Genomic DNA, 115,833 nt, shown 5'->3' with positions numbered 1-115,833 from the left:
CTCTACATCAGGGTACTTTACATTTGTTGCAGGAAATCTTGTGACTTGGAGGAGCAAGAAACAGAATGTGGTGGCAAGGTCTACGGCAGAGGCTGAATACCGTGGGATGGCACATGGGATTTGTGAGCTATTATGGCTAAGGATTCTTCTTACAGAGATTGGGTTCAAGCCACATGGAACGATGCTTTTATATTGTGATAATCAAGCTGCGCGAGAGATAGCTAATAATCCAGTTCAGCATGATCGTACAAAACATGTTGAGGTGGATAGACACTTTATTAAAGAAAAGTTGGATGTTAAGCTAATTGACATTCCATATGTGAGATCCGAAGACCAGCTAGCTGATGTGTTAACGCATGCAGTGACGACAAGAGTGTTTCAGAACTCACTTGACAAGTTGGGCCTAGGAGATATCTACGCACCAACTTGAGGGGGAGTGTTGCGTGAGGAAATCTTAGGGAATAAGGAATGAAGAGATATTTTTGGTATAAAATTATGTAATTGGTATCCTAGTGGTTTTGGGATACTTGTTTCCTAGTTTGTAGGAGATTGTATATGTTTATATATTCCTCTATGTGAGAAGAATAAAGATAAGAAAAATATTCATCTAAAACCTAGAATTTAACTTACCCAACTATCTCCCACTTTCCATATATATGGTCTGGCAAAAATTCTTGGATGCTCTTGTCCGGTGTTCTTGATGTTTTAACTGTTAGCATTTAATTTTATTTTATTTTTTGTGTTTTTAAACAAAAATCTAATAGTTAAAACACCCACAATACTGGTTCTCTTGAGCACCCAAGAAAATCCTTATGTTTGGGTTGAATAATCTTAATATGTAGGGAATACAGAACATGGTAATCAATCCATTTTTAAGGCTTAATTGTAGCAGTGGTCTCTGTACTTTACCCTAGTTTAATTTTAGTCCCTGAATTCTCATAATTAGCTTCTTTTGTCTTTGAATTTAACAATGTGATGCAACATCGATCCTTTTCACTAACGCCGTCTTTTCCCCCATTAAATCTAGGGGTATATTAGGAACTTCAACTTAAAACTTCAAAAAACAATAAAAGAAGATAAAAGAACAAATGAAAATTTATAAATTAATATCTAAAACTTGAAACAAATGAAATTTAAACTATAAAAATACAAAATGAAAATAGTTGGACTTTAGCAACTTGTAAATATTAGGCAATGCGATTTCAAAGTTGATAGGAGATCGAACTGTAGTTGGACTTAAACAACCTAACAAATGACATATTTAACTAGAAAAAAAATTCCTTTGTATTCAATTTTCTTACACAAAAAAATCTGATATTTTTAGATTTTTTTTTCTCTCTCATTTCTCATTTTAAATTCATTTGTAGCCATGTGAGATGAAATTCCTAATATACCCCGAAATTTAAAGAAAATATAGACAACATTAGTGAAAAAGCTAACGGTACAACACATTGCTAAGTTGAAGAACTAGAGAAACTACTATGAAAGTTTAAGAACTAAAACTAAACTAAGATTAAAGTTTAAAGACTATTGCTATAATTTGGTCTCATTTTTAATTTTACATTGGGGATTCTTAGGTGGCATTTTGTATTATTTGATCCCTTAACAATAGAGAGGTAGTAATCACAACAAATCTTTCAAAATTACCCTTTCGTCCTACCATTTCCCCTCATCCATATTCAACATCCACGGCTAATCAAGTCATTTTGACTCACTAATCAGTATCACCATTGTAGGACCCCCAAACTTTACTAGGAACCCAGCAAATCCAACATTGCCACGTGTCCCGGTAGATGACAGTTTCCCAAGTAGCTGACGGCATTAGGGCTCCAAGTGCATTGTAATTTCTATATCATTACAGGTCCCCCACAATATATGAAGGGATCAGAGAGTCAAAGAGAAAGAGAGACGGTTAGTTGGACGTACCACCACCTCCCTCTGGGGCTTCTTCTTCAACCCAACAACAACACTGCTCCCTCACTTTTATTTTTGAGTTCTACAAGAATAAAACAAATAAATTAGGAATAAAAATAAATAAAAAAAAAGAACCCAATTTTCAGTTTTCATTTTTGTTCACAGTAGAACCCATTTTCGCATTTGCTAAATACCAGATTTTGAAACCCAAAGACTCAAACTTTATTACAAAAATATTAAAATATAGGTGAAAAAACTATTGGTTTATCCTCAACTTTCATTTTTCGTGTCAAAGTGGTGGAATTCTGCTGCAGAAGTCTCTCTCTCTCTCTCTCTCTCTCTCTCTCTCTCTCTCTCTCTCTGTCTCCCCATAACACTGTTCAAAAAACTCTTGGGAAGTCCAGCACCAGTGAAAACGCTGCGTTTTGGTGCATATGCAGCAGCAGTTCGTACTTGGCTTCTAAAAAGACAGACGCAGCACTCCTTTTGCAGGATTAATCCTGATTTTTGTTTTCATAAGCTGTTTCTGCTTTCTCTGTCTCTGTCTCGATCTCGATCTCCATTCTCCAAGGTAAAAGCTCTGGTTTTCACGTCACGTTTTTTATAATTTATAATTTTTTGTATTTTTCGAGCTCATTTTTTTTATAAATATTTTTAATTATTCTATTTTTGGAGCTGAAATTTTTATTTGTTTTCTTTTCTTTTCTTACAAATTTTGGTGGTTGTGCAATGCAGGCTGAGCCAAGTGTTATATAAACTTGGCTTATTTAAGATTCAGTGGACCCAACAGATTTCAGGGTTTGTGAGTTGAAGCCATTCAGGTCAGTTGCTGCTTTTGTTCTGCAAAGAGTTTTAGTTCTTAGAGTTTCTGGAATTTGTTGACTAGTTTTAATTTTTTTCAATTTTACTTTTACCTTACCTCTGAAGGTCAGTGCTAATCTGCATCTTATATTATTTTCTTCAAAATCTGTGGCTTAAACTTTTTATATTGAGATTAATTTCTTGTTCTTTTACGTTTGTTGGAAGAAAATTTGTTGGTTTTCAATTCTGTGTTTCTGCAATTTCTTCGATAATTTGGAGAATTTGATGCGTGTGTTTATTAGATTTATTTTTGTTTTGATGTTTTTAATTCATTCAACTTTCTCTTGGAAAGAAAGAAAGAAATTATTTCCGACTTGTGGAAAGGTTATATGATTGGGAAAGTAAGATTACAATATTGTCCACATATGGTTGCCCTTGTCACTAGTAGGGTACTGAACATGTCATGGTTTGATATGTGTGGTTCAATATACGATCTTTGAAGAGAGAGGATTATAATTGCTTCAAGTTTTAATGTCGAGTTCGAGAGATTTCATATATAAAATTAAGTGGTGAGTTGAGATATTACCGATCTTGTTAGTTCGAAGAGGAAGATGTGAACTTGGATAATATGCTTATCTTTTGATAAACTGTTTCATGGATAGTGAAAAAAACAGTCTCAAACAACGATTTTTACGAAATCAAATACATTATGTTTTCAACCGTGGCCGTAGAAAACATGAAAATGACATGTCAGAGACCACAGTGTTCAGGAGCTGTGTTTGGTACTGCCAATTCTATTCAGTGTTCCATCTTCGCTGTTTGTTTTTTTATATGATGTGAATGCTCTCGTGTTCTAGCAGGTTGTTTGTTAGCGCATAATCTGTTTTTGATAAGTTATAAGTGGACTAGATTGTACAATTGTTCCTCGACTTCAATGTGCAACCTTCGTCGGTTATATCACTAAGTTGATGGAAAGAATTCCTAATCCCGGTCAGCTAGTGAACACATGTGTTAGGAAAATCGAAATCTGTATGCTTCCCTTTCCTACTCAAATTATGCATCTTTGAAATGGCAATGAGAATCTGAGAGTACAGGGACTCTTCTGCAATTATTTCCCAATTCCCCAACTCCAAATCCCAAATGCTCTGTCTTGCTTGATAATAAATGCATTAAGCCAAGGTTTTACCTTTCAATTTCTGTGATTTAGTAGAATGATATACTCCTGTAAACTCCTTTGACTCTTCGTCTTGTTACTTTGTTATTTATCTTAGTATTTCTATATAATCCCGGTCTCATGCAGGTTTGAAGTCGATTGAACTTTGCACATCTTGAGCCAACATGGGCAGTAGCAGCTCCTCAAGTGTCGGTTAATTACTATTCTTTGTATTGCTTTCTGGAGAAAGATATACAGAGTATTCCAGGCATAAGATGATGGGACTTCCATGTTTTCATTTAGCTCATGCTAGTACGTCACACATAAAAAATACCTAGTTGGAACATAACATAATCATTGGAAAAAATGGATATTAAGGAAGCAGAGCGTGTAGTTATAGCTAAACCAGTTGCTTCAAGGCCTACATGTTCCACCTTTAGGTCCTTCACAGAGCTTCTTGCAGGAGCTATTGATGCCTCTCCCTCTAATGTATCTTCTGAAACTGCTGTTTCTGCCATCAGACCAAAGACCGTGAGGTTCAAGCCATTGGTGAATCATGCTGTTGATGGATTGGTTTCTTCCCAGGTGATCTTAATTCTACTAAAAAATGATTGTTCCTTTTGAAAAATTCCTTAGCTCTGACTGTTTGTGCGAAAAAATTTCAGGCGGATATCTCTGGTGGAGCACATAGACATTCATTGGAGAAGGTTTCGAAACCAGATAGCAGATCAACTGTGGTATATAAACCATTGGCGAAAGTTGTTTCAAGGGCAACCGTTTCTGTCTTGGCAAATATGGTCAGTAGCTAGATATTGTGTGTTTGCAATTTAATCGAACATTTCTTTTTCTAGTAACATGTATGTGTTTCCTCAGTACTATCTTTGGTATACTGAATAAACGTGTAAAGACATGGACTTCCGAAAATGTGGTGAAACTTTTGAACTCGAATTTTGAAACTAAAATTCCTTTTTGTTCATTCTTACCAGGGAAACTTCAATACCCGCCACCAATCTACACAATCATCAGTTAATGCGGATGTTCTACATCCAAATCAAGATAAAAGCTTTAGATCCCAAAGTGTAAATCTGCGCCATAATAATCCATCATGTGCCGAGACAAATCAGACAACAGAGCCTCCGAAAATAGTCTCACAAAACATGGAAGAGGATCAAAAAATTATACCATCCACAGCCAATACTGATAGGCCTTCTTATGATGGGTATAATTGGAGAAAATATGGACAGAAGCAAGTCAAGGGAAGCGAGTACCCCCGAAGTTACTATAAATGCACGCATCCAAATTGTCCTGTGAAAAAGAAGGTAGAACGATCTCTGGATGGACAGATCGCTGAGATTGTCTACAAGGGTGAACACAACCATTCGAAGCCTCAACCTCCAAAGCGTAGCTCATCAGGGACGCAAGGGTTAGGCGTAGCCTCTGATGGAACTGGTCAAGATACCAACAACAGGTTATGTAATAGTCATCTTAATGAAAGAAATGAAGGTTCGGAAGGTAGATTAGAAGATCAGAATGAAGTTGGACTGCCGGTGCATTTTTACCAAAGCAAAGCTCTACTACGTTATGATCCCCTGGCAAGTGGAGGAATAAATGCTGGTGGTGCAGCTCCTGATAATTCTTGTGGTCTTAGTGGAGAATGCGAGGAAGGAAGCAAGGGGCTTGAAGCAGAGGATTGTGAGCCTAGAAGTAAAAGAAGGTAAGATGTATCATTAAACGAAAATCAGAATCCTATACTTTGGATTAGCTATGCAAGCTTTACTCTGAAAAGGTGGTGCACTTTACTACAACAACAACAAAGTCTTGTCCCACAAAGTGGGGTCAACTATATGAATCCTAGAACGCCACTATGCTCGGTTTTGTGCCAAGTCTTCTATTAGATCTAAGTACTCCAAGTCTTTTCTTAGAGTCTATTTTCAAGTCTTCCTAGGTTTTCCTCTACCCCTTTGGCCCTGAGCCTTAGTCTCGTAATCGCATCTTTTAACCGGAATGTTTGTAGGTCTTCATTTTACATGTCCAAACCACCTTAACCGATTTTCTTTCATCTTATCTTCAATGTTAGCTACTCCTACTTTACCTCGTATATCCTCATTCCTAATCTTATCCTTTCTCGTGTGCTCACACATTCAACGAAGTATTCTCATCTCCGCTATATTCATTTTGTTTACGTGTTGATGCTTGACCGCCCAACATTCCATGCCATAAAACATTGTTGGCCTTGTTGCCGTCCTATAAAATTTTCCCTTGAGCTTTAGTGGCATACAACGGGCACACAACACACTCGATCCACTCTTCCGTTTCATCCATCCAGCTTGTATTCTATGGTTTAGGTCTTCATCAAATTCTCCGTTCTTTTGCAAGATAGATCTAAGATAGCGAAACCGTTCGCTCTTTAGTACTTCCTGATCTCCAATACTCACCCTAACTCATCTAAACCTCCGTTCCCACTGAATTTGCACTTTATATATTGTCTTTGAAAAAAATAATTACTTATCATCGTTTGTTATCTGCTGGTTTGTATCCATTTTCTTGCCTCTTCCCTTCTCCGTAGTTGACCTTGACTGTTTGGATTAAAATGCGATCAAAATATCTTGATTCTTGATGAGCTTTTCTATCATAATACTCTCTGTTCCAGGTTAATGTTATTGACTATGTTTAACTATGATTTTCCTTCAGAAAAAGTGAGAATCAATCCAATGAAGCAGGGATATCAGGGGAAGGTGTCCAAGATCCCCGTGTTGTGGTGCAAAGTTCAGTTGAATCTGATATGACGGGTGATGGCTTCCGCTGGAGGAAGTACGGGCAGAAGGTTGTTAAGGGGAATCCATATCCCAGGTTAGAAAGAATGAATAATTCTTCTTCTTTCTTTTTTTTAGTAAATGTATCCACACCTCTTAGAGCCATTGGCTAATATTCCTCTTGCATACGTGCTCACCTGTCTCATATGTCTACCTCAAGCTCTTAGTCTAGTGATTTTTTTTTTTTTTTTGTGTTGTCGGATGAGGTTTCAAATCTGAATCCCCCATTTTCGTTGATTAAAAAAAAATAGGTAGGGAATTATCCTGGTATTCCGAACTCAAGACATTACTTTTTAGAATGAGGTCCTAATCAAATATATAACCAACCTTTATGGATTATGTTAAGATTCAGTTGATTACGTTGTTCATCGACTGCTGTTTGCATTCATGACATCTGCAATGGGACACTAGGTTCTTTGTGGCTAGCTGGTGCTTACTCCATAACTTTTTCGATCTTGCAGAAGTTACTACAGATGTACCAGTCTCAAATGCAATGTGCGTAAGCATGTCGAAAGAGTCTCGGATGATCCCAAAGCTTTCATCACAACGTACGAGGGAAAGCACAACCACGACATGCCACTGAGGAACGCAAACACAGGAGCATCTGAAAAGGATACAACTAAAGAAAAGCCATGAATGAGTGATAACATCGAACTCAAACCTTGGCATTAAACTGTTTCAACCTCATGTTTTGTCTGACAGAAATGTCAGACGGGCTCCGAGAAAAAATCAGACACCAAAAATAATTTGCTGCAGTGATTCTGATTCCCACCTTGGATGGTCTGATCTGCAATGCTAATAATTTCACATGGGAATCTCTTTGATGGCTGCTTGATGGATTTGGAGACATAAAATGGTGAAAATATTTTTGCTAATTTTCCCTCCTGTTGCTGCTTCCTTCAATTAGCACATCAGAGTATTACATTTTTTTTCTTTTCTTTTCTATTAATTGTAATCCACTGGGAAATTTCACATAACAAAACTTTGTTAGAAATGTTAATGGCGATGATTAGGTTGATGACTCGATAATACTCCTCCCAATAAGCACAAGGATGATAGAGAATAAAGTTCAAGGATCATTCAATTCCCAGTGGGTAATACTTGTGTGTTATATTTGTTATTAGATTATGTTGTAAACTATAGCTTTGAAATTTTGGATACTTTTAAGCAATATTGGGGATGGGGGATTTAACTCAAACCTTGGTGTCTGAGTGAATGTTTCTAATCACTTGAGCGGCAAACCCTTTACGAATCCAAGTCCATTCTCTCTTCCGATCCACTATTTTCTCTCTCTTACCTCTATCACTGCCCTTTTTTCCTTTTTAATTGTGTATACTTAAAATAATTTTGAATTTATACTAGACAAGTTTTGAAGTGTATTTAAAAATTGTTCTCAAGAATGTTCTTAAGAAATATATTTGAAAAAAAAGTTGAAATTTTTTTTGTAGGATACCAAGCGGGCCTTAAGTTTCATATCATCCAAAGCTATTAACTCTACGATATGAACTAGGATCATCTTGTAGAATCATAGATCATGTCTCAAACAGAAATTAGGCCAATAGTACTTAGGGACTCCATTTTCTATCAGTAGTAAGGTAATGATTTTCACCCTCTTATTTGATCAATTTGCACTCCATTGGTAGTGAACACTGCTTAGCACCTGAGTTAAACCTCCTTGATTGTCAATCTACACTTCGCCGAATACACATAAATGACTCATTTAAAAGCATAAAAGCAAAGAGACTCCTCAAAACTCCTTTCCATAATCAAAATACTTAAAAAAACACCATTTTGATGAAGAAAGAACTCAGAATCCAACTGTTATTGCACTAAATATTAACCCTTGATAAGAAATGACCTTTCCTGCACAATTCAATTTTGAAGTGTTTCTCACTTATATTTGTAGAGATATAAATTAACCAAATCCAATAGAAGAATGACACGTGGACAATATGCTCAATATGATAATTTTTTCCTTAACGTTATGAGTAGACCATAAAATTGCTCTAAAGAAATAAGACGTAATCTACTCTAAAGTAATGAGATTTTATGCCACTAACGAACCATGGGCTCTCTGGGAGCAACCAACCCCCTTCAACATCTCATAATGTGTTCTACGTTGTTGAAAGCTAGATCCATAGAACAACTTTCCTTATCTGAGACATCTCATGTGAATGAGTTACATGAGCATGTCGCCCATGACATGCCTTATGGGCTCTCTAGAGTGCCAATAATACGTACTGTCAGTGGGCCATACACAGTCAATGGTGTCAGGGCACCGACTCTTCAGAGTCTTCCTTTGGGTGTCATGCACATCTGTGCTCTTACCGACAGGGACCTTCAAAACTATTAGCCAGCAGGAATGCAGAGACTGGCCTACATAGGGACCTTTAGAACTATTAGCTAGCAGGAATGTAGTGACTGGCCTACATATCAAGGAATGCTTAGTATGCTCTGCAGTTTCCCTTTGCAACTGCCTGCTAGGGTTTTTCCTATAAATAGTCAAGTCAAAAGAACGAAACGGTAACTGCCACTTACTACTTAGATATTTATCAAGTTTTATTTTTCTCTCTATTACTTTCTGACTTGAGCATTATAGGCTCTTTGGCAAACACTCTCCCCTTTTTTTCAAAATGTTCGTAAATTAAGCCAACTATATTTGTTCTTTTGTAAGTAAATTTTTGTCAAATCAATCGTGTACAAAAATTTTATCCACAATATTATAGTTGTTATTAAATGGTTAACAAAAGTTTTTTTTAACACGCACCAAACTCTAATTTGTGTACAAATAGTTAGATTGATTTTTCAGCTGAACCACAGGAAATGTGACACTTCAAGTCTTCAAGCTTGCTGATTGATCTAAAATAAGCTTAGATATTTGGCCCATCGCCCATCTTGGATATTGTAACGTAGAATTCAAACCGACATTTGACCACCACACTACTTTTCATGTGTCACCTTTTTCCACCACTTAATTTTAATCACTCTTTGGAAGTTTTCTGTTGTCCTAACCGTAACTCACGCATCCTTTGCCTTTGCTGGTATGTTACGGGTTCATATTAAATTGTCAATTCATTATTCTTCTAAAATTCTTTGATGTTTTGGAGTATGGAATATTCAAAATGTTGTAATTTTTAAATTTTGATTTTTGTATTTCCAAATAAACATCTAACAGTGAAAACATTAGGAGTATCCCATACTTTGGAGTATTGTAAAAAATTTCATTTTTTTTGGTCATTCCATCACTTCATGAAGAGTCATTTTTTCATTCCTGTAAATCATTGTCTGACCATATAGAGAGAGAGAGTTCATAAAAAAACCGCAAATAGAAATTGTTTTTACCTGCATATTAAACTGTGATTAACATGAATGCAGAAACACCTACTTCTATGACAACGAGTTAGGTAATATCCTTTTTTACGTTGCAGGCTTGACTTATTAACATGATTCTGCAGCGAACATGGGATCAGAGGTATTCTTTGTACTCTTCAAAAAGTTATAAGAAGCGTCTGCGAAGCCATAATTTGTGGGAGGAGTATGGACGGTGACCCACCAAGGTCAAAGGTTTATGAATTTGTGGCATAAATAACTTCATTGAGAAGACCAATATTTGCATTAGCACTACACGCCACACCATGCCATCTGGAACTTCTTGCGTGACTTGGTCCATAAAGTCAATAGTCCCTAAGAACAAAGAGATATAATCTAATTTATGAAGACTATATATTCTAATAAGATGAGTGGTTAACTTATTTCTTTCTCGCATGGTTTTGTAGTTATACAGATCATCGAAGTATTTGATTCACGGTATATGTGTTATGTTTTTGGAGTTTCGTAATTGTCTAATATGATATCAGAGTTTTGATTTTGTGGTTATAACTCATCTCGATATTTGATTTATGATTTGTGAAGTTTTTTTTTTATTAGTGGTTGTTTAGCATGACGTCAAAGTTCCTATTTTTAGAGATCTTTGATTTTTCATATACATGCACGCGAGAAAGGATTTTAGCTTTATATACCTTGTTGACCTATCCTTCCAATTTAAATTTTGGAGTTTGGCTATCTCACCATATATAAGCATAAAGTTATTCTTTACTAGGTACTTAGTATTACGGTCTAATGATATTCCTTTTTACTTGTAATTAAGAGTTCTTAAATTTGATTCTCACTAAAAGTGAATTTAAATCACATTATTATGATTTCCCCACTCTAGTCCTTATCCTACTTCATAGTATGATTTATTTTTATTTTTATATAAGTGTTATTGTACATTAAATTATCTCATTACGGGACAAAAGATTCAAACTGTTACAGAAACTGTTTAAACCAAATCAACTTGACTAATTGAATTATAATATCCAACTTGACTAAATTCAAACCTATCTCTATAATATGTTCGTTTATTACTATTTCTCTCCTTCAATGACAAAAAGAAGAAGAAAGTTTATTCTTTGTCAAAGTTTTTGAAAGGAGGTATTTTTTTTTCTTTCTATAATTTATAGGAATACTTTGAATATATTAAAAGGAAAATTAATGCAAAGTGTTTGAAAATTTTAAGTTTTAACGATAAAGATAAAATAAAGGGTAAAGTGAATAATATCATGATTGACTTCTTAGTATAAAAATATAGTTTTTCGTTAAAATAAACAGCACTAAAAACTTTTCGTTAAAATTTTCATTATTAAACCCTTGAACATTGAGGAAAATATCACATAAATCAAAGAGCACCTCCAAACATCAATGGAAGCCACATATCAAATGATATACAGTCTTTGTGCTTTCTACGATGAAAACAATACTGTTGGTCAAATCTTTTACTATTGTGGAAATGTTGACTTAACTTTAGCATAATTTAAGGAGCAATATCTTAACTAAAAATTTGTAAGTATTGATCTCTTAACTCATCAAAACGTGCCGTTATAGTTATTTTCGTAATGGTCTTTCAATTTTAACCTAATTAGAAAAATGGTCCTTCAACTTTAACACAATTAAAGTAATGGTCCTTTAATTTTAATCCAATTATAGAAATAGTCTTTCTAACATGACTCAATTTAATGAAATTCTAAAGGAGTTGATGAAAAAAACTATAATTGGATGTTTTGATGAGTTAAGAGATCAATAATCATAAATTTTTAGTTTAGAAACCATCACTCTAATAGGATTAAAATTAAAGAACCGTTGTTATAATGTTCACTTTACCTAAATTTAGTGTTAGATTTTCAAATATATCTCATACCACCAAAGCCAAAGCCAAAAACAAAAAAAAAAAAAAAGCCAAAAATCAGAGTTAGTGGAATCGAACGAACGTGACCAACACCATCAAATCAAAGTCACATAAACAAAATGCAATTCTATAGATTTTATATTGAGCATGCAGTGTGTGCCGAATGGAGGGTCGTAAATTAGCCATTTGTGACCGGCTATGAGCTTTTGACTGTGACTAAAAATTGAAAGGAAAAGTTAAATAAACTCCACAGAAAGTTTCCACACACTTAACACAGAAAGTCTTTTGTTTGATCTAAGTACTTCAAATATTTTCTTAGAGTCTATTTTCAAGTCTTCGTAGGTTTTTCTCTACCCTTTTGGCCTTGAGCTTTAGTCTCATAATCGCATCTTTTAACCGGAATGTCTGTAGGTCTTCATTTCACATCCAAATCACCTTAACCGATTTTCTGTCATCTTATCTTCAATATCGGCTACTCCTACTTTACCTCGGATATCCTCGTTCCTAATCTTATCCTTTCTTGTGTGCCCACACATCCAACGAAGCATTCTCATCTCTGCTACATTCATTTTGTGTACGTGTTGATGCTTGACTGTTCAACATTCCATACCATAAAACATTGTTGGCATTATTGCAGTCCTATAAAAAATTTCCTTAACCTTTAGTGGCATACAACGGGCACACAACACACCCGATGCACTCTTCCACTTCATCCACCCAGTTTGTATTCTATGATTTAGGTCTTCATCCAATTCTCCGTTCTTTTGCAATATAGATCTAAGATAGCGAAACCATTTGTATCCATTTTCTTGCCTCTTCCCTTCTCCGTGGTTGACCTTGACCGTTTGGATTAAAATGCGATCAAAATATCTTGATTCTTGATGAGCTTTCTATCATAATACTCTCTGTTCAAGGTTAATGTTATTGACTATGTTTAACTATGATTTTCCTTCAGAAAATGTGAGAATCAATCCAATGAAGCAGGGATATCAGGGGAAGATGTCCAAGATCCCCGTGTTGTGGTGCAAATTTCAGTTGAATCTGACATGACGGGTGATGGCTTCCGCTGGAGGAAGTACGGGCAGAAGGTTGTTAAGGGGAATCCATATCCCAGGTTAGAAAGAATGAAAAACTCTTCTTTCTTTTTTTAGAAAGTGTTCCCACACCTCTTAGAGCAATTGGCTAATATTCCTCTTGCATATGCGCTCACCTGTCTCATATGTCTACATCAAGCTCTTATAGCGCATTTATTAATTCGTAATCAAATTGAAGAGAATTGAATTGATGAGGAATTGAAATAAGGTGGAATCAGAATCAGATTCCTGTTGAAGTTGTTTACTAAAATTGTCCGGAATCGGAATACAATTCCATAAAGCTATTTACTAATTCAGCATAATTGAAATATAAAATAGTATGATTACTAAAATGTCCTTGTCTCAAATCAAATATTTTACATACTTTTTTTAATAAAATTTGATATAGTATATAATAGTAAGAAACTATTAAATTGCTTTTTTATTTCATAGACATACTAAAATGATTTTGTTTATTTTTTTTTATAAATTTAAGTATTGACTTTAATATCTAAATTTTCTCGCTCAAGTTGTAGTTTTTTCTCTTCGGCATATGTATGGAGTTGTACATAATGTGAATGAGTATAGAATTATGCTTAATGAGCTAGAAGGACATGGAAAGAAATTGTTAGGAGCATTTTCAGAAAAATAAGTCTAGGGTTAAAAGGATAATTTTGGAAATAATGAAAGTAAGTGAGGGCATAAAGGAAAAAAACTATCATTCCGGTTCCTTGGGCAATCTGGAATCCAAATACCTTGTATATGTTGGGAATCCAAATTCTCAAATTTCAGGAATTGGATTCCATATTTTGTGTGGGCCCCACGCACTTTTGATTCCTCCCAATTTTAGTAAACACAAGTATAATCCGTAATCGGAATTGGATTTCTTATTCTCATTTCGATTACGGGTTAGTAAACGCGCTATTAGTCTAGTGATTTTTTTGTGTTGTCGGATGAGGTTCCAAATCTAAATCCCCCATTTTTGTTGATTAAAAAAAACAAGGTAGCGATTTATCCTGGTATTCCGAACTCAAGACATTACTTTTTAGAATGAGGTCCTAATCAAATATATAACCAACCTCTATGGATTGTATTAAGATTCAGTTGATTACGTTGTTCATCAACTGTCGTTTGCATTCATGACATCTGCAATGGGACACAAGGTTCTTTGTGGCTAGCTGGTGCTTACTCCATAACTTTTTCGATCTTGCAGAAGTTACTACAGATGTACCAGTCTCAAATGCAATGTGCGTAAGCATGTCGAAAGAGTCTCGGATGATCCCAAAGCTTTCATCACAACGTACGAGGGAAAGCACAACCACGACATGCCACTGAGAAAGGCAAACACAGGAGCATCCAAAAACGATACAACTAAAGAAAAGCCATAAATGAGTGATAACATCGAACTCAAACTTCGGCATCAAACTGTTTCAACCTCATGTTTTGTCTGACAGAAATGTCAGACGGGCTCAGAGGAAAAATCAGACACCAAAAATAATTTGCTGCGGTGATTCTGATTCCCACCTTGGATGGTCTGCTCTGCAATGCTAATAATTTCACTTGGGAATCTCTTTGATGGCTACTTGATGGATTTGGAGACATAAAATGGTGAAAATATTTTTGCTAATTTTCCCTCCTCTTGCTGCTTCCTTCAATTAGCACATCAGAGTATTACATTTTTTTTCCTTTTCTATTAATTGTAATCCACTGGGAAATTTCACATAACAAAACTTTGTTAGAAATGTTAATGGCGGTGATTAGGTTGATGACTTGATAATGCTCCTCCCAATAAGCACAAGGATGATAGAGAATAAAGTTTAAGGATCATTCAATTCCCAGTGGGTAATACTTGTGTGTTATATTTGTTATTAGATTATGTTGTAAACTATAACTTTGAAATTTTGGAAACTTTTAAGCAATATTGGGGACGGGGGATTGAATTAAAACCTTGGTGTCCGATTGAATGTTTCTAATCACTTAAGTTGCAAACCCTTTACGAATCCAAATTAGGCCAGTAGTACTTAGAGACTCCAGATTAGGCCAGTAGTACTTAGAGACTCCATTTTCTACCAGTAGTAAGGTAACGATTTTCGCCCTCTCATTTGATCAGTTTGCACTCCATTTTATTTTGTGCTTCGATAATTGAGCAAATAAAGGAGCATCAAAGCATAAAAATAAGGAGAGGGTGCAAATGGATAGATTTAGAACGTCAAGAATCGCTATTCTTACTCCTTAGTAGTGAACACTACTTGGCTCCTGAGTTAAACCTCCTTGATTGTCAATCTACACTTGCCGAATACACATAAGTGACTCATTTAAAAGCATGAAAGCAAAGAGACTCCTCAAAACTCCTTTCCGTAATCAAAATACTTAAAAAAACACCATTTTGATGAAGAAAGAACTCAGAATCCAACTGTTATTGCACTAAATATTAACCCTTGATAAGAAATGACCTTTCCTGCACAATTCAATTTTGAAGTGTTTCTCACTTATATTTATGGAGATATAAATTAACCAAATCCAATGGAAGAATGATACGTGGACAATATGCTCAGTATGACAATTTTTTCCTTTAACGTTGTAAGTAGACCATAAAATTTCTCTAAATAAATAAGACGTAGTCTACTCTAAAGTAATGAGATTTTTTGCCACTAACGAACCATGGGCTCTCTGGGAGCAACCAACCCCCTTCAACATCTCATAATGTGTTCTACGCTGTTGAAAGCTAGATCCATAGAACAACTTTCCTTGTTCAAGACATCTCATGTGAATGAGTTACATGAGCATGTCGCCCATGACATACATTATGGGCTCTCTGGACGTACTGTCAGTGGGCCATACATAGTCAATGATGTTAGGGCACCGCCTCTTCGGAGTCTCCCTTTAAGTGTCTTGTGCATCTGTGCTCTTACCGACAAGGACCTTCAGAACTGTTAACTAGCAGAAATGCAAAGATTGGCCTACATATCAAGGAATGTTTAGTATGCTCTACAGTTTCCCTTCGCAGTTACTTGCTAGGGTTTTTCCTACAAATAGTCAAGTCAAAAGGACGAAACGGTAACAGCCACTTACTACTCAGATATCTCTCAAGTTTTATTTTTCTCTCTGTTACTTTTCTAACTTGAGCATTATTGGCTCTTTGGCAGACACCCTTCCCCTTTTTTCAAAGTGTACGTCAATTAAGCTAACGATATTTGTTCTCTTGTAAGTAAACTTTTGTTAAATCAGTCATGTACAAAATTTTTATCCTCAATATTGTAATTGTTATTAAGGGGTTAACAAAGTGTTTTTTTAACACGTACCAAACTCTAATTTGTGTACAAATAGTTAGATTGATTTTTCAACTGTACCACAGGAAATGTGACGCTTCAAGTCCTCAAGCTTGCTGATTGATCTAAAATAAGCTCAGATAATTGACCCATCGCCCATCTTCGATATTGTAAATGTAGAATTCAAACCGACATTTGACCACCACACTACTTTTCATGTGTCATCTTTTTCCACTTCTTAATTTTAATCACTCTTTGGAAGTTTTCTTTTGTCCTAACAGTAACTCACGCATCCTTTGCCCCGGGTTCATATTAAATTGTCAATTCATTATTCTTCTAAAATTTTTTGATGTTTTGGAGTATGAGATATTCGAGGTGTTGTAATTTTTAAATTTTGATTTTTGTATTTTCAAATAAACATCTAATAGCAAAAACATTAGGAGTACAGTAAAAAGTCTCTTTTTTGTTTTTTTTTTCAGTCATTCCATCACTTCATGAAGAGTCATTTTTTTTGTTCTTGTTAATAAGATTAAAATTAAGGGACCGTTATTATAATGTTTTCTTTACCTAAATTTAGCGTTAGATTCTCAAATATATCTCATACCACTAAAGCAATAAAAAAAAAAAAAAAAAAAAAAAACCAGAGTTGGTGGAATCGAAAATGTGCTTACTTCTAAGTTCCCAAACAAGGAATTTATATAATATAAACGAACGTGACCAACACCATCAAATGAAAGTCACATAAACAAAATGCAATTCTATAGATTTTATATTGAGCATATGTAGTGTGTACCAAATGGAGGGGCCTAAATTAGCCATTTATGACCGGCTGTGAGCTTTTGACTGTGACTAAAAATTGAAAGGAAAAGTTAAATAAACTCCAGGGAAAGCTTCCCCACACGTAACACTATTGCAAACTGCTACACCGTTGGATAGATGAGCCCTATAGTTGAACTTGCACACACCTCTCTCGGATTATATATATTTTCTTTTTATTATAACTGGTATTCCATACCAATACATAAGAAGAGAAGAAGTGAGAAGTTTAACTTAGAGACGTAACGCGTTGAAGATATTTTAACTATCAGCGTAATTTATCATTGATTAGTATGTAAATGATCGACATCGTTACTCATATAAGTTCTTCCGATTAAGATTATAAATATCTCAACGTCAGTGTTAGACTACTATTAAAACTGTATCAGATTTGTAATTATTTTGTATATCTAAACAACATTATTACCTATATTATTAAATCTAAAACGCGACGGTGATACACGTATTCCCTCTCCTAAAAATCAAAGAAAGGTTCAATCTTCTCCGTCCATTTGGCCCCCACATTTTTCAGCTAATTGAAAACAGTATCCCTAAGCGAGGACTTTCGGAAAGGAGACAAGATGATTTTTATTTATTTATTTATTTATTTATTTTTATTTTAGAGAGAGAGAGAGAGAGAGAGAGAGAGAGAGAGAGAGAGAGAGAGAGAGAGAGAGAGAGAGAGAGAGAGAGAGAGAGAGAGAGAGAGAGAGAGAGAGAGAGAATATGTTGTAAAGTTTCAAGCTTTTCAATATACAAGTTTACAAGCTCTCGCTATCTGAGTGAGTAGCTCGTGCTGGGTTTTGCTTTTTGGGGAGTTGGGGGGAAGTTTGATTCTTTTTATCTTTCGAAGAGTCTCCGCGGATAGTGCTTTTTCTAACTGCTGCTTTTCTCTTTTGAGTCTCTTTGGCTTCTCAAACATTAGATATAAAAACATGGGTTGGATGATGATTCCCTGTTCTGGTAATTCCAACAGTAAAGCAAAAACCAAGAAGAAAAGGAAGAACAAGATTGAGTTGCAGGAAAAGCCACTTGATCAGATCAAACCCACTTCAGGTACTTGCTGGTTAATCAAAATTTACCTCAATCTGTGCTGCTGGTGATTAGCAGATGAATTTACTGGCTTGGTAATTGTTTTTACCCATCTGGGTTTCTTTTAATTTAGTGGTAGAAGCTTTTAGATATTTCGTATGAAGTTTAAGGTCCAAGGGGGGAAAATTGATGATTTGATTGCTTGAATAATTGTTTTATTCAGTTTTTAGTATGCAGATTAGTGCCTTCGAGTAGAATTTTTCAAATTTTGAGATTTCTTAGGGATTGAATTTGATACAGGATGAACTGTTGTTGTAGTTAAATTTGATGAATAAATTTGAATTATGATGTCGTATCATACAATGCACTGGTATAGAAGGCATCTTTGTAGCATTGTATTGCTGTTTTCTTGTCAGAAATGCAGCTTATACTCCTGGTAATGCATATAGGATTGTTTTCGGTTAGCTTGGCATCATCCGTAAAATCCCGCTCAATCTTTGTTACAATTAAATTGCTAATTTTGTTGATAAGTTTACAGGTCTGGTTGTTTTCTCCAGAAATCCCTAACACTTTTTATCTATTAAAGGTCTCACTTTGTTTTCTGTGTTTGATTAGGTTTTTCAAAGACTAATTCCATCTTGAGTGTCAAGGAGGATCCGAAAGATGGGGGGTCTGATCACATTGCAGCACAGACTTTTGCATTCCGTGAATTGGCAGCCGCAACTAGAAATTTCAGGTCAGAATGTCTATTGGGTGAGGGTGGATTTGGTCGAGTATACAAAGGACGTTTGGAAAGTACCAATCAGGTTAGTCATGGTTATCTTTTTATTTCATCAAAACATGAAAAGCAACCGGAAGGGTTTTGTATGTGCTTTTGCACATACGTTTGTGTAGATATTTTCAAGGCTGGTTTTTTTCCCTTTCGGGTGGGAGTGGATTGGGGGAAGATTATTTTGAAATCAATTTCTTCATAAAGACTACTGTTTGCAAACTATGTGATGAAGATTCTAGCTTAATGGGAGATTGAACTTCTAATATGCATCTGATGTAGTTGGTCGTGGAATGTGAAACTTATTGTTGTGTTTGGTGTAGGTAGTAGCTATCAAACAACTTGATCGTGATGGATTACAAGGGAACAGGGAATTCCTTGTTGAAGTGTTGATGTTGAGTCTTCTTCACCATCCCAATCTTGTTAATCTTACTGGTTATTGTGCGGATGGAGATCAAAGGCTTCTCGTTTATGAATATATGCCCCTAGGGTCTTTGGACGACCATTTACATGGTATCTGTTATCTTTTGCATTAACTTCCAAATTTCAAATGCTTCTTAACCTTTAATGATTCTTTAGTTAGCTTTTCGGTGGAACTGTTCATAATCTTGATTTGCAGATGTGTCACCTGGTAAGAGACGACTTGATTGGAATACACGAATGAAAATAGCCGCTGGAGCAGCAAAGGGATTGGAGTATCTACATGACAAAGCAAGTCCTCCTGTTATATACAGAGATTTGAAATGCTCCAACATATTACTCGGTGAAGGATATCATCCAAAGCTGTCTGATTTTGGTTTAGCCAAACTTGGACCTGTTGGGGATAACACCCATGTATCTACAAGGGTTATGGGAACGTATGGATATTGTGCTCCAGAGTATGCAATGACAGGGCAGTTGACTCTTAAATCAGACGTTTATAGCTTTGGCGTAGTTCTTTTGGAAATTATAACAGGCAGGAGAGCGATTGACAATACCAGAGGTACAGGAGAACAAAATTTGGTTGCATGGGTAAGAAATTCCATTCTATTCTGGAGTTCATATTCTTTTAAGTAACGAAGCCTTTTGAGCTCTTTCATATTCTTAATAATATGACTGACCATCAATAACGAATTCTGCAAAATCAAAACTTATTCTGATATTTAACATTCATATGTTACTACTTTGTTTTGCAGGCAAGACCCTTGTTTAAAGACCGAAAGAAATTTTCACAAATGGCAGACCCAACGCTCCAGGGTCAGTATCCCCCAAGGGGCTTGTACCAAGCTCTTGCAGTTGCAGCAATGTGTGTTCAGGAGCAGCCTAATATGCGGCCAGTTATAGCTGATGTCGTCACAGCTTTGACTTACCTTGCTTCACAGAAGTATGACCCTGAAACGCAGCCAGTCCAAAGCTCACGTCTTGCCCCTTGTACCCCCCCTAGAACCAAGAGGGATACTGAAAGGAAAGCTCAATTGTGGTAATGGACACGCCAACTATCACAAGGTTATGATAATACCTGATAGATGCTCATAAGGGTATGGAGTCTGAGCTAATATTTTTTTTGCTGATGATAACATGCCCTCAGACCCTAATTCTGAAAGTTTCTTCCCATCTCCACGTCGTGTCTCATCATCAGAAAATAGTTTTCCTCTTCGTTTTTTTTTCTTGAATATATAGTCAGAATGCTGTATTATATCTTTGTGTGCCTTCGTGCGGTGATTTTTCGTTTGTATTTTTACATTTTTATTCTTCAAATATCTCTATAGATCCCGTAGGTTTCGTTTCATACCACCCTCTTTTTAAGTTTTTCGGGGCTATAGTTCTGCTTTGTTGTGTAACATGTAATTTTCAATTTTCAAACCCTGGCAATATTGCTTTGTATTAATTTTTTGTCTTTTGTTGATATGGAAAGCCTGTGAATGCTTGGAATGAGAAATGTATGTAAAATGTAAATGGATGTATGAACTTGGCTTAGAGTGCAATCCAAGTTTTACAAATAATACGCAAGATTTACATTTCGATTGACTGTAAACTTGCCTCTGTCGCATACGATTATGCTTATCATTTGGAACTCGAAAACTTGAGTAAGAGTTTCAACCTGAATCAGTTTCCGAAAACTATTTATATTACTTCAGAAAACTCGAGTAGGAGTTTCAACCTAAATTTATCTCTGTCGGAATGCTGTTTTCTGGACTATGGGAGCTGCACTTTGGTGGTCATGAGGCTCCTGAAAATGCTTTTCTAATTTGACGAAAATTATATGGTGTTCTGGAGTATTTTAACATTTAGGTCTTCTTCTGTGGCCAAGAATTTAACTGTAAAAAATCCGAAGTACACTAAAAATCTCCAAATCTTGTTAGAAAAAACATAAACGGCTACCAAAAAACAATTTTGCAGGTGATTTTGGGTTATTCTTTCCTTTTTTTGGTAGCAAGAAAATAATCTTTTCATAGTAAATTAGTAAGGGAACTGTTATTAGCATTCCAAAAATCTCATTCTACACTCATCGCAAGTGTATTTTTCTTTCTAATTATAGAAAGTTTGGAGTGCCAAATGAGATTTTTGAAGTGCTAATAACAATTCCCAGTAGTAATACTGATACGTCCAATCCAATCCAATCCAATCCAGTGCTTTTACTCCCAAGCCAAAGACTTAAGGGCTAGGCAAAATGACTGAGGTACCATCACCACCACCATCAGTTGGGTGCACCAGAAATCTACGGAGTTTCGTAGTTTTAGTGGCCAAAAGCCAATGGTTCTCCGTTTTCGCTTCGTTGATGGTGATGGCTGGTTCAGGTGCAGTTTATCTGTTTGGAACCTATTCCAAAGAGCTCAAAACCACTTTTGGCTATGACCAAGAAACCCTCAACTTGCGGGGAGTTTTCAAAGACCTTGGGGCCAACATCGGCATTTTCGCAGACTTAATAGCCGAGGTTACACCAATATGGTTTGTGCTCCTCATTGGAGCGGCCATGAACTTCTTCGGCTACTTCATGATGTGGTTAGGCGTCACGGGAAGGATCGCCAAGCCGGAAATCTGGCAAATGTGTGTCTACGTTTACGTCGCAGCAAATTCTTTAAGCTTTGTGAACACAGGAGGAATGGTTACTTGTGTGAAAAACTTCCCACAAAGCCGTGGTATTTTGATCGGCCTCCTCAAAGGTTATATCGGGCGCAGTGGGGCTATCATCACCCAAATTTCCCTAGCTTCGTTTGGATTTCAGGACAGGAAAGCTCTGATTCTTCTCATCGGTTGGCTCCCAGCTGCATTCTCAGTTGTGTTTCTGTGTACGATTCACCCGATAAAGATCACAGCAACTGCTGAAAATGGACAACTCAAAAGTGTTTTTCCGCTTTCTGTATGTGTCGATTGTTCTTGCCTTGTTTCTCATGGCAATGACTCTGACCCAGAAATCGGTTGTCTTCCCCCGGGCAGCCCTAGCTGCGACTGCCACGGTGGTTTGCGTCCTGCTTTTGTTTCCTCTCTTGATTACCGTCAGAGAGGAGTTAGTCAACTGGACATTAACGAATCAATAACCTTGTCAAATAACCTTAGAGGAACCACAAGAACAAGGGCAACAAGAACTAGAGTTGGATCGAGAGATGAAACCAAAAGGTACGTCTTTCTTCTCAAACATTTTCAAGAAACCACCAACAGAAGATACATCATTTTACACGCACTCTTGAGCATTGACATGCTACTCATATTCATTGCAACGTTATTCGGACTTGGCTCGAGCTTGACTGCTACAAACAACCTCGGCCAAATAACGAAACGTTGGGTTACAAACCTCAGACCATAAACACATTTGTGTCACTCATCAGCATATGGAACTTCTTCCGCCGAATCTTTTCTGGTTACGTCTCCGAAATCCTACTCATGAGGTATAATATCCCAAGATCCCTTATGCTCACTATTTTTCTTACACTAGAATGCCTTGCCTACCTTCTTGTTGCTCTTCCATTCCCTGGTTCCTTGTACATTGCTTCAGTCGTCATGGGGTTTACCCTCAGAGCTCAGTTTCCACTGGCGTTGGCAATCATTTCTGAACTTTTCGGGTTGAAGTACTACTCCACCCTCTTCAATTGTGGACAGTTGGCAAGTCCTCTCGGGACTTATTTACTCAATGTGAGGGTCACTGGAATGCTCTATGACAAAGAGGCACAGAAGGAGCTTGCTAGGCTTGGTCTGCACAGGATCAAGGGCCAGGATCTAACATGTATTGGAACTCGATGTTATAGGTTGTCGTTTACAGTTTTGACTGCAACGACACTCAGTTGCAGCTCTTGCTTCACTTATTTTGCTGATGAGAACGCTTCAATTCTACAGAAGGGACACATACAAAAAGTTTAGAGGGAATAATAGAATGTAGTCGAGATTGATGAGACTGGAATGGCTTCATCATCTCCGACCCATTAACGGAGAAGAGCTGGAACTAGAGTTCTTATTCGGTTTTCTGAATCCAATAAACAAAATAAAGAATGTTCCAGCTTGCTGATAACGTCGATGATATCATTAACAGAGGCCAAAACTGATTTTAAACGTCACTATTGTAAACAAATGACTCTTAAACAGGAGAACTAATATGCTTTACATTTTGACTGTCTAGGGGTGAACCGAACCCACTACTGAAAATTGACAAGTTTACAGATCGATGGCTTTCCTCAGTCACCATTATATAAATACAAAGACGAAAGCAAACGAAGATGTACATAGGCAGCAGCAGTTTCAATCTCTATTTCATGGCAATGAAAGTGGCATCCATCACTTTTCCACTAACTGGTCTTTCCCTTCTTCGCCGGTTTAATCCCTGGGACTTCTCAGTCTCTCTGTTGATTCGGTGATTTCAGATCACTGGATCCCTGTAAAAAAAGGGAGTGGGGGGTTACACACAGAAATCAAAACAGGGTTTAGAAGCATGCATCGGGTTAAGACTAGAAGAACCTTGGATCAACTAGGTCGTGGTATGAAAATAACGGGCACCTAGCGATCAATACAGAAAATGTAGAACTATATACCTTATTTCTGTCACCCCAACCAAGTCCAAATGGTAGAATGCCCATCTTTTTTGTGGAGTTTCCCTGTGTGTTAGCTGCCCTGCAAACCACTTTAGCTTGATAAGCTACTGCCAGAGAAATATATGGCCCAGTAGCGCAACCAATGAATATGACAGACATTATGCGTATACAGCCCCAATAGTGTACTAAGAGTCTTAAGAGTAACGGGAGAGATGACAGACTGCAAATTTTCATTGTTAAACCGAAAGAGATGATGGATTGTGAGTTTTCATTGTTAAACCGTAAAAGGGATTATGAATGAACATATACAACAACTGTATTGAAAGTCCTCTGGGTATATTGTATATTATCTGTGTAATAGGGTTTGTGTCAACCCTAGTAGTGCTTTATCTAGTTGTATAAGTGTCTTATCTGGTTGGCAGCTCCTTAATTCAAGGAGCTTAATTATGTATAAGAGTCTTATCTTGTTGGCAGCTGGTTGGCAGCTCCTTAATTCAAGGAGCTTAATTATATTTCCTATGCCGACTTCTCAGCTTGATTCAAGGAAGTTCTAGGTTAGAGTCTTGAGTGTTGAGTGTAGTTTGCAACTCACTCAAACTCCTCTATATATTTGTATCATGTTTCTGGTCCTGGAAGACAACAAAATACAAAATACACAAACTTCAAAAGTTAACATGGTATCAGAGCAGGCATCCCTCTGAAGCCTGTCTTTGAATATCTTACGTTGTGATTTCTCTTCAGCAAAACTATGGCTGATGAGCATTCGGAGGAAGAGAGCATCATTGCTTCTCCTTCCACTCACATCTCTGAAATGGATATCAATCCAAATCAACGACTTAGTTCAGTGTTACTGAATGAGTTCAACTATTTACCGTGGGCAAGAGCGGTTAGTCTCGCACTAGGTGGAAGATCCAAATTGGGTTTCATCGATGGCAGTTTTCCTGCTCCTGGAGTCACTTCTCCTGAATATGGAGGGTGGCTTTGCAAAGATCAGCTGGTCATGTCATGGCTGCTTAATTCCATGGAAAGGAAGATTGCTGAGATCTTCAGCTATTCCGAGTCGTCACTCACTCTCTGGACAACAGTGAAGGAGATGTATGGTAATCAAAATAATTCTGCCCGCATTTTTCAACTCAAGAAGGATATCTCCAGCGTTCAACAAGAAGGTAAAACCTTTGTTCAACATCTTGGCTCTCTAAGAAGCATGTGGAATGAGCTGGATGTCTATAGACCTCACACCACTGATCCCACGGTGCTTCTTAAAAGAACTGAAGAAGATAAGATATTTCAATTGCTGTCTAGTCTGAGCTTAGACTATGGGGATTTGAGAAGCCATATCCTCATGAATCCTGAGCTACCATCCTTCACTAGCATTTGTGCAACCATCCAACGTGAGGAAGTAAGAAGAAAAGTCATGAACAATGGTACAAAAACCATTGTGACTGAAGCTAGGGCGTATCTGACAAATGAAAAAAGATACAAAGGAAAAAACCCCCATCTAAAGTGCCTACACTGTGACAACATCGGGCATGTGAGAGATAAGTGCTGGATTCTCCATCCAAAACTTAAGCCAGATTTCATGAAGGACAAAACCACGCAGAAGACAAGTCGAGCACATCCTCGTGCCAACACCTCATCATCTTCATCTTTCAACAGTTCTAATCCATACAAACAGTTCACTGCAAATCCTGTTACTCTTATAAATGAATTCGCAGCCTATCTCCATCAAAAGAAGGGTAGGGAAGATCGTGCTGCTGAACATGAAGATGGAAGTACCTCGGCATTGCTTGGCAAGTTTGCTGGTTTCCTGGCTGATGCTGATCGCTTACCTCAACAAGGCATGAAAGGTATCATGAATGCTTTCAAAACTGCTCTTAAAATGAATGAGTTGCATGATTTTTGGGTTGTAGATTCAGGTGCCACAGATCACATGACTAATCAAGTGTCAAAATTGCATAAATTCGAGAAACTTCATAAACCATCACATGTGTCTGTAGCTAATGGTGAAGGTGCTAGGATTGTAGGCAAGGGAAAAATTCACTTGATATTTGATCAAATAGAGTCCATGGCCTTATACGTGCCTTCGTTTCCATTCCAACTTCTCTCAGTAGGAAAAATCACAAATTCCTTAAACTGCTTAGCCATTTTTTCACCAGAAAATGTCATTTTTCAGGATCTTGTCACCAAGAGGAAGATTGGTGAGGGATTTTACCTAGATGGTCTCTATTACATCTCGAAAAGCTCTCCCAGTGGATTACAAGCAAAGTCTATACCCGTACATGTCTCCATTCAAGACCAGTTTTTGTGGCACCAGCGATTAGCACACCCATCTCAACATGTTTTGTCCACATTGTTTCCAGATTTAGACAAAGAACAAATTCATTGTGAAACTTGCCACATGTCAAAGGTAACAAAGCTACCCCTTCGTTCATCTTTGTCTAGAGTTTTTCATCTTTTTGAACTTGTACACTCGGATGTATGGGGACCAACTAGTGAGTCTTTTGATGGTTACAAATATTTCATAACCTTTGTTGATGACTATGCAAGAGCAACTTGGTTATATTTGTTAAAATCAAAGAGTGAAGTGATGGAAGTGTTTAAAAGACTTTCATAGTCTTGTTAAAAATCATTTTTCCTCTCAAATCAAAACTCTAAGGTCTGATAATGGCACCGAATACATGTCCCAAGTCATGACTCAATATTTGAGCAACAATGGCATCATGCATCAAACTAGTTGTGTTGGCACACCTCAACAAAATGGTATTGCCGAGAGAAAAAATCGAGATCTCCTTGAAAAAACTAGGTCATTGATGTTTCAAATGAATGTACCTAAACGTTTTTGGTCTCAAAGTGTTATGGCAGCCACTTACCTAATCAACAGGTTACCTAGCAGGGTTTTGGGGTTCAAATCACCAATGGAAATTGTAAAGAACAGAAAAATAGACCTGTCACACCTTAAAGTCTTTGGATGCATTTGTTTTGTCCATGTTCAGTCCTTGCATCGAGACAAACTTGACCTGAGAGCAACCAAATGCATTTTCCTTGGTTACTCATCCACAGAAAAGGGATACAAATGTTACAATCCACAACTTAAGAGGTTAATTGTTTCCAAGGATGTCAGATTTCATGAAACTAACCCTTATTACAGCCAAGCTCTGGATAGTTCAAGTGAGGGGGAGAATTACTTGGATTTGTTTCCATTGCCAAGAACTGAAATCCTTGCCATTGAAGTACCTGATGCAATGGGGCCTGTTCATCACACAAATATCCCTACTGAAAATGACAACCAAGCCTCAAGTAATGATACCAACAATTCTGAATCAATCCACAGTATTGCTCCTGAGGAATCATCCTACGAGTTGCAATCGACTGCACCTCGACGCAATCCTACTCGTGAAAGACATCCTCCAACAAGACTGCAAGACTTTGTCACTTACAAACCAAGACATCCACTGTCCCACTACGTATCCTATCACAAAATGTCTCCTAAACACACTGCTTTCCTGTGTACTATATCTGAGCATGTTGAGCCTCAGTCATTCCAAGAAGCAAATCAATCACCAGTTTGGCAGCAAGCCATGCAAGATGAACTGCATGCCCTTGATCAACACAAAACCTGGAGCATTGAGACACTGCCTAAGGGAAAGAAGACAGTAGGTTGCAGGTGGATATACAAGGTTAAATTCAACTCAGATGGATCCATAGAAAGACACAAGGCAAGATTAGTGGCTCGTGGCTTTACTCAAACATTTGATGTGGACTACAAAGAAACATTTGCCCCTGTTGCAAAGATGAAATCTGTAAGAGTACTCCTTTCAGTTGCTGTTAACAAAGGATGGCCTATGTTTCAAATGGACGTAAAGAACGCCTTCTTACATGGTGAGCTTGAAGAAGAAGTCTTCATGAGGTTACCCCCAGGCCATCCTCAAAGTCATGAACCTGATCTTGTGTGCAGATTGCACAAATCAATTTATGGTCTTAAACAGTCACCAAGAGCTTGGTATGCCAAGCTAAGTTCAGTCCTCACAACGGTTGGTTTTAAAAGAAGCAATGCAGACTCTTCATTGTTCGTACGCACGGGCACTGCTGGGAAACTGGTCGTTCTTGTCTATGTCGATGATTTAATCATCACAGGAGACAACATGGATGAAATAACTAAGCTCAAGCATTCACTGCAACAACGTTTTGCCATCAAAGATCTTGGCATACTTAGATATTTTCTTGGCATCGAAATGGCTACCTCTCCCAAGGGTTTCTTTCTCAGCCAACGGAAATATGTTCTGGACCTTCTCAAGGAAGCAAACATGAGTGATGCTAAACCTGTCAATACACCCCTTGACACGAAACTCAAACTTAGCTTGGAAGGGCAACCACTGCCCAACATCAGCTATTATCAGCGTCTTGTGGGTAAGCTGATCTACTTGACTATTACAAGGCCTGACATAGCCTATTCAGTAAGCATTGCTAGCCAATTTATGCACTCTCCCACCATGGAGCATTTTAATCTTGTCAAGAGACTACTTCGGTATCTCAAAGGTTCAATAGGTCGTGGCATCATCATGAAAAAGAATGAGAGCACTGAGATCACAGGTTATTGTGATGCTGATTGGGTTGGCAACTCTATTGATCGTAAGTCTACAACGGGGTATTGCACATTTGTGGGAGGCAATCTTGTTACCTGGAAAAGTAAAAAGCAAGCCGTAGTTGCTCGATCCAGCACTGAGGCTGAATATCGCGCCATGGCATCTACTGCCTGTGAACTAATATGGCTGAAAGGTTTGCTGTGCGACTTAGGTGTCTCTACTACTCAGTCCATGTCTCTTTTCTGTGATAACCAAGCGGCAATGCACATTGCGTCCAACCCCGTCTTCCACGAGAGAACCAATCACATCGAAGTTGATTGCCACTATGTCCGTGCACAGGTACAATCACAGGTCATCAAAACTCATTTTGTCAAGAGCTACGATCAACTCGCAGACCTATTCACTAAACCTTTAGCATCACCTCAGTTTCAGCGGCTTCTCGGCAAGCTTGGATCCATCAACCTCCTGGATCCAGCTTGAGGGGGAGTATTGAAAGTCCTCTGGGTATATTGTATATTATCTGTGTAATAGGGTTTGTGTCAACCCTAGTAGTGCTTTATCTAGTTGTATAAGTGTCTTATCTGGTTGGCAGCTCCTTAATTCAAGGAGCTTAATTATGTATAAGAGTCTTATCTTGTTGGCAGCTGGTTGGCAGCTCCTTAATTCAAGGAGCTTAATTATATTTCCTATGCCGACTTCTCAGCTTGATTCAAGGAAGTTCTAGGTTAGAGTCTTGAGTGTTGAGTGTAGTTTGCAACTCACTCAAACTCCTCTATATATTTGTATCATGTTTCTGTTCCTGGAGGACAACAAAATACAAAATACACAAACTGGGACTGTATAACATACCGAAAAACAAATATTTTCACGTACCTTGGAGAAAGCGCTTTGGCTTGACCAGATTCATATTGCAATGTAGCCTCCAACATTGATTCCGCCACTTTTACTTTCTTTTCCATCTCAGTAAGTGAAGACATGGCTTTCTCATATTTTTCCTGCATATACGGCATTCCATTGAGAAATAGATATGTTCATGTTTTGCGAAGATGGAAAAATGCAACATCCAGATTGTGAACTCTGGAGTTTGCCAAGAAACGAAAGTAACACTTAGCTGTCTCACTCAGGCATTTTTCACTGTCATGCACTTTACAGAAATATATGGGTTTCTTAGAAAACTAAAATGATAATGATCCGACAATCTTTTTCCCAACAAAGAGCAAGAAAACCTCCACAATGAAAGGAGATGGCTTCAAGATATAAGATGCTACCCATATGCACACTAATATCAGGATATCATGGAAAAATAAAGGCACCTGAAGCACATTAACTGCACTTTTCTGAGCAGCTGCTTCTTGCTCGGCACTCACTCGGGCATCTTCAGTTACCTTTTGCTCTTGTTCCAACCACATCAAGACCTGGACAGGAAAAAATAAAATAAAAACAAGTGATCTTCCCTCTGCTCTCCTCCACGCCAAATTAGAAAACAAGTAAATTTAAACCTTAAGCATTGCAGTCTCTTGCTCTGTCTTATCCGCAAGGGCTTGCCGTAGCTCAGCCACCTCTTGCTCCAACTGCTCAACCTGCAGGACCATGAGGATATGCTAAATACCATCTCAAGATGTAGATGAAAGCAAATATTTTGTAGTTAAAATTTTTAAAGCATTTTCACTTGGGATCCAGATCTCCCCCCTTTCTTTTCTGACAATCTTGAGGTTCTGGATGCAATCAATTCTACGGTTAGGATTGAAATAGCGTCGTTTGAGGTGGATAAAATAAATTACAACTCCTTATTCACTTCCATGTTTATGATGAGCATACACAAGGTTGTTTAAGGTGAGGTAATGAAAACACAAAATGCAACCTCTCTCTCACCTGGTAACCGAAAGGCTAAACACCGCAATTCATCATTACTGTCGAACCTATTTCGAATAATGTAAATTCAGAAGATTGAAGATAACCCAACTATTTATCCGTTGCTCCAGAACATAATCCGTAGAAACTAGCATAGACGTCACACCTATATATTAGAGTACATGATTGATCCTAAATGCTTATTCATCAATAAGTTTTGTACTGCTGGATAAGGGGTTTAACTAAAGATACTGTAAAACATCACCATATTTAGGCAAATAATTGTACAGATTTCTTCAACATGAAACAATAGGCAAACATAACAGATTTCTTCGAAATGGAACATCAGGAAAACATAATACTAGAAGAAAGTCAGCTACATCAACAGCAGAATTACCCTTGTGGTTAACTCTCGTCGATTATCGAGCTTGACCATCTCCATAAGTGCTGTCTCCAACTCCTCAGCCCTGGAAAGAACATGAATCACGAACAGAGCCTTAATCGTTATTTCGAAAGGCATACAATCACAATAATCCGGGCAAAAGGGCGATTGAAAATGAAAATTGATGGCCATCTATGGATGTTTATGGGTGCCTTTTGATCTTTGAGTCAAAGACTAATTGTCAATTATAAAACTCGTAATTTAGAGAGCTAGGCATGAGAGTAATCCTTTGAAGTTTCACATTGAAGATGGCAAAAGGAAAGAAATGCAATTAGTGAAAGAAAACAACGGCAACAAAAAAATCAAACACGATATGAGATTCTAGAAATGACTAGAAAAACCACCTAAAAATGTAGAACTTTAAACTCGTAAACTAAGTAGCAGGTCACCTGAGTACAGCAGATCTTTTCTCCTCCAGCACCCTGCATACCTCAACCTTCAACCAATCGACCTGCACAAGAGCTGTTAATCATTGAAATTTAAACAAGAAATAGCAGAGGAGTAGCTTATATCTTTCAAAAAATTAAAAGTGAAGAACCACTACGATAACCTATAGCCAAAAAGTTCAGTCAGGTCATTTAGGTTGTAAAATGGAAAGGATGAGACGCCTCCAATGAGAAAAACTATGAGGGGTCTAAAAAGCAACCATCACAACCACATCTCAACATAGAGTTTACATAGCACAGCCAGGGGTGGAGCCACTAAGGGACCAGAGTGGTCCTGCGGTGTAAGAAATTTCCCGGTGGCTCCAAGCCTGCAATTGTCATGAGACATGAGGAAGACGGATTGTTCCTCATGAAGAAGTTGAGTGGAACCACATTGTTGTCTTCTCATTCTAGCAATTTTTTTGTTTTTCATTGTAGTTTAATGAACAGTGATTTTGTAGATGGGGTAAAAAAATGGAAGTTTTAACGAAAAGCCCGCAGTACTGTTCACTTTAACGAAAAACCACATTTTTACACTAAAAAGTCAATCCTGGTACTATTCACTTTACCCTTTATTTTGTCCTTATCGTTAAAACTCAAAGTTTTCAAGCCCTTTTCATTAATTTTCCTTAAAATATAATGCACATCAAGAAATATGTTAGGCAAAGGTGCGAAGCGAAAACAACCTGATCATGAAGATCCGGTAAAGAATCTCCTTCTGATACAGATAGGCCACTAACACTAAGGAATTCATCCAGATTAGAAGAGCCAGATTTCGAGCGAGATACATCTCCATCTGTACTTCCTTCAGTAGGACTTTTCTCTTCTATTATACTCGGATCTTGCTTAAAACTATACAGCTTAGATGCAAGCCCTTTGGAATCTTTCCAAGCCTGACCCTTTTTAGATCTTTCCCCGACAATTGCTAACACAGATGGTCGATGCTTCTGTCTCAACTCTTGCAATCTACTTTCAGTTATAGCCAAAAAACCCATGCAAGCAGTCAAAACGAGCTGGCTGCTATCGAATGTTGAGCCAACAAGGGACTGCAACAAAGTAATAGCATCTCCTGCATCCTTAGTGGTAACTATCGCCGGCCCTGCACGAGCATATAAACAATAAAATGGCATTTCTAGTGATAAATTGCAAAGACAATAAAATCATATCTACTATGAATTTATGCATTAGTAGAACTGCATCAAGGTACCATATAACTCCATCAGTGCTAGTGCCGTTCGAAATAGCATAACACGATTTCCTTCAAACAGAAGCACATCCCAAACTCGAATAACTGAGGATCAAAGGAAGCAACAAGAAGGTAGATATTTTAGAAAAATATGATTTCAGACTGGTTCTTGAAACTGAGAACTAAAGAGACCGATTATTTAAAGTTTTTAAACAACTCCGAACACATGCCACACAAATCTCACCACTTTCCCATGGAATCATATTTACAAATATGGAAAGGAACCAAGGTCCAATGATCCATCCCACTTGGACTCCTAAGAAATCCAGATGATTCACTGCCACAAGCATAGCGGGAGCGGGATGAGAACCACACTGCTTCGTGTATGGTAAAGAACCAAAAGTTAGGATTATTAAGATGATTATTAGAAGTATACAAACCCAATTTTGGAAATCTTTCTCGCACCAAATCCTCAAATACTAGTTGGTCCACCTGACAAAACAGAATAATTAATTTTCATGAAGATTAGTTATAACTGAATCCTCCATGAGTATTACAACTGTTGGAAGTGTGATAAAATAAATTGGTGAATCAGAATGGAATCATATATAATTTTTCCCAAGAACTCTAAACCGTGAAATCACACCTGAGCTTCTATCATTTCCTCGGTATAGTAGCCATCAAAGTAGTCGTCAATTATACCAACCAAAGCCCTTAAAGAAACAAAAGAAACAGTTTAAAAGTGAGCCGGCTTATCATAGAACATCTGTATACAAATTGGTAAAGAATTGAGATGATGTAGTGTTCACAGTTCACCGAGACTATTGCCTTCAGCAAATATCGACAACTCTTTCAACACATTTTTGCGTAATCAAAACAGAAATAAAAACATGCTATGTTCCATAGGTCACCAATGCACAATGCAGAAGTTACTAGAGAGCATCGATTTCATTAGAATTAGAAGAAAAACATACAGTCGGCAGAGATCGGGGATATGAGCTCGGAAAACCTACCAAAAGGCATTTTCCTCAGGCATCAGAAGTAACAACAACCCTGCAAAAAAATTCATTGCCTGCACATATTTTAGTACCAAAGTAATAATACAAATACAGTAATAACTAAGACACTTATCATTTTTGACAAAAAGTCATTGCAAAGAAACAAGGAACCATTGGGATTTAGAAGGTAATTTTTCCCTTGGGTGTGGGGGCTCCAGGCCAAAACACAAAAGGACTTTCCATGCGAAGATAAAATGAGAAATCCATTCAAACAAATGCACAATAGAATGTTAAAAGAATTGGACCAATTACCTGGCAATACCCAACAGAGGGGTTATGACGAGCATAAGCTAAAAGCAAACGCCTCAGTGAATTACGACCATTCTCATTCAATGCAGGATGTCCTGGAAATGTACGAGGTATGTCCTGCAATAAAATGAAACATTTAGTTCAGGGAGAAACCCAGATTGCAGTACAAAGCAAAAGAAGTAGCACCTACGAATTAAAACGATAAAGTCCAAGGCACATGCATCTATTGACCTTCTCAATCTGCCTTCTCCATTTTCTGGGAATACCAGATGAGTTGTCATTATCCATGCTTTCACTAGTATTTGCTTCTTGAGCCAGCAAGTTATGGTAATATTTCTCCACCCGGCGAGCCTTGACACCTACAAAAGCTTGCCATACCTTCAATGGAAAGATTTAGAAAACATTGCACTTCATCTCAAACAAGTAATTTGGTAAATCAATCAAGTTGAAAGTATCGGTTTCACCTCTCCCCTGAGATCCCTTGGCACTCCACCATGAACAAGAGACTCGAGTTCTAGTTTCCAAGGAAAGAAAGGCTCTGGAGGGTTCCCATTAACCTTAGTTTCCTCTGTCCCAGCATCAACAGCCTCTTCTGTCCCAACGACTTTCACACTGTCGGATTGTCCATCACTTACAGAATTTTCTGCACTTAAGGCGTTCTTACTTTCATTAAAAGCATCGTCAAGACAAATTTTATCCTCACAGTCATCCTCAGAAGCCACTCCTGAAGAAGCTGCTTCTTCTATGGATGGAAGATGGTCTTTATTCCCAATTATCTGCTCATCTTTCATATTTCTTCCCTTCCTGACACGAACACTCATCATATTTTCAATAGAACTAAGAGATGATCTAATGAGAATCCACGTTTGGACCTTAGATTTCTCTGTTTCTTCTGAAAGTTTAAGCTCCTTTTCTGGATGTCTTTCTAATGAACTATTAGAAACAGATTTCTTACTAATTGTATCATTCCCTTCCTCACCACTCTCAGACACTGTCCCTGCTTTCTGCTCAGTAGCTTTAGCCTGCAATTCGTCTTTACTTGCCTCAGGAGAGCACGATTGAGAAGACTTCTCTATATTTTCAAGGAAGTACTTCCATGTATTTGATCTTTCCTCTTCCTCTTCCTGATACCATAAATATATCACTAAACTGAACAGTCAATATTTCCTTCTTTTAGCCCTTTGGGTATGTTCATTTCGACGAAAATACTATTTCAACAGAAAAAGATGTCCTCGAAAAATAAATTGTGAAGCCCCCATGTTTGTCATGTCACTCTAGTTCTCTATGAAGTGTAAAGTTGATCTAAAATCATATCTTCCTCCGAATTTTAGTAAATAATCCCATAACAATCACAGATGATATCAGTTTAAAGTCAAAACAATGTCCTTTTTCCACATCTCTACATATTGAATGTTAAAACAGTTACAAAGTCATTTCAATACCACAAGATGCGCACAAAGAAAACAAATTTACCTTGTAGATGTTCGAGTACTCTCTATATTTTTGTACATGTTGAGGTCTCAAAGCAAATCCATAGGAGTCCCTGTCGACATCAAATTCTCTATGAATGTCTTCAATACAAAATATAACAACAATTTAACAGGTCTAATATCTAAGATTCCATGACAAAACCAACAAATACGCCATGCATTTAACATCTACAAGCATTAAACCATAGAGAGGAGGGAAAAGGTGGTTTGGGGGGTGGTGGAGAGAGATCATAAAGGTTGAATTTTCCCAGCATTGAGAATAAACTTAGACTGGTTAACAACCGAATATGGAATAAGTTTCTAGAAATTCTACGGACCTGGAATCAGCCTCCAACGATCGCTTACTCAACAAGGACAATAACATGCTTCACAATGAGTTAAAATTCTACTGCCCATAGCTTTCATTTTCTTTACAACCAAACTCGGAAATTCTAAACGTTCCCGCTACATTACACACTCGAAGAAAAACAAAAATCAAATATCCACATTACACATTATGTATTCGCACAAACCCTAACACCCCTTGAACACCACCGGTTACCACACAAACTCATCAAAATTCAAGATCAGCCAATCCTGCACCTCGTCAAATTCAATGCCAACCAATCCTCCAGCAGAATCGAAAACTTTCAACAGAAAAAAAAAAATGTTGAATTAAATTCTACAGCTGAAATTCGAGAAATAAAAACAAAAGATTGTCGATCCACAATTGCAACGAAACAGAAGAATATGGTTGTCAAATGACTCGGTCACCCTGTGTTTCGAAGTATCAGCAAGAAGAAGGATTTAGAGATTAAGCCTAATACATATAATTAGTTACAGAAATGCGGAAAATTAGGGTTATATAACACGTTGAGAAACGAGAAAATTCAAGAGCGCGTAGCATTTACCACCTGGGCTTTGGAGCGTGGAGGCCGTTGGACCTCTGTTCCGCCATTGTAGTTCGGAGAGATAAGAGAGAGACATTCGAGTTCAGGCGTTTGATTCGGAGAGATATAAATAAGAGAGCCGGTTCGTTTGATTACTCTGAAACGGAAACTTGGGCAAACGTTTCTCTGTGTCTCTCTCGTGTCAGTGAGTCAGTGAGGGTGTGGAAGCTAAGCGCTCCTGCATGGACATGGAGACGTTGAAACTGCAAGTTTGTTGGTCACGTGAGCTTTTAGCGGGACTTGGAGGGAAGATGAAGTAAACTACTGCCTACTCCAAGTCGGATGCAGCTCCTCTTTGCTTTTTTTTTTTTTTTAATACCATGATTTATTTTACTAAATTAATATTCAAATGCAGCTCCTCTTTGCTTTTTTTTTTTTTTAATACCATGATTTATTTTACTAAATTAATATTCAACTCGTCATCCATGAGATTCAAATTTAAAATGTCTCTTAGTTTTACGTGTATTCACATAAAAGTAAAAATTAACAGTCGTGCACCTCCTCCTCTGTAGATTTAGGGTTAGGGTTTTGGTAGTTATATATGTTGAATTGTAAGTATATAGCTAATTAGGAAATAAGTTGTGTATCAATGTGTATTCATTTGAGTTAAAATACCAAGTGTGCAGCTCTATTGTAGTAAGGCAAATAATGTCAGGTGTAATAATCCTAGCAACTAGCTAGATGAAGGGCTGAGATTGTTTTTGTAATGAGAGAGAATCCACCTTGGATTCTAACAGTTATGTAAGCACTGAATGTGTGAATTGAAGTGAGAAAGATGAAATGAATATGTTTTGCTAGTTTTTTTTGCAGAGAGTGAGAATCCTTTTGAAAATTCTTCCATTGTTATCTTTCTCATTCTTTGTTCTTCGATTGTTCATCTCATAACCAGATTTTAAAACCAAATCTCAACATGGCCTTATAGCCATGTTCGATCATTTGAATTTGGGCGTAAAATTGTGAATTTTCAAAGCTAAATTGAACCTCACTCAAAGCTTGATGAAGGTCACCTGAACTCCGTTACCATCTAAGAAGAGTATTCAACTTATTCGGACTAAAGATGTCTGAATCTAGAGGCTCGGAAGTGAGAACTCCAATTTTCTCAGGTGAGAACTACCAGTTCTAGATAATCAAGATGGTGTTGATCTTCAAATCACATGGGTTGTGGAATCTGGTTGAAAAGGGAGTTATAACTCTCAATTCGAAGAAGAAAAAAAAAGAAGGTTGACGGATCATCGGAGGATGAGGGAGATGATGAAATGGCTGCTGAGTTGATGAAATATGCAAAGGCTTTAGGAATTATTCAGAATGCAGCCTCCGATCAAATTTTTTCCTCGAATTGCCAATGCTGAATCGGCTAAGATGGCATAAGATCTAATATATAGAGAGTATCATGGTGGTGATCACGTGAGGTCTGTAACATTGCAAAATCTTAGACTTGAGTTTGAATATGCGAAAATGCGTGATGATGAAACTCTATATGGATACCTTACTAGACTAAATGATTTGATTAATCAAATGAAAACATTTGGTGAAGTTCTTTCTAATGAGAGACTTGTGCATAAGGTTTTGATTAGTCTTAGTAAGCCATATGATCCTATATGCCTGGTTATTAAGAATACAAAATGTTTGGAAACTGTAGAATTGCAGGAGGTTATTGCAATTTTGAAGAGCCAAGAACAACGGTTCGATTTGCACAATGTTGACACAAATGAGAGAGCTTTTGCCTTACTCTTTGTGTATCCAAAAGAACAAAACAAAAGTGGTGCTCATTCTGGTTCATCCAGATTTCAGAAAAATTGGAATCCTAAGGGCAAGAAATGGGAATCAAAACCAAGTTTCAACAGAGATTTTCTGTGAATAATTACCAGAATGTGAATTCATCTCAATCAATGAGCAAAGAGGTTACAAAGTCTCAGTGCAAGGTGTGTTCTAAGTACCACTTTGGTGAGTGCAAACACAAAGGGAAACTCAAATGCTTCAATTGTGATAAGTTTGGGCATTGGGCTAGAGAGTGTACTACAACAAAGGCAGTGCAAAAGGAAAATCATGCAAACCAAGTGGAAGTGTTTGGAAATCTGTTCTATGCCAACAATGCAACTACTGAGACTAAAGTAAATGGAGAATGGTACATTGACAGTGGTTGTAGCTACCATATGATAAGGAATTTGGAGCTTCTTGTTGATGTGAGAACCAACATTGCAGGCAAGGTTCAAATGCCAACTGGAGATCTTGTAAATGTTGCCAGAAGGAGATATTTTGTTATTGACACAAACAAGGGTAGAAAGTATGTTAGAGAAGTAATGTATCTTCCTGGTTTAAAAGAAAATTTGCTCACTGTTGGTCAAATGGATGAACATGGATATTTCTTGGTATTTGGTGGTGGAATGTGTAGTGTGTTTGATGGTCCATTATTGGATTGCTTAGTCATTAAAGTGAGGAAGAAAGTGAACAGATGTTATCCACTGACTCTATTACCTAAGAATCAAATTGCATTGAAAGCAAATGTCACTCATTCTACTGAGATTTGGCACAGGAGACTCGGAAATCTACATTGTGGTGGTCTCAAGCAATTGAGAGACAAAGACATGGTTCATAGATTACCCCAACTTGAAGATCATAATGGTGTCTATGAAGGCTGTCAATATGGGAAGCAACCTAGAGAAGAGTTTCCAAGAAATAAAGTGCAGAGGGCTAATGCTCCACTTGAACTCATTCATGTTGATCAATGTGGACCTGGGAAAAATGATTCAATTGTTGGAAATAAGTATTTCATGCTCTTGATAGATGATCTTACCAAATTGACTTGGGTTTATTTTCTAAGATACAAATTTGAAGCATTCAATTGTTTTAGAAAGTTCAAAGCTATGGAAAAATTGCAGAGTGGATTCAAGATTAAGTGTTTGAGAAGGGCAACATGTGAAAAGGGGTATAGGGTGTTTGATCCAATATCCAAGAAATTTGTCTTGTCAAGAGACATTGTCTTTGATGAAGAAGCTGCTTGGAATTGGGAGGAGAATTCAGATCAATTTTCTCCCACTGCTAGAAAATTTTCTTATGATGATGCTAGTGCTGAAAGAAATGAAAGTCTGGTGTTGTCTCCTGCATCACCTACATCACCTTCACCTAGAAGGGCTCTTGGTATTGGGGATTCTGGAACTCAGCCTAAGTCACTCACTTTAGGTGAATCTACAAGTACTTCAAGTCTGAATGAGAAGTATACTCAAGCATTTGATCATACACCATTGAAATGGAGAAAACTAGATGAGGTACTGGCTCAGTGTAATCTGTGTATCATGGATTCAGAGAAATATGAAGATGTTAAACAAGATGAGTCTTGATTGAAAGCAATGAAGGACGGGTTGTTCATGATTAAGAAGAATGGTACCTGGAAGCTTATTGATAGACCAACTAAAAAACCTGTCATAGGGGTTAAACGGGTCTACAAAACCAAGCTAAATCTTGATGGTTCATGTTGAAAAATAAAGCAAGATTGGTTGCAAAGGGTTATGCACAAAAGCTTGTATTGGATTACAATGAAACCTATGCTTCAGTTGCTAGGTCGGATACTATTAGGACTCTAATAGCTTTGTCTACACAAAAGAGCTGGAAATTGTACCAGTTAGATGTAAAGTCAGCTTTCTTGAATAAAGTATTACAAGAAGAAGTCCATGTTGAGCAGCCTGAAGGATTTGTAGTCAAAGATAAGGAAGACAAGGTTTACAAACTACATAAAGCCTTTTATGGTCTAAAACAGGCACCAAGGGCCTGGTATAGAGAAATAGACACTTATTTCTCACAGTGTGGTTTTGAGAAAAGGTTGAGTGAACCAACATTGTACATAAAGGCAAAAGGGAGTAGACATTTTGATTGTCTCTATATATGTGGATGATATAGTCTACACTGGCAGTTATAAGTCAATGTTAGAAAAGTTGAAGGAAGACGTGAAGAAGAAGTATGAGATGACAGATTTGGGACTCCTTCATCATTTTCTTAGGATGGGAGTAATTTAAACTGACTTAAGTGTCTTCATTCAACAAAAGAAATATGCAAGTTCCTTGTTAAGCAAGTTTAGATTAAGTGAAGGAAAGTCTATGACAACTCAGCTTGTAGCAATTGAGAAGCTAACCAAAGATGATGGAAGTGGACCTGCAAGTGAAAAAATGTATAGAAGCATTGTGGGAAGCCTTTTGTATCTCACTGCCACAAGGCCAGACATAATGTATGCAACAATTTTATTAGCTAGGTTTATGCATTGTCCTACTAATATACATTATGGAATTGCAAAGAGGGTGCTCAGATACATCAAGGGGACCCTAGACTATGGTCTGGAATATGTGAAGGGAAGAAAAGCTTGCTTAATTGGCTATTATGATAGTGATTGGAGTGGTTCATTGAAGGACAGCAAATTAGGGTATGCTTTCTCTTTTGGCAGTGATGTGTTCTTTTGGGCTTCAGTTAAGCAAAGTTGTGTTGCACTTTCAATTGCAGAGGCTGAATACATAAGTGCATCTAAAGCCACAGCTCAAGCAATATGATGAGGTTTGTTATGAAGGATTTTGAAAAATTGCAAACTGATGCAACCCCTCTTCACTATGACAACACTTCTGCCATTGCTATTACCAAGAATGATGTGTTTTATCAAAAGACCAAGCACATTGATAGGAGATATGACTTTATCAAAGATGCATTGCAGGAAGGCATTATTGACTTGGTGTACTATCCCACAGAAGAGCAATTGGCAGACATCTTCACAAAGCCACTCGCAAAGGATCGATTCAATTTTCTCAGAAGTATGCTTGGAGTGAAATCAGCATTAGACTAAAAGGGGAGTGTTGAATTGTAAGTCTATAGCTGATTAGGAAATAAGTTGTGTATCAATGTGTGTATTCTCTTGAGTTAAAATACCGAGTGTGCAGCTCTATTGTAGTAAGGCAAATAATGCCAAGTGTAATCATCCTAGCAACTAGCTAGATGAAGGGCTGTGATTGTTTTTGTAATGAGAGAATCCACCTTGGATTCTAACGGTTATGTAAGTGAGAGAGATGAAATGAATATGCTCTGCTAGTTTTTTGTAGAGAGTGAGAATCCTTTTGAAATTTTTTCCCTTGTTATCCTTTTCATTCTTTTTTCTTCGATTGTTCATCTCATAACCAGATTTTAAAACCAAGTCTCAACAAAATAGATCGCACTAATGGTGTTGCTATCTCCTCTTCCACACGTTAAGGGTTAGGGTTGGTAGATCACAACATTTAGTAAACCTCTCCGCAAAAATCTCTCGGAGTGTATTTGTTGTCTTTGTGTCTTATATGCATGCAGCTTCAGTTTCTGCTCCATTCTTTTTCAGTGAATTAGTGATGCAATTTGTTTCGAATTCCAGGTAGTCAAATTTGGCCTCATCCAAATGCCCAAACAAAAGCCTCAAATACATAAATAAACCGTACGTAGTACAAACCAAAGCAATCCCCAAATGTGTTTTCCACCAGATTCAACGATAAAAAACTATTGAAGTTTGTGGGAACGTTGTGCTGGGGAGAATGACTATTCTCTGTGTGTTTCACTCACCAAAGTGATTACTTCTAAAGTTTTGAGCTTGTACAAATGACCATTTACCACAATGGTAGAAAAATGTGCTCTTGCATGACCTTATCAGTGGCTAATCTAATGTCAAACTTACTAGCACCATTGCTCGACTCAAAAAAGAGAAAGAAGTAAGTTTTGAGCTTGCGCGGGTGTTGTTCCTCGAGAAAATATATGGTGGGTTGTTCTTCTGTACATGTTTAATTTCTCCTTGCTACGGTGGCAAGATACAAGCCATAAGACACTTGTAGATGAAATAGAACTTATAACATTCATTTGTGGGTTAAACAGTTTTATCTTTTATGAGAAATTACTAAATCGATTTTAGTAATTGAAATAGGTTTAACATATATGATACTTGTAGATGACACATAGCAACGGAAAACAATAATAAGTTTATTTTCATTCCTTACTAGCATATGGGCACACACAAATGTGTGAGAAATTTTTTTATTTTTGTTTTTGAAATAGAAGGAGAGAGGAAGAGAGTGATAGAGAATGTGGGAGTGGGAAGGTTTTTATTTTTTATTTTTTTATAATTAGAGATATGTTAGGATTTGAGGCTTTGAAAAAAAAAAATGGTTGTGTGACATTACATTTTTACCCCATATTTCTTATTCATGTTCTATTTTAACTAGAGGATTAAACTGACAATTTCATAGAATTTTAGTTGATAATGAGTGTTTTATTAATTAGTATAGATTATTTAGGGAAACTAACTAGTAAATCACTAACTCGAATTTACTAGTTAGTTTTTCTAAATAATAAGGAAAACTAGTTAACCCACGCTAGTAAATTCCGAGTTAGTAATTTTCGTAAAAGATAAAAAGTTAGTTCCCCTAAACAATAAGAAAAGCATTTAGTCCACACTAGTAAATTACTTGAAGAATTTTTGTGTACTCAAAACACTTGCAAGTGTTCTACTGCTTCACATGTTAATATGATGGCGTCGAGTTTTCCAACTTTTATAATACATTAAAAAAATTTGTTTAGAATATTACACAATGGTGATTTTTTTTTTTTTTTTTATCACACTAACCTCCGAACTTAGGACACAAAAAAATGAAACTGGATCCAATAAAACTGAGTTTGCTGAGCAGATGATTGGGGCCGTTAAAATTTTGATCCAACGGCTACAAACGGGGGGCTCTTTAAAAGTTATAATAGTTGTAACCGTTTGATTAAATTTCAATGGCCTGATCACCTGCTCAGCATACTTAGTATATATGGATTCTGAGAGGATCCGATTCCTAAAAAAATTGCTCAATCACATACACTAACTCCGAACTCAGGACACGTGGCCATTGATTCTTTTATAGTATATATGGATTCGGAGAGGATCCGATTCCTAAAAAAATTGCTCAATCACATACACTAACTCCGAACTCAGGACATGTGGCCATTGATTCTTTTCCTTCACATAACTATATATTTTGGTATAACATGTAACCTGTTGAACTCCTCCATCTCATATATATTTTTCGTTACGACATGATATTAGAAACATTTTGCCTTGTTTTATTTGGACGGTAGTATAAAAATATAGAGAACTTCCTAGTTCCAACTCAAAAAATACATATAGGAAAACAATAATATTTTAAGAGAAGAGATTTCCAATTTTTTTTTAAATTAGAATAATTGTAGCGCCACATTATATCGAATTTCAATAATCTGGTTACTTTTTAAATTGCACCAAATATATCATCCTTCCAAGATATTAGCCAAATTATAAATATTTAAGACATCTAATTGAGTTCAAAGAAATTAACGAACACTTTGCTCTATAGAAAACAGGAAAATTTCATCGTAATAATTAAATAGACAAATAATTTTATATTAAATTGAATTTTTGTAAAAATGACTTATGAATCGATACTTACAATGATTCGAAACATTGAAGTTAGATGTGGTGAAGTTAGATGTGCAATGACCCCACCACTAATCCTCCTTTTTTTTGGAAAAAAAAAGAAATAGATGGTTCATTGAAGTTAGATGTGGAGTGACCCCACAACTAACCCTTATTTCCTGAAAAAGAAAATGAGAATCCCTTTGCTTGAAGGCTGTAGGAAAACAATTTGGCCAACGTGGCTTAGACTTTATTCTTTGGTAATTGTTCTTTCATTTGCAAAAGAAATGCCTCTTCTGAAGAAATAGTTGATAGATTACGAGAGAATCCGCATTACCAATGATCTGAATTTTATTGATGTAACAATGATACTTACACACATCCATATCCAGACAAGTCCATGTCTATAACAGACAACATAATCTGCATATATAATTAGGCCGGCGAGCGGCGAACAATCTGTGCGTGGCCTGAGCCACTTATTTATACCACGTCCAAAGCAGAATAGCTCACAAGTTTACTGCTGCTCCTGTAACAAAAAGTATTTCGCGGAAGTTAGCAAACCAGCATAACGAATGAAAAAGAACGACTGAGCATGAATTTCGTATTCAGGTCAGCAAAAGAGAATGTACCAGGAAGCGTTTCTTGTAGAATGCAACAAGCTCCTTTGGATCAGTTTTGGTTACCTTGTATGCCTCAATCTTATTGATTTCCTGCACAAGGATATATAATAACCAGAGCAATCACCATCTGTTACCAAAAATCCTATGTTATACAGGAACTCGTCACTTATTCAAATCTGAATTTAAGATAATGGTTTACAGAGTGCTTTTAGCTTAAGAGTGCTTGCTCGGAAACTACGTGATCAGCCAGCTCGGTCTGTTTTTAGCATAGAGTTCTTGTTTGGAAACTACCTGACCATCTAGCTAGCTTAGTCTCATGAAATGTTTAAGTTCGTTTTTTCAACAGACGAGAGACAATTAACCATACATGGAGTACAGCTCATAACTTTCTATGTGCAATTCTATGGTCTGTTAATGTACCTCGAACCATGCTGCTAGTTTGGGCCTCCCTGCTGTGATGTCATACTTGAATACGTCTGATAAGAAGACTTGGAATCGCTCAATAAACGGGATATAGGCTATGTCCACCTGCAGAACACATGTTTCTATCCATTACTTAACCATTCTGTGTTGCTGTATTGCTTACAAAAGGACATTTTGCTAGCTCATTTTATTAGATATACATACATAGTTGAACATTCAACTTACCAAACTGAAATGACCCAGAAAATATGGCCCGTCATCAAATTTCTTAAGAGCATTTTCCAAGTAATCAAACTGCTCATCTGGTGCAGATAACCAAATTCAGTCAGTGTAAATTCATCAACAAAATCGGTCACCTGATGGGAGAACCTCACAAGTCTTACCAGCTGCTTTTACCGCGTCTCCTTTGAATGAGCGAAACAAGGACCCTGTGAAGGTATCGACGTAAGTTAACAATTCTTCACCGAACTTTTTTCTCTCAGGATCGTCCTACAAATAGAATCACTCTGGTCAAATTTCTGATAGACAAAGACACGTTACTTGAGGCACAATCCAATTCTGGATATCCTACCTTGGGGAAAAGTGAAGGCCCTTCGAAGTTGCTATCGACGTATTTGATCAGATCAAGACTTTCTCCAATGACGTTTCCATTGTGCTCCAGAGCTGGCACCTATAAAAAGAACCGATCAACAGATTTATCCGGCTTCACCAAATTTCCCATAGATAATCAATGACAGCAAAGAAGAAAGAACCCTAATTTTTGTTCAAAATTTTACCTTGTTTCCAGGGTAGACCTTTTCCTTGTACCAATCAGGCCTGTTTTGAAGATTTATAGGGACTAGCTTAATCTTGTCTTGCAAACCCTGCAACTCAAAAATTTCAACAAAAACAAACAATAAGACAAAATAATCGATATGGATTCTATTAATTTGCAATTTACCAAATCAAGAAAACAAACATGGCGGGAGTGAGGATTTAACAAATCCCCCAATTGATGTAATGATTAAAATCAAATAACGACGACATATCAACGACAAAATCTTCAAAAATTAATTTCAGCAATCGGGGTTTGTATTTTCATCATTTCTCAAAGAAACAAATTGAATTATCAATTTGCCAGAAGCTCCAAAACCAGAAAATACGGCTGAAAAAAGAGAGTAGCCAAACAAACCTTATAGTTCCTAGTGATCCAAACCCGCTGTGCAAATGGACATGCGTAATTTACGTACAACCTTCAAAACACAAGCAACCAATACACATCAAAACTTGGTAATCAGTGACCAAAACTGAAATTCCGACGAGACAGACGGCGAAAACAGTCACAAAAAGTACATTATCTTCGGAAAATTGGCTGAAATGATCAAATTACAAAATTTGAATTGCTGAAATGATAGTATTTCACAGTACGGCTGATCGATATATCATATCAGAACAAAAATGTAGAGGAAAGAGGTAAACCTTGTAGTGCCGTCAAAGAGAGGAGGTGGGGAGGAAGTGGAATCCAACGGTGGAGGAAGTTCCTCATGCCTGCAACACCCAGAAGATAAAAATCAGAAATTCATTAGGTGTCTGTGTAAGCCAGAAATATCTTTCATTAGCCAGAAAGATGAGAAATCGTACTTGTAAGCCATTTTTGGAGCTCTGCAGAAATAAGCTTTTTTTTTTTTTTTTTTTTTTTTGGCAATCAGAATTGGGCGCAGAATGCTGTCTGTGTACAAACCGGGTGGTCCATTTATAGGGGAGTGTGAGTCGGTGGTGGAGTCGCCAGCAGTGACGAAATTGAGTTACTGTTCACTATTCGTGTGCGCGAGCTTTGGCGGTGCATGATAGGGTATCGTGGACTTGATTTGTCATCCGTTGGATTTGAGTATCTTCGTATGATCTGGGTTTTGGTGTTGGTCGGAGGGTTAGAGAGGAGGGTTGAGCATGGCGACTTTATCCGAGTTTTTAATAGAATCCAAATCCTCGTAGGATTCTCTTTGTCAGGTTCTCGAAAATCAGTGAATCATATCTGTTCATTATATATCGTGCAGTTAGAAATCATTTTATATGCTTTTATTTAAAATTAAATACAAAAGTACCTGATAAAAACTGATTGCACGATATACGATGAACATAAATGATTTACAGATCTCCACGATCTACACCAAAAGAATTCGGAGAGGTTCCTATTGGTTTTTAATATTGTGAACTAATCATTTTGGTAGCCACTAGTCAGTCGGTATGGCAAAAAGAAGTCGGAAGGAGTCTAGAATCTTGGGTTAGGTGGAGTAGTGTTTCCTTTTATTCGTATTAATGGGGAATTTCGTTATTTAGTATTATAATCTAGTGATATTCTTCTTCATTTGTAAATGAGGTCTTAGGTTCGATTTTCGTTAAAAGTAAATTTGAATTTCATTATTGCTATTATAGTGTGAGGCTATGTTGATAATATCGTTTGTTAAAAAATTAATAAAAAAAAAACACATGAACTTGTAAGTGAGAGGTCTTAGGCTCGATTTTCGCTAAAAGTAAATTTGAATCTCATTATTGCTATTATAGTATGAGGCTAAGTCGACAATATCGTTTGTTAAAAAATTAAAAAAAAAACACATGAACTTGTGTTGCATGAAATCAAAAAATAAAAAATATAATAGAGTTTCGTGTTTTTGTGAAAAGTGTCTGTAGACATCGAAATTTCGATGAAATGAATGTTGATGAATAATTAAAATTTCAACGCTCACATGTCACATAAATTTTACACGTAGCGTAAGACTCAACGAAAAAATCAAAATAAATCGGAAAAGTCATCAAATAGGACACGTGTCAATACCTGGCAGAAATGATTTATTTTATCTGATTATTTAAATCAAAAAATCAAGTTTTGGAATTCTATAAATAGGAAGCCAAGACATTCATTTTGGGAGGAATGGATATCACACCAAAATCTTGAAGCTTTGAAACTCTAAAGCTCTCACGCAAATCCCGAAGAATTAAGAAAGCTCTATTCGTTTATTCGTCAGATCCTCCTTCAAGATCAAGCATCGACGACCCTTGAAGAACTTCCACCAACTCAAGATCAAGCCCCGATGGCTCCTGAAGAAAGTATTCATCGTTCATTATCAGTTCATCCCAAGATCAAGCCCCAACGGTTTTTTGGATTAACAATATCAACAAATCCACACATCCAACCGTTCTTCAAGATCAAGCCCAAAAGCCCTTGAAGAAATCTGCACAACCATTCTTTAAGATCAAGCCCTGCGGCCCTTGAAGAAAGTGTTCATCGTTCATCATTCGTTCATCCCAAGATCAAGCTCCAACGACCATTTGAATCATTAACATCAACAAATCCATACATCCAACGGTTCTTCAAGATTAAGCCCAAAAGCCCTTGAAGATCCGCTCATCCATCAACCTTCAAGATCAAGCCCAAAAGCCCTTGAAAAAATCCACACAACCATTCTTCAAGATCAAGCCCCGACGGCCCTTGAAGAAAGTGTTCATCGTTCATTATCCGTTCATCCCAAGATCAAGCCCCAACGACCCTTTGGATCAACAACATCAACAAATCCACACATCCAACCGTTCTTCAAGATCAAGCCCAAAAGTCTTTGAAGATCCGCTCATCCATCAACCTTCAAGATCAAGCCCAACAGCCTTTGAAGAAATGCGCACAACCTTTATTCAAAGATCAAGCCTTAAAGGCCCTTGAAGAAGCTCCCACATGTTCATCCTAAAATCAAGCCCCAACGACCCTCTGGATCAACTTCAAGATCAAGTCCAAAAGCCCTCGAAGATTTGTTCATCCCTGTTCTTCACGGCCTTTGAAGAAACTTCCAACTGTTCATCCAAGATCAAGCCTCGACAGCCCTTGGATCAACAACACGTCAACAAACCAACATCATATGGAGATCGAATCAGATGACCAAATTACAAAGAAATTGTAACCCCAAAATCATTAATACAAAATATTATTTTGTACACGTGTTCTTGTTTCAAGAAATTTTCGTGTTTACAAATTTGGCACGCCCAGTGGGACAATTTCTACCTCTAATCTCTTTCTCTGTTCAAGAAAACCAAAGAACACCTCCAAAATCAATGGCATCAAGCAAGGGACAAGCCGTTCTTGCATTCACCAAGGAAAGAAGCCTGAGCACTTCCGCCACGAATAGAGCATCCATTGGCGCCACAACCACTCCTCAACATGCCACTTCAAAATTGGTACCACTAAGTGAGCAAGGGGAGCATCAAAGGCGCAAGTCTGTCATCAACCTGACCTTGCTGGGGGCATCGAAGCATGCTGTTGAGGCGCACAAGATGACATCTCAAAATGGCCAATAGGGTTCTTCGTCAGCACCCTGGATGTCTGAAGGAAAGTCATGCTTATTGGTTGCACAAGTCATGGCCATCGACGTTACCTCTATTAAAGAACAACTAGCTTAAATGAGTGAAGCAATTGCAAGGCTCACAAGGATCACGGAGGAGAAAGACTTGCAAATCACCGTACTCATTAATCGATTGGAGGCGCAGCATGACAAAAAAGTTGACCGCGACCCGAAAGTTGATCCACTAAAGAGAGAAACCGACGAAAAAGATGAGCCTCTGGTGGAGAAAGACGTAGAGAAGCCAGAGCCAGACCAAGCAATGACGCTCATAAGATCTCTTTCCATCCAGCAGCTTCAGGACATGATTGCCAACACCATCAGAGAGCACAGGTGGGAAGCATTTTGCAAGATGCACTGTTATACTCAAAGCCATACACCAAGAGTATTGATAGCTTGCATATGCCGTCAGGATATCAACCACCAAAGTTTATGTCGTTTGACGGAAAGGGAAACCCAAAGCAACATGTCGCCCATTTCATTGAAACTTCCAACAATGCTGGGACGAAATGAGACTACCTCGTCAAGCAGTTCGTGCGCTTGCTAAAAGGTAACGCCTTTGACTGGTACACCAACCTCGAGCCTGAGTCTATCAACAGTTGGGACCAGCTAGAAAAGGAATTCCTCAATCATTTCTACAACACTCGCCGCACTGTGAGCATGCTGGAGCTGACCAGTACGAAACAATGGAATGATAAACCTGTCGTCGACTACATCGATAGATGGCGTTCATTAAGTCTGGATTGCAAAGATCAGCTTTCTGAAACCTTCTCCATTGAGATGTGCGTTCAAGGCATGCAGTGGGGACTACACTACATCCTTCAAGGCATCAAACCACGAACCTTTGAGGAGTTAGCCACCCGCACCCATGATATGAAGTTAAGCATCGCCCATCATGGGAAGAAAGAACCGATCGCCGACTACAAGAATGACAAAGTTTTGGGGCCAAAAGTGAATAAGGCTACGTGGAAACCCATCAAGGAAGCAATGACGGTCAACAAAACTCCAGTCAAAATCTCTACACGAGGCAAGGCAATTCAAACAGAAGCTTTTCGTGATCAAGAGATGCGTTGACGCACTTTGAAGGAGCTTGAGGAGAAAACTTATCCATTCCCCAATTTTGATGTGGTTGCCATGTTGAAAGACTTGCTTGACAAGTAGGTGATCGACCTACCTGAGTGCAGACGGCCAGAAGAGATGAATCGTACTGACAATCCAAGGTATTGTAAATTCCACCGCTTCATCAGTCATCCGACGAAAAAATGCTTCGTGCTGAAAGATCTCATCATGAAGCTGGCTCAAAAAGGAATCATCGAGCTAGATCTTGACGATGTGGTAAAGTCAAACTATACCATCATCATTTCTGGCTCTTTCGACTCAAAATCTTCACCTCAACCGTTGGGGGCATGCTCCAAAACCATGTCAGTCAAGTCAAGTGAAGTTGAAGGATGGACTCATGTCACTCCAAAGAAAATGCACAAAAAGCATACGTCTCCTTCACAAGTTCACCAATCGGAAAAGGGGCAAAACAGCTCTCGTCAACCTCCAAAGCTACATGAAAGTGTTGAGGATGATGAAATTGTGACATGTAGATCGTCCGTTGCCATCACAATGCGCAATTTCTTCCCCAAAGACTTCTTCAATCACTCGGTCAAGACTTTTTGCTATGAAGATTGCAAGGAATGCCTCTCCAAGATCATTTGACAAATTCACAAAGCTCCTCGTTCGCACGAGCCTAAAATGCGACAACAAATGCTCATTGCCTGCACGAGCTGAAACTGCAAACGACACCAAAAGCTCCTTGTCCGCACGAGCGTAAAAGGCGACAACACTCGTGGCCCGCAAGAGCATAAACTGTGTACGGCAAAATCATCATCAAAATCATCACCATTAAAACCATGAAAAGCAGTTCATCGCTCATTTGAACTACGTTATGACTTGATCCCTCCTCAACCGAGGGTACGTAGGCAACTTGAAACTTCAAAACTTCAATTACAGTCGCATCATTAACAAAAAACACAAACACTTCCAAGAATAAAGAGCAAATTCAAAATGTGAATACTTTATTTCTTTAAAAGAAGAATTTCGTTACAAAGCCTTATTAACCAAAAAAAAAAAAAAAAAGGCTTGTACAAAAAATGGAAAACACCATTTGAAAGTTGTGTCTCTAAAAATACGGCGACAATCTTCAAGCAAGCCTTCCAAAGTCTTCAAAGCCTCCATATCGGTGTGAGACAAGGTAGGCACTTCTATAGCCGCACATTTCCCTTGCTCTAGGCGTAAAATCTCCTCTTGATGCTGAGAAAGTGTAGCTTCCTGCTCTGAGAGAACACCTTGAAGTCGTGATGCTTTCATCTCCTATCCCACTTCCTCACGGACCACATCGTGCTCCACAGTATAGATGACAGCAACAGCTTTTACAAAACCTCGCTGCAGTCTTTTTGCACAGCCCCACACGACAACGTCACCACTAAGGAAAGTTGTGACCAAAAGGCACTACACAGCATAAACTCGCTGCAGTTTTTTGCACAACCACACACTGTAAAAGTAACACACTGCAACAAGCTCCAAACAGCGGCAAGAGGCACAGCAACGTCACCACCGAGGAAAGTTATGACCAAAAGGCAATACACAGCATAAACTCGTTGCAGTCTTTTGCATAACCCCACACGGTAAAAGTGACGCACTGCAACAAGCTCCAAGCAACGGCAAGAGGCACGACAACATCATAACCGAGGAAAGTTGTGACCAAAAGGCACTACACAGCATAAACTCGCTGCAGTCTTTTGCACAACCCCACACAGTCTTTTGTACAACCCCACACGGTAAAAGTGACGCATTGCAACAAGTTCCAAGCAGCGGCAAGAGGCACGGTAACGTCACCACCGAGGAAAATTGTGACCAAAAGGCACTACACAACATAAACTCTTTGCAGTCTTTTGCACAACCCCACACGGTAAAAGTGACGTAGTGCAACAAGCTCTAAGCAGCGGCAAGAGGTACAGCAACGTCACCACCGAGGAAAGTTATGACCAAAAGGCACTACATAACATAAATTATCTGCAGTCTTTTGCACAACCCCACACTGTAAAAGTGATGCACTGTAACAAGCACTATGACTCACGGCGGCGGCAGCAAGAACAATATGCATGGCAAGAGAAAGATAAATGTAGAAGATGTACACTTCCTCATACATTTGGTCTTTCTTATATAGGAAAATGAAGATGCAAAATGACAAATCAAAAACCACCACTTACTTCACCTACAACCTCCATTCATTTCACCTACAACATCCACTCATTTCACCTACATCATCCACTTACTTCACCTACAACATCCACTCATTTCACCTACAACATCCACTTACTTCACCTACAATCTCCACTCATTTCACCTACATCATCCATTTACTTCACCTACAACCTCCACTCATTTCACCTACAACATTCACTCATTTCACCTACAATATCCACTCATTTCACCTACATCATCCATTTACTTTACCTACAACCTCCACTTATTTTACCTACAACATCAACTTACTTTACCTACAATCTTCACTCATTTCACCTACAACATCCACTTACTTCACCTACAATCTCCACTCATTTCACCTACATCATCCACTCACTTCACCTATAACCTCCAACCTCCACTCATTTCACCTACAACATTCACTTACTTCACCTACATCATCCACCCATATCACCTACATCATCCACTTACTTCACCTACAATCTCCACTCATTTCACCTACATCATCCACTTACTTCACCTACAACATCCACTACATAGTGAGCATTCATTTACCATCCATTCACCATCCATTTTCACAACAAATCTAGATTTTACATAACCAAAAATAAAATAAAATAAAATAAAATAAAATAAAATAAATAAATAAAGAAAAAAATGTACACTGAGTGAAATAAAGCTTATTTATTAATATCTCTGAGAAATTACAGATATATGCATACACAAAATAATAATAATAATAATAATACTAATCATAATAATAATAATAATAATAATAATAATAATAATAATAATAATAATAATAATAATAATAATAAAAAAAAATAAAATAAAGGAAAGAAAAGGGCCGGAGGTTGATTGTTGGGAGCCTCAACACTTGGTAAAACTCCAGAGGACGAAGGCAATAGGTGCCTCTGGAGTAAACCCACAAACATCTGATGGTCACTTTGAATCCGACTTTCGGATTCCTGAAGCTGGTTAAGCTTTCTCTTCATGCTTGTTGAGTAACTATTAGCAAGCATGTGCAATTCTCTATTCTCGTGCCAGAGCCTTCTAATCTCTTGCTTAAGGCTTGCCACCTCAGCCATCAAGGATTCAACCTGGCGAGTTCGAGCAATACGGCGTTGGTCTGTGTTCGATACAGAGCTCGCACACTGAACACTGAAAGCCAAAAAGTCTTGAACAGTCATCTCATCGTACCGCTTGGAAATGATCATGTTATCTTTTGGGGTGAGAAGATTTCTAGCTGTGGCGGTTATGTCGTTCTTCATCACAGAGTCCCCAACTGTAAGAGAACCGTTAGGGGATAAGAAGGATATGTGTCATATGTTGTCTTGAGAAGACATGTCAGCGTCTTCCTCAACATTCAAATCAAGACGACGGTCAGATGGGCAAACCATTTGCAGGAATGATAAGGGAAGAAGAGGTCGTGTAAATCAATTTCTTAGAAATACAAGAGGAGGGAAATTCCTACAAGCAGCAACTCTTTAAGTGTGTTTTTGGAACACGATTAATGTCTATAAAAAGAAGAGGCAACATGGCCTGTTCAGAAATCGAGAAGGCAACATGGTCATTCAAAAATCAAAGAGACACCTCTCCAAAAGCCGGGCCGCTTGTTCAGAAATCGAAGAGGCAACAAGGCCACTTATTCGGATATCGAAGAGGCACCGCTCTTCGAATTTCAAAACTTTTCGGATTTGTCATCACCTTTCATACGCAACCTCAACTTTGCAGAAATCACGAGCAACTTTGTCAAAGATTTCTGACAAAGTTGAAAACGCGTGAATCTTACTGTTTCAATTACCCAACGGTTGCCGACAAGAGTAAAAGAATAGTGCCACTACTGGCTGTTGGGAAATTCCTATATATGTCGACCTTCGTTTTCCATAGTAAGGTCGACCGGCACCAAATGCCTAACCCTTCCTCACCTCCGAGAGTGCACTCCCAACAAAGCCTCTCAAAATACTCAGGTTTTCTTCTTCCCCGGGAATACCTCCGCAAACAAGTCATACCAGAGCAAAAGTATCTCATATCACCAGGGTCGAAAGCAAGAGTATCTCATATCATGCTTTCACCCAGTCCTTTTCTTTGTCCTTGTTTTTCCCTGCAAGACAAGGAGAAAGAGAGTAATCAGCCGGCACATGGAATCAACCTTCCAATCTAGAATTGACTGCCTGGACCTTCCCTGATTGCTTACTTAGCCTTGCTCTCGAGTACTCATCTTCAACTGTTGATGTACTTCCTACGAAGATACGAAATCTGCCTAGAGAACAGATAAGGTAAGTGAAAATGATGCATCGAAGCATGTGGAGACAAACGCAAAAAAAAAAAAAAAAACACGTGCCGGTTCATCAGTTACTTCTTCAAATGCAAAAGTATCTCATATCATCAGAGTCAAATGTACTTTAGATTTCATAGACTTGTTTTGACCCTCAAATTCTTGAGTCGACTCGCTAAAGCATAGTGAACTACAAATGTCGATTCATCCCCGACGGAGCCAAATATCACTTGCCTTGTGAAGCTGCTCGTGGTCCCATTCCATTCAAGAATAAGCCTCAATGGCCCTTGAAGAAATCACAAGTCTGATTCAAGATCAAGTGTCCACCACCCTTGAATCAAGTTCAGCTCCAGATAAAAGGAGTAAATTCAGACATTTAGTGCAACTCTGGTAGAAGAAACCCCCCAGCCCAGTTCAAGATTAAACCTGTGGAAAACTACTTCTTTAAAAGTAAAAGTATCTCATATCATTAGGGTTGAAAGCAAAGATATCTCATGGCATGCTTTTTCCCTATCTTTTCCTTTACCCTTACTTTTACCTGCAGGACAAGGAGAAAGAAAGCAATCAGTTGGAACCTGAAATCAAACTTCCGATCTGGAACTGATTCCCCGGAACCTTTGCTTGGTTGCTTACCTAGCCTTGCTCTCGAGTGCTTGTCTTCAATTGTTAATAAGTCTCGAGTTTCCCCAAAAAATACTTCAGAACAGTTGATATGATGCTGGCTTTTTACGCCGAAGCTGCCAAGCATGGATGAGTCGCTGAGAAGTGATGCTCCAAAGGACCATGTAAAGGCAAAAGGTTGAGCACCACTTCGGCCATGCAAAAAAAAAAACAAAAAACAAGCAGAGAAGAATGCGGCATGGTGAGCTGTAACAGATCACTATAGCGTGACACCCTTCCCTGCAAAATCGCATGATCCAGATGAAGGTGTCTGAGTCAAATCCAAGCTCGGCATTATTGTTGTAATCAAAGAGCTTGAGAAACTTCAACAACCTTTCAATGGCACCGTTACCGAAAGGCAAAGCCTTATCGTGTAACGCCATCAAATCACCACCACCACCACCAGGGAACTCTCTTCTTACTTGCTCAAATCCTCCAACCCCGTTCAAGATCAAAGCTGTGGAAAGTCAACAAGCGCAAAGATCTACCACATGAAGCTCTTTGTGGTCCAATTTCACTTAAGATCAAGTCTCGACGGCCCTCGAAGAAATTTCAAACAAAATTCAAGAACAAGCCTCAACGACACTTGAAGAAAACTTTCAATCCAATTCAAGATCAAGCTTCAGTGACCCTTGAAGAAATTTCCAGTCCATTTCAAGATAGAGCCTTGATGGCCCTTGGATCGACATCTACATTAAGGGACTTCAAAACGCATCTCCTACACGTGACAAGCACATGTATGCAACGCACCTTGAAGTGGGGGCATTTGTAGACATCAAAATTTTGATGAAATGAATGTTGACCAATAATTAAAATTTCAACGCTCACATGTCACATAAATTTTACACGTAGCGTGTGACTCAACGAAAAATTGAAATAAATCAGAAAGGTCATCAAATAGAACACGTGTCAATACCTGTCAGAAATGATTTATTTCATCTGATTATTTAAATAAAAAAATCAAGTTTTGGAATTCTATAAATAGGAAGCCAAGACATTCATTTTGGGAGGAATGGATATCACACCAAAATCTTGAAGCTTTGAAACTATAAAGCTCTCAAGCAAATCCCGAATGATCAAGAAAGCTCTCTTCGTTTCTTTGTCAAATCCTCCTTCAAGATCAAGCCCCAACAACCTTTGAAGAACTTCCACCAACTCAAGATTAAGCCCCAACGGCTTTTGAAGAAAGTGTTCATGGTTCATCATCCGTTTATCCCAAGATCAAGCCTCAACGGCCATTTGGAACAACAACATCAACAAATCCACACATCCAACCGTTCTTCAAAATCAAGCCCAAAAACCCTTGAAGATCCGCTCATCCATCAACCTTCAAGATCAAGCCCAAAAGCCCTTGAAGAAATCCGCACAACCATTTTTCAAGATCAAGCCCCGACGGCCCTTGAAGAAAGTGTTCATGGTTCATCATCTGTTCATCCCAAGATAAAGCCCCAACGGCCCTTTGGATAAACATCAACAAATCCACACATCTTACTGTTCTTCAAGATCAAGCCCAAAAGCCCTTAAAGAAATCCACACAACCATTCTTCAAGATCAAGCCCCGACGGCCCTTGAAGAAAGTGTTCATCGTTCATCATCCATTCATCCCAAGATCAAGCCCCAACGGCCCTTGAAAAAATCCACACATCCAACCGTTCTTTAAGATCAAGCCCAAAAGCCCTTGAAGAAATCCACACAACCATTCTTCAAGATCAAGCCTCGACGGCCCTCGAAGAAAGTGTTCATCGTTCATCATCCGTTCATTTCAAGATCAAGCCCTAACGACCATTTGGATCAACAACATCAACAAATTCACACATCCAACCGTTCTTCAAGATCAAGCCCAAAAGCCCTTGAAGATCCGCTAATCCATCAACCTTCAAGATCAAGCTCGACGGCCCTTGAAGAAATCCGCACAACCATTATTCAAAGATCAAGCCCTGAAGGCCCTTGAAGAAGTTCCCACATGTTCATCCTAAGATCAAGCTCCAACGGCCCTTTGGATCAACTTCAAGATCAAGTCCAAAAGGCCTCGAAGATCTGTTCATCCCTGTTCTTCAAGATCAAGCCTCGACGGCCCTTGAAGAAACTTCCAACTGTTCATCCAAGATCAAGCCTCAACAACCATTGGATCAACAACACGTCAACAAACCAATATCTTACGGAGATCGAATCAGAGAACCAAATTACAAAGAGATTGTAACCCCAAAATCATTAATACAAAATATTATTTTGTACACGTGTTCTTGTTTCAAGAAATTTTCGTGTTTAGAGTGTCCGTTGAGGGTGCCTAAGTTGAGCATCTCTCAAATCATGTAGAATCTCATGGAATTAAGAGTTGAATAAGGTAGGCAACCTTTTTGGATTCGTTCCTCTATTTCTATAAGTAAATTATTTATCTCTGTTCATAGCTGCTAAAACCTGTGTGTGGAGCTTCGACCCTCTCGGCTTCTGCCAAAATAGATGGTAGAAATTCTCTTATCCCATTCGGAAATATATCATCTCATAATTATCTATGGTTGTTTATGTCTCTAGGACGACCACTTGATAAAATGTGAAGGAAAGTAGGACAAATGGCTGATACTACTGGAAGGATTCCTCTTTGGGTAATAGGTACTGTAGCCGGAATTCCTATGATCGGTTTAATCGATATTTGCTTTTTTGGTCCATATTCCGGATTAGAACGGGCTATGTAATGTACTTTATCTGTTGGATTATGGGTGGACATTTTACCAGAAGTTTCTATTGTATCAATCTACCCTTGTGTGATTCATGTTGAAGCATAGACTCAGAGCAAGCCAATACATACGATAGGAGGAAAGACCCATATTTCATAGCGCCTAGGGAACACAAGTTTGATCGAGGATTGGTTAGGAGAGGTGCTATTACTACGAAAAAACGTACTGCCCTTCGCTGCTAGGAGAGTCAGCAACTTCAATTAGCCCCTAGTTGAAAGTGAAAAAGTATAGTCTAGAGGAGTTGAGGGATGGGAATAGCCAAAGTTCATTTCAGATACAGTACAAATAGTTGAGGAAAGAAATTCTTTAGGTTTTGTTTGCGCCTGAACTAGTTGAATATGACCATCATGCCACCAAATTGTGTTACTGATTCACATTATAATACGAGTAAATGACATCTGTGTACTTTAAGCTACAAAATTGAATTATTCCATCCATCTGCTTCTCATTACAACCAAAAGAAAGCTGCTACTTACATGATTTACCCAAACATACATCGCATCGTCGATGAAATTGCGACGCCTTTGCCGGTCCATCGTTGTTGGACTAAGAGAAACTTAACTCTTCACATAACTCATGGCCAAACTCTTTGCGAAACATGACCACGAAAGAAAAATCTTCTTCCTTCAACCTTGCAAGATTTCCGCCATTTCTTTCCTCACTATTACTAGAACAAAAGCATTCACATCTCATGCGTGAGTTCATGAATCACAAACCATAGGGAAGAAGAATAAGAAAGGCAAATCACTTTCTCGTCCACAAAGTTTCTACTAATGGTTTCTGATATGTGTATTATATAATCGCCACCATTTTCTGGTTATATCCGACATTGACTTTCAACTCAAACTGCGTTTTCCCCTCTTGTTGATGGTTTCTCAGTACACATTTTGTGCCCAAAGAGTTATCTGAAAATTTTCTTTTTACTGAATTTGAATGGTTGTTATTGCATAACTGTTAACAGCTATTGTTGATAGAAAAAAGGCAAGATTAGATGCCAAAAATATAATAAAAACGAAGAACTAAAGAAAAATAGTTCAAGCGAGAATAAAAATAAAAAAAGTTCAGATTTTTCACCTGCCCTGAGCTCGAATGGTTTCCTTAAACTAGTCAGACTTCTTCATTAGACTTAACAGCACCCCAGCACTAAGACCTGTAGCTACAAGGCCAAGAGACACCTCGGTTGATACATGGAACCCTGTCGAGGAGTTGAGAAAAGGTGAATTTAGGATGGATTGAAGATTTTTTACAAATACAATAGTACTTGAAATACCCACCAAAAAAAATCCAGGATCATCTTACACCCGATAAAGCCCAGAACAACAGCAATTGATGGCTGAAATGAGAGAATCGGAACAATAAGTAACCTTATTGGATTTTAACTTTTAAAAGGAAGCAAAGAACCTTAAATTAGGAATTAACAGTTTAATCGAGTGAGTCCCTGTGCTGATGGTTATCTATGGGTAGATGATCACTAGTTCATTGTGCAGAAAGAGCTAGAAATTCAAGTAGAGAGGGTCAAATTTGTACCTGTAAATACTCCAAGTCTGACATACCCTGAGAAATAAGTGTGTAAAGCGACCTTAAACCTGCACTCATTGGGAAAGGGTTAACTATCATCTGCTGCAGAAATGCGCACGCATTTAGAAATAAGATTGTAACTGTATAGCAACTTGGACGTAATTCACAGAAATATGGTCAATTGAATCCTACATCTAACAAGAATTACCTACGATGGCAAAAAGATTAGAACTGAAAACTATAAAAGGATCCCGTAATGCCGAAAACTGCCGGTATATAGTCGACCTATAGAAAAATGTAGCATCACATCATTATTTCAATTACAACATTAACTGGAAAAGCAACGTGTATCGTATATAATAATGTCTCACATTATTGGTAGGTGGGGAAACCTACAGCAAATGCTATGTCACTGAGCTCAATAACTGCTACTGTGACAAGTAAAGGTGTGGCCTGCCCAAAATGTTTGACACCTGTTAGAGATCAAGTAGCCATTAATTTAACACAAATATTGATTAATTTGGATTCAGCAAATGTTGCATCTTGATCCAGAGGAAGTTGTAAATTACATCTGTGCAGTTTAAGATTTTTATATCTCCATAACTGTGCAATAAAATATTGTAACCTAAGAAGATCCCATCAACAACTTACCTTCCGGACACCATCTTGAAATGTAAAGAATCGATTCCCATCATAATTAGCTGCAAGAATTCACCAGAAAAAAAGGTATGGATTAGATAATATACCAGAAAGAAGCTAGTGCAAAGTGCGTGTTTGCAAGATAGCTGATCAACAGGTGGCAAAATGGTTAAAAGGATGTAAATTTGCAGGACAAAGTAATCTACACAATCCCTTTTTTCTTATTAGGATGTAGTGTAAAATTCAAGTATGCAAAGTCTCGCCAAACTGAAAGATTCCGCCCTAAAGATGGTCTACTAAGCCTTTCTATATTCAAAGGTCATGCTCAAGGTTATTTACTAAAAGTGAGTTCAAAATTCAAATGAGATAAAAAAGACAAGGATCAGATCATCCCCTATAAATTTAGAATTTTCAATTTTGATCCAAGCTTGAATTACAAAGAATCAACAATCGACACTTTGACTAGAAGTAGGAAGAAAATAAATACACAGGAAAACATTACATGTGACTGGGATGAATCTCTGGCATGTCTTCACAATAAAATTGTTGGATAGATCAGTGTCATCTTCCCCACTGGAAAATAGCTAGAACAATAACAAAGATATTTTGAGTCATCTGATGGCAAGAAGTCAATAAGTGCAGAAACACAGGTTTAATTTAAGGAGTAAATTCAGTCAACAATCCATTGAGAAAATATATAAGAAAAAAAATATAGTTATCACACCATTTTCAGAATAGAAGATTCACCTTGAAAGATGAGTAAAGGAGTATTGCGGCCAGGAAAAGATTTACCACTTCAAACCTCTAAAACAACACATCCCGAAAATTACAAAATGAACATGTAAAAGCAAGAAGTGTAGGATCACAAGCACACATATGCACAGAGAACTATAAGTTTACCTGAAGTGTAGCTGTTCCAAGGAGAATTAATGTCAAATGAAAGACCACTGCTCCGGCAATACCATATGAAAGTACCCGATTCTGTAGTTCAGGGAGCAAAGCTTTCGTAACCATGAATTACAGACAGCTTTATTCAAAAACAACCTTTTACATAAAAATTGAGAACCTATCGAACATAAATTTGAGTGCTAAAAGGTTTACAAAATACCTGATACATAACTGGCACTTTGAAGTACTTGAAAACTAGAACAAAGACGAACAGATTGTCTACTGACAAGCTTTGTTCCAGTAAATACCTGATACATCCTAACATTCAGAATCCAGCACAAAAATATACGCATAAAGGAAAAAAACCAAATCATATATAAACCATCCAGTCAGATGAACAATATCACCAAATTAAAAGTATGTGTTGCCCATTTTATCAAGACTCCGGAAAATAACCAATGCTTCGAAGAAACAAGGAGTTTAACTTCATATCCACTGTTAGAAAGCTTTCACAGTGGAAATCTCTGCATACCCGGCAAAGAATTCCGTTGCCTTGCCAACTCCTTTAAATCCCACACCAATGCCAAATGCTACCGCGGCAAAAACCTAAAGGAATTAATAGCTACATTTATCAGCATTGTAGAAGTAGAGAGTTCAAATTAAGCTGAGAGGTGCTCACCCACAAGGCTACAGTTCTTACGGAAGCAGCATATGCTTCGCGTCCCTTAATTTTCTTCGGAGATTCATCGGGAGAGCTTTCCACTTTACTAATGCCATCACGTGGCGTAGAATTGCCCCTCATTTCTTCTGCAGATTCAAGCGGAAAGTTCATATAAACTACAGAAAATATCCACAATTTGACATAATTTGCGCAAAATTCTCACAAAAGCCAGTCCTTTTGGATCTAAAGTCGTTAGACTCAAGTTACATGAACTCATTAAAGTAACATATGGTTGCTTTAGATTGAACCCTTAAAAAAGGTTTTTTTTTTTTTTTTTTTTCACAAGAATCCTCTAATAACATTACATTTTAGAGAAAAGTATTTCAAGCCCAATACTTTGAAAAAATACCATCCTGAATTTCAATTGAAGAAGGGCACAAAAGGGTATTAGCAACTAAAAACCAATTAGAACATTACACTTGGTTACCTGAGGTTCTTTTTTTTTTTTTTTTTTTCTTCTCCGTTGAACTCTTGAAGTGTATTTTTATGAAACTTTTATAGTTTGTGAGGGTATTTTTTTGGAATTTACCAATGTCGAAAATATATACAAAATTAAAATGGGCAACTACATTTTTGCTCATGAATCTCAATTTTACATCCAATGAGTATTAGAAAACAGTCACCTGTGGTAGAAAACAGTTGCTCTAGACCGTGCAATCGGCGCAGATTGGCCGCCTGCAATCCAAATTCCAACAATACAAATATGTAAATCAGATATGGCAACTGCACATATGAAACTGAAGCAAGGAAGAGTGAGTGAGAGACCTGTACGGACGGAAACGATGTGATGGTGAAAGAAGTGGGGCCTACTCCAATTTGGGGATGGATATGGCGATGAAAGCCTAGGCAGCCGGGAATTGAGCTTCAGATGGATGTGGACGCCGTTATGGATGACGGAAGCCGTGCCCATGGCGGTCATGAGAAGGATATTTGGTGTCAAATTTTTTTTATTTTTTTAAATGCTAAGATTGGTGCCAAATTCAAACGAGGGAAGGGAAAGAAGCTGTGTGGTGTGCAGTGGTGGTGGTAGTAAATGTGTGGTGGGTGTCTTATCTTTTTTGAATAAATTGGCCACAAATTAAAATTACAATAATATATAAGCATGAGAATAAATACTTAATTTATTACTCACAAGTTCGAGGGACTATGAAAAAAAAAAAAAAGCGTTTTTTTGTCAAAATTATGGGCAAAAAAAAAAAAAGCTCAAAGCAGAAACCTTGTTAGATTAGTTATTGACGGAGTTCAAACTCACACCGTTATGCAAAGGCACAACACATTTCCACCACTATGGTAAAGGATCACTTGCACAATAAATAAATTAAAATTTTAATTTAACTTACAAAGGTCAATTGCCACCAATATGCAAAGATAAATTTTTAATCTTAATTCAATAACATATTTAATTTTCTTAACATTTTGCATATATAAATAAAACAACCGTGTAATTCGTGACAAAAAAAAAGAAGAGAAAAGGAAAACCCGGTAATTTCATAAATTTAGTTGTTTGACTTTGACCAATCAGATTTACCACGCTGGGATATTTTTTATTTATTTTTGTTGCACCACGCCGACGCGCGGGGCATAATAAACAGGCAAAATATCCTCCCAAAAAAAAAAGAGAGGCCAAATATCCCCCAAAAAAGGTCACACGTTTCTTGTTTGCACATTCACTTATTCGACTCTTCGCATTCACAACCTAACCTACACCCAAACACCTCTCTCTCTCTCTCTCTCTAACCTTCTTTGCCGCACTTCTTACGAAGTCTCCGATTCCAATTCCCCGACCTCCATTTCTCCAATGGCCACCGACACACAGAAGCCCAGCGACCCCATCACCGCCTTAGAAGCCCCTAAGAAAACCCTAGAATCCTCCCCGGCCCCACCCACCGCCACAATTCCGGATCGACCCGATAACCCGTCCGCTGACACTCCCTCTGATCCACCTCCGTCGTCCGAGGTTGCCTCCAAAGAAAACGGGTCCAAGGCTGACTCTGAGGATCCCAAGACTGACTCTGCCACCGGTGACGCGGCTGCTCCGGCTACCGCCATTGAGAAGAAGATGCGCCGTGCCGAGCGGTTTGGGATATCCGTGCAGCTCACAGAAAAAGAGAAGCGCAACTCTCGCGCTGAGAGGTAATTCGGATTTGTTCTTTTGGGTCAATTTCTAGGGTTAGGGTTGTTTTTACGCTTTCTGGTTTTGTTTATATTTGGTTAATTGAAAGAGTAGAAAATCACAGAATGCATAAATAGGCCCTTATAAGAAGTGTTAAATATTAGTTCATGATATTATAGATTGTGATTTTATTAATTAGGTTGCAAATAGTTTAATTACAATCTGATAAAACAAATTGAAGGATGATATACTAAAATTAAATCTAAATTAGGATCTTAACTTCACTAAATATAATTTATTTGTTTGAATTAGATGAGGATTGGACTTAATTTAGTTGCAGTGACAGTACATTCGTATATTATCCGCTGAGAAGAATTGCGTTTCTAAAGGAGGTGTTTGATATTATGTCAGGTTTGGTACTGTTACTACATCACACGGATCCGAAGCATCTAAAAAATCAGAGGACTTGAAGAGGAAGGCTAGAGCAGAGAGGTTTGCCTTTTTACATTACAGAATTCTTCAATTTGAATTTTAGCAAATGTCGGGTTATTTGTTTTTTTTTTTGTGATAAAGATCATCATTAGTTTCTTTCTTGTTATCAGGTTTGGGCTTCCTGGCCCTGCTGTGGTGGGTGATGAGGATGCAAAGAAGAAGGCTCGTCTTGCTCGGTTTGCTCCTAATGCCAAACCAGATGCTAAAACTGATCCTCAGGAAGAAGAAAAAAGAAAGGCGAGGGCTCTCAGGTATGTAGCACCGCAAGCTATTTATGCATTATTTTAATAGATCGTTAAATGTTTTAGTAGCTACTGAAGCCCTGATGGTTATATTTTCTTTATTTTCTCCATTGAGGTTTCTTTTTTCGTGTTTTAATTCTCATAAGACCATTTATATTGTCTCTAGGTTTTCAAACACCTCAAAAGGTTCTCTCACTCAAGTGAATGATAAGGGTAATGTTGAGCAGGTAAAGAAGCTCTTGATTTAATTTTTTTTTTTTTTTTTTTTTTTTTTTTTAAGAACATTTTGAATGACTTTTTTCCCCTTCTTCATTCTGCTTCTTGCAGCTGATTTTTGTATTGTTTTTTATTTTTTTATTTTTTAAATTAGAAGGCAGCCATAGCAGGCAGCGCTGGTGGAGAGGTTTGAAGAGAAGCTTCATTTCTTAGTAGTAAGTTAAATTTATGAAATTTGGGAGATAGGTAACCAGTTTTAATGTACTTTCGATTCTGCTCCCTGTCTTGTTTGGCATACAAGTGTTTTATGATTTTGTTATTTGAGGTGCTTCAGTTTTTCTTATACTTCTGTTTCTTTTGCAGGTATAGGATTCTAACATTTTGTGGTTCCCTCAGAGCCGTCTGTACCCATAGATATCTCTGATTGCATGGATTATCAGGTGGAGTATTTTTCCAATGGTCAATAGGTATCTTCGACAAGTTGTTGAACTCAATTTGGCAGTGTAGGGGAGTGTTATTTCATGCTTGGTTTGGGCTCCTTTCTCAAATTTCCTGGTGAGGCTTTCAATAATCAACAATTACCTACTTAGTGTTAACCTACCCTGCAATTTTACCAAGAATGTCAGAAATTCAGTATTTACAATCTAGGGAAATTTAGTACTAGAGGATGCTTTAGTGGCAACTTTTGGTTGGTCACTCATCCAATGATGTATGACACAAAGATAATATCTCGTAATTGTTTAGCTTGCATAAGCATGATGCAGTGTTGAACAGCAGTAATATGAGTTTGGTTTGCTAAGTCTACACCTTCTGAGCTGTTAGTACCTGTGCTGATAACCAACTTAATCCATTAATGTGGGGTCCAGGTCTTAGTTTTCTAATCAATCGATCCTTGTAATATTAGTTATTGTGGTGTGTTGAATGGTAAAAACATCTTAATTAAGAATTAAAAGAGTCGAGCTCATGCACAGTTGAAGATGGCTGCATTAATGGAGTTTCGTTAGGGTGCTAGATATCTAGTTTGTTACAGGACCTGTATAATTTTTTGACTTGTGTGCTAGCTTAAGTGAAGTGGGTTTTTTTTTTTTTTTTTTTTTTTTTTGGGTGGGGGGGTGGGGCTGTCATGATTTATTATTGACTATATTACATGACAACTCATCTTCTCACCATCGTGGTTCCGATTCTATTAGTTCATATTTCTTAATGCCACTGTGTCGGATCAGATTAGTTGAGGTGTATAGGCAAATCCGACCAAGTACTGCTGTCCAACACTGCCATGAAAAACATGTATAAGATGGATATAACTGACCTGAAGCTAACTTTTGTTAGATGGAAATCTTAATATGTATTAGTTATTCATATTTGCTGAACAGAGGATTTCTCGAGATTGTAGTGTTAGAATTTCTGATATTCTTGGTCGGTGATTTTGGGGCAAGTAAACAATTTGGAGGTGGTTGTTGGTTTTCTTAAGCCTTGCTGGGTGAGTTCTGCAATCTACAGGTAGGATACCAGGAACGGATTGAACTCGTTAATACTCCGTCAGTTATTGCTGTGTAATTTTTAAATTTTGCATAGGTAGGTTCCATTGGAAAAACATGTAGAAACATCCACCTCATGTGGAAAATCATGTTTTGTATTAGCATATTGTGGATGGAAGGACCTGTTAACTTAATTTTGAAGGGAATCATAAAATGTTAGTTTATATTCTTCGTCTTTTAAGTTGTCAAATTGCTAATTTATATCTCTGTTATTGTCGTGTTGATGGGTGCTTACTCCTGATGAGTTATTTTTTTTCGGATATCTAGTAGGAGTTTTTTTATCTGATATCTAGTCGGAGTTGCGTATGTATGGTGATTTCTGCTCGCCCCTTTCTTCCACATGCACTCTCCTGTCATTGTCTCCGTCCCTAAACCGAACTTATAACGTGTGAAGTGTGAACAAATCAAAGGGCGGAAACGATGAGGGAGGGGTGTTCAGAAGGGGAAAAGAGGAGTGTCGAAATTCTTACCCGATTCACTGTTCCGCCGGTGGTTGTGCATGTGAACAAGGGAAGCTGGTATTTCGAAAACGACAATTATAGTTTTAGGTGTAGTTTAATTATTGGGTTTTCTTTTTTTTGTTTGAAAAAAAAAAAATGATTAATGACATGCAAGTTAGATGCGAGTTAGTGCATGTTTGTCGGAAGAAGAACATGGTGGTAGATGACATTGCCAATTGGAGATATAATATGGGCCTTGGGTACTATTATTTTAAGAATTCTTCTAATTGGATTTGAACTCGATTATTTGATGATATGATGGGAGTATTTAGGACTCGAATTATCTGTGATAACTTTTTGAGTCAGTTTTTGGGAGGATCCACCCCCTCATTTTACCAAAAAAGAAAAGAAAAAAAAAAAGAGACTAACCAGTGGTTTTGTCATTGCAGTCTACCATTGTGGGGGTTGATATTGATAGAGGCATTTTAGTCTTTTTATTGGCTACCATTGTGGTAATCATTTGGGTTAGGACTCGATCTCAGGACGTGCTGTTTGAAACATTGACTTGAAATTTATCGCCAATGTTTAAATTACCTTTTAGTCTCAAATCTCAAATTTGCACTCTGATTTCATGGTTTGATTTTAGATGGTGCCGGAACCCTCCTTTGTTGCGGTGTTGTAATCCTTTCCAAATATTGTACGTTGCCCCCTGTTATTAATGAAATTGCTCTCAATAAAATACTTTTTCCGGTTCCTACGTCTGTCTAGATTTTTATTTGGAAATTCGAATCTGGTCTGTCTAGACTTTCATTTGGAAATACGAACCCATCTTGAGTGTAAATGTGAATGTTTTTAATCTCATGTCATTTGAGCCTCTTTGTGCTGAGAAATTTTTCATCATGACTACGTGTTTTAATGGAAGTGACGGGAAATTTTATTTTTTAAGTTATTAACTTTTTAGCACACATATCCCACCATTTATATAATAACACATGATGTATCATCTCGTGTACTGATCACGAAAAATATCTCCTTTGTGCCTGTTGGAAATCTGACAATTCAAAGTGTCAAATCAAAGTTACTAAAACACGTATTTTTTCGAATCCGACAAATAGTGTGTCAAATCTGAAGGCTGAAGTGCATACTGGGGTTTTAAATTTGTTATCTACCTTAGCATAACCATGAATATGATTACATATAACCCCATGTAATTGGTTATGGGGTTTTAAAATCCGAGATGGGGAAGTATGATGCGAAGACTGGAAAGTTTTTTTTCGAGTGATATTCTAACTTAATTTAAATAACGGGACACAAATTTGAGCTTCGGTACAAAGTGGGGAATATACTACTCTTACCTCACTTAGCTACGCCCAAATATGTAATCCGATGTTAAAACTATAGATTGCAATTTACAAGAAGGAACCGAGTTACAGAAATATTTTTGGTACCCAAAACAGGATAGCATTATAGCAAAACGCCGATCTAGAAACTAGAAGCTGGGTTTTAATGAAAACTGAGACTTGCGGGGGGAGCTTCCATTTTTTAACAGGCTTGGATTTAGAAACAACACCACCACTGTGATGTCGTCGTGAAAATGTCGTCGCACTCCGGGCTCGATAATCCTCAAGTCTGTGTACCTCACTTCCCTTTTCTTGGCTGCTGCTTGTAGTGCAGCTTCAATCAGCTTCCTTGCTATTCCCTGCACAACATAGTAGAAAATGTTCACCATTAAGCTCATCTTGCAAGTGATGATACAGTGGAATCTAGCCCTTTTTCGGCTTTTTTTTTTCTTTCGATTTTTACTCTCGGTTTCTTCTTCTGCACTTGTCTCATTGTTTCGGTCCTTTAATTTGTTCTTTGAAAAGAGGAGTGTGAAAATCACTCTCAGGAAAAAAAGTGTTATACAGATGGTGGAAAATGACCTTGCGGGGGTAATTGTTGACAATGTCGACGGCGTCATGGTTGCTAAGATGCTCCCACAGACCATCAGAAGCAAATATGAGAAACTGATCTTCCGGTCGGAGTTTAATTACTGATACTTCTGGTTCCGGGATTAGAATTGGCTTGAGAAAAGGTTCAGGTAGCCTATATTTTAGAGGTAGAGGCTCTCTGTTGAACTCTGCGTTCTTTAAGTACGCGTCACCAATTGATCTCGAAACCTGCAAAGTTAGGATTTACTTTTAGTACTTAAGCTCAAAGCTCATGGACGACAATTTTGTTGGATAAAAAAGGAAAGACGGATACCTGAATGAGGCCCTTCACGCGCCAAACTTGGTGCCTTAAAACGACAATCTTTGAATCGTGTGGATGCAACGACCGCAGCTCCTCTCTCACTGATTCTATGCTTGCATTGTGCTCTGCAGATAATTGAATAGCCATGACTTCTTTAGTTTCCCTTTCTAGTTTTCCTAGAACCACTCTAGAGTCCCCAACATTTGCTGTGTAAAGCAGTCCATTGCATATTATCCCCACCAAACAACATGTTCCTGCAGATGCAATTTGTGGCTTGCTTTGCCACTGCTTCTTCACCACCGATAGAAAACTCTCCTCCGTTGCCAAGTACGCCTTCTTGATCACGTTTTCCGACATGCATCGATGCTCAGCTGCAATCCCTGCTTTTCCAATTAGTGTCAGAAACCGGTTAGTGATTTTAATGTTCATCTTTTAGCCTCTACAAGCGCAAAAAAAATACTAAAATATTCAGTTTGGAGTGCAAACGGCTAAAAGATGGGTCATGAGGGAAATTAAAAAAGAGGAACACTTTGAACATACTTTTTAGATTGCGGAAGAGATTTTCATTGACATATCTTGAAGCTTCAGGCCCTCCATGTCCATCATAAACTCCAACGAAAGTTCCCAGACCAGATTTTGTTCCACACAAAGGACCGGATTCGAGCTGGCTTTGATCCTCGATAACAGAATTGGCCTGAACGGCAGCCATTGAGAATTTTCCCCAAGCATGCTGCCCAAAGTCCTTGTACCACAACAACCCATCAACCTGGCCGCTGGTTTCCCCACCACGTCGAGGTCCATCATTCACTGCAGATGGCCTCCAACATGACCTAACCATTTTTCCAAGCAACCACTTTATAACACACAACAAAACTTTTGTATCATATCATTGTCCAATCGAGCCGGCAATAAAAAAATTGACCAAATCGATATCGAGAGGAACGAGAGCAAGAATCAGACTTAACCCCAGCTCAAGTTTCTGTTTATGTTCCAAGCCCGAAACCCCATTCTCAAGATTCTTATACCCTTCAAAACCAACAAAAATTTAAGAAAAATGCCAAAGGGGTATGGGGGGCGAAGGTCAAGTCACAAATGTGTCTTGGGACCAGAAGGCAAATAGTTTAAATGTTTGTTCAGAGAATATGGAGGCATGCTGGTTCTGTGTATCTTGAATTAGGGTTAAATACTTCCGGTTTTTCGATATGGGCCATTGTTGAGGAGCAAACTTAGCTGTAAAAGCACATACAGATATGGAAATTGCAGAGGTTGGTCTGAAATCAGAGTGATCAGAGGGAACACTGGATAAGAAAAGGGTTTGGAGTTTTTTGACAGGAGATCTTCAAATTGTGGTCAGATGAGATGTAAGATGGGAAATAATAAGAGATTTTGAGATACAAAGCTCTGACATTGTTTTTCTTCTTGTTTTTTGATGTTTATTTTGGGTTTGTAAGAGAGCTTCCAATTCCATGGTGGAGGTTTTCAGTTCTGTGTGACCTTTATTAGTAAGTAACCCAAAATTTTAGGCAACATTTTGGGCAATGAAGATAGTTAAACTTTAAGGTAAACTGTGGATACGCGTAAATAATTACCATAAATTTAAACGCGTTTGGTATTTTTATTTGGGGTTATTTCTAGTTTAGTCGAAGCACCTAACTTTTAAGTAGTTATTTGTGACCTTCGCCCTAGTGGATCTTGCACTCTCATGAGGCTGAATAAATCCAATTATCCAAGCTCCATCTTTTTCAGTAACAGATGGTTTTTACCAATGAAACCTAACAATTAAGTACTCATTTGGAAATGATTTTAAAATAACTGAACACGCTTTTAAAGAAAATGTTTTTTGATTCAAAACTTGCATTTTTATTAAGAATTAGTTTCAAAAACATTTTCAAACATTTTAAAAGCGCTTCCAAATACGCTCAAAAAGTCATGGTCTAATTTCAAACACAATCATCATTAATGAGTTAAGCATGCAATGATTTCAAACCAGGCCATGCTTAATCTATTTTATCACTAGTTGATTTAGACGTGATTTAAACATTATACTTTCTCTTATGCATTCAAGTTCAAATCTCTTTTCTCAAATTTAAATTAAATTAATATAATGCTTGAATAAAAAATACCCTTTTACTATAGTTCTTCTCCAACTTCTAATTCTAATCTCTCTTCTAAGGGGAGAGATTGAATATTTTATAATTGATAAAAGTTGCTGTGTATTATGGGGTCAGTTGACTTGAATTGATGTGTATATGTTTCTTGATGGGTGGTTCTTGGTTGGCAGTTTTCATTGATGTAATGAGAGAAGAAAAGAAAACTCAATGGCCCATGATCCCATGCTCTAGCTAGGTTGGCACATCAAAGATGAAACAAATTTTTCAATGTTTTTGAAATACAGGATGATATAGTATGTGTTATTATATAAGTAGTAAGATATTTGTGTTAAAAAATTAACAACTTAAATAATAAAACTTCATTCTACTTGTATAATTACACGTGATGTGCTACTTTTGTTCTAAACACAATGAAAAATTATCCAAATATGATGCATATACACCTTTTTTGTGGATGGGGGAGGCCCCTAAATACATGCATATAGAGGTTCTAGTAATTCAAAAGGCCAAGTTTTCATTTTTTTTTACAAGAAAATATTTTAAATTACTTATATTACAAATGATATAACTAAGTTGAGTTAGTTTGTATGGGAGACGCACTAAGGTGAAGGAAAAAATCCTTATTCATCATGCCAATCACCATGTGAACTATAAAATTATGATCAACTAATTCAACTTACGGATGCTCTAAACAGGGTAAGTATAAGTTTTACATTTTGTCCAATGCATCAAACTATAATAAAACCATCAAAACTATAAAAACAAAACATTTGTACATATACAAAAAAGTGAGAAGGCGAAGTTGAATGCAATGTATGCGTGCATATCCGAATTTTTGTTGCATGTTCTCAATCTCAAGCAAAAAGAATGGGTCCATTTTCTTTGGCATCACGAGAAGAAGATTAAAGCCCAAGGTATGACAAATTTTTCAGTGTCTGGTACGTCAAGTGTCTTATGATTAAGTGCTTGAAATTTTTTTTTTTAAGTATCCAACCATTTGTATTATGATACTTGATTTGCCCGACAGTATTTTCGACACCCTTAAAATCTCTCATTTATGATTTAAAAAATATAATTTAAATAGATGATCACTTTGACATCACTCTTGTCTTTAGTGTCGACCACCATAGATAAAGCCGCGGCCTAACTTACCACTATGGTTGCCGTCCAATAATGGCTGGGTCTACCCATTTCGAGTTTTGTTACAATAATTTCATAATATCACAAATCTGGTTCAACCATATGTGGTAAAAAAGTCCAAATGCTTAGCACCTATCATCTGATTGAAAGATTAAGTCACGTTTTATATTAACTTTAATTTATCAGAGTAGGTGGAGTTTGGCCATTGGTTACTTTCCGTGGACTAATAAGATCACTTCCAATGGAAAATGTCAAATTTTATTTTTATTTTTAAAAAGTGAGACAATTGGTAATAAGTTACGATTATCCACCCCTTCCTGGCTCAGAGAGGCTATGAGGAATTTCACACTGCCCGTGACCGCGGTCAAGCAAACTCACCAGCTCGGAATATTGAAACCAAGACATTCTATTTTTTTATGTTTATTTTTATAGTTGATGTGGCAAAATAACATTTTGTAAACTATTCCAACCAAGATTTTAAATTAAAATGTCTTTTAGCTATTAAAAAAACCAAGTGCATCAGAATTTAATAATCAAATAATCAACGAGCGGAGAAAAAAAAAAATTGTGGGGCCAACATTAAAATAAAAAAATAATTGACGTTGCTTTGAAGCCAGAAAATCTTCTTCTTTTTTTTTCTTTTTTTTTTAATTTTAATTTTATTTTAATTTTTATAAAATAGTCCACCTAAAATTTTTATCAAGATTACATGCGGCGGCGGATTATGTTCTAAAAAATTTGTGATGGTCAGGTTGTGGGAGCGGGAGCCTTCAATATGCGTAAATAATCAACGTTACAATCAACATTACATTTGGTAAGGCAATGGGCCTGAAAGAAGGGCTTCCAAAAGCTTTTATTTTTCTTTTATTTTTAAATAAACGATATTATCTACATTAAAGAGGAAGATGTTGGTTTAGCTAATGGGCTAACAGAGTAATGTGGTTCAAATTTGCATTTGGCAAGAATCAAACCTAAGATCTTTCACTCATAAGTGAAGAAGAATACTACTAAACCATAGTATTAAGTGGATTGATCGGTTTCCTAATTAAGGGATGCTTGTTACTTTCATCTCGTTCCTCTAGTTTATGTATTAAATCTCCCTTGTATTCAAAGAATTGAAATCTCATCACTCAATATTTTCTCTCAATAGATTAAGGGGAATTGTATAGACTTTGGGTTTGAAAACGACCACATACGATTGAACCCAGGTTCGTTTTCTCTTGTTTTTTTTCTCTTTTCCGCTGATGAACCATTTTCTGCAAACACTAAAAACTTCTCCTTTATTTTTCAAAGAATTGTGCTAACTAGGATAGGAAAATCCATGAGAATGGAAAATATATTGCTATAGCATTATCCCTCAAAGCTTAGTCAAATGATACTGACATCGGCTCTGACGAGGGAGGGGTGAATTATCAAGTGGAGGAGGACTCAGTTGGGTGATTGGAGTCTCTTTTTACTTTTATTTATCTTTATAATAGATTTTCAATTTTTATCTAATTATGAAAGCGTTAAAAGGTAAATTATAACTAAGAAATCATAGTAAATCTTACCACATGTCATATTTTGATTGAATTGTATTGTCATTAACCCAGTAGCATGTTGAGCCCCGCACAAAAATGAGTAAACGAAACCTGAAGGTGGAAATATAAAACAAAAACTAAAATAGAAAACTTGCTACAATTTATTTTCATTTTTAAATTTGTCACTTTGTAACTCTTCCGTGTACATTGGTCCAGTTTCCACCACCCTTCCTCTATCTTTGGCCGTCCCTCTTTTATCCTTTGTATTCCCCTTTTTTCTCAACAAAAAGAAAAGAAAAAAAAAAAAACAAAACACGAAAATTAATTGGTGAATTGTTTTAGTATATAGGGTGTTACTCTTCAATTCGTTGTATTTTGTATACAAATATTTTCTCTTTCCAATATTCTAACTTGAAGTAATAATATCGTTTATAATAAAAGATTAAACACGAAATATTTATTAAGCGGGCTCTTATATTCTTGTTGCCAAGTCTTGTTTATACAAAATCAGAAGTTTACACTTTATATTATTACTAGCTTTGCAAGTTTGTGCCTTTTTTTTTAGGGAGTTTTAACGAAAAACCCGCAGTACTGTTCACTTTAACGAAAAACCACATTTTTACACTAAAAAATCAAACTTAGTACTATTCACTTTACCCTTATTTTGTCATTATTGTTAAAACTCAAAGTTTTCAAGCCATTTTCATTAGTTTTCTTTTTTTTAAAGGGAATCTTAACAAAACACTCACGGTACTGTTCACTTTTAACGTTAAGGATATTTTTACCTTGAAAAGTCACTCATTGTACTGTGACAGCCCGTCCCGAATTATTTGTAACGTTAGTGTGGAAAGACGATTTTACTCCTGGACGTTAATTAGCGTTGTAGGGTGTTTTGTTTTTGGTTGGTGGGCTACCATCTGGACCACACACTCACACACACCCATCTCCTTCTTTCCCGTGACTCTCTCTCTTGGATTTCTTCCATTCCTTTGCAAGTGTACGGACAAACTTCAAAGCCAACTTTCCACGCACGAATCGAAGGTTTGAAGGTTGGTTTTGGACTCCTAGCAAGCCCAGGAACTCATCCATACCATTTTTAGAACTTGAAACCCTCGAAAACCCGAGAACCCTGTTTTCGTGCACTGTTCATGCACTCATGATCGCGGAGGTTTCATCAAGTTTTAAGGTTATAGGGAGCTTTAGAACCTTCTCACGAAGCTCGGGGAACAAGTTTGAAGGATTTTGGACATCGGGATAGCGAGTTCTAAGGTTGGCCAGATTTTGTGGAATTTCTCCAGCGCGATTCCGGCCTTTTTGGTGCTTCAAAGTGGTATAAACTTCTTCTCCTTAACTTAAGCTTCATTTTGACATAAATTTCATGGAATTTGGTTAAGAAATGAAGAAGATATGAAGTTTTGAAAATTTTCCCAGTTTCCGGCGACACAAACAACGGTCAGCGGCGGCTCCGGTGAGGATCACCAGAGAAGACGAAGAATATTCCGTCAACTCTGAGGGAATATTCCTAACGGCAGTTAACGGCGTCAGGTTAGTTTTAACGGTATATTCCATTCTTGGACGGAATATTCCCTAACGCCGTTAAGGTCTCCGTCAGTGTGCCTGGCACGTGCCCGCGTATGACCGGCGCGTGGCGGCGCATGGGAGGTTGGAAAATTATTTTAAAAATATGGGGGTGTTCGTGGGATTGAGTAGAGCATTTGGTATATTCAAACACCCCATTTGAGTAATGTATGAGAAGTTATTACCTAAGGTTGGTTGGTTATGTTCATTAAATTGACCGTTTTATAGTTGTTTCACATATAGGTGAGGACTATCTGAAGGACGAGCACAGCCACACGAGCCTCGGGGCTTACGACCCTTCTACGTATCAGTGAGTATATATATATATATATATATATATATATATATATATATATTATGATTGGTATCTTTCCAGAAATTACGTTTAAATGGTTTTATAATTGAAATGCCATGTCGAATATCGTCGATATTATTATTGTGATTGTGTTGGTTATGCTTTGGTGCTGTGGACGCTCAGGTAAGTCAGGTGAGTATATTGTTAGTGATAGATGTGGTGTTGATGAGATTGAGTTATAGCTTATATTCCTGCACCTCGGTGACTGTGCTCCGCCAGAGTAAGGCCTATCCTTCACGTGATCGTTCACCTTCCGCACCGTACTCTCACCTTGGATCCAAGGCAGGTGCCAGCCTGTCGTACAGATCACTATAGGTGGTTCTGACTCGTAGGTGACTTACGATACATCGCACAGCCTTCACGTGATCGTAGCACTGAGCGTAATTAGATACACCATCGTACAGACCACTATAAGTGGTTCCGACTTGTGTGCAAGATAATGGTTGAGGAGCTATAGATTCAGCTGTACATGTCACATTAGGTGACTTTGGTTGACGCACTGATATTATCGGCATATTATGATTTGTTTCATCTCACCTGCTTGATGCTTATACCGTTTGATTGGATATTCTGACACGACATATTTCTGGCATTGCACATTTGAGCTTTATCGTTTTTAGCATGATTTGATATACGAGTGCGTATAATATTTTCTGAAAAGTATACGGGTTTTACAGAGAGGGGTTATTATTTAATATTGAAATGGTTTGAAAAACAAACTTTGTTTTTGCCCACTCACGTTTTCTGTTTTGCACTGCTCCAGGTTTTAGGTAGTGAGGACGTGGGTGACAAATGTGGCATCGAGGCAATTCTGACAGAGCACCCTCCATGTAGGATTTTCTAGTGATCACTTGTGTAGTGTTTGTTTATTCTGGACTGCACCTAGGATACTTGAACTCTTGCTTTGGGTTTTTCCTTCCGTGTTTGTCACTAGCACTCACTAATCTTTTTATTGTAAATTATGTCGTCGACTTTATTTCCTCGTAGTTTCACTCTTTTACTTCCGCATTACGCACTTGGCTACGTCACCCTCACATGATGGCCAGCACGCCCCAATTTTTGGATCGGGGTATGTCAGTTTGGTATCAGAGCCTAGGTTTGGCAGTCCTGCATTATTTGTGAGTATTCTAATTATTTTCGGTGTTTTCTGTCAGAACTATGTTGCTTCATCGAGAACCACGTCGCTCAGCTGAGCCTAGTTTCCTCGATATAACTCAGTTGGGGGAAGCTATAGCTCCTGCATTTCAGTCTACGCTCCGCCCTCCTCAGAGGACTCTTTTGGAGACCATGTATAATCTAAAGTTGGATAAGTTTGAGGGTCATAAACGATATGAGGGAACTGAGCAGTGGCTTGAGCATATTGAAAAGACTTTTTAAGTGTTGCAAAGTCAATGGAATATTCCTTCTGAAAGGTGGGTAGAGACGACTTCATGGTTCTTAGGTAAAGAATCAGCATCCTGGTGGGGACAGGAGGTTCGTCATTTGACCCCAGAGGAAGCTGCTAACTGGGAAGTGTTTAAACAGTTGTTTCAGAAAAGGTTTGTTCCCCCTGAGTATATTGATCGCAAGAAGTAAAAATTTACTGATTTGAAGCAAGGGAAGTTGACGGCGAATGAGTACTACAAAAGATTCACTGATTTGTCTCGTTATCATCTGGAAGTTGCTGCTAATCTGGTTGAGATGCCTCGTCGTTTCAGATTGGGTACTAAGAAGAAGTGGCGTTCTATGGCGACCACTACTCCTTGTGATACTTATCAGGAGTTCTATGAGATTATTTTGAGGATTGAGGATTCTGAGAATATGCCTAGTGAGAGTGAAGAAGAAGATAAGGATGACAATAAAAAAAGAGATGATAGAGGTAAAGGTCAAGCATTTTAGGGACCCCGGAAGACTCAGAGTTTTAAAAGAAGTGGGGCTAGCTCTAGTTCATCCAGTGGAGGCATGAGTTCTATGGGCCAATGTAGAGGTAGTAGGTTTGCCGAAGGCTCACGTTTTCAGAGGCAGCGAGATCCTGGCGGTTCTAGTGGTTCATGAGGACCGTATTGTCAGAACTGTAACGGTCGACACTTTGGCGAGTGTAAACAAGGCAGTCGAGGATGTTTTACTTATGGATAGGTCGCACATCGAGTAACAAATTGTCCACAGGGTCAGCAGAAGCCCCAGATGCCTTCTTTACCACCACTAGTTCTTAGTCAGCATGCTCCAGCGCTGAGCAATTATGGTCAGACACGTCGTGGGGGTATTTACCATTACCAAGGAGATGTTGCTCCTTATTCAGCAGCGCCGTACCCTTATCCTCAAGATCCGTATTATCCGAGTGACTACCAAAGCGGATATCAGCAATACCTTAAAGGGTATACCCCGTATCCTTCTTATCCAACTGGCAGATCGCAGTGGTATTCGGGAGTACAGCCTCAGTAGAGGAAGGTTGCTTCTAGCAGCGCAAAGTTGTCGAGATAGACTGGTCAGGGTCGTAGTACACCTGGACGTAGCGGTTAGTCGAGTAAAGGTCAAGGTGGTCGGTAGCAGCCTTAGGGCTGTATTCATAACCTCACAGTGCAGGATGCCCAGAACAACCTAGATTTGATCATGGGTACGTTAAATATCTTTGGTCACTTTGCTAGAGTGTTGATTGATTGTGGTGTTACTCATTCAGTTATTTCTCATACATTTGCTCAATTGACACAACCTAATCCCACACCTCTCGGGTTTGAGTTAAAGTTTTCGATGCCTGGAGGAGAGACGTGTCAGGTGGGATGGATGTACCCAGGGCGCCCAGTGTTAGTGGAGGATGAGGTTATGCCAGCTAACCTCATTTCATTGGATATTGTTGAGTTTGATGTCATTTTGGGCACTAATTGGCTACACTTTAATCGAGCCAATATTGATTATTATGAGAAGAAAGTTACATTTCATCGTCCGGGGCTACCTATGGTTACGTTTGCTGGCAAGCGTAGCGGCCTGAGACACGACATTATTTCGGCAGTGAGAGCCAGAAGTTGCTACAGAAGGGTTGTCAAGGATATCTGGCACATGTTGTACTGAATGATAACGCTTCTAGCCGTGTGGAGGATATTAGAGTGGTCAGGCATTTTCCCGACGTGTTTCCAGATGATTTACTGGGATTGCCGATGGATCGTGACGTAGAGTTCACTATCGACTTATTGCCAGGTACAAACCCTATATCCTTGACTCCCTATCGGATGACTCCTGTTGAGTTGAGAGAGCTGAAAATTCAGTTGCAGGAGTTATTAGATAAAGGTTTTATACAACCTGGGGATCTTCAGTCGTGTTTGTGTGGAAGAAGGATGATACCTTAAAGCTGTGTATAGACTACCGACAGCTGAATCGGGTGACGATTAAGAACCGTTATCCGTTGCCACGTATCGACAATTTGTTTGATCAACTACGAGGAGCTTATGTGTTTTCGAAGATCGATTTAAGGTCTGGCTACTATCAGCTGTAGATTAAGAGTGATGATGTCCCTAAGACGGCGTTTAGAACCCGTTATGGTATTATGAGTTTTTAGTGATGTCGTTCAGGTTAACTAACGCACCTGCTGCTTTTATGGATTTGATGAACCGGGTATTTAAGCAGTACTTGGACAGGTTTGTCATTGTTTTTATCGATGACATTTTGATTTATTCCAAATCCAAAGCAGATCATGTGAGACATCTTACTTTTGTGTTGAAGAAACTAAGGGAGCATCGGTTATACGCTAAATTAAGTAAATGTTAGTTTTGGTTAGATCAAGTAGCGTTCTTGGGACATGTTATCTCAGCTCAGGGTATTCAGGTGGATTCCCAGAAAATATCAATGGTGGAAAATTGGGAGCAGCCACGAACCGTCTCTGAGGTACGGAGTTTCCTTGGTCTGGCAGGCTATTATAGATGGTTTATTCAAGATTTTTCCGTTATTGCGTTACCACTTATGAGACTAACCAGAAAGAATGTTAGATTCAAGTGGGACGATAATTGCGAGCAGAGTTTTCAACAATTAAAGTAATGTCTCGTTCATGCACCGGTGTTAGCACTTCCAGATGATAATGGTGACTTTGAGATCTACAATGATGCGTTGTTAAATGGTTTGGGCTGCGTACTAATGCAACACAGCAGGGTTATTGCTTATGCTTCGAGACAATTGAAGCCTCATGAGGTAAACTATCTTATTCACGATCTTAAGCTGGCAACGATCGTGTTTGCACTGAAGATTTTGAGACACTATCTTTATGGTGAGAAATGTAGCATCTTCACAGATCACAAGAGTCTCCAGTACTTGTTTACTCAGCGAGATTTGAATCTTCGCCAGCGGAGGTGGATAGAGCTGCTAAGTGATTACAACTGCACGATTGAGTATCACCCAGGACGTGCAAATATGGTGGCTGATGCACTTAGTCGGAAATCTCAAGGCAGAATTGATGCTTTTCACGCAAGCCGTGTTCCTCTTCTTGCTGATTTAAGGTCGACCGGAGTGAAGTTAGAAGTGGAAGCTGGAGAGGAAGCCTTACTTGCTCACTTTCAAGTTAGGCCAATCTTGATTGACCTTTTACTCGAGGCACAAATGGATGACGATGAAACTCAAGAGCTGATTCGGCTAACAAAATGAGGGGAAAAAGAAAGACCTTCGAATTTGACAATCAGATGGCGTGCTCATGCTAGAAGGTAGAATGTTTGTACTGAACAACGCGGAGTTAAAGAGGGATATTTTGGATAAGGCACACGTATCGGCATATGCTATGCATCTGGGGAGCACTAAAATGTATCATACCATATGACCATTTTACTATTGGTTGGGTATGAAAAGAGAGATTGTCGAGTATGTTAACAGATGCATTGTATACCAGCAGGTTAAAGCCGAGAGAAATAAGTCGTTTGGACGGATGCAGCCACTTCCCATTCCACAGTGGAAATGGGAAAATATTACCATGGATTTAGTGTATAAGCTTCCCTGTACACGGAATGGTTATGATGGCATTTGGGTAGTAGTTGATCGGCTCACCAAGTCCATGCATTTTATTCCAGTTCAAAAGAAGGTTTCCCTGAAATGGTTAGCTGAGCTCTTTGTGTTGAAGATCATTAAATACCATGGTGTACTAGTTAGCATTATCTCTGATCGAGATCCGAGATTTACTTCTAAATTCTGGACAACATTTCAAGAAGCTATTGGTTCGAGATTACTGTATAGTACGACATATCATCCTTAAACAGACGGGCAATCTGAGAGGACCATTCAGACATTGGAGGATATGCTAAGATCCTCTGTTTTGCAGTTTGGTGATACATGGCATAAACATCTGGATCTGATGGAGTTTGGCTACAACAATAGCTACCACTCGAGCCTTGGTATGTCACCTTTTGAGGCATTGTATGGTAAATCCTGTCGTACACCGTTGTGTTGGTCAGAGGTAGGCGAAAGAGTTTTGGAGAGCCCAGTGATAGTGGATGAGACTACCCAAAATATTCAAGTAATCAAGTCTAACTTGAAAGCGGCCCAGGATCATCAAAAGAGCTTAGCGTACAGACATGCCATGGATCGGACCTATAAAGTAGGTGATTGGGTATTCTTGAAGCTGTCGCCGTGGAAGGGTGTTGTACGATTTTGGAAAAAGGGGAAATTTAGTCCCAGGTATATCGGACCGTACAAGATCACTGAGCGGATAGGCAAAGTAGCTTATAGACTTGAGTTACCTCCAAAGTTGTCTCAAGTGCACGATGTATTTCACGTTTCGATGTTTCGTCACTATGTCTCAGATCCATCATATGTGCTACCTCCGCAGCCGTTGGAAATTAATCATGATTTAACTTACGATGAGGAGCCGGTGACTATTCTAGACTGGAAAGATAAGGTTCTAAAGAACAAGACAGTGCGCTTGGTGAAGATTTTGTGGAGGAATCACTTGGTGGAGGAGGCCACCTGGGAGATAGAAGAGCAGATGAAAGAAATGTATCCACGCTTGTTTTACGAGTATTAGTGGATTGTAATTATTGTATAAATTTTGAGGACGAAATTTTCTTAAGGTGGGTAAATTGTGACAGCCCGTCTCTAATTATTTATAACGTTAGTGTGAAAAGATGATTTTGCCCCTGGACGTTAATTGGCGTTGTATGGTGTTTGTTTTGTTTTTGGTTGGTGGGTTGCCATTTGGACCACACACTCACACACACCCATCTCCTTCTTTCCTATGATTCTCTCTCCTTTCTCTCTCTCGGATTTCTTCCATTTCCTTGCAAGTGTACGGACAAACTTCAAAGCCAACTTTTCACGGACGGATTGAAGGTTTAAATGTTGGTTTTTGACTCCTAGCAAGCCAAGGAACTCATCCATAGCATTTTTAGAACTTGAAACCCTCGAAAACCCGAGAACCCAATTTTCGTGCACTGTTCATGCACTCGTGATCGCGGAAGTTTCATTGAGTTTTGAGGTTATAGGGAGCTTTAGAACCTTCTCACGAAGCTCGGGGAACAAGTTTGAAGGATTTTGGACGTCAGAATAGCAAGTTCTAAGGTTGGCCGGATTTTGTGGAATTTCTCCAGCAAGATTCAAGAGTTTTTGGTGCTTCAAAGTGGTATAAACTTCTTCTCCTTGTCTTAAGCTTCATTTTGACCTAAATTTCATGGAATTTGGTTGAGAAATGAAGAAGATATGAAGTTTTGAAAATTTTCCCAGTTTCCGGCGACACAGACGGAATATTCGTAACGGCAATTAACGGCTTCAGGTTAGTTTTAACGATATATTCCATTCTTGGACGGAATATTCCCTAACGCCGTTAGGGTCTCCGTCAGTGTGCCTGGCACGTGCCCGCGCGTGGCCGGCGCATGGCGGCGCATGGGAGGTCGGAAAATTATTTTAAAAATATGAGGGTGTTCGAGGGATTAAGTAGAGCATGTTGGTATATTCAAACACCCCATTTGAGTAATGTATGAGAAGTTATTACCTAAGGTTGGTTATGTGCATTAAATTGACAGTTTTATAGTTGTCTCACATATAAGTGAGGACTATTCGGAGGACGAACGCAGCCATGCGAGGCTCGGGGCTTACGACCCTTCTATGTATCAATGAGTGGGCTTTTGTTTCAGTATATATATATATATATATATTATGATTGGTATCTTTCCAGAAATTACATTTAAATGGTTTTATAATTGAAATGCCATGTCGAATATCGTCAATATTATTATTGTGATTGCGTTGGTTATGCTTTGGTGCCGCAGACGCTTAGGTAAGTCAGGTGAGTATATTGTTAGTGATAGATGTGGTGTTGATGAGATTGAGTTATAACTTATATTCCTGCACCTCGGTGATTGTGCTCCGCCAGAGTAGGGCCTAGCCTTCACGTGATCGTTCACCTCCCACACCATATGCTCACCTTAGATCCAAGGCAGGTGACAGCCTGTCGTACAGACCACTATAGGTGGTTTCGACTCGTAGGTGACTTGCGATACATCGCACAGCCTTCACGTAATCGTAGCACTGAGCGTAATTAGATACACCAGTCTGTCGTACAAACCACTATAAGTGATTCCAACTCGTGTGCAGGATAGTGGTTGAGGAGCTATAGATTTAGCCGTACAAGTCACGTTAGGTGACTCCGGCTGACGCACTGATATTATCGGCATATTATGATTTGTTTTATCTCACCTGCTTGATGCTTATACTGTTTGATTGGATATTCTAACACAGCATATTTCTGGCATGGCATATTTGAGCTTTATCGTTTTTAGCATGATTTGATATACGAGTACGTATAATATTTACTTGATATTGAAATGGTTTGAAAAACAAACTTTGTTTTTGCCCACTCACGTTTTTTGTTTTGCGCCCCTCCAGGTTTTAGGTAGCGAGAACGTGGGTGACGAACGTGGCATTGAGGCAGTTCTAATAGAGCACCCTCCATGTAGGATTTTCTAGTGATCACTTGTGTAGTATTTGTTTATTCTGGACTGCACCTAGGATACTTGAACTCCTGCTTTGCATTTTTCCTTCCGTGTTTGTCACTAGCACTCATTGATCTTTTTATTGTAAATTATCTCGTCAACTTTATTTCCTCGTATTTTCACTCTTTTACTTTCGTATTGCACACTTGGCTACATCGCCCTCACGTGACGGCCAACACGCCCCAATTTTTGCATCAGGATGTGTCAGTACTATTCATTTACACCTTTATTTTATCATTTTCATTGAGAGAATTGTTATTGGCACTCCAAAAATCTCATTCTACACTCCAAACTTTCTATATTTGGAAAGAAAAATACACTTATGAGGAGTGTAGAATGAGATTTTTTGAAGTGCCAATAACACTTCCCTTCTTTAAAACTTTTTGTTAGTTTGTTTGTTTTTTTTTTTTTTTTTTTTTTTTTTTTTTAGGTTGTGCAAGAGTCCCAATTGTTGGATTCAATATATTATTTTTCGAAAAAAGAATAACTTGTACATCTAAAATTTAAAATTCCATTGTATTGCATTGCATGTGTGCATTCTTGATCATGTGATGGGCTGCATGTCAAACCAAAGCACTGACTCGACTGCAAGCAACACTGAAGAGGAGAGGATCCATGTCTGGGGTTTACCAATCCCTTTGTTCTTTTATGGCCATTTTTCACTCCATGCACAGATCTTAGCACAGGGCCCAAGCTTAATTGTCAATAGAGGAGCTTTGTTCTCTTAACTATTAAGACCATAAACAACGGTTGAGATTTAATTCGTTCTTGAAAACTAACATGCAGAGAAAGAATCATGCGTTGATAGAAAATGATTTCCGCACTCTTTTTTCTTGTAATTGTACTCTTCTTTTCCATAGCTATTGAAATGAATAAATTAAAAAAAACATTAGAGAACACACGCGAAGAAAGAAGTGTAAAAGGAGAGAACGGGAGTGCGAAAATCATTTTCTATAATCAATTAAGTTTTGTTGAGTGGCTTCGAAAAGTGAAAGTTTAAGACCAATGATAAGAAGTTTTGAGTGCAAATATCACAGCTACAAGTGTCGAGAGATTTTGGCCAAGTCCCAACAAGAAAGTCTTTAATATACAGGTCACAAGAATCAAGCTGCCATAGCCAACCACCTGCTAAAATTCAATTCCACTCAAGAGATTGCTACAATATAAAGTAGAGAAAACCAAAAGAAGAAAGTGGCCAAGAAGTCGGGGTCCAAATCAGAGCATCAATGTTGCAACAAACCCCACAATTCACATGCCCTCTATGAGTGAATGTACCAGATGTAACAACTTTATTACCCACATCCACAGATATTAATCCATCCAAAAATACACGTGACTAGTAATTTATCAAATTTTTTCTTTAGCACGCTTAAATACTTCATACTCCGATATTTAGAGCCATCCAATTCAAACAGTAAGTATAACTAGCACTAATCATTTCATCTCCATAGGATGTCACATGAGCATTAATGATCACTATCTGCATGTTTGAGATTGGTGATCAAACGGACCAAATCAAATCATAGGCCTCTTCTCCATTGATCTTTGAAGATTTTCTCTGGTATTCCTTGGGGCATCATAAGATTTTCAGCAACTGGCTTCAATACAGTGCTGGTGTGAGAAGTGGCAGGCATAGTCACAGGTACTAATGCAAGTGTGTATCAACATAATAACCCCAAGTCACCATTCTCAATCTCTGTTTAAGGTTGAACAACTGAAAAAAATTTGCAAATTTTGTTCTAATTAGCTTAATAAGAAAATCCCAAAATGGAATGTCAAAGATTATTTCTAAACGCTAGTGATTTTAACACTCTTCTTTTAACTGCATGCACTTCTGAGCGCAGAAAGATTATTAATATTCAGTTTACAGTGCAAATGGTTAAAAGCTGAGTGTCAAAATCGCTACCCTAAGTACGGACACTAAACCTGATAGAACTGGTCAGGTTAACTGGACTTGCATACCTATTACTATCTTCGATCTTTGGATCTTCAGATTTATGACTTGGGTTGTGGCAGAACCCTTTTGGGGAAGAAGAACATTCTACGCTGGAACTAGAACTGGAACCAGAAGTGCTTTGAGAAGAAGTGTTTTCATCAGTGAAAGTGCTTTCATGGCTTTGCTCAGATGTGATGGAATCTGCTGCATTTTGTCTTGATTCTTCTGGGATTTCTGACTCTCCAACTTTGGATTTGGCTTCATGCGTTTCTGGATGATTGGATCCTGATGAAGTAGTAGTGGATTGTGTACAAGATTTTTCACTATTTTTGGAGGAATTATTCAAAGATTCAAGCTTTTTCTTCAAATATTTGAGCTTCTTTTCCGCCTTTTCCTTTAGTTTGATCTCTTCTTTGAGCTGCTTCTGTAGTTCTACTAACTGTTAACATTTGAAACATTACAATGTGAATGACAACATACGGATATGTGAATATATAACTGGTTAGCTCTTTTGCGTTCCTAACATATTTACACTAAAGTTTTAACTTACCAATTAGTGTAATTGAAAAGAATAACAATTATGGATCCGATGTTTACTAATCCGTAATCGAAATTTGAATACATTTACCTTCTTGCCATTGAGTTCTGCATCCTCTTTTGCAACCCTTGAAGCTTGCCTCTCCGCCAGCAGTCTCCCTCTGAGGCACTCCAAAGTCCTCAAACTACCATCTCCTTCCATCTTGTCACTGATACAAAACCCATATCCCGCATTGTCAATTTTGATGAGAGAGAGAGAGAGAGAGAGAGAGAAACCCACCTGCATTTTCCATCTTCCATGCCAGTAGTTGCTGTCATTATTATTTTTAGGTGGAGAATATACACTTGAGCAAGAACACAGCTGCTTGATTGTCAGTGTTTAGAAAACCAAGGACTGAGAGCTTTGGACCAGGTGGGCGATATACATTTAAAGGACTGACAATGGCTCTTGTACGCAGGTTGGTAACTGTGATCATCTGCCCAAAGTGCGACATCTGTTATTTATGCCCCTCACCCAATGTTTTATTTTGTGGTCAGTTTCATTATTTTGTTGTCTTGGTCCTCACTCCATACATTTTAGTAGGCCATGTTTACCCTTTTGGCCTAGAGCTCCTTCACTAACAAAATGTCATTTTCCCTATACTTCTAAACACAAAAAACTGGTACAATAATGATATGTTTACTTAACTATAACGAGAGAACTCGAGAAGAATTCTTCACGAGATCCCTTTAATCGCTGGTTGTTCAGGTATTGGATTGGATTTCCGGAAGTATTATGATACTCACATGCTTTTTATCCCGTATGTGTTAGAAAATAGCAAAAGAAATCAAAACTCGAAATAAGTTTAAGACTGGATTGGAGCAATGGCGCTTGAGCTTGAGTCTAATTGGAGCACTGACCTCTCAACTAAAAATCGTGATTATTCGTTCCTAAACTTATTACAATGTTCCTATAACAATGGTCCTTTAGGTAACTCCAGTACAATTGTTGCCTTTTTTTGTACCCCCTTAAACCTTTGTTTTGAACAGAATTTCTCTCGATGTTATTCAAAATGACCAATCTTCCACATTGTGACAATTTCAAGAATAAATACTCATTGGCTTTTAGTTCAAGGACAATAGCTTCAATTGAACCAAAGTCCAAGACCAATGCTCCAATTTTCTCTAATTCTAATATCCATGTGTCAGTAAACAGAAGAAAAGTCAGAAACCAAAATACTTTTGATTCTTGTTCTAGGCAACAAGAAATTTTTTAGTGTGCTACGAGCACAGTTCAGTACATCAAGTATCATAATACAATTGGTTAGAATTTTTTTTAGTTTCCAACTAATTGTATTATTACACTTAATGTATCCGGTCATATTTCTGGCACACTGAAAAATCTCCCCTAAGAAACAAGAAATTCCATAAAGTGTTTAGGGATGGTTTGATTTGAAAGACCTTGTTTATGCATGTTAAATCATAACCAAGGCTTGTTAGAATTTTCTTTATATATAAAAAAAATGGTTTTAGTTCTCTAATGCAGAGAATTTAAGACCATTTAAAGTATCGGATATGTGAGGAATTAGACCCATGTAGTTCCACCAATATTACAGATACATGAATATAGGCAGTGAAATTTGAAATGCATCGCTATCATCGATTTAAATTTTGGACTATGATTGTCTGCTCTTCCATTTTTAGTATCTTTTTGTGCCTTCTTATTTTGTGTGGTTATGGATAAATCATGTCAATATTTTATATTATTTTTTTTATAAAGATAATAAGATAAAAATAAATAGTAATATAAAATGTTGACGTGACTTAACCGTAACCATATAAATAAAAGAGCATAGAAGGACATCAAAAGTGAAAGGGTAAATAATCCTTGTCCTTAAATTTTTTCGTGCAGAAATCTGGCTGTTACTGTCACGTGTACTCATCTCACTTAATTGTCTTGCTCATGATTTTGTTCTCATCATCTGTCATGCACAGTTTGGAATTGGACTCTTGTTTGTTTGTTTGTTTCTCCACAGTGAGCTTCGGAGATTGATTTAAATAGAACATATTCACTGCTGTCATGACATCTTATTTTAATAAAATAATGTTATCCGGAAGTTTTTACCGCATGACAAGTTAATGTCTCGTAACAGATCCTTGACTATACACGTGTCATTCAGCAACATATATTGCAGACATAATTAGTAAAGCCGCGTACTCACATGCTTATGCTATGATGGACCGACATCTTCGATAAATATTAAAGACACCCACCTCTTTTCTTAATTATTATTAGAAGATGCGCACATACTTTGTGTGTGTGAATAATTTCATGTTATTTTTTATTTTTGATTAAGGAGTATGATTAGTTTTTAAATTTTTTTAAAAGAGTATGGGACAATAATGATGAGATAATTTCTCTTAATAAAGACATATTTTTTCTTAATATAGGGTAAAATAGGGATATGATTGTTATTTTCTCAAAAGGTACATAATTAATGTTTTGTCTTCCTTATGTAAATATTATAAATCAAAAGTGAGGGTGAAATAGGAAAAATATGAATATGATTGTCATTTAAAAAAAAGGATAAAATAGGAAAAATAGAGATATGATTGTCATTTTCTCAAAAGATACAAAATTATTGTTTTGCCCTCATCATGTCAATATTGTGTATTAAAGGTGAGGGCAAAGTAGAAAAAAATGGGGTAAAAAGTTGACAAGAAGGGTTCTCTTAATAGAATAGAAGATTCTATCAAATTCCTAACTTATTTTTCCAAATGTAGAAAGGAAAGGGATCCTCTCTAGATCCCTTCTACCTAATCCACCCAATCCACAAATCTGGACCCTTGAAATTTGATCCAGTGGCTATAAACAGGAATCCACTTTAAAAGTTATAATAACATTAGCCGTTGAATCAAATTTCAAAGGTCCGGATTTGTGGATTGGGTGGATTAAGTGGAAGGGATCCAGAAAGGATCCCTTTCCATGTGGAAATCCTTGTAAAGTTGACAACTCCTTCTGATAGTTAGTATTTATATTTATTTATAATTTTGGGAAAAATGATTTCCCCCCCCCCCCCCCTTTACCAACTGTTCTATTTATGAGAATTAAAACTCATAATCTATTCCAACGAAGAAGAGGCTTAGGTATAAATTACAACTAGACGAAATAGAGGTTTGCAGCGTATGTAACCGGAATAATTTTGAAAGCATAAAGTGCCGAAGTCACGTCTATAATCATCATTAGATGTGTATGTTTGGTGTAATTTTTCTTTACAACAATATATTGTTGGCAGAACAACAATTAGAATCAATTAAATTAATGGATAATTTCTAATTCATGTAGTTATACTTACAAAATAGACATGAATATAATCACAAAGAATAAAATTACAAAATGCAATGAACTAACGGATTTTGCAGAATGAGACTTGCGAATTTGTAATGTCCTTGAAACAGAATTTCGCCTCTACTCACTGCTTGTAGTTCTTTAGACGTCTGCTCCATCAAAATTCAACTATCTATGATCAAAGTTTTAGCACCAAAACTTTGATTATGGCCAACTTCTGTATGTTTCTCTCTCAGGAAGTATGTACGAATGAGTATGCAAATTGACGAGTTTGATGCAAGGTTAGAAATATATAAGCAGTAAGATGGCGTTTCATCGTTTGATTCAAATTCAAACAGCCACAATTGTTAGAAATAATCTGAAAGTTTAAAAATTAAAAAAATTAATCCCTAATAAAACATTTAACCAATCAACGTTTTAATATAGAAAAATGATGTAATTGGAATTTGTGTCTTTGTCGGCCAAGCTCCAAATAGGGCCTACGATACCTTTTCGGAAAGTAAATGACGCCATGAGCAATAGTCATCGCCCTACCATGATGCACAATGGATTTTAGCCATCCGAGGTCGTTTATCAGTCCAAAAACGCATTTCAAGTTTTGTAACAAAAATTGGACTTTCTGTTTCACATCCGTTGTTTGTTCTAGATACTTCCATACCTTTCTAGGGTTGAAATCTTAACTCAAACATTGTTCTTTAACACCAACATATATTACCGTAAGAGATGGATGAATAAATTATTATCCGTCCGTTGTTGTCTTTAATCTAGTTGTAGGAGGGTGGTATGAAACCAATCTATGCACTTCAACTTGAACACTATGACGGCTAACCTGGCTATACAACTGAAGATTTCTTGTCATTCAAGAAATTCAGACTTAAAACCATAATCTTAAATGATACTTCGGTGTGAAAATTGAAATCATTGTATTTCATATACTATTCATGGCAAATCATTTTTGTTTTAAAGTTTTGAAAACTAATTAGCTTGGTTTGCACTCAAAGAAATGACTAAGCAATTCTTTAAGTATTTGATCATGCGCCATCAGTACTCCTGCTTTTACCAAACTTCATTTCCCTACTGAATGTTTGAAAACTCTCTCTCTCTCTCTCTCTCTCTCTCTCTCTCTCTCTCTCTCTCTCTCTCTCTCTCTCTCTCTCTCTCTCTCTCTGTGTACACACACACATATTAGGAATGCAAAAACTTTAACCACACTTATTATCATTAACCGGACCAGTCCAATTATTTTGAGTGGGACCTGGGTTTGGTACCTTTTATGTCTCTTAGCTTTTTTATATTTTCAATTTAGAATAAGAAATAATTATTTAGAGAAGGATAACAATCCATCACAAATTGAAATCACAACCATATACTCTAGTAGAACTGATGTAGCATTAGATGAGTTGGACTACACATAAGAGCTCAATTGTCTAACTATCCTATTATAGCGTATCAGCCTCAACTTAGAGTAATTGGAGTGAATTGAGAGTCCAAGACCCTTTATGTAACTAAGGCTTGGTTTGGTACTGAGGTGATTCTGAAAAAGCTGGTATCAAAAAAAGCTAGGAGCTGTTTTTGTATTTGGTAAACATTCAGCTTCAGCTTTTTTTCACAGTTTTGGGTAAAAAAAGCCAAAAACAAGAAGCTGCAAAACTTAGCTTTGAAAAATTGGCTTTTTTTTCACATCTGTTTTACATAAAAGTTTACCAAACACTATAATACTGTTTTTTTTTTTCAAAAGCACTTTTACAAAAAACTTTACCAAACACTCTGCTGCTTTATTTCACAGCTGCTTATTCTCACAGCACAGCAGAAGTAGCTTTTTTTCAAAGCACATCAATACCAAACCAGCCCTAACTATACTATTATAGCATATCAGCCTCAACTTTGAGCGATTGGAGCGAATTAAGAGTCTGAGACTTTTTATGCAACTAACTAAACTATTATGGCATATCAAGCTTAACTTAGAGCGATTGGAGCGAATTGGAGCGAATTAGAGCAAATTGAGAGTCTGAGACCCCTTATAGTAAACAAAGCTTCAACAATGAAATCTAGAGGATCTCTAAACCATGTGCAACAACTATCAATATGTAACCAAAAGCGCACAAGGCAGTTAGTAGCTTTGTTGACTCTTGGTGACAAACATGGTTAGAATTATCTCCAGTGATTTGAAGCAATTGTAACTTCATGTCCTCATTGATGCTTTTCATAAAAGACGAATATAAATTCTAATGACGTTAAGTTGAAACAATCTAAACAAGAAAAAGAGTAACACAGACATCGCAAAATTTTGACATATATTGTCTGAGGAATTGATGAACTTGAATTCATAATTAATTTATCAAAAGAATCCGACAAAACTAAGCTCTTGTTCTTAAATTGTAAACTTTGAGGACTCAAGTTTCAACATTTGAAACTATAAAGATTGAAGCGGAGCTTCACCTAATATACGGGCACTTAAATCTAAGGGTGTGCATTTGAAAATCGAAACATGGATCAAATTGGACTACATTGAACGATTTGAGTTTTGTAGTATCAAAACAATTTCGGTTTGAAACGAAACTGCAAGCTAAAGAAAAGTTTGGTTTCGGTTCCTAATTTCTGGAACCGAACCGACACCAAACCAAATTGCATAATATAAAATTAATTTAATAGCCAACTAAATGTGTTTTGTTTTGTTTCAAAATTTTTCAATGTGTTTTTTTACTTTTATAGATTTATTAAAGTTTATGCACTAATGTAATTTATATTGTTTATATTTTTGTATTGTGCAGAGTTGACCAATTCGAATTCAAGCATCATCTTTCTTACTCTTAGTCCACAACCACAACTGTTATAACTAAAACTTAAGGTTATCTCTATACAAGGATTACATGCTATTTAGAACAAGATCAATATTGAAAGTGTATTTCAGTTTGGCTATTTCCTAGCAAATGTAAAGAGTCTGTAAGTTGATTATTCCTAGTCTTAGGATTTTTTTGTAACTTGCAAAGGTTGGAGTCTGCGTTAAATGAGGAGCCTGATTGACCAAGATTGCACGGCAAAGTTTTTTTCTGGTAAGAATCATTTGCATTCATTTAGGATTTGTTTTCCCTATTAAAGATTGATTAGGTGTGGGACTCTAGGGTTCTATTCAAATCAGAAAAGAGTCTTAAATAAGGAAGAGGTTTAAATAGGGCCAATCTATTTGTTTATTAGGGTTAATTGTAACCTAGTATATAAAGGGTTGCGCTCGTGGTTTAAAGGTAGACCTTTTGCACGCTAATCAAATTGGGAGATTGTTTTATAAGGTCAAGGGGGAGAAACTAAAGGTAGTTAGGTTCTTAGTTTTATCGAGGTGATAATCTGAGAGCATAACATATCATTCATTCATTCATCATGGAACTTTGTGTAAGCTTCACTTGTGAGGAAGATCATCAACCTGCGTGAATCGGTGTTCATCCAAGAGAAGGTGAAGAGGACGTGTTCGACAAGACAAGAGTATTTGATCAAGCTTATGTTATGGTGTAAGAAAGTATCAATTGAGTCTTGTATAAGTCCTTGCGTTTTTCTTAGTGAAATTGGCTGTGTGCCTTGAGGTTTTTCTCTCCTGTGTGGAGGGTTTTTTCCTCGTGCGAGATTTCGTACAAATACTATGTCTTTGTTTATTTTCTCATTTTGTTGTGATTTAATTTTTGGTGTGAAGAACCAGGATTGAATCATATTTCAATCCTGCATATTGCTGTTTAACATTGATCCATCCAGGTTTGCAATTTCAAATATATATATATATGTGTGTGTGTGTGTGTGTGTGTGTGAGTGTGTGTGTCGTGTTAACCACATACCATTGCATTTATATATTTGTATGTTCAAGGTTAATGCTATACAATCAGGTCAAGCTTTTGAGAATACCACATTGAGTTGAATGAACGAGAGGAACCCGTTGTCTACAAGTACTGTCCAAGGAAAGTCTTCCACTCACTCATAACTGTATGTCCCAACTAGTGATAGCCCTAGTACCTTATGGAACGTTAATCTCTGGTGAGCAGGGACATCTCCTTATACGAGAAACACCTTCAATCAATCCCTGCTATCAAGGGATTTGATAATGCCCACGTATTTCTGTATACCAAGTAGTTGGATCACCTGCTACTCTAGCACGTATGACCTTATGTCCTACTTTAAAGGATCTTAGTTCTTCTTGAACTTGACTCTTAATTAATTTAACTTTAACGTTATCTAAACCTTATCATAAAATGTGACAGTCCAAATAAAGAGTCTTAACAACAACAAGAAGCTCCAAGGCAATTTCAAGCTTCTAATTCACAATCGTCAATAGCTTCTCATCCATCGGTTTCACTTTCAAAAGGTCCAAGGTCTTCACAAGTATCGTCATCTCAAGCTCCAATGCCTTCTCAAGTCCGTTAACAAGCTCAAAAATCTCTTAAACCTTAGTAAAGTAAGTGTCCAAAAAGAAAGGGAAAGGAAAAGGGTAGGACGATTGTTAGTAGTGACTTGAAACACCAAAAATTTTACGTTGAATTGCATGAACAATTTATTTTTTCTAGTTGTACTAATGCCATAAGGAATTTTGACATACAATTTTGTTTGAACTTTAATTTTAGTATGATTAACTTTTTCAATTGGGTTGTACTAATGCCATAAGACATTTTGATGTTAAACTTTGTTTCAAGTTGATATTGAGGGAGTGTATTCCATTGGATTTTTGAGGGATTTTAATAGATTTATAAATAATGGATTTTAATGTAGTTTAATTGATTTCTAGAGATTCTATATAAAATTTTGAGTGAATTTCTCAAATTCTTAGGGGAGAGGCGAAATTTGAGAATGCTTAAAATTCACTACAAAATCTCTTTAATTCCCTTGAATTCCTCAACTTTTTAAAATCCTTTAAAATCAGTTTCTAATTGAACATACCTTGAATGTTATAAACTCCTTTAAAACCTGATTGAATACACCTAAACTTTCAGAAATCACTTAAAATCCTGATTGAATAACCCTTAGTTTGTAAAATGAATTAAAATTAAAATTAAAATCTTTCAAAATTCCAATTGAATGTGATCATGATTTTGTTTTTCTATTCCAGTTGAGTTGTATTATTGCAATAGAACATTTAGTTTGCAAATAACTAGGTTTTGAACTTTTGTGTTTGTTTGAATGTTAAATACTTATATAATGCCAACTTTTTAACGGGCCTACAAATTATGAACAAACCGAAATCGAAATCTAATGGTTTGATTCCACTTTGGTTTGTATTGCAAAACCAACCGAACTAAACCGAACCATTCCCCTCCTTACTAAAATCATAATTTGGTGTAATTTAATGATTTAAAAACACAAGCAGTGATACGAACCGACTTTATTCAAAATTCTGCACACGACAGGCACGTGACTGATACAAATCAAATTATTTTTGAATTCTTGCCGCCCGGGTGGCGGAAACCACTAAATCGGCGCGGAGAGCAACGACAAAGTGGAGCGTCGTGGCTTTCCTGTCGAGTAAATTGTCGCCCAAGTCATATGCTTCTCTCCTCTTCTTACTTTTCGATCTCGTGAGATCGATATGGCCTTCGCCTGAGGTAAACAACTCTAGGATTCTAACTACGATTCAAATCGGTTCATTTTTCTAGGGTTTTGATTTTTAGGGAAATTTATCAAATTCAGTTTCGTTTCTGCGTTGTGGATTTTTTGGGTTTTCTAGTGTTGTTGCATGCCCATTGTTCCCATATGGAAGAAATCCCCTCCGTATTTACCTTCGACCTAATTTTCACAAGCTGAGTAGTGATTTATGTATCCCCTGTTTTCTTTATTTTTCGTATTCAATTTATAGGTGTGGAATTTGGATTGATACATGCTTGCTTTGATTTTGGTTGGCTCAGTTCATGGTTGACTCGATTATTTTCATGCCTTCGTTCATGGTTTGCCTTAATTCATGATAGCTTAGTGCTATTTGTTGCTCAGTTATCCTGACACCTGGATTTAGTGTTGTCTTGCTTGGGTGATTTTGATACCTTGATTCATTGTTGCTGCGGTCTATTTTTGTTGAAGTTCTAGTTGCCTCAATTATCTTGATGTCTCGATCCATGGTTGTCTCGGTTACATAAATACCTCGATTACTGGTTGCCTGAGGTTATTGTTCATTGAATACATTGTTGCCTCATCATGGTTGCCTCGGTTGTATTGGTGCCTCATCATGGTTGGTTAGTTTAATGGTTGCCTCAGTTTATTCTTGAAAAAAAATATTGTTGTCTTGATTAATGGTAGCCACAGTTGACTCCTCGATTAATGGGTGCCTCAGTTTATTGTGGGCTTAAGACATTGTTTCCTTGGTTTATTGCTGCCTCAGTTTCTTCGGTGTGTTGTTACCTTAGTTCATGGTCGCCTCATAGTCATCTTGATGCCCTAATTTATGGTTGCCTCAGTTATCTTGTTGCCCTAAGTCATGGTTGCTTCGGTTGTTTGGATGACCTGACTATTATTGTCATAATTATTTTGACACATTGTTGCCCATATTCAACTCAGTATATTTTTCTCACAGCTGATGGTTGTCTATGATGTTTGATGCCAATTCATGGGTGTCATGAACTTTCAGTTGTATTGATGTAGGACGTATCGATTAATGGTTGCCTTAGTATATTGTTGTCACCACTTATACTTCCTTCGATTATCTTCATCTCTCAGTTCACTGTTTTTATTATGCCTTCAATAGTAGTTTCCCTCAGTTTATTCCGGGCTGGCCTCAGTTTTTTTCTCGTATATTGTTGCCTTAGATAGTCTCCTTGGTTATCTCAATGCCCTAGCTCATGAATGCCTAGTTATCTTGATTTCTTCATTCATGGGTGCTTCGATAATTTTGATGCCTTAATTCATGGTTGCTTCGTGTTTTTTGCTGCCTCAATTTATGGATGCCTCTGTTTTTGTTGCCTTACTTCATGGTTTTCTTGGTATGTTGTATCAACTCATAATTGCCTCAGTTATCTTGATGCATGGATTCATAGTTCCATCGGTTGTATTGATTTATCGGTTAATTGCTTAGATTCATGTGTGCTACAATTGTTTTGATGCCTTGATTAGTGGTTGCGTTGGTTGATCATTAGTTTCAATCCACTGTTGTGTTCTGATGCCTTGATAATCACTTACTGGAATATTTGCAGTACGGGGAAGAAATTCAACCTAGCCCCTACTATTGTATTGGGATCTTGAAAAAAAGAGAGAAGATACTAGCATCGGTGATTGTTGCCTTGATTCATGACAGATCTTAATGCCTTAATTCATGGCTGCCTTGGTTAATGATGGTTTCATTGATTATTTTGAGGCATTTATTTACAACTATTTTCATTTCTTATGATTCTATTCATGGTTGCCCTTGTTTTTGTTGCCTCTATTCATGGTTTCTTTGACTGTTTTGATTTCTTGGTTCATGGTTGCTTTAGTTTTGTTACTTGAAATCATGCTGCCACAAAATATTTTGGCTTCGTGTGATGGCTTTCTCTGTTTATTACCTCAATGCATTGGTTCATTATAGTATTGGATTCAGTTATTTTAACTCACGGATGCCTCGATATCTTGTTGCCTAATTCCTTATGACAAGTTCCTGTAACGTTTCTTAATTGTTTATATATGAAAGTACAAGTAAAAAGATGATTAGGTCACCAAACTTGTGAAACCCAATCTCTGCTTAGAAAACCTGCATGTGGTGTGCATCTTGGATAAAAAGATACAGAATTAGGCAAATTTTATAAAAATAAAAGAAAAGAAAAGAAAGAAATTTCGTGATTGTTGTCCCGAAAGTATAGACTGTTTGTTGTATGGGTTTTGAACTTGCAACTTCTTCTCCTTGGTTTATTAAGATAGTTTACTCCCAATGAGTTCCTAACAATCTTATTTTATGTGGAAATTATAGTTTGAACCGGATTTAGCATAAGTTATTCTTTGAAATGATCTCAATAGAATGCAGGAACTTTTTTTTTCAGTTAAAAATGCAGGAACCTTTACTGGAATGTCATTACCATAAAATCTGAGTTTCTATGGCAACAGGAAGGGAGCTTATAAGTTGCCTGCCTCTTTCTATGTATTAATTTTTCGACATTTCTACTCTTTGCAGAAAGGAACCGAAGAAAACTCGGCAGCTGCTATGAAATATATCCTGAAACTTTGCAAGGTTGGTAAATATGCCTCGTTCTCGGACCTCCTCTATGTCCTTGTAATTTTTGAAGTGTTTTCTTTCATGGTATTTATCTGATGCTTCATTTAAGACTATAGGTTTTTGTGTGTGTTAGTGATCTCCTTTTAGTTTTTGACCTTGCACTTCTTTTAATTGGTCCGAGCCAGCTGATTAAATCCACGAATGTTTTTATTTCATTTGTGTTGGTGAGATTTATTAATTAAATGGACTGCCTTTTATCTTTCCTTAGCCCTTAGTTAACTTAGCCATTTGCATTATTGGGTACTAGTTTGTTTAAAAGTATTCTAGTTAAGTGTGGGTGTGCGCTTCCAGAACTTTTCTGATATGTTTCTGTCATGTTTTATTTCAATGTAACATCATATCATGCACGTCGAAAATAAGATAAGCTTCCCATAAGTTCATGAGATTGGGTAAATTATTTCATACAAACTCTGAGAAATGAGGATGGCCATTTATCCTTGTCTGGCTGTCTGAATTTTATGATCTTATCTGACGGAAAATTGGTAGTAGAGTAGTGATTTGGTCATCTAATTTATTTTCATGATGACCCATGTGTAGGATTTTCTAAACATATATAAAGAGACCAAAACTGTGGTGTTATCTTTTATAAAAGTACGATAGGCGAGCAAATGATCCCACATACTGGTCTGAGTTTACATGCCCCATGTTTGGTGAGCAGGACACAAGTCTAAAACAAACAGGAGGGATTCAGAGACCCATGCTGCGATGGGTTTTGAGCGAGCCTCTTCTCTATTCTGCGTCTTGCTTTTCCTTCTCTTCTGTCCATGGTTTCGAGCCCGCCTCTGCGTCTGATGCTGAGTTTGGCTTAGCAAGGTATCTTCCTTTTCTCTATTTTATCATTCCTTCAAAAACTGCCCACCTATTTTCCGACTTATAGTTTTATCTGAGTTCATTTCGACTTTAGTTTTTATCGGTTTCCATGTTTGCTCCAAATTTTGAACTAGTTTGGTTTTCGTTTCTCTGAATCTGACTCTTTGGTCGATGTGCCCCCGCCAGGTAGGCATATAAGTGAGAATATTCTTATTGCTCAGGAGGTTTTTCGATACCAAAGGGTGTCTTACCTTTCCTTCTACCTTGCACACCTTCGGTGCCTTTATTTCATAACCTTTGCTTCTCGCACCCAGACGTCAGAAAGATTGAGTGAGATAAGCGCACTAGCATCCGGTCGCACCAAGTGTTCGACTACGGAGCGGAGCAAGCGTGGAACTCCCCTGCCCCATTCATACGGAGGTATGCCTCTTGGTTTTCCGCCATCAGCCGTAGCATCTAGGCTATTTCCAAGTCTTGTCGAAATCTCTAAAGAGAAGGGTCGAAAGAAGAAAGTCTAGACTTTTCTCTGATTCATAGTGGGAGCTGTTTGGCTATTAGTCACTTTTCTCGCTCCTCAAGAAAGACGGACTGGAGACTGGAGTGTCGCGAATTCACCGGATGTTTCCTTAAGTGACTTCTTTTCCGCATCAGTCTATGAGAAATCATGGAGTAAGACGTCTTCCTCGTGTTCCTAGAGTACGCCAATTTCTCTATTCGTTACTAATCATTCTCTCATTACTCTCCCCCCCCAAAAAAAGATTCTATTGAGCAGCAACTTCGAGGGAGATAGCATTGGGACATGCTATTACCTATGTATGGTGACAAGTGTCATGATGCCCAACCCAAAGGGCGGGGGGCTTTACCCGACCCATCCCGTTAAGGACAGGTTTTGTTGTTCATATGTCAAGGGCTGGTAAGGTTTTGCCCTTTTCAGTAGGGGGGCGAAAGGTTAGACCTTAGAAAGTCAGCGAACTGCGGTTCTTCTATGTAGGCGTTCCCCCCTTGACTCTCCTCGTAGCACTCTTCTTTTCTCTTTTAACGACTAAGCCAGAAAGAGAAAAAAAAATCTGAGCTTTTATCTTTCTTATTTATTCTTACTACTATCATACTCCTTCTGATAATTATGCTCTAGTTGAATTAAGAAAGGAGAATATCTTCTACAAAGAGCCATCCTCTCTTACAATAGCACACAGTCCAGACACAATTTGTTTCATCAAAGCTGATTGACACCAAGTTTCACACGAGCCACAAGAAGTGTCCACAGGACCGACCCTATCCTCGTGTTTCAAGGAAAAACTTCTCTCTGTTTTGTTTTCTTTGCCCTTTTTTTTTTTTGTAATGAGCTAAGAATCTCAAGTGCTCTTTCATAATTGTGTTAAAGCTTCCTTGGCAGTGAAAAGCGGAAGACTTTCATTTTCTCGGGAATTTTCAATGCAACCCTAATAAAATGGACATCAAAAGTTGCATTATTGCCTTTTCCTTTTTTAGGGTTTCGATATCCAACCGGATAGGCAACTAGGTATGTTACTGGGTATTACGCTGTTGGTTGAAATGAATCACTCAAAGGCAGAGCCTATAACAGACAACCGCCTCTGCAACAAACTTCAAGAAATCCAAGTCTTGGAGGAGAGAGAGAGGCAATAGTAGGACATTCCATAAAAAAATTTCTGATCCGCTAGCCTCTCAAATCCCATTTTTCTGCTCTTGCGTTGACTGCATATGTGAATGTTTCAGATTACCTAAAGGAGTATGTAATGGAAGGAAGGGCTGAGTCTGATTCTTTTGAGACGAATGAATGCCGAAGCAGCTATTTCAGTTGCGGGAAAGAACTCCAGAAGAAGGTGGACTTAGGAGATTAAAACCTAGCTTACCTGTACTTATCGATGAATCTTTATGTGATTGATCGAGCACACAACCAGAAAGAATGAAAAAACAAGAAAATTTTTTCTTTATTTTCCGGCGGGTTTTTTTACTTTTTTTGGAGGGGCCTCAGAAGGGCTGTAACTCCCTCCGCGTCCGAAGGGGGCGCTGAACTAATGAATAGAGATTGAGCTTCACGTCGGGATGAGAATCTCACATGGTGCTGCTCCTGCGTCTCTCTGTCCAACTCGTTACGGGATTAGATACCCTGGTAGTCCATGCCGTAAACGATGAGTGTTCGCCCTTGGTCTACGCAGATCAGGGGCCCAGCTAACGCGTGAAACACTCCGCCTGGGGAGTACGGTCGCAAGACCGAAACTCAAAGGAAGAATTTTTGAATACACGTAGATCTGCGGATCCAGTGTTTGAAGTTATTCTAGTATGTTTCGATTTAGGGATTCCACAGTTCAGACAGAGACGTTGTTGAGTATGTGGCTTTACTCCAAGGCGACTCAAATCTCGATAAGGAACAACCGGGAAGAACAGCCGTCATTGTCATTCTTCAATCCGGATCTCAGAGACGGCAACGATTTCAGCGAATCAAGCGATTTTAGCACGCACGAGAAGAAGACCATTCTCAAGAACCAAAAAGACTGAGTTGATCAGACCTACGTCCTAATATTTCAATCTGTTCTTGTGAGGTTTGAATTCGGGTTCTGATTGATGGTAGGCTACTAATCTCATCTGTTATCTGCTGCCTTAAGACAGGATTCCTTTTACCTCTATTGGGTCGGTTTATTGAAAATGTATTCGCTTTCATGAAATGTGAAAATCAAGTACAGAAGTAATCAGTGGTAATTGCAAATGAATTACCAAGTAATTAATTGCATCAAATATCTCTCTGTCTCTGTCTCTGTCTCTCTCTTACTCTTATTTATTTAGCTACATATATATGCCTATAAGGCTGTAACCTAAACCACATGTGTCCATATCAAGTATTATGTGTGATCCTCTGCAATTCATTCATCACATCCACGCAAATCCACACAATCCCTTCACAGCCAAGAAATAAAATCCAGAATTCCACTCTGATAGTCACACGTGTACACGGTCATGATCACCATCATGCTACACCAATTCCTTCTCACCCATCTTAACCAAAATCTCCCACAGCCGTTGGATCTCCCCGAACACATCGTCAGTGGGAAGCGTAAACCGGCAGCACGGACAAGTGTTCCTCTTCCTCAGCCACCGCAAAATACACATCCAGTGAAACAAATGCCGGCACGGCAGCTCACACACGTCTCTGTCCTCTCTCATCTCCTCTTTACATATCGTGCACTCGCTCCCGCCGCTGCTCACCTTCACCGACGGCAGCGCCACCACCGCTGCTGGTGATGCCGCTACTTCTCTCCCCGCCTTCCCGCCATAGCAAAAGCCCATCACGCTGACAAATCTCAAGCACCTCGTCAGCACCTCAATATAAGAAACCAAAGCCAACCCGTTGTAGACTCCCATGCCGGAAACTGTTAGCATGTTGTCGGAGTACAAATTGGTTAAAATTTCGCGCCATTTTATAGTTGGTGCTTGGAGGGCTTCCGGGTTGTGCTGGTGTACTTCGCAGAGTAAGAGGAGGAGCAGAACGGAGTCGAGGTCTCTTTTTCTGACAACACGTGGCGGTGGTGGATTGGTGTAGGGGTGGAAGTGGAGTGTGAGGTGGTAGAGGGAGGAGAGGAGGTGGTTGGCGATGAGGACGGTCTTGTGGGGGAGGGGGAGGGAGTTGAGGCGGTGGAGGGTGAGAGAGAAGAGGATGGGGGAGGAGAGGAGGGAGGAGAGACGGTGGTGATGGTGGTGGGTGTGGGAGAGGATGGTGTGGGTGAGATCTGAGAGTTGGGGTGGGGTGAGGGTGGCCAGAGCAGCCATGATGGTTGCTGTTGTTGTTTCTTCCATTATGGGATCGTGTGCTTTGCGGACTTTTGCTTTTAATCTTTTTATAGAGCGTGGAAAAAATGATTTTGAGGCTTGTTGTGGCTTTTTATGTGAATTTTTGCTTGGACTAATTTACCCATACTGGTCTCTTGTAATGACTATTGTACCCCCTTTGATATTTGCTCCACTCTTGTTCTAAGTACTGGTTTGGTATTGAGGTACTTTTATAAAAAATGGGTATAAAAAAAAGTTGAACTTAAAAAGGTGTTTGGTAAACACTTAAAAATAACTTATTTTCATAGTTTTGGATGAAAATAAGCTAAAAACGTGAAGCAGCGAAAATAAGCTTATTCTCACAACATAGTAGAAGAAGTTTTTTTCAAAACACAGCAATACCAAATCACCCTTAAATACTACAGAAAAGTGATTTTCACGTACATTTTTCTCCTCATGCGCTTCTTGCATTTGAATGAATAATCAAAGAAAAATTAATAGATAAAATCAAACAGAGGTATGGAGAAGAAGAAAGAGTGTCATAGTTATTTTCCGTGCTATATTAGTGGCCATGATATTTGTAATGGGTTCAAATCTTACAATAATCATCTCATTACAATCACAAAATCACGTTTATGTAAAACTATGGTCATTACATTCACATATATTTGAAATCTTACGAGTCATAACAACTTGTTTTTGCATTAATGATTTTTCTTTACAGGTAAAGAAGATGTTGAGAGTCGAATTCCAAATTTTATACTGATCTAGACAAAACGAATGCGAGAATCAAACTCTTAACTTTATACTGATGTCAACCAAGAGAAGATCGAGAGGCGAGCTCTTAATCTAATCACATCTTTGATGTGAATCTATCATTCCACAACTAATATCAAACCAAGAAAAGAGCGAGAAACGAGCTCTTAACTTAGTCATATCTTTGATGTAAATCTCCCCTTCCACAATATCCAATGACAACAAATGCAATGTGAATGTGCATTTGGGGGTGTAAGGTAAAGATGAATTGAATGAGGTCAGTGAGTATGTAGGTTTGTTTGTCCACAAGTTGTGTGTCCAGTTCAAACCCATTTGTCGTTCCTATATAATTATATCTATAACTTTAGTATAATCTTTAATTATTTAAAGAAAAACAAGTAGAAGAGGAAAAAAACCAATTGGCCCATGCATGGCTCGGTCTCCTTGTCCCCCTGCACTCTTAATAATGCAAATGTGACGACGATGCTAATATATCGTTTCGCTTAACAAGGATCTTGTCACCTTTTACATTTACATCTACCGCCTGCAACTCCGGTTAATTTTCATTTGGAACTTGAGTAAATTGTGAGACTGGATCTGATAAAGAGAACTGCTAAGAAAATTCTTTCAAAGTGAGATTTTCGATGAAGTTTTTGATATTTTATAATTTTGTACAATGTTTTATAATGTTTGCACTGGAATTGTGCAAAAAACATGAAGTTATGGACAATCCACTTTTAAGAAAGTCTCCTTAGCATTTATTTATCTATGGTAAAATAGCCTAATAACCATTTCAGTCCCTTGGTTTTGACTTCTCCTTTTGGTATTTGGGGTTGAGATTATGAGCTTGTTTGCAGTGCTTTTAAAAAGGATGAAAACGTTGTTGGTGAAAATATTATAGGAACCAATCTTTAGTAAAAGTGCAAGGGAATCATTAAAAAAAACACTTGAAGTGCTTCTTGCAAGAAATACATAACTGGTGCTTGTTATAGACATTTCAAGTGCTTTTGGAATTCAAAAATATTTTCTCTAAAAGCGCTTTCAATCATTTTAAAAATATTTAAATTTAGGTGATGCGCCCTAAAACACTTGGATTTTTAATAAAAATTATTTTTGGTATAAACGCTTTTAAGCACATGTGTCGTGCATAAGTAATCCCGAATGAGTACTCTGTGACAATTAATAATGTGTTAGTGCAATAACACTTTTATGTAATGATGGTAGGATTAATGAGTTTTTTTTATTTTATTTTCTTCTTCTTCTCTCATAGGAGTTTTAAAAGGTTCTTTTTCAAACTAATATATTGTCTGAGATGGTATTCAATTAACACACTATCCGTCGGTAAGAAAATTGTTCTTTGTCACGTGGTGCCACTGGTTGAAAGATAAAATCTCACCAACCCATTGGTTGAGGTATTATTCCACAAGGCGTATCCTGATCAGTGATCACCTCGCAATCAACCCGAGTGAACGTAAAAAACCCTTTAGAGGAGACACAATGATAATCTTTGTGGCAACCAAACCATGATCAAGATACAGGGCCGAGGAGGTGCCCGAAAAAAAATCATAATTCCATTGGATTCTTAAACAGCAAGAAAAGATTGCAGCTAACTTTAAAGTATGGATAAAAGTATGAACAGGTCCAAAAAGTATTCAATATGTTTAAATAGAGTAAAAGACGAGTGTGATAAAAAGATATTTTGGTGTCACGATAACAACTTATATAACACATGTGCATTGTTATTATAGTATTCCGTGTCAATGATACAATGCTAAGCGAAAAAACTTACACCTGTAGTTGTATAATTGTATTATTGGCACGGATTACTACGGTGGCAGTGTACCCGTTCAATGTAACTTCTATAATATAAGAGAGATCCCCAATCTACAAATCAAATTGCAAGGTAAAATAATTCCACCAACACTTCTGATGAATGAAGTTCTTTCCTGATTCTGAGCACTTAAAAAACACGAATTCTATGCCACTATGGAAAACAGGGCATTTCTTGGATCCTAAGCTAGCTGATATGAGCCGGAGTGGTGATCTTGGCTCAAACATTAACACTCTCCTCATCTAATTCATCCTGCAAAGCATACCCTTTTTCTTTCATCATCCCCAGCAATCCTTCCAGTGTTTCGTAGATCTCTTCGGTTCTTTCGTTTGATGTGTCCTTCACTATAAAGCTTTGTAACCCCTTACTTGTTTCAATCCAGCTACTCCCAGGAATCTTCCTCAGCCCAACTTCTTTCATTCTCTCCCTGACCTTATCAGCTTCTTCCCATCTCCCAGCTTGTGAATATAAATTAGCCATAATGATGTAGTTCCCTGTATTCTCGGGTTCGATTTGAAACAAGTGATCGCAGGCAAATTTTCCCAATTCAACATCACGAGAAACTGAAGCCCCATTTAGTAGTGCGCCCCAAACTTTAGCACTTGGTTCAACTGGCATTTGTTGGATAAAATCTGCAGCTTCGGTGAGTTTCCCAGCTCGGCTAAGAATGCCTACCATGCAGGCATAATGCTCAACTGAGGGCTGAATGCCATATTCCGGAAACATGGCATCAAAGATTTTCCAAGCCTCATCAACCACTCCAGAATGAGCACAAGCTGTTAATACCGCTGTAAATGTCACTTGATCTGGTTGAATCCCGCTATTCAGCATCTCATAAAAGAGGCCAAGAGACGTATCAGCATCTCCGTGGGATGCATAAGCTGAGATTATTGATGTCCAAATGATTAAGCTCTTACCTTTTGCTTGATCAAAAACCCTCTGTGCCCCGTAAAGAAAACCTGACTTTGCATAAGTATCGATAATAGCAGTTTCAACATAAATATTCCGGTCAAAATTGTTTCTAACAGCATAAGCATGTACTTCCTTCCCGACTTTCAGATTTGAGAAATACGATATTGTGGGAAGAATGCTTGACAATGTCACGGTATTTGGTTTGCAACCACATGCCTGCATTTGTCGAATTAAATTCAATGCCTCTTCGTGCTGGTTGTTCTGAACCAAACCTGAAATCACAGCATTCCAAGTACTTAACTTTGGCTTCTTACTATCTCGAAAAACATCCATGGCTTTGTCAACAAACCCGTGAAACATGTACCCCGAAACTAATGAGCCATAAGTGACCTCATCCTTTTCACTCATCTCATCAAATAATTCTTGAGCATAATCCAAGCTACCACATCTTGCATATAGCCCTATAAGAGCATTGCAAAGCAAAACATCCATCTCGATTTGATTCTCAATAACAAACTGATGAACCTCCATACCGAGCATAAGATCATTTGACTGTAAACATGCCTGCAACGCACTCACCAGTGTCAACCCAACAGGCTTAAACTTCTCCAAGCCTAACATCATCCTATACAACTCTTTGCACTCATCATAATACCCGGCTTGAGAATACCCTCCAATCATCGAATTCCATGAAACAATATCTCTTTCCGGTATCCTGTCAAACAAAGCTCTCGCCAAACCAACCTCATCACATCTCGAGTAGTAAGTAATCAAAGAATTAACAACAAAAACATCCGAATCAAACCCACTACGCAGAACAAAACAATGTACTTCCTTAGCCAATTTTGAACCTGAAAGCAAAACTCCAAGAGCCTTCAGCACACAAGTCACAGTAAAATTGTCGGGCTTCGCTTGATCCGAACACGAAGACACCATAGCAGAAAACCACTTCAAGGTGTCGGCGTGCATATTGTTAATGGAATACCCAATGAGCATTGCGTTCCAGGAGAAAGCATTTGGGTGGGGAATTTGGTCGAACACCTTGCGGGCATAGTTGATATTATTGGTTTTGGAGTAGAAATTGATGAGCTTTGAGGCCAGGAAGTTGCCGGGCGTGACGGAGAAGAGGACGAGGCGGGCGTGGAGCTGCTTGGCCTGACGGACCAGGCGGTGCACCGTGCAGTGCTGGATGAAGTGCCCATAAGCTCCGCAATCGAGCCCGTCGATTCCATGGAGGCTCTGAAGGGCTCGTTGGACGTAGCCGTTGGTGGTGGCCGAGATTTGAATGTTGAATGACTTTGATAACATCATTCATTTGTTTTTCTCATAAAAGCTTAAACTTGCTTGCCTTGTAGCTTTCTGGTGCCACGTTTATTTTAGCATCGTCCTTCGCTGTTTCTTCTTTACATTTTACAAGAAAAATAAAATAAAATAAAAGAAAAATAAAATCAATGGTATTTATTTTCCTGTTCTTAGGGAGGAAGATATACTCTTGTATTCTTGTTGTTAATTTCGTAACTTTTTCAATGATCTAAATAATTTATGTTTGACTCATTATTTATAGATCATTCTTGTAAAATTTAAGAAAAATTCAAAATCATTAAAACATCTAATTGTGATGAAGAGAATAGACAAATATATTTTTTTAAATAAATACTAAAATGAGTACTATTTAATTCAATAATTATACTGTTTTATATTTGAGTAATTTTTAGTACAAATGATATTTAAAAAAAAAATCTAAAAGATAAATAATTGGTTCGTCGAAATACATTGTAAAACAAACTTTCAAAAAATTCCACAATTAAGCTTATTTGACGAATATCTCAAATAATGTTTTTATTTCATCTTGACTTTTCTTTTTTCTTTTTTAAATTTGTATGAGAAAATAACTAGCATGTGATTAGGGGTGGGTGCAGATCGATTTGACACTTAAAATATAACTAAATTAACTAATATTAATCAATTTGATTTGGTTCGGTTTTGACCAATATAACCATTGAAACAAAACCAAACCAAACTCTTGTTAATTGGTTTGATTCAGTTTTTCTGTCGGTTTGATCTCTTCAAGATGGAAATAAAAAAGTTTAACATTTGAAGAGTTGAAATCTTTTGAACATCCACAAATCTCATGCATTTCAATTTGATTTAAAAGATAAGTTTTTTTCATAACATAAAAAGTTCATCAAATCAAATAGAACTAAGTTTCAATTAAATAAAATCTCATGCTAGCAAACGATTTGAATTACAACCTCGTATAAGCAAGGATACATATAAATCTCCTAATTGTTAGTTGCCATTACAACTTATAATATGTTGAGACTTATAACATGTGTATGTTTAGACCTCTAAATAAAAGGTTATGACATCCTGAAGTTTATCGTGTTTTCTTGAAAAAAACTTCTCAGGTTTGAAAAATTACACCAACACCATTTGAAGTTTTAATTCACATTCACCTCACCTTTCTCATAACAAATTTACCTTTATAATTAATTACTTTTTTTTAGCAATATAATTAATTACTTAAATAATAAAAAGCCATTATAAATAAATACAAAAACAAATCAAACTAAAAATTACATTACACAGTAAAAAACAAAAAATAGCAAAACCCTATGCATCTTCTTCTTCCCCTTCCATTTTTTCCTGACCGCAAATTTTTTTTTAATTTTTTACCATCAATCAACTGTTGAGAATACAAAGGAATCTTGCTTATGCTTATAAGGAGTTGAGTTACTTTTCATGTTGCCAGTTAAAGTTCCACCACAAAATCAAAGAAAAATTAGAAATATAACCATTTTAAGAATCGCATAATAAAATATAGCCTATATTGAAGCAAAAAAACACTTAATTACGCTTGGGTTAAAATTCTCATCTCCCCCCACCTCAGGTGTTCGTCTCTTGAACTCTCATCTCCATTTCAATTGTTGAAACACAACCACACTTCACCCAGATGCAGTTAAACCAAGTGATTGCTAATCAAACGCCGACGTGCCAAACCCATTCATTCCCACATTGAGATAATCTTTCAACCTCCATTTTAGATCGAGAAAACTTCTTTGCAAAAAGATTTTTTTTTTTTATAAGAACAACACACATAAACAAAAATCATTTAATATGATAGAAGATGATATTCGAGATATCAATAAAAATAAGTATAGAAAATATTTTGATTGGAGAATTCTCAATTTTTGTGTTAAAACGAAGGTCGATATTAAGGCCTGGATCAATATCAAATGTAACAAACACTAGTTGCAGTACTAAATGAAGAAAACACTCTGTGCTAGCAGCCGCGATAATACAGAGGATGCAAGCGTTATCTAGAATAATTGGATGTAAAGCGCCTGTTGGTGGCTTTTTACGTCCGCAAATTACCCAAACCATGTAGAGCGTCTGATCTGGGTCCTTTGTACCCCTCGCGGATGCAATTGCAGCAGCTAAGGCGAGAAAGAGGAGGAAAAAATTCACAAAGCTATAGAAGGTTCAAAGTCTGTAGTGTCGGACACAGTGCTGAGCTTTTATACGAGTCGACTATAAATTCTCTCCCTCGCGGATGCAATTGCAGCAGCTAAGGCGAGAAAGAGGAGGAAAAAATTCACAAAGCTATAGAAGGTTCAAAGTCTGTAGTGTCGGACACAGTGCTGAGCTTTTATACGAGTCGACTATAAATTCTCTCCTAGTTTTCAAGCAGGTCCTTTCATTTTAAGAGGACTCCTTGGAGATTTGAGTCAAGAGCACGTCGCCTAACCTTAATTATAAAAAGGTTGATGAGCCATTGACATAAAAATGTGGCCTGTAACTTAGGTACGTCTTCAAGCTTTTGCTTGTACTTTGTATGTTGTTTATTTAATTTGAATGGTTTGAGCGTGAGATGTTGGTTCCTCCAGCTTCTCCATCCTTGGTGCAATTAGGGTTTTAGAATTGATAAAAAAAAAAAAACTTGTTTTTCTCTATAAGAGTTATTAGGGTTTTATTCGGAATGAACATAGCATAAACAGGGAGTGATGGTAATGTTTAATTATAGTGTGTAGATTTATTAATAAATTTTAGTTTTAGGGAGATGATATACCTACCCACCAACACTATTTCTCCACCCACTTTTTAATGATACTTTTAATGACAACTCTAACCTTTTGCAAAATGACTTATAAGGTCATCTTTAACTATTTTATTCTTTTATTTTTGTATTAAATTTTGAAAAATAGAAGGAACATGAGCCCAGCAAGTTGAAACCATTGCACACAGCACCAACCAAGTTGAATCCACCGTTTTCCTCATCTCATATGTCAATTCCTTCCCATCCATTCGAAATCTTCATCAAACACCATAGACCCATTACAATTACCTTAAGAAACCTTACTCCTTTTCTTTTTCTCTCATACCCATTTATAGTTTCAGCAATCTGTGGGGAACTGTGCTCAGTTCATCTAATTGACGTGGTTTTAATACCCATCTTCTACAATTAGTCCTCTACTTGAGTTGTAATTGTAGAGTGTGACTACGAGGTCGACCGAGGATGTTGCTCATCCTCATAGTCTTGATTAAATTAGAGACAGAGTTGGCTGACGGTGAGAAGGGGGTTGCTTGCCATCGAGTGGGTGGATGCGTGGCGGTTGCTAATTTTCTTTGTAAGGGATAGTTTAGGAATATCAGTGGGTGGGAAAAGAGTGTTTTTCATTTTTACCTTTTGAGTGGGGTGGGAAAATAAGGTGGGGTGGGGAAATAAGATTGTGAGGTGGGTCTAGTAGCTCTTTAGTTTTATTATTAATTTCATCTCGTACTTGATAATAATTATGCAAGAGAATAAAAAACTATATTTCATTAAGTGGTTCTTAAAATGAAGATATTTCAAAATTTCTCATTCAAGTTGGGAATGTTATTTGAGAATTTTTTTTTACGGAGATGGTCATTCTCACACTTTTTTTTTTGATATATATATATATATATATATATATATTTTTTTTTTTTTTCACATGAGTGAGTGGTCAGAGAAAAAAAGAAAAGAATAAAAAACCTCCGGCTTGTAAATTACGTTCCTAGCCCTAACTATAAAATAAGGAAAAATATTCAATCAGGTTCACCTGAGAGAAGACACTACAGTTTAAGGGCAGAGCGAAGGAAAATTACAGTGGCGGTCGGAACTGGATCTCTACGTCCTCGCTCTTCTTTTCCGAAATTGATTAGGGGTAAGCTCCTTCAACCAAAACCCACTTTGCTAAAATGTGTAATTCTTGCAAATATGGCATCCTTTAATCGAACCCGTGGTTATTGTACCAATCTGCAAGTTATGGAAGAAATGTGTGATTCATTTACTTGTTTCTGTTCATACAAATTTTATGATATTTATTCGAGCGTAATGGAAAATGCATTTGTTCAGAGCTCTTTAATTGATTGTATTTTTTTTTTTTGGTTTGGAATAATTGGGTAGTGAGAGATTTCATGGGTTTTGATGCATTTTTGTATGTTTGGTAATTTTTGATAAATTGTTTTGGATGTAGAGAGTTGCGGCCTAAATCTTCATATTTGCAGTGTTATGGTTTCACCAAAATATTGGTATCTCAGATTTTACCAGGGTTTAATGCTGATTTACTCTTATCCTAACTTTACATTTCGTTTTTCGGTTTTCATTTTTTGTGTTAGTGATAGAGGGGAAATACATGGGACATGAAGGGTGAAGGATGGCAGGAGAGGTATCGAAGAAATATACAAGGAAAGGCGTGCGAAATGAAAACTAAAAACTAAAAACCAAAAGCTATTTTAAGTTTATTTTCACTTTCAAGATTTTGTTTTCGTTCGTTCCTTCTTATTTTGCTTTGTGGATGTCTGAAGAAATTCTCAGTGAGAAATTTGTCAATATTTTGCCTTGTGGAGGTTTCAATCTGCATTTGCAAAGAGTCTAGTATTTGTTAGTGTTGACGCTTCTATATGTCCAAACTGAAGCCCGACTAGTTTATTTGGCCAGTCTTACACCGTGTTTCCCTTTCATACTATTCGTAATTGTTGGTAACTTCCTTTCTATGCTTTCCTGTTCTGTTCTCGGGATGACGTGTTTGGTCCAATACTTCATGTGTTAATATCTCCTGCATTGCAACTTCTGAAAATGATACTCATTTTACGGTGAGATAAGGATGTCTTAATTGTTTATGATTGCAGTATTTTTGCATTTATGAGAAGGAGCTCTAGAAATGGAAAGTCCCAGCAACGATCAGAAAGTAGAGCCTTCATCCGCAGTGGTTTATGAGTTACCAGGGGAGCCTGCTATTGTCATTGACGGAGTGCCCGAAATTCCATCAACTGAAAGCACTCGTTCTGTCTCTGATGCTGTGCATGATGCAGAATCCCGTGGAAATACTGACTTTGGTGAGTGGTTGGAAGGAAGAGAAGTGAGGAAGTTGTTTGGAGAGCAAAACTATTTTGGCACAGTGACTGAGTATGATAAAGAAGCAGGCTGGTACAGGGTGGTGTATGAAGATGGTGACTTTGAAGATCTCGACTGGACTGAGTTAGAACAAGTGCTACTGCCCCTAGACATTATGGTTCCCCTGAAAACAGTAGCCCTAAAAACTCTCAGGAAAAGCAAGAAATTCCTCCGTAAACCTCGGAACGTTATCGCTGGATCTCAAACACAAAAGGCCAAAACCAAGGGAAGTAGGGGAAGGAAGGCCACCTCAGCAATTGAAGGTGCTTCAAAGATTGACTTCAAAGTAGGTGAAGATGCTTCAATGGTGGACTCCAAAGTACTTGAAGATGCTTCGATGGTGGACTCCAAAGTAGCTGAAGCTGCTTTAATGACAGACTCCAAAGCACCTGAATATGCTTTAATGACGGACTCCAAGGCAATTGAAGACGCTTACATGATGAAGTCCGATGGTTTGTAAAGGTTTCACAAAAGGAAGTTCAAAGGTCGATGAGGTTAGATTCTGATGGACATGAAACAGCTTGATATAGAGGATGTAGGTTTTGAAAATCGGTATTTCTAGAAGTTTGAAACAAACATTTTTAGACTTGAAAAGAGGATACTACTGACTTGTAAGGTGAACTGTGAGACGTACGTGAAGTATTAGTCAGTGATAGTGTTGTATTGCTTAGGCTAATTGTATGTGTTGTAAAAACGAAACCCTTTTTTTTCTTTCTCGGGGGCAGGATATTCGAACTTGGGCCCGCTCTTAATATTGGGAGGAGAAATACCAAGAGACTAATAACTAGTTGGTAAAACAACAAAGCCTTTTAGCTTTTGCTAGGTGACATCCTCACTTCAGTGTATTATGTGGCTTCATTGGTGAAACAATTTAAAATTTTGATTTTCTTCAACTTAAATTCTTAAGCTGAAAATTGGTTGGAGCTAAAATCCGAAGAAGTTTTTGTCAACAAATTCTAGAATTAACACTCTCCCCACGTACTTTTGGGGCCCTTTAGAATTGCCTTTAAAATAAGTATTTTTGCTCATAAGCATAATTTTATTAGAACAAGTTGAATTTTAGGAAACCTTGGAAGTGCTTAGGAATGACGATTCTAATCATTAAACCCGATAACCGTAGATAATCGTCCGAATGGATTGAATTTGGATATGAAAATTTGAGTATATTTTGGATATGGAGAAAAACCGTGAATAGTTTTCGGTAATGGTTGGATATGGTTATAGGGTCTCCATTCGTATTTTTTCTCGAATCCGAATCTAAACTGAATAATATATAATATAATTATATTAATATTATATAATACACAAATTTTTTTACTTGGTATTAAGTTTTCTTGGAAAAGGATCCTCTTTGTGGGGATATGAGGAATCAATCAATCAAGTCCGTTTATCGTATATCGTGTGGTCAGAAATTATTTAAAAATTAAAATTTTAAAAATAAATACAAACAATATCTAACGAAAATTAACCGCACAATATACGATAAACAGACATGATTGATCCTCAACATCCCCAGAAGGATCATGAGAGGATCATTTTCCAGTTTCTTGGCAATTAACACAGGCCCTGCAATTTTTGTTTACCTTTTTTCTTAGCAATCAAATTGTCACACTACATATTTCCAGCAAAGCTCATGGTGTTTGCTCACACGAATGAATGGAGTTCTCCTTCAAGCCTGTGTCAGTTTCAGGAAGAAACTTTCTCAGTCCGTTCTGCAAATACATTCATCTCACTCCAAGCCCTTCTTCTCTTCTCCCAAACTCACACGAACAACCCAAAAAACCAAGAAGCTACAAAACGCTCTCAGAGTTATCGACCTCATCACCCCAAAACCATCCCCCGCCGCGCGCCGCCGCCGCCAAGGCCATCTCCGGCTCATTCAGGACTTTCTGCAGTCAGATTCCGACCACGTTACCTTCGGTTCTGCTTCCTCTGATCCAACAAACCCACGAGTAAAAATCTCAACTTTGTTCGATGAAAGCGTTTTGTCACACGCCATAAGCTCATGTGGGTCTTCTCGAAATCTTCATGGCGGGGTTCAGTACCACTGTGCAGCAATGAGAATTGGGTTTATTTCCAATGTTTATATTGGAAGCTCTTTGGTGAGTTTCTACGGTAGATGCGGTGAGCTGCAAAGTGCATATAAGTTGTTCGACGAAATGCCTGTGAGAAATGTGGTGTCTTGGACTGCCATTATTTCCGGGTTTGCGCAAACGTGGCAGGTTGATGTGTGCTTGCAGCTTTTCAGTGAAATGAGAAACTTTTTGGAACCGAATGATTTTACGTATGCAAGTATTCTGAGTGCTTGTACTGGCAGTGGAGCTCTTGGGCATGGAAGAAGTGCTCATTGTCAAACCATCCGAACGGGCTTTGATTCGTACATTCACATTGCTAATGCTCTTATCTCAATGTATTGCAAGTGTGGGGATGTTAAAGATGCGCTTTACATATTCGAAAATTTGGATGGCAGAGATAATGTATCTTGGAACTCCATGATTGCCGGGTATGCGCAGCACGGCCTTGCATTGCAGGCCGTCGATCTTTTTGAAGAAATGAAGCGGCAACGTGTGAAACCTGATGCCATTACTTTATTGGGCGTGCTCTCTTCTTGTCGTCATGCAGGTCTTGTCAAAGAAGGCCGGCTTTACTTCAATTCAATGATCAAAGAGCATGGTATTCATCCAGAACTAGATCATTATTCGTGTGTTGTTGACCTTCTTGGCCGGGCTGGTCTATTAGAAGAGGCTCGAGAATTCATTGAAAAAATGCCTATTCGTGCCAACGCGATTATATGGGGCTCGCTGCTTTCTTCCTGTAGGGTTCATGGGAGTGTGTGGATTGGCATTGAGGCTGCAGAGAGTAGGCTATTACTAGAGCCAGAGTGTGCTTCAACCCACGTGCAATTGGCAAACCTGTATGCTAGTGTGGGATGTTGGGATGGGGCAGCAAGAATGCGTAAGTTGATGAAAGATAAAGCAATTAAGACAAGTCCTGGGTTCAGCTGGATTGAGATTGGTAACGAGGTTCACAAATTTAGAGCAGAAGACTGTTCAAATCCCAAAATGATTGAAATTATTGATCTCTTGGATAGTTTGGCAGACCACATTAAAACTTTAGCCTATGAGCCTGATATGGAAGAGGAAGATTAAGCATGATTTATTTTGCTATCAAAGCGGCTAGCAAATAGCAATCGATATAAAATCTACTTTAAAGATTGATTTGTTCTGCTCGAAGATTCGTTCAGAGGTCCTTCTTTCATACAGGTTTTGAATATTAGGATCGATGTGAGGCTTATTAATGTCTTTTGTGTAAATAAATAGCGAGCTAATAACTTTTTGTACGTAGGTTGGTTCGGTTCGGTTTCTATCGGTTTTGGCTTGCTCAAGCGACCACATTATTGGTTGTTTGATTTAAGGAGAGAAAGAGAGAGAGACTGTGAAGATGGCATTCAGAGTCTGTTTGTTTTGATTTATATACACAAAAGCAGGAGGAATTTGAGAAGCATGAAATCCTCATGGTATTAGTAAAAAGACGAAGAAAATTAAACAAAAGAAATCCTAACAATCCTCCTAGTATCCCTCACTACAAGAACAATGAGTATTAGGGGCAGATATGTGGATTTGTCCCTATTAATTTTCATTGGGGGTGGAAATACAAATTTGTCTCTATTAATTTTAATACTTTTAGTGCCCCTATTAATTTTATTACTTTTAGTGCAGAAAAAATTGCCTTTAACAATTTTAGCCAGAAGAAAATAAAAATATTAATCCAAACCCTAATTGTTTTCTAAAGTTAGCAGATAATTGT

At 37.7% G+C, this 115,833-nt stretch overlaps 12 protein-coding genes, 1 long non-coding RNA gene and 2 pseudogenes across 43 annotated transcripts; 8 read left to right on the top strand and 7 right to left on the bottom strand.

The window, feature by feature from the left end:
* The first annotated feature begins 1,880 nt into the window (after positions 1-1,880).
* Positions 1,881-7,879, top strand: LOC137745562 (WRKY transcription factor 44). Of its 2 annotated transcripts, XM_068485530.2 has the most exons (7): positions 1,881-2,485; positions 2,650-2,735; positions 4,016-4,453; positions 4,534-4,665; positions 4,855-5,582; positions 6,560-6,718; positions 7,143-7,879. In XM_068485530.2, the coding sequence occupies exons 3-7, from the start codon at positions 4,235-4,237 to the stop codon at positions 7,315-7,317; spliced, it is 1,413 nt and encodes a 470-aa protein (XP_068341631.2). In that variant the 5' UTR covers positions 1,881-2,485; positions 2,650-2,735; positions 4,016-4,234; the 3' UTR covers positions 7,318-7,879. The 2 variants fall into 2 exon arrangements, with proteins under 2 accessions (XP_068341631.2, XP_068341632.2); XM_068485531.2 differs by lacking the exons at positions 1,881-2,485; positions 2,650-2,735 and adding an exon at positions 3,612-3,894.
* A 9,647-nt stretch (positions 7,880-17,526) lies between these two features.
* Positions 17,527-20,782, top strand: LOC137745196 (putative serine/threonine-protein kinase PBL7). The gene is made up of 5 exons (XM_068485104.2): positions 17,527-18,119; positions 18,711-18,901; positions 19,188-19,377; positions 19,484-19,875; positions 20,040-20,782. Exons 1-5 carry the CDS (start codon positions 17,999-18,001, stop codon positions 20,325-20,327), a joined length of 1,182 nt encoding a protein of 393 aa, XP_068341205.1. The 5' UTR covers positions 17,527-17,998; the 3' UTR covers positions 20,328-20,782.
* A 732-nt stretch (positions 20,783-21,514) lies between these two features.
* On the top strand, positions 21,515-23,308 carry LOC137744351 (protein NUCLEAR FUSION DEFECTIVE 4-like; annotated as a pseudogene).
* Positions 23,309-23,337: 29 nt separating this feature from the next.
* LOC137745748 (uncharacterized) lies at positions 23,338-36,224 on the bottom strand. 3 transcript variants are annotated; one of them, XR_015954118.1, is made up of 18 exons: positions 35,466-35,922; positions 35,132-35,201; positions 34,123-34,782; positions 33,890-34,036; positions 33,662-33,775; positions 33,365-33,423; positions 32,998-33,064; positions 32,792-32,843; positions 32,596-32,688; positions 32,373-32,456; positions 31,852-32,264; positions 31,130-31,191; positions 30,696-30,765; positions 29,947-30,027; positions 29,761-29,862; positions 29,321-29,442; positions 23,865-23,938; positions 23,338-23,708 (listed from the first exon to the last, which is right to left on the bottom strand). XR_015954118.1 is itself a non-coding variant. In XM_068485750.2 (18 exons), exons 1-18 carry the CDS (start codon positions 35,510-35,512, stop codon positions 23,667-23,669), a joined length of 2,364 nt encoding a protein of 787 aa, XP_068341851.2. In that variant the 5' UTR covers positions 35,513-36,224; the 3' UTR covers positions 23,338-23,666. The 3 variants fall into 3 exon arrangements, 2 of the variants coding, with proteins under 2 accessions (XP_068341851.2, XP_088537356.1); XM_068485750.2 differs by having other exon boundaries at positions 23,865-23,943; positions 35,466-36,224; XM_088681230.1 differs by having other exon boundaries at positions 23,865-23,943; positions 34,123-34,802; positions 35,466-35,962.
* Positions 36,225-43,833: 7,609 nt separating this feature from the next.
* On the bottom strand, positions 43,834-46,307 carry LOC137744802 (glutathione S-transferase L3). The gene is made up of 10 exons (XM_068484601.2): positions 46,167-46,307; positions 46,005-46,073; positions 45,718-45,778; positions 45,323-45,409; positions 45,118-45,216; positions 44,930-45,035; positions 44,772-44,848; positions 44,544-44,651; positions 44,133-44,213; positions 43,834-44,029 (listed from the first exon to the last, which is right to left on the bottom strand). Exons 1-10 carry the CDS (start codon positions 46,175-46,177, stop codon positions 44,018-44,020), a joined length of 711 nt encoding a protein of 236 aa, XP_068340702.2. The 5' UTR covers positions 46,178-46,307; the 3' UTR covers positions 43,834-44,017.
* Positions 46,308-48,926: 2,619 nt separating this feature from the next.
* On the top strand, positions 48,927-50,611 carry LOC148692306 (uncharacterized; annotated as a pseudogene).
* A 7,572-nt stretch (positions 50,612-58,183) lies between these two features.
* Positions 58,184-61,890, bottom strand: LOC137745961 (thylakoid membrane protein TERC, chloroplastic-like). Of its 20 annotated transcripts, none has more exons than XM_088682113.1 (13): positions 61,560-61,889; positions 61,413-61,486; positions 61,101-61,188; positions 60,893-60,973; positions 60,740-60,796; positions 60,495-60,576; positions 60,005-60,054; positions 59,750-59,806; positions 59,562-59,638; positions 59,363-59,421; positions 59,110-59,168; positions 58,910-59,030; positions 58,184-58,496 (listed from the first exon to the last, which is right to left on the bottom strand). In XM_088682113.1, the coding sequence occupies exons 1-9, from the start codon at positions 61,710-61,712 to the stop codon at positions 59,579-59,581; spliced, it is 702 nt and encodes a 233-aa protein (XP_088538239.1). In that variant the 5' UTR covers positions 61,713-61,889; the 3' UTR covers positions 58,184-58,496; positions 58,910-59,030; positions 59,110-59,168; positions 59,363-59,421; positions 59,562-59,578. The 20 variants fall into 20 exon arrangements, with proteins under 20 accessions (XP_088538239.1, XP_088538241.1, XP_088538243.1 ...); XM_088682115.1 differs by having other exon boundaries at positions 58,184-58,502; positions 58,910-58,991; XM_088682117.1 differs by having other exon boundaries at positions 58,910-58,991.
* Positions 61,891-63,250: 1,360 nt separating this feature from the next.
* On the top strand, positions 63,251-66,368 carry LOC137744969 (uncharacterized). 6 transcript variants are annotated; one of them, XM_068484799.2, is made up of 6 exons: positions 63,251-63,734; positions 64,126-64,206; positions 64,317-64,457; positions 64,615-64,675; positions 64,819-64,879; positions 65,028-66,368. In XM_068484799.2, exons 1-5 carry the CDS (start codon positions 63,400-63,402, stop codon positions 64,855-64,857), a joined length of 657 nt encoding a protein of 218 aa, XP_068340900.2. In that variant the 5' UTR covers positions 63,251-63,399; the 3' UTR covers positions 64,858-64,879; positions 65,028-66,368. The 6 variants fall into 6 exon arrangements, 4 of the variants coding, with proteins under 4 accessions (XP_068340900.2, XP_068340901.2, XP_088537934.1 ...); XM_068484800.2 differs by having other exon boundaries at positions 63,256-63,734; positions 64,822-64,879; XM_088681808.1 differs by having other exon boundaries at positions 63,256-63,734; positions 64,776-64,879.
* Positions 66,369-67,888: 1,520 nt separating this feature from the next.
* LOC137745842 (putative protein phosphatase 2C 60) lies at positions 67,889-70,345 on the bottom strand. Its single transcript, XM_068485867.2, has 4 exons — positions 69,415-70,345; positions 68,887-69,254; positions 68,565-68,801; positions 67,889-68,341 (listed from the first exon to the last, which is right to left on the bottom strand). The coding sequence occupies exons 1-4, from the start codon at positions 69,710-69,712 to the stop codon at positions 68,132-68,134; spliced, it is 1,113 nt and encodes a 370-aa protein (XP_068341968.2). The 5' UTR covers positions 69,713-70,345; the 3' UTR covers positions 67,889-68,131.
* A 14,268-nt stretch (positions 70,346-84,613) lies between these two features.
* LOC137744161 (uncharacterized) lies at positions 84,614-86,481 on the bottom strand. Of its 2 annotated transcripts, XM_068484032.2 has the most exons (4): positions 86,266-86,481; positions 86,077-86,194; positions 85,475-85,887; positions 84,614-85,226 (listed from the first exon to the last, which is right to left on the bottom strand). In XM_068484032.2, the coding sequence occupies exons 1-4, from the start codon at positions 86,301-86,303 to the stop codon at positions 85,202-85,204; spliced, it is 594 nt and encodes a 197-aa protein (XP_068340133.2). In that variant the 5' UTR covers positions 86,304-86,481; the 3' UTR covers positions 84,614-85,201. The 2 variants fall into 2 exon arrangements, with proteins under 2 accessions (XP_068340133.2, XP_068340132.2); XM_068484031.2 differs by lacking the exon at positions 84,614-85,226 and having other exon boundaries at positions 85,235-85,887; positions 86,266-86,455.
* Positions 86,482-94,689: 8,208 nt separating this feature from the next.
* LOC148692305 (uncharacterized) lies at positions 94,690-103,174 on the top strand. The gene is made up of 4 exons (XR_015954371.1): positions 94,690-94,889; positions 97,415-97,471; positions 98,175-98,329; positions 102,834-103,174. It is a non-coding gene; the product is annotated as an uncharacterized LOC148692305 (long non-coding RNA).
* On the bottom strand, positions 100,981-102,275 carry LOC137745882 (E3 ubiquitin-protein ligase SGR9, amyloplastic). Its single transcript, XM_068485916.2, has one exon. The coding sequence runs from the start codon at positions 102,134-102,136 to the stop codon at positions 101,315-101,317; it is 822 nt and encodes a 273-aa protein (XP_068342017.2). The 5' UTR covers positions 102,137-102,275; the 3' UTR covers positions 100,981-101,314.
* Positions 103,175-104,639: 1,465 nt separating the features above from the next.
* Positions 104,640-107,118, bottom strand: LOC137723810 (Pentatricopeptide repeat (PPR) superfamily protein). Its single transcript, XM_088680803.1, has one exon. The coding sequence runs from the start codon at positions 106,917-106,919 to the stop codon at positions 104,916-104,918; it is 2,004 nt and encodes a 667-aa protein (XP_088536929.1). The 5' UTR covers positions 106,920-107,118; the 3' UTR covers positions 104,640-104,915.
* Positions 107,119-110,655: 3,537 nt separating this feature from the next.
* On the top strand, positions 110,656-112,702 carry LOC137746249 (uncharacterized). 3 transcript variants are annotated; one of them, XM_088681007.1, is made up of 3 exons: positions 110,688-110,794; positions 111,249-111,298; positions 111,762-112,702. In XM_088681007.1, exon 3 carries the CDS (start codon positions 111,794-111,796, stop codon positions 112,484-112,486), a length of 693 nt encoding a protein of 230 aa, XP_088537133.1. In that variant the 5' UTR covers positions 110,688-110,794; positions 111,249-111,298; positions 111,762-111,793; the 3' UTR covers positions 112,487-112,702. The 3 variants fall into 3 exon arrangements, with proteins under 3 accessions (XP_068342424.2, XP_088537133.1, XP_088537134.1); XM_068486323.2 differs by lacking the exon at positions 111,249-111,298 and having other exon boundaries at positions 110,656-110,794; XM_088681008.1 differs by lacking the exons at positions 110,688-110,794; positions 111,249-111,298 and adding an exon at positions 111,137-111,161.
* An 871-nt stretch (positions 112,703-113,573) lies between these two features.
* Positions 113,574-115,530, top strand: LOC137746239 (Tetratricopeptide repeat (TPR)-like superfamily protein). The gene has a single exon (XM_068486313.2). It carries the CDS (start codon positions 113,679-113,681, stop codon positions 115,173-115,175), a length of 1,497 nt encoding a protein of 498 aa, XP_068342414.2. The 5' UTR covers positions 113,574-113,678; the 3' UTR covers positions 115,176-115,530.
* Positions 115,531-115,833: the final 303 nt, after the last annotated feature.

The sequence above is a fragment of the Pyrus communis genome, chromosome 12, assembly GCF_041283825.1.
Source record: "Pyrus communis isolate YQ-2024b chromosome 12, ASM4128382v1, whole genome shotgun sequence".
In the NCBI taxonomy this organism is placed as follows: domain Eukaryota; kingdom Viridiplantae; phylum Streptophyta; class Magnoliopsida; order Rosales; family Rosaceae; genus Pyrus; species Pyrus communis.
This window is presented reverse-complemented; position numbering and strand designations above follow the sequence as displayed.

Coding starts and splice junctions, on each gene's coding strand:
- LOC137745748 (XM_068485750.2), bottom strand. CDS start 35,512: ATGTTATTGTCCTTGTTGAGTAAGCGATCGTTGGAGGCTGATTCCAG. Junction 33,776..33,889: donor GGAGAAGGCAGATTGAGAAG/GTCAATAGATGC, acceptor ATTTTATTGCAG/GACATACCTCGTACATTTCC. Junction 33,424..33,661: donor CCTCTGTTGGGTATTGCCAG/GTAATTGGTCCA, acceptor AAATATGTGCAG/GCAATGAATTTTTTTGCAGG.
- LOC137745196 (XM_068485104.2), top strand. CDS start 17,999: ATGGGTTGGATGATGATTCCCTGTTCTGGTAATTCCAACAGTAAAGCA. Junction 18,120..18,710: donor TCAGATCAAACCCACTTCAG/GTACTTGCTGGT, acceptor GTGTTTGATTAG/GTTTTTCAAAGACTAATTCC. Junction 19,378..19,483: donor TTTGGACGACCATTTACATG/GTATCTGTTATC, acceptor CTTGATTTGCAG/ATGTGTCACCTGGTAAGAGA.
- LOC137744802 (XM_068484601.2), bottom strand. Junction 44,849..44,929: donor AGACGCGGTAAAAGCAGCTG/GTAAGACTTGTG, acceptor TATCTGCACCAG/ATGAGCAGTTTGATTACTTG. Junction 44,652..44,771: donor TTCTGGGTCATTTCAGTTTG/GTAAGTTGAATG, acceptor TGTGTTCTGCAG/GTGGACATAGCCTATATCCC.
- LOC137745562 (XM_068485530.2), top strand. CDS start 4,235: ATGGATATTAAGGAAGCAGAGCGTGTAGTTATAGCTAAACCAGTTGCT. Junction 4,454..4,533: donor ATGGATTGGTTTCTTCCCAG/GTGATCTTAATT, acceptor AAAAAATTTCAG/GCGGATATCTCTGGTGGAGC. Junction 5,583..6,559: donor GAGCCTAGAAGTAAAAGAAG/GTAAGATGTATC, acceptor ATTTTCCTTCAG/AAAAAGTGAGAATCAATCCA.
- LOC137746239 (XM_068486313.2), top strand. CDS start 113,679: ATGAATGGAGTTCTCCTTCAAGCCTGTGTCAGTTTCAGGAAGAAACTT.
- LOC137723810 (XM_088680803.1), bottom strand. CDS start 106,919: ATGATGTTATCAAAGTCATTCAACATTCAAATCTCGGCCACCACCAAC.
- LOC137744161 (XM_068484031.2), bottom strand. CDS start 86,303: ATGACAGCAACTACTGGCATGGAAGATGGAAAATGCAG. Junction 86,195..86,265: donor ATGGAAGATGGAAAATGCAG/GTGGGTTTCTCT, acceptor GTTTTGTATCAG/TGACAAGATGGAAGGAGATG. Junction 85,888..86,076: donor CAGAACTCAATGGCAAGAAG/GTAAATGTATTC, acceptor AAATGTTAACAG/TTAGTAGAACTACAGAAGCA.
- LOC137745961 (XM_088682108.1), bottom strand. CDS start 61,712: ATGAACTTTCCGCTTGAATCTGCAGAAGAAATGAGGGGCAATTCTACG. Junction 61,189..61,412: donor GCAACGGAATTCTTTGCCGG/GTATGCAGAGAT, acceptor AGGATGTATCAG/GTATTTACTGGAACAAAGCT. Junction 60,577..60,739: donor TCCTTTACTCATCTTTCAAG/GTGAATCTTCTA, acceptor TTATTGTTCTAG/CTATTTTCCAGTGGGGAAGA.
- LOC137745882 (XM_068485916.2), bottom strand. CDS start 102,136: ATGGAAGAAACAACAACAGCAACCATCATGGCTGCTCTGGCCACCCTC.
- LOC137745842 (XM_068485867.2), bottom strand. CDS start 69,712: ATGGTTAGGTCATGTTGGAGGCCATCTGCAGTGAATGATGGACCTCGA. Junction 69,255..69,414: donor TCTCTTCCGCAATCTAAAAA/GTATGTTCAAAG, acceptor TTGGAAAAGCAG/GGATTGCAGCTGAGCATCGA. Junction 68,342..68,564: donor TCAACAATTACCCCCGCAAG/GTCATTTTCCAC, acceptor TATGTTGTGCAG/GGAATAGCAAGGAAGCTGAT.
- LOC137744969 (XM_088681808.1), top strand. CDS start 63,400: ATGGCCACCGACACACAGAAGCCCAGCGACCCCATCACCGCCTTAGAA. Junction 63,735..64,125: donor CGCAACTCTCGCGCTGAGAG/GTAATTCGGATT, acceptor ATATTATGTCAG/GTTTGGTACTGTTACTACAT. Junction 64,207..64,316: donor AGGAAGGCTAGAGCAGAGAG/GTTTGCCTTTTT, acceptor TCTTGTTATCAG/GTTTGGGCTTCCTGGCCCTG.
- LOC137746249 (XM_068486323.2), top strand. CDS start 111,794: ATGGAAAGTCCCAGCAACGATCAGAAAGTAGAGCCTTCATCCGCAGTG.